We start from the raw sequence: 114169 nt of genomic DNA, 5'->3' as shown, positions 1-114169 counted from the left end.
CATAATGATTGACTAATAAAGAACCCTTTATCATTCAAAAAAATGAGAAAAAGTGTATTAAAACTTGCAAGCGGAATATCCTGTTGATTTGTACTTTAGTTTTCATTACAATCAATGGTTAGATTTAGTAAATAACTTCATGTGTGGGGAAAAACACATGGGACAAGTTGTGATAAATTTCATATTCAGTTTATAAATACAAAGAGCTGTTAGAAGCAAGTTTTACCAAGTAGAAAAACTCATGTGCGTTATTGTGTCATCATCAAACTATTACTTGAAAATGGTCTCAAAACAATATTATTATTTATTGGAATAATTAGTGGGAGAATATATCATTCAGCAAAATTTGTTCCATGACAGGCTTGGTGTAAACTCTTGTAACCAGGTTATGTAGTTGTTTTGTGTTTTATTTATTTGGCTTTTCTAGTTGGGTTGTACCCCTTAAAGGTGTAAAGTTGTAAAATTTTAATATGTTAAACCAAATTGTAAGGAAGTAACTGCGGTAACTGGTAAAAGAAAGTCATAGAATGCATTGTAATGTATTTTAGATGCAAAAATTAAAGATATGACAACAAAGTTGCATTATAGGGCAGCAAAAATGCATTCAACATCTTTGATGATCAACTGAAAATGTGATTTGAACTTTAAGATTGAGTGACAAAGTAAAATATGACACTATTTTATATCTACTGTATTGTAGATATGAAATAGCAAATTTCTGCCAAAAAGCTCAGAAATTTTGGGGAGAAAAAACATGGAAATGTCTGAATTTGAAAACATGAAAAAAAATCTGAAAATGAAGAAGAAAAACCTGTGAAATTTCTGAGATTCACAAGTCAAAGTTTCAAAAGTCTAAAAATTTAAACTTCTGAAATGTTGAAATTTCAAAGTTTTTTCTAGAAAATTTCTGAGTTTTTCTAGCAAATTTGCAATTTTTGAAACTCAGAAATTTCCTGTTTTTCTGATTTTTTTTTTAGATTCATCTAAAGATTTTTGATTTTTTTCTAGTAAATTTTTGACTTCTCTGTCAGAAATGAAATTGTTTTTTCTAGGAAATTTCTGACACCTTGGTAGAAATGTACTTCTCCTTTTCATCTATATATAATGGCCCCAATACGCTATTGTAAGTCAAATTAAATATTTTACTTGCTTTTTACAAAGCATAACTCAAGATTTAAACAAAAACAAACATTTTTGTTTCGTTAGTACAAAAAGGTTGGAACGTCCGCCTTATGCTTTTATTTTGAAAGCCTAAACAGGAAGCACATCCATTTAGCGCTTACGTTTGCGGCGTTGACGGTCTGTTGTCATCCGTAGCTTCACCACCACCGTCCTCCCACAACAACAGTCCGGTGAGCCAGAAGAAGAGCGCACAATGGGGCTGTAATGTCAGCGACGCCTCGGATCGGAGCATCGCCTCGCAACTGCCGAGACTGTGTATGGATTTAATGATGATGAAGAAGAAGAAATTCAAGTTCAGGGTGGATTTTGAGCTGGACGAGCTGTCGTCGGTCCCCATCGTAAACGGCGTCCTCTTCTGTAAAGTCAGGCTGCTGGATGGCGGCTTCTCCGAGGAATCTTCACGGTAAAAAGAAAAATACTTTAATTGGAACCAGTGTTCTGTCTCAGTTTAGCATTTAACTCCGTGGTTTTAACCCGGTCAGAAACGTTAACAGATAGCTAGCTAAATGCTACATGACTAATGTTAAAAACGAGCCAATTAGTCAAATGAAATGTTTGTTTTAGTAATAAAGCTGATGTAAAATTAACCATCTTTCAGGATATTTATGTTAAATATAACTAAATATTTAGCAAAGGAAAACGCGGGATCTGTCACTTGTTCGTCATTTAATAATAAATTTGTACTTCAACTTTTCCAAATTGTACCTCAAAAAAATAATTTAGCTTCAAGTCGTGAAGGTAAAACCTGCACAGTGTTAAAGTAATTCACAGCATCATAATTGTGTTTAATTGAATATATTATTTGCAGTTCAGTTGGAAGGGAAGTACTGTTGTAAAATAAGAGCCAATGTGTTTTATAGCTTGTAAGTACATAATACACATGAGCCCTATTGGTACTAGACATGTTAGTTACTTTATAGGATTTGTTCATTAAACCAGCCAATTTAGTCTCACAGAAATGAAAAAATCCCTAAAATTATGGATCTATTTTGTAAATAATAACGAAAATGTTCTTTAAGACGCTTCTCATACAAAAGTCTTCATCATTTGAGGCAGAACGTGTTAAAAAACAGAAGACCAGTTAGACAGCCCAGGATCTCATTTAAATACACTAATAAAATACCCTTTTTGCACTGAATTTTATGTTTCAAAAATATACTGCAGTAACAAACGATGAGTGACAATTTGAAAGAGTCCGTTTGTGTTGATTTAGACACAAATGTTCATTTTTTTAGTATCAGTTACAGCGAAATATCGCTAAACATATAGGCCTTTCACAATTTTGCTGGACTATAAATTGTCCCAGAAGTTAATGCTTTAAATGATAATATTGTTGTTTTGAAATGCAAAAACACATGACCAAAAATCAATAAACTTTAAATTATAATGAACACTTAACACTGGAACTGGAAGACATTTTAAATATCCAAAATAAACAAAAAAAAAAACAAATAAAATGAATCATAAAGTCTCTGTAAACAAACTTGTACTTCAAAAAAGGGATAGTTGAGACCAGACTGAAGACTTTTATCGTCCAGTTTTTGGTAGAAAGAGAGAAAAGAGAAAAATGATAAATCATATAAAGGATTACCCTTTTTGGAGTCCAACCAAACTCTGGACTCCAATGATGCTAGATGCTAACTGCTTAGCATCAATGCATACAAACTTGTCACAGCTGCTGTAAGATTTTAGGTATTTTGGTATGGAAGAAGATCATTTAAAAGTAATGGCCACCAGTTTGCCTGTATGAAAGAAAATTTGTGTTTGTGTGTGTAGGGAACTAAAACTGTGATTTTGGAGCGCACATCCATAACAAGCCATCCCCGATGCTTTTAGAGTAAAGTATAGAGTCTGCAGGTCAGATCTCAAGGAAAAACTGGAAATTGGTATCTTCTGAAAAAGCTTGATCGATTCATTTTATTTGTTTCATTTGATTCTTTTTTTTTTTTTGCAATTAAAAACTAAGAACTTTTAAGCTTGCATTTGTTGGATCAAAAAAAATGACATTCTTTAGATCTTTATTAGTTGATTCCAAGCAATGGAAACATATAGATGCACTGAGATGAGTGCAGTCATGTTAAAAAGAAAGTCACACTTTTGTCAGTTCTAGGGTGAGTTGGCCGATTTTGAAATCTTAACTCAAGTTCATAAAGTTAATCCCAACAAATGTGATTACTTATATAAAAAACACTGGATAAATCCAATATGGAAGGGTTTGCTTAGAGCAAACATGTCAAAAACACATTTTAAAGAAATGTTTCATAACTCTACATGTCTGCTTCGATCATCCTGTGTTTGAGGAGTCAGATGTGTTAGATAGATAGAGATGTATGTATATATATATCCATAGATATATATCACATGCTGTAGATATGTGTGTAATGTTGGTAATAAACCATGAAATAACCCTTTTTGTCTATTAAAATACTCAAATTATGAACAGATGGAAGAAAAAAGCCGTCAAAAGCAGAGGAGTTGACCCTGTTAGGGTCATGTGACTCTGTTAGCTATAAAACCATTTAAAAGCAGTGCTTGGAAATATCACCAAATTGTAAAACTGTAGAGAAAGACGACGTCCCAGCGGCTGGCCGTGACAGGAAATGACCTGCATCCTTTATTCACCGTAACCCTGAGTAACTGACTCAGGTTGATGCTGTTATTGCTGACAGGATGACACAGGAAAAGTCCAGCGGCTGACGCTGCCTGGTAAATTAGATCGGCTTTAACGCTGACCGAAAAGAGAGCCATTGTTTCAGGTTGATGCAAAATTACCTGAAACATTTGCACAAAAAGAAGGAAATGATAAAAAATTTTAAAAACTGGATAATTTGATTCGTTTGCACTACCAGATGTTTAAATGTTATGCTTATTTTTAGATGTTTGCTTTGTTCCCATTTATTTTCTTTGGTACATCTGTTGTTTTTTTTTTACATTTAATTAGACTGACTGGTCACACTTTTCCCAGCCAAAACCATGTAGTTAATTTTAAGCCAGCATTGGCCAAAATCTGAGTCGGCAGATTCGGCTTTTTAAAAGTCGGTGACCAGCCAGAAAATTGCAATCCGTGCAGCCCGACTAATTTCTGAATTTATTTGATATATTTTATGATTATAAAATTTTTCCAGCATTTGACCGAAATGCTGACTTTTTAAAAAATGCCTGATTCCAATCTCTGGCCATTTATTGTTTCATCATTCATAATCAAGGTCTGGATTGGAAAATTGCTGTTCAGACACGTCACAAAACTATGAAGGAACTATTAGGGCAATACTAAGAAAAAATAAACAGAATAAAGTCATAAAATTACGAGAACAAACTTGTAATAATGAGAAGGAAGTAATAATATTACGAGAATAGAGATGTAAAAATATGTAAAAAAAAAAGTTGTAATAATACATGAATAAAGTCGTGATATTACAAGAATTGTTGTAATTACAAAAATAAAGTCGTAAAATGATGTGAACAAAGACAATACATGACTAAAATTAGAATACATGAAAGTCATAATAATACACAAATAGTCATAATAACACTTAAATAAAGCCGTTATGTGAATAAATTTGTAATAATACAAGAACCTAGTCGCAATAATTCACAAATAAAATTGTAATAATACCGTACGATTACGACTTTATTTATTAGAATAAAGTCCATCCATCCATTTTCTAACACTTTGTCCCTAATGGGGTCGGGAGGGTTGCTGCTGCCTCTCCAGCTACGTTCCGGGCGAGAGGCGGGGTCACCCTGGACAGGTCGCCAGTCTGTCGCAGGGCAACACAGAGACATACAGGACAAAGAACCATGCACACACACACACTCAGACACACACACACACACTCACACCTAGGGAGAATTTAGAATTTAGAGAGACCAATTAACCTGACAGTCATGTTTTTGGACTGTGGGAGGAAGCTGGAGTACCCGGAGAGAACCCACACGTGCACAGGGAGAGCATGCAAACTCCATGCAGAAAGCCCCCGGGCCGGGAATTGAACCCAGGACCTTCTTGCTGCAAGGCAGCAGGGCTGCCACTGTGCAGCCTCTAGAATAAAGTTGTAAGTTGTAATAAAAAAAGAATACACGTAACAATAAAAGAACAAAGTTGTAATAATTCAAGATCAAAAACGTAACAATACAAGAAAGTTGTAATGACACGAAAATTAAGTCTCAAAATTCGAGAAGTCATAATAATGAGAAGTAATAGCACAAGAATAAAGTCTTAATGGCTATTCTCTTAATACTGACTTAATCCTGTTTTTGTTTGTATTATTTTACAATTTTATTCTCATAATATTTTGACCTTATTCCCTTAATTCTCCATTGTAACAATTTGTAGTTCAGTTGCTGCTTCTCTTTAACTGAATCTATTGTCTATAAATGGAGACCTGCTGTCGTTTAACCAGACATCTGAAAGAAAGGAGAGGTGGGATTTATTTGCCTCTTTGCTCGCGCTGTAACCCAGACCGTCTCACACCGGCTAATCGGATTTATCTGCACAAAGAAACGCTTCGAGCCGCAGAGCGTGAACCATGAAGAAGAGCCAGAACTCCCGACGCTGGGAGTTCCCTCCGAAGATTACTCACCTCGGGATGACGAAAGCATTTGTACAACATTAATCACACATCTGCTGGTTTTTATTTATAGTGAGGTGGAGCAGAACACACATTTCACCACACAGTGCTAATTTTTAACTACATTTTCTTCTGCTTTCAACAACATGTTGCGTTTCTTTAAAAATGTGCAAACACTGAAAGGCAAAAGCCTCTAGAACTGGGAGAAAGTGAGGTAATTTACAGCATGTTGGGCTGCAGAAACAGACTGGAGATGTGAGTGGGAGAGCAGAGGACGCCAGTGAAAGTGAAGCCATCTGTGGGATCGTAATTCTCCCCACGCACACACTCCTTTCTCTTTCACTTCATCCCATCCGTTCTGCTGGGAACTCACGTGCAGAACGGACTGGGAAGCCATTTTTCTGCCATCGCAACTCATGGATTCACGTTACATGAAGCAAAAACAGCGATTAATCAGCTTAATTATCAAGAAAATCAGAGGATAATTAATACCAGTTTGTGTTGACTGGAGCCAGAATATATTAATCTGGTATTAATTTGGTGTTAGTGGATTTATTTAGTACGATGCAGCATTAGGGATGTATAAGAAAAATAAAACATAAAATGATGACGAACTTAGAAAATTACAAAAATAAGCTCATATGAGAATAAAGTTGTACAAGGTCAAAATCAAAATATGAGAAAAAAGTCATAATATTATGACAAAATTACAGTATTATGAGAATAAAGTTGAACTAACATGAGAATAAAGTCGCAATAATAAGTAGTATTTTAAAAATAGTACTACAAGAATAATCATATTATTACAAAAATAAAATTGAACGAGACTAAGGTCTTATGACAATAAGGTTGAACTAATAACTAATATGGGAATAAAGTCGCAATAATAAGTCATACTTTGAAAATAGTATTACGAAAATAGTCGCAATATTCTGAAAATAAAGTCAAACAAGAATAAAATTGTACGAGAATAAAATCGCATTCAGTTATATTTCGAATATTCTGAGAATAGATATAATATTACAAGAATGAAATCATCATCATTTATTTATGAAGTGCTTTAAATACTAAAGTGCTGTACAGATGCATCAAAACTAAAAGGAACAAATTATTTAAAATAATAATAAAATAAGTTGGTGCAGCTCAACTTTCTAAAATCTATCATACATTACACCAAGAGTTATTTTAGCAACAAAAAGATCAAAAACCTTTATTTATCCATGTTTTGTGCTAAAATAATTTTCATACTTGAACAGAAACGTCTTAATAAATGTTTTTGCCACAATCATCTTCAACGTTCGGTTGAAATTTGGCCTTTACGGCCGCCGTATGCAGCCTGTGCGGCCGTGATATCTGACCTTACACGGGCTTAAAGGTCATCTAATCCTTTGTGACTTCCTGTTCCAGGGAGCCTGTGCAGGCCAACTGCGTCCGATGGAGGAAGCGCTTCTCTTTTCCGTGCAAGATGAGCGCCAGTGCAGGAACCGGTGTGCTGGACCCCTGCATGTGTCGCGTCTCGGTCAGAAAGGTTTGTCAACTGTTCAGTGTAAAATGGGAGAGATTCGGGTTCCAAACGTTCTGTTGTTGAACTGAAACCTGAAAGTTTGATGTGAAACCTGGAGTAACATTTACCAAAAGGAGAACTTTAGTTATTTATCTGTTACTTTTAATAATCATAATCTGACATGTCAGGGATTAAAAATTGACAGATTATCATCTTGCTTCTAATCTTTCTGTTATTTTCTTTTTCAGGAGCTTAAGGGTGGGAAAGCATACGCAAAGGTAATTATTATGTACTTAAAGGGTGAAATACAAATATTGGAAATGCAAATATTGACAAACAGTCAACTTAAAATGTTTAACTTCATGTAAAATCCTCACAGCGGGAGTCTTGGCTCCTGGTCCAGCTTTGTTTTTTCTTTTTGGTCTATTTTATTATCGCTTACTGTAGAAATTAGAAAGTTTTGCTGTTTTCTAGTAGCTATTATCAGGCTTGTGAAGGGCAGAGCTGAATCAATTAATCACAATCAATTAATCGTTAACTGGAGTAGGACATTTACTGAGAAAAACATATTCATCCAAAACTGTTAAAAAAATATCTACATTTTGCATTTAAGATAAAAACATGTTTGTCTGTAAACCTGTTTTAGCCAAAACTCGTCACGTTTTAACTTCACCCGGTTCAGATTTATCAGAGGAATGCTTTTTTTAATGTATGTTTTCCTACTTAAAAAAAATAATTACTTATTTTAATCATTTAATGTATTTATAATATTGTACAAAAAAAAGTTTATGTGGTTAGATGAAAATTTTTAAAATCTGATTAATTATCATCAGCATAATCAATAAATAAAATAATTGTTAGTTTCAGCCTTACTTCAATGCATCCTTGTTTTTCCCATTTTGAAGAACAGCCAGCAGATCTGCTTCCAACATATTTTTTACTCCAGATCACAGGAAGTGATCTCTATTTAAAAGTTCTTCTTTCAATCGTATCACCTTGGGGAAAAAAGTAAAGTATAAATTACAATAATTACATTTTTATGTAGATTATCCTCTTGGCTTTTGTAATTAAAAACATACATTAAAAAGTTTGACTTTTCCTCATTTGATAAATATCCTCAGGCCACAGCTCAGGTTTTTTTTAAAGGGAATATGAGTGAAGCTAACAGATGGCTTCTGCTTCCAGTCACTGAAACTGAGCAGCGTGATAATATTCTAATCACTCTTAGATAGCAACCAGCCTGTCGTGAAGGAAAACTGAGCCGTAAAAGATATTTTATTCCTTTGTTCTCATGTTCCTGCGTGTCGAGTCTTTGTATCTAAAGGTCACATTACTGATTTTCTGCAGACAGGAAGTGAAAAAAAGGTTCACCTTGTTTTGTTTTTGTCTCCTTCAGCTCGGTTTTGCAGATCTGAATTTAGCAGAGTTTGCCGGCTCAGGAAACACAACTCGGAGGTGTCTGCTGGAAGGCTATGATACCAAAAATACCAGGCAGGATAACTCCATTCTCAAGGTAACATCTGTGGGCCCACAGCAGACCCAGCTTGGTTTATTTCTGCATGAGAGGAATTATGTTTTACTTTAAATACAAGGCAATAAGCAGATTTACTGACGTAAAACCCTTTTACCGTTTTATTCTCTGTAGGTTATCATCGGTACGCAGCTCATGTCAGGGGATCCCTGTTTCAAAACGTAAGTTTGAAGAACGTGTTTCTACTTGTTGACTTTAATAAAGGTAGCAGCTATTTCTGTGTTCACACAGCAGGCAAATGCAACCAAAATCCAACTATTTAATGACCAAATTCCAAATTTCTCACCCAAAAAAGTCTGATTTGTTTTCCCTCCTGACATGCTGCTAATTCTGCACCAGAAGACGCCAGACGCTGTAAATCTGAATGTAAACAGTGACTGAAAATAATAATTATGAAGCAAGCGAATTGAATCCCTCCACTCTTGGTTCCGACTTTTCTACAGAAGTTAAAGTCAGTGCTCCACTAAAGCCATTTTCTATTAGTTGTGTTTTCTTTTTATCTTGTAATGATCCAATTTTAGCAACGTAAACTGAGACTGAAGTTGAGACTGGTTTCAACCAAACTCACGTTGTCCACAGTTCTGTTGTAATAATTCTGATTATTTGGGATAATCACATTTTTTTGCTTCATGTGACATAAGTATGACAGTCACTGAACCCAGCAGAAATGTCACATTGACTCTTTTATTTATTTTCTAAATCACTATAAGGTCACTTGATGATGACCTCTTCACATTGCAGCCTGATCTGCTTTGGACATATTTCAGAAAAATAATAATATGTATTAAATGTTAATACATTTTTAGTGATTGAGGCTTGTAATATCATAGTGACTCAAAAAATTAACAGAGACAAACAATAAATGATTAATAAAAATAATTTGTTATATTTATAACTTCTAAAGGCCAACTTTATTAAAAAAAAAAAAAAAATCAGGATGTCCGCACATCCTTAAAAAGCATTAAATTGGTGCACCGAAAATTAAGGCCTTAAAATGTCTTGAATTCATTTCAAAATGTGGACTGGTCTTAAATATGTTAATCGCAGGTCTTACATTTTGCAGTGGCTGAACTATTCAGTCTGCTATGCAGGTTTTTTTTCTTCCTTGTTGGACTTTTATGTCAGGCAAAGTTTGAGGCACAAGCAGACTTGTTCAGTGCGGTCGCTAACTACAAGCTAATACACCCTTTTGCGACTATCATGGGTAATTGCAAATGTATCACCAAAGTTTGTTTTTGCCACTGACTCACTTCAATAATCCCCTATATTTATAGTTTTTTGGTCTTAAATTTAAATCAAGTGGGCATTAAAAAGTCTTAAATTGGAATCTGTAGAAACCCTGTTTATTTAATTTAACATTTTTTAAAAACTGAAGCTGGCATTCAGAAAGAAAAGTCTCTTTACCTTTAGGTAAGAAACATTTTCCCCTAATTTATTATTTTTTTTACCCCTCCAGGGGGTCTTTTGTGGGCTCTAGTGTCCCTTATATGACAGTAGGCTGACAGGAAACGGGGAAGGAGAGGGGGGAAGACATGCGGCAAATGTCGTCGGGTCCGGGAGTCGAACCCGCGACGAGGACTCAAGGCCTCCAAATACGGGTCACACTAACCACTAAGCCACCACAGCACGCCCCATTTTCCCCTAATTTGAGTGCGACTCTTGAGTTTAATGCTCGATATTAATCCATATTCTTGAGTTTAAATTAGCAACGCCTTGTCTTTACTTTGGTTTCTTTTCTTGTAATAAAGGCCTCATTGAAATACAGAGGAGGAAATAAAGCCACATTGTGTTTCTACTGTCCAGGCCTCCATCCACAGCCACAGTGATTGGGATCCAGAGTGATGGAGAGAGCCTGCTGGAGGAAAGGAGGGGCGGAGACTCACAGAAAGGCTTTTCTGGTGAGACTAATCACGCCATCACACTCTTCACTTTCTCTCTTTTTTCTGTTTGTTGAAACGTCGGCAGGCATCTTTTAAAGTCTGCTGCAAACAACCGTAAATTTTAACTACCTGCACTGACACCTCTCTTAATAAACAGAGGCTGCCTGTGTGTAGTTTTTTAATAATAAATTAATATCTGAAAATGGAAGGTGCACAACTGAAAACCTACATCTAAAATTTAAAAACAATTAGAGGAGCAGCCTGGAGGTTTGCTAGAAACGCAATGGTTTTGTTTCTATTACAAATTTGTGCAACATTTTGTAGATATTCTGCTAATGTAAAAAAATTAAAATTGCATTTGCAGTTTGTACATAAAATAAAAAGCACAATTAAAATCACATTGCATAAGAAACATAATTAAAATTACTAAGTTTGTTTTTACAATAAGTCATTAAAAAACGTGCAGCGCCATTGTCCTCCTACCACTTCCTGTCGTCTTCTTTGTCGTTTCCGCCAGTAGTAATACCTGGTTGTTGGTCACATGACTTGTGTGACATGAAAAAAAGTGTTTCCTTTGTAGTTTTGATGCTACCGAAAAACACTTTATATTGAAAAACTTTTATTTTTTTCTAAATTGACTCATGCACAGAATGCATAAGCTTACTTTCCATTTTGTATATTTGTTAAAAACGTCTAAAGCTGCATCTTTTTTTTAGCTTTGTATTGTTCTATCCCATAAAATCCTAGTAAAAGGCTAAAGTTTGTGAGAAAATGTATCATTTGAATTATGGCTAAAACGATTAATCAGATTAATCGTGATTAATCGGTTATTAAAATAATCATAAACTAGTTTAGTAATAGATTCATTGGAGTATACAGACACAAAAAAGTCAATTTGCTGAAAGAAAGCACATATACAGATACTAATCCAGTCAAAACCATACAAAATAGATCTACTTTTGGCATTTAATGTACAAAAAAACCTGCTTGAAAATATGTTCTACCCACAACTCCTAATGTGGACGTAGGATTCGCTGAAAAATGCTATGCTGCGGCACTTAAAGCATAAAAATGTTTATTTTGTTATTTAAAAAGGAATGTATTTATTTGCAATTTTTAAATGTCTTTGTAATATTGCGTAAAAAGACTTAAGAGGTTAAATGAGAAATCTTTAGAATTTGCCAATTTTCTTTCAGATTAATCGTCACAATAATCGATTACTAAAATAATTTTTAGTTGGAACCCTGATATGAATAGTTTTAAGAGTTTTACTGCGCGACCTCATGCTAAACATACATTCGGCCTGATATGAAGGAGTCTTATTGAGTCATTCAGACTCAGGTCACTTCCTAATTCTGCACATGATCTGCTTTTCAGCGTAGCCTACAAAATTGAGGCAGTAAATAAGTAAATAACGGAGCCGTCTGATCTGATAATCCGTGGATTTCCCTGCAGTCATTAGCTGCAGCGCCGAAGCATTTTATCACAACAGCTGAGCCAAATGGCTCTGCGTTGCAAACCATCTGGTGAGTTAACTCAGCTTCATCGCGCTCTGTTCCTGTAGATTACATTTTCCTAAAGTGATGATGAATAAATCTTGTTGTTTTTGGGTAACCTAAACGTTTCAAGAGCTGTTTCATCTTCAGTTTTCTTCAGTAGATGCTTTTAAGCCAATTTAAAAGCAAGAGAAACCCAACTTTGTTCACTCATGCAGATATAATCCTCACTTTCTCCCACTATAAAATGCTAAAGCTTTATAAACATTCATAAGGCGTAAAAATTGTTTTATTTGGGTGTTTCTTCAGCTTTATTCCTTTTTACATCAGAATCTCTTCCTCTTCTGTGTGTCTTCATGGGTGAACACATTGCAGTGTTGAATAGAAAAGTGCTTTCATGTATAATTCAAACAGCCTCTTTTAGATTAACTACAATCTGTTCTGACCTGTGGGCTTTCACATGTTTAAAAATAGGACGCTGTTCATGTCTGTTCAGGGGAAACTGCGTTGTGTAAAATGTGTTGGTTTAATGTCTCAGTAAAGTGGGTTTTTTTACATCCTTTGTTTTAATATTGTTTCATTATTACAGCCATCTGACTAAAACATGGTGTTCCAGTTAAATCACAGTATCATTTAGCAAACTCTACATGTTACCATGGAAACTTGGTGACCCCAAGAAGCTACTGTAAAACTGTAAAATGTCCATTTCTGTTACAAACTATCATATTATGTTTTTTTTAATCTAGGTGGAGCCAACATCCCATTAAGGTTAATTCAGCAGCTCATTCTGATTTAATTTCAGCCTTTTTTGGTATTATTCTTAGGTCTTTCACAATAACATTTTTCTTGGACGATAAATTGTCCCATAAAATATTGTGATAAATGATATTGTCATAATAATGCAAGTGCATCCTCTCAAAGATCAATAAACTTAAATTTCCCGAAGAACATTTAACACTGCAACAGGAAGACATTTTAATTATCCAAAATAAACAATAAATAAAATGAATTATGAAGTCACAGCAAAACAAAACTGCACTTCAAAACATAAATAATAATGTTTTGCCAGCAAGTAAATCAAATTTCCCAGTTTTGCTTAACTGGCAAAACTGCCAGTTAAAACTTGTGCAACAAAAAAGTGCAAACTAACGACTTTATACTGTGTGTCCAGTGTTTCCAGCATTCTTCAAAATGAAAACTTTTCAGTAATACTAAAGGGAAGCATCACTTTATTATTATGCAAATTACACAAACATGCAAATGGAATTTATTACGCTCCATTTAATTTAATGCGATTAATTGACTCATTGCTTATTGTGACAGGCTTAATTAGACTAATTTCAATTGATTAAATCTTGTTAAATTTTATTTTTGTCTACTAAAATATTAAATTACGAAGGACTGCATTTTTCATTAATCAGTAAAAAATGAATTGCGAACAGAAAACACTTAATTTTGTGTTTCAAAGCAACTTTGGACTTTTTGCGGCTTCTGCCTCCTTTGCAATCGCTTTTATTTTCTGTCAAACATGTAGTCATTCTAGAGGAGTTATTTAGATTTTGTCTGGAAATAAAAGGTTATTCAGAAAAACTGAAATTATTTTTATTAGCCTAAAGGACAGCTTTTTATCTTCTGAAAACTTACATTGTTTTTACATTGGGATTTTATCTGGTGCTTCTGGTATTTTATTAACACAAACACTAAGATGACATTACGACAATAAAATTTATTCTCTTTGCTTACTCCTGACAAACATGCTCACTGTAGCTGCATTTCCATAAATCGCGCAAATTGTAGTTATGAATATAAAATTGCTTAATGGAAACATGGCAATTACAAAAAAGCAAAACGTTTTGCATGAGGTGGTTTTTCGGCTGCATCAAATTAATTTATTTCGTAAAACTGAAGTGGAAGTAGTTTTTTTGTGTCACACAAGTCATGTAACCGACAACCGGATGTTACTACTGCTGGAAACGACAAAGAAGACGACAGGAAGTAGTGGGAAGAAGATGGTGCGGCATGATTTTTAATGACGTCGCAAGAACAAACATTCATTTTAATTACAGTACGTTTCTTATTTAATGGAAATACCGCAACTGCAAAATTAAATTTTTTACGACATTAGTGGAATATCAACAAAGTTTTGCGGATATTTCTAATGGAAACGCTGCTAAGGATGGCAATATAAACACGGCTCCTCCTCCAGCCGAGTCGCCAGTAACTAAAAAAATGGGCCTCTGTGTCACATCATATTAATATTTCAGGGAGAAAGGAGTTTTAGGTACCTAAAAAAAATAACTTTCATAAGAATATTTATACTGGTGTAATGACAGTGTTGCAGATTTGCTGTTTCTGTCCAATATTTCTCCACCATTTTGTGGCTCAGAAGCGATTTAGTAGCTTCTAAAGTCCAGTTATTCTTCATCTTTCACACATTTGCAGTGAACACTCAGAGGGGTTGAAATGAAATTATCCACTTTGTCCCTCCTCATCCAGGTGAAAGCCGAGAAGGAAAGGGTCCCGTCATGTCAGACGATCTGGGAGGCTGCGGCCACTCCCGGACCTCCAGCTACGCCAGCCAGCAGTCCAAACTCTCAGGTAGATAATCACATACTCTACAAACTAGTAAATTGTTTGGTTTATTTTAGCTCCTCTTGTTCAGTGACTCAGGTAGAACTAAAAGTAACCTTTGGTTCGAGGAGGATAGACACGGTGAAATCAATTTCCGGGGATGAGCCACGGCTCCCGTTCGAAGCTGGCGGCTCCGGTTTCCAGCACCGGCAGATCAAATGACTCTAACAAACGATTAGAGGAAGTGGGTGAGCGCAGAGATCGACTGCAGTGCTTCGCTCATGAAGGGTGGAAACGTGTTTTCTTTTTTTCCTGCCTCATGCAACGCTTTTTAAGATTTATTCAAACCTCAGATTAGTTTGCAGGAAGTCGTCCGTCTCATGTCTGATGCCCTCAAATGTATTTTGCTTTTAAAGAGCTTCCTGCAGACATGAAGGTTTTGTTGCAAAAGTGCAAAATAATTGATCATTGATGAGAGGAAAATGGGCTACCCTTATGCCACCTCACACTTTGAGCCAAATCAGAAGTTTATAATTGGAAAACGTTTAGTAATTCCTACAGACAACTAAAAAGTGTATGTTCTGTGAAAAATACATTTTTAAATAAGACCAATAACAATAAAAATTGGCCTACTAAAAGGCATCTCAGCTTATTTATACAGCACCAATTTTCAACAAATATCTCAAGGCACTTTACAAGACAGAGTTTAGAAATAGTTAATTTTAACCATATGCGCTGGAACTCAGCAGGGGTTGCTAGGTAACCGGCTGGGCTTCGCTGGGGTTGCTAGGTAACGGGTTGTACCTGCTGATTTGTGACATTACACTCCGGAGGTTTCTGCAATCGCTCTTTTTCCAGACACCAATAAACATTCAAATTCATGATTATGATATTGATCCCAAAGGGAAATTAAATGTTGTAACTCATTAATTCAGATTCTAGATGTATTCATTTATTGCCAAAATATTTAAAAAAACATGTGTTTTTTTATTTTATTTAGCTATTTTTAGAAGCAGTAGAGACCCAAACTGAAGTATAAAAGCTTGCAAAATGTGAATTTTGCATGACAGCTTTAATAGTGGCCTCCAGTTTTTATTTTATTTTTTTTATGAATTTGCTTAGTATTTATAAACAAAGGGATGAAAGACCCCAAAGTTTTCACGGTAACCTTTCGGCTGTGCGTTCACGTGGAGCTCCGTGTCTTCCTCAGGCTACAGCACAGGTCACTCCCGCTCGTCCAGCATGTCCGAGTTCAGCCACCGGAGAAACCACTCTGTGGGCAGCGCGTCGACAGGAATCGGAAGCATCCCGGAGCCGAGCGAGGAGCGAGAGTCCAAACCCTGTCCAGCTCTGCCGGAACACCCGGTTCCCACGGCAACCACGGGAAACCCACCGGGCACACCGGTGCGCAGTTCCTCGTCCTGCGAGCGACTGAACCGGTGAGTTTATCACCAGCTCTCCGCGCGGAGCAGCAAACTGATGGGTTTTTATCACCAAGTCCATAATCTTAATAATTTAAGTCCTAATCATAATAATTTAAATCCTTGGAAATGCGAGAATTTCAGTCAGGTGTTTCCAAAGTTTGGAAAGTTCTTCATATTCAAACTGCACAGTTTTGTAATAAGGTCCAATCTAACATTCGACGAAAAGCCTAGATTTAGAAAGCATCAACAGCTGAAACCTTATATTTTCATACACATAATAAAAATATGTCTGAAGTTACAGACCAAACTTTCCTTGTTTTAGGTTAGCTAGAATTACCAAAATTATTTAGATTTGCTAAATTCCAGAAAACAGCAAGAAATTTTTTTGGTGTTTATTTTGTTCCAAGGATTTAATTTGAGCAGGAAGGTAATTTACCGTAACTTTTTTTGGATTGTTCCAATGTAACGAATATTTATTATTCCTAATGGCTTAATGACGTATTGATCTGCGTAATTTACATACAGTTTAGCTTGTATTTTATACATTAAAGTTATTGAAACTGTGTAATTGTTTTAGTTAAATTAGTGTTTTGCTTTCGGACCAGTCAGGTGTATAAGGTGTATGTAAGAGAGACATTTCAAATCATAAAATAATGTTATATTTTAAGTTACCTTGTCCCTGCAGTAGAATGCTTCCACAAAGCATTTTTACAAACAGTAATAAATTATATCATAATAGTAATTTTTTAGCTCATTTTTATTGTTTTTAACTCCAGAGTGTGATGCTGGTAAAGTTTAAAATGCTTTAAAGTGCACAAACTCTATTATTAAGACGGTTGGATGAATGGCAGGACTAGTGGAGTGACTTTGGTGCAAGTTCCCACATTTCCTGTAAATATCACACCTGATCGTCTCAAAAGCTGCTCGGCGAAGCAGCGGAAGGATATTTGTGGTTTTGTTGTCACAGGAAGCTCTCGTTGCCATGTTTGGTGGGTAAAAAAATGTCCTGCCACAAATGGGTTTAACTGCAACTATAGATTATTGTAGTAATCGATTATTCTGATGATTAATTGGTTTGTCGTATAAAAATTGTCACAGAAAAAGATTTTTCATTTAACCACTTATGTGTTTTTATACAAAATTAAAAATACATTAATATATGCAAAGTAAGAAAATAAACATTGTATTGCCTAATATGCAGTAACATTGCATTCCTTTCAGTAAATTTGAACTGGGTGAAGCTAAAACCTTGAGGCCACTTGAGAAGTTTTGGCTAAAACACATTTACAGAAAAAGGTGTTTTTATCTTAAATGCAAAATGTAAATATATTTTTGTACAGTTTTGGCATAATTACTGCTCTGTTTTTTCTTTTTTCTTAGTTAATTAATTGATTAATAAATTAGTTAATTTCAGTTGATTAATTGTTTCAGCCCTATTTCAACTACAACAGCATGATGCACTTAAACTTTAACTGCCAGACTTTTACAACAACCACTCACTTTTATTTATCTGTGTTGTTTGGTAGTTTGTCTCTGCCTTAAGACAAATGGAAACAGCATCATCGATTACACTTTTATTCCCTAAATATATGTATAGCTCATAAATATACCCACAGCTTGAATCACTGGTTGCCGTGAAACCTCGGCGACAACAACGCAACATGAAACTGTGACAGGAAGTGCTGCGTCAAACAAGTCAGTCTGGTTTCAGTCGGCTTGTAAAGCCACGTGTCACTTCAAACTTTGGTTCCAGACAAAAATCTAAGTAATTTAACCTGTTAAACAGTGATACTTGTGAAGCTACCACATCTGATCTCAATGTATTCCTATGTTTTTATACTTGAAATTAATTTTAAAAACCATCTTGCAAAAATATGACCAAAGAAGCTGGTTTCTTTGTGCATCTTCCTCAAAAGTATGTTTCAAGTCAGCCTGACTTCTGTTTATTGTAAAGTGGTTAACACCACAGCCTGCTGTCAACACTGCATGTCCCAGTTTAGTAGCTGGAAACCAGTTACCGCACATTGTAGTGTTTGTAGGACAAAGTTTCACCAGTTGACTCCAGTTTTTTTTTTCCAACACCACACGCTCAACATTCACAGCCTGTGGAGGTTAATTTTTTTTTTTACAGTGCGTTTTCAGCACATTGCAACAAGCGCTCTGCTGTTTGTGCATTCAGGCGTTTCAGAAATGCTTAAAGCCCAAAATACAGGCTGCAGACACCTGAAGCATGAAGATTCATTTCAAGTTCAAAATAAGGGCTGAAAAATATTCATATTTATAGACATATTACTCGTCCTATTCACAATAGTTTTATTATTTCTGTTTAACAAATCTGTCTGAAGAAACCAGAGTAGATACATTTTTACGTTTAATAAAATACAATATTCTATCAAAGTATAATGAAGTATTCATTCAGTAGTGTCATAAATAAATATATTTATATATCCACATTGCCTGTTGGTGTTTAAACATTCATTTACATGGATTGTTAATTGATGCTTAGCTACTTATTGTATAGCAAATTGAATTTTGAGAGAAACTATTTTTCTTACTCCTACTACTCCTTTTCATTCAAATCTTATGTCAACATGACATTCATTTTAGATTTTAAATGAATAAAATAAACAAATAAAATTATGTCTGAAATCATAGAACAGAGTTGCTCCAACCTATGTGCTAGTTTTTAAATAAAGTGTATCCAACACATGGAAAAATTTAATTTGCCCATCTGTCTGTACAATCAGATTCTTTTTCAGGTAACATTTTTAAAGCCTGAGTTCAGTTATTGATCAATTAGTTAATATAAAGTTGATTGATCTGATTGACTCATGACAGAAGAGGACATTTTCTTAAAAATATGAGGTTTCTCTTGAGTCGAGGGCTACATTTTTCATAATATGAGAAAACATTTTCACGTTATTTTGTGTCAGCTGCGTTAAATAGTGACGGAATAAAAAGAAAATTGTTCTCACATTATTAAATTTAGACATATAAGATATAACGAATCAAGAAGGTTGCTGAATAGAAAAATTAAAGATGAAACGCTTAATTCCCAACTTGCAGATATTCATACAGAAATGTGTAGCCTGTAGTTGCTCTTGGAGGAATGTTAAAACTTCGCTGCATGAAGTGAATAAACTCACATAAACTGTGGCGTCATGTTGTTTCCATCAGGTTAAATTTTTTCTGCGTCTTGCCCTCCGCTTTTCTGTCGCGTCATCTTCTGTGGCCGATCGGTAATTTCCTGAATGAGACGTTTCTCACGTCGCCATTAAGGTGAAACTTCAGGAGTTGGTTGAGTGTCTATATTTCAAAGCAGAGCCGCATAAAGTTCATTTATCATCCCACACTGGACTCTGTTTGGACCGTTTCTCTTTACCGTTCAACAACGGCTCCGCCGCCATCTTTAATTCTAAATCAACGGCTACGCTTAAGGATGACCAGCGGCGCCCTCTGCTGGAGGGCGGCTAAACTACAACACTAAAAGAAGCTCTATGGACGCTTTTAGTTAATCAATTGGAACAAATTTTAATCCAATAAACTTATTGATATTAAATAGTTAGAATGAAATAACGACCAGTTTGTGTCAAAGGAAGCGTATTTACTTCTGTCCTCTTTCTGTTTAGACATCCAATAAAACAGGACTCCATGGAGTCTCAGCTGAAGAGAATGGATGACACTCGGGTGGACGCTGATGATGTTGTGGAAAAGATTTTACAAAGTCAAGATTTTACACCCAGCTTACTGGACTCCAGTGCTGAAGGTGAGAAAACTGGCCTAATTATCAACTAAAATCTTTCAGCCACATGTTGCTATAAGAATGAATAACGATAATTACAAGAGATGCACGGCTAGTTTGCATAACAACGAATTAGCCGGTACTCTTCTGTTATGCTGTGAGTCAGTTTGTGTGAGCTTTTAGGACAGCATTGTGTTTCTTTCCAAGGTCTCATTCAGCTCAAAGCTAAGAAAAGAGAGCTGCTGTCAATACATGATTATTTTTAGATTGCCTAGCAACTGGCTGCTCCTCATGACTAGAATTATACAGGAGGCAGTGGGTGCCTCCTGCAATGACTGTTACCACAACTGTGTCTGCTTCAGAGGAAGGCTTGCGTCTGTTTGTTGGGCCGGGAGGAAGCACAGCCCTGGGAAGCCATCATCTGCCCACCAGGTGAGCTTTGGAGACTCAGATTTGCATTGTATGAATTGCCGATTATCTAAATTAGAGTTGTGTCCTTGGGGGGGTAATTATAATTTAGTACCATTCGCACAAAATATGACAATTCCGGTTTCATTCACACCGGCCCTGTTTAGTTTGCTTAAATTGAACTTTAGCTCGTTTGCTTGGAAAATCCGGTTCGTTTGGGGAATACATAAATCAACCAAGAAAAGCGAACTCTGGTCCGTCTACAAGCTTAGGTCTCGATTTGGTTGAAGAGAACTCTGGTGCGGTTCAGTCAGATGTGAGGATGTTTCCACACCTGATAGTCTGGTAGGCTCAGTTTGATTTGAGACCAAAATTGTTACATTTGTTGCATTTTCAACTCACTGAGTCAAACCAACCAAATTAATTGAAAAACATATTCCCCTTCTCACCTGTGGGGGCGCTGCACCAAGGACTACTGAAGGAAACAACATGAAAACCTTTGAAGAAGACACTGAGTGCAACTTCCTTCTAAATGAAACGTAAACAAAAATAAAGTAGTGTCAGTAGGGTTTTTTATTTGATGTTGGTAAAAGACTGCAAGCCATTTCTTGCTAGCTAGAGGCTATCATGTTCACTTTGGTTGTATTTACCCAGAAATCCCTGCTCTGTAGTCCGCTTCTTACATTTGGAGCCGTCTCTGGTCTGCTTGGTGTTCACATATGCATTCAAATCGCACGAGAGTTCACTTCAACTGAACTGAGTCCAAGCTTTTTAGACGGACCAGAGTTCGCTGTTTTGGTCCGTTTACACATTCACACCTCCCAAAAGAACCGGACTTTCTAGACAAATGAACTAGAGTTTGATTAAACTGGATTAAATAGGGCTAGTATGAATGAACACTGAATGCTAAGCAGACTGGAGACCGGTCCAAAAGGAGGAAGTAGACTATTATGCTGGGCATTATGGGTAAATAAAAAAAAAAACACTCAAGTCTATTGCTAGCGGGAGAAATGACTCATGGTGTTTTACAAACAAAAATCCTATAAATCGCTAAAATCTAACGCCGCTCCATTTTTGTTTACATTTCATGAAAATCTTAGTTGTGCTCAGAGAACCAAGTTCAGAGATTTTTGTGTTGTTTCCTTCAGTGGATCTTGGTACAGCGCCCCCACAGGACAGGAGGGGAACAGGTTCTTCAATTAGTTTGGATGGTTTGACACACCAGCTGAAAATTTAACAAATGTTGCAATTTTGATCCCAGATTGAACCAAATCTACCGGAGGTGTATAAACATTCTTAGATGTAATATTGTTAACGTTTTGATGCCTTTCAAATACATTTGATTAGTCTGTTTTCTAATATTTTTTGGTCACGCGATATATTCTAAACACAACAAGGCTACTTTTAGACATTGCTAGCAAAAAATAACTAAATTGTGGTGGTTTAATGTAATCTTTTTTCTGTCTTCAGGGTTGGCGCTGGAGCATACGAACAGGTGGTGATGAAGCATTAGCGCTGCGATGACAGGATGACCTTGATCACACTTTAAACAAATGGTTTGCGTTGGTTTCTCAATTCCCACAGCAAACACAACGCCCCTTATTATCAGCACTGTGTCAAGCCTGATCACTGATTTCCGTCATAACCATAGCGCCCCCTTGTGTTCATTTAAGCCACTGTCATACATTCAAGAGAAAGAAGTGGCAAGATATCATCTCAGATAAACACACAGAGCTGTAGATTAAAGAATTAAAATGGTTGTTTATCAAATCACTCCAAGAAACTGTTATATCATATTTCAGTTGAATGTTTTCACTCAGTTTGGGTGCTGGCAGATCTACATGTTTATGCATTTTTTTATTACGTCAATGAGAGGAGATTAATTTCTCTTTGTGCACCTTTAAAGTGAAAAGTGTTTTTGATACATTCCTTTAGTCTGCTTGTTTTGGATGTACTTAAGATAGGACTTTATCTGGAAGATTTGCCTGCAAGCAGCTGAAGAGCTGCAGTTGGCACCGATAACTGTGTTTTCAAGGTGAGAATATTTTACTACAGAAGCATAAGATGTAAGCTATTTTATGTGTGAATGCGGACAATGAGTGGGTGACAATGTGTGAGACTCCTGTGTTGAATGAGTGATGGGATTTTATGTAATTTAATGTTAAAACTGTCAAAGACAAAAGAGCAAAACTTGATTTGTTTACCAAAACTGCATTTTTTTTTTAACTAGATTTTTAGCCAGTATTTTACGCTTCTAATCCATCCAGAAATTGAACAACCAAATTTATTTTAGAATTAGCAACTTATTAATAAAAATGTTCCCACTTTGCATCATTAAATGAAACTGTAGGTAAAAATGTGAGAATTAATAGCTTGAATTAATGTGCATTTTGCTTAAAAGCTGTGCTTCACCAATCCACACCGACCTGCAGGTCAGGGAAATTACAAAGAAAAAAACAAAACAATGAAAGTTCATGTTTGACTGATTAACTGGCTCCTGTGAATCTGGTGCATATGTTGCAGTTTTGTTTGTAAACAAACTGAACAACAAAAAATCTAGTAAAGTGATCCACTGCCAAGAAGAAAACTCAACGGTCAGATGCATTTAGAGCCAACAGCAACAATTTATATTTAAGTAAACTCATTTAAGATTCACTAATATGGAAGAGGATTAAGGCCAGTGAAAAAAATTTAATAAAATTCTGACTTTGAAAGAAAAAGTCAAAATTCTGAGATTAAATTCAGAATTCTGAAGGGGGAAAAAAATCTGAATTTTGGGGGGAAAAAAGTGTAATTTTGTTTGTTTTTTCTAGTGGCCCTATTTCTCTTCCGTACATCACACACACGTTGATATTTAAATAAATCGTTCTCACAATCATTGTGAAGAAAACCAACCTGACCGTTGTCCAGCAGCCAGTAACTGAGACCCTCAGCAAGGAGGATTTAATAATTACATAAAAATGTAATTATTAAAATAACCTGGCTGTATCCAAGAATACTTGGGGAACGTATAGTGGAAGGAAAACCTTTGGTAGAAAACTGCACTATTGATTGAATCTGTGCTGAATTCCTCTTATTGTATGAAGACTGTTTATATCCTGTTAGAGTTCAAAGTTCATGATGTTTCAGAACAAAGTAGGTAAATAACTTGACGAGTATCAACAGGTCAACCGTCTAGAAAACGGGCTCTGCTGAATCTTTAAGTTTTGCTTTTCCATCAGAACTGACTGCAAATTGTAGAATAAATGTTAAACTCATTACAGCCATATCTGCACAAGCCTTTGGTGTTTTAACTAGGCCATTTTGTGACATGCATGGTTATAATCTTCTGAGCTTTACGGAAGTTTCCAGTCAAAGCCAGACGCATTTTATCCTCCTCCTCGTTCTCATTTTATTGTGCCATCCATTTTCACGTTGAAGGAATAATTGTTCACTTGTTCATCATCCAAAATGTAATTTTGTTCTCATAAAATGTCGTCTGAAGTAATTAATCATTTTTAGTTGTTTTTGATTTGAAGATTTCTGAAGAAGAAAAAAGATACTATCGTTTTTGTTTTCTAATCTTTGTTGCCGATGTGACATTTTTAATAAATGTTGTCTGAAAATAAAGTGTCTTTTTTATGAGCAATTTGGTACTAAATGTTTAAACTCTGGGTGCCATTTGTCTTTTCGTCTGAAGGTGATTTTTTTGTCTTTTTGTTTGGAATAAAGCGTTTATCTGTGTGGCGCTCATCTCGGTACCCAACATGTTCCAAACATGGTGCTTTTCTCTTCTGTGAAGCTGTTGTCTAATTAAAACTGTAAACTATTGTAAAGTGACGTTCTGACACGTTGAGTGTTCTCTGTTACGGATTTGTTTTTTTGACAAACTGCTTCCCTAATGACTGTATTGATCAGCAAAATGTCTCCCCAGCACTGCTGAATAAAACAGTTTAAACGCCTCGATGCTGTTTGAGTTTTTCTATGAGGTGGAAGAATCACGATTCATTGTTCGGGTTTATTTTCAGTTTAAGAGCCTTCAGACAAAAAAGAACTGAAAAACTTTTCCTTTTTTTTTAAACATTCTCCTTAGGGTGGATTAATTTACACTACCAGCGTTTCCTGACAACAAAACCAATTTCTCCAAGTCAAATATTTGCTTCCCAGTCTTCCTCTGGTTCAGTTTGATGGGAACACTGGACGGCTGGTGCATCTTCCTCATCCTCCTCTTCATCGCTGTCAATCTGTTCTGGCTCTGAAAAACAACAAAATCCAATCAAGAGGGTCCGAGTACATGCAGAAAAAAATTAAAATGCAAAGCATTCGCATGTTTTGGAGCAGGAACATTCAGTTCTCTAAACTTTAGGCAGTTCTGACATCTGCTGGACAAACTGTAGATTACACAAACCTTTTTATGAATTCAAAGCATCAGAAAAGTAAAATTAAAAGTCAAAAACATTCCATTCAGATAGTGAAACATGTTTTACAGGTTTAACAACTTTAACACATTCATTTTGATTAATTATTTACATATATTTTAAGGTGTAAAAAATATTTTTTAACGCAATTAATTCCTCCTGCATCACCTGGAACTAAAATATAGGACTGGAACGATTAATCGTGATTAACCGATTATTGGGATAATCGCCAGCTAATTCGGTAATCAATTAGTCATTAACTGCATTATACATTAAAAAAAAATTTTATTCGCTGACAGAATGACATATTTAAAGCAATAATTAAGCCAAAACTGTACAAAAAGATACACCCAATGTGCACTTAAAATAAAGAAAATCTAATTTGTTTGTAAATAAGTTCAGTCAGAGCTACTCAAGCTTTCGCTTCACCTGATTCAAATTCTGTTAAAAAAAAAAGCTCCAGTTAAGCATAATTTGATATCCAATTATTAATTGGTTAATGAAAAAAAATTAATCAATCTACAAACGATTAATCGTTCACAAAAGGAATACCTTGTTATTGCATTTTAGGCAATAAAATGTCTATTTTCTTACTTAAAAAGGAACTGAATTATTTGTTTGTTTGTGTCTTCAATCATTTTGAATATTGTTTAAACAAAAGCTTAAGTGGTTAAATGAGAAATCTGCAGAATCGGCCATTTTTATATATGATTAATCGACTGTCTGAATAATCAATTATCAACAATTGTTAGTTGCAGCCCTACTAAAAGGTTTTAAAAATAAACATAATAGAAACTACAAAGGGTCTTAAAAGTAAGAAGTGATTTTAAAAAACTCAGAAGGAAACATGCCAGAAATGTGGTTTTTATTAATAACAGTGTTAATTAAAGTTATGTTTAACTGAAAGTATTTGGACCAAAAATGTCTCAATACAAATGACACAGTTCACATTCTGCAGTAACGAGGCAGTACCTTGTTCTTCACATTTTACGAGTAGAGAGAATCCGTCCTGAGAGAGTTTAACTTGAGGCTGATCCATCAGGAGACGTCTCAGGTTTGAAAGACTTCCACTCAGTTCAGCGATTTTTGGACAGAAGGAGCAGAGCGCCGCCAGAGGAACGACCACAAACCTGGAACAACAACAAACACAAAAACACAATATTGGATACATGCACTCACACATCTTTATGCATCTAGTTGTTACTTGTTATTTTACATATTTGCATGTATTTATTCATACAGCTTGTTCTTGATTTTAGAGAAATCCATGCAACGTTTTGTTCCCAAAGTGAACAGAATTGTCAGAATTTAAACATTTCTTCTCTTCCAAACGGAAACAAACCTGTTTAATGTCCCGGACTCTTCTTGCTTGGTTGTCCAAAGCGACTCGGTAAGCTCCTCCCCTCCACCTGGACAATCCAACCTTTCTGTACATGCTGAATGGAAAAAAGATGTTTTATACAAATTAAAGCAGAGAAATGCAGTTTTAATTCAGCGTCTTCGTCTACCTGATCGTTTCTGTTGTTCAGTCTGACTGTGTGGTAAACCCCAATTCGTCCCTCCAGTCGTTTTCTCCATCCAGCTGTTCTTCATTTGTTCTGCCCTATACACAACCTCGCTCAGCAGGACTTCGATGAAAGTGTTGTTGTCACACAAAGTGGGGTAATTTACAGAGTACACCTAAAACAAAAAACCATGGGTTCAAATATCAAAGCCGAGAAGGACAAACATAAACTTTGTATCACCCGAGTTTTTGCCTTCTTAGGGTGATTAAGTATATTTTTGGTCTTTGAAGACTTAATTTTTGGACAATCTGGACATCCTTTTGTTTCTGTATTTTAGAGTATGGCTGAAACAATTAACTGGATTAATTGTGATTAATCAATTAATGAAGCAACTGTCAACTAATTTAATAATCAATTAATCATTAACTGAAGTTTACAGGCTCAACAAAAGACAATTTGTTGAGAAAAAAAACTACATATTTAAAGCAGTAATTAAGTCAAAACCGTAACAATATATATATATATATATATATATATATATATATATATATATATATATACATTTTATGTTTAACATAAAGAAAACCTTTGTCTATGAATATATTTTAACCAAAACTCCTCAAGTGGCAGCTTCAGTTCAGCCGGTTCAAGTAGACCAAAGGACTGCTGTATCATTGCACTTTACTCCAGTTAATGATTAATCGATTACTACATTAGTCGACGATTATTTACAGTAATTGATTGATCACGATTAATCGTTTCAGCCCTAAGTGATGTATGTGAGAACCAGCTGTTTATAGAGGAATAAACTCACCAAAGTGTAGAAAAACACTTCCTCCTCAAATCTGTTGGGTAAAACGTTCATACGTCGAAACACACCAATCTGGGAGCAGAAACCGACACTTTCCTGCAGCTCCTGAGGCGCTTCTCCAACTCCGGTGAATTCAGCCTCGTAGCCATAATCCAAACACACTTTAAGAGCCCTGCAGGATGCAAAACGGACATTAAAAGGGAAAATCCAACAGGCACAATTGTTGTTTAAAAGCCTGAAATGAGTCTATGTACTCAACTTTTTCACCAGAACATTGTTGTCTCATTTTGTCATTTTAAAATGCACGACATAGTAAATTATTTTAATTCATATTCACAAAACAAACCATTTTTTTTACTTATATTTACAAAAGTTGCTCCTTTTTTGTTAAATTACTTTCTTTTAAAAATATCTGGCTTTATAGGAGACCCATTATGTTTCTTGATTAATTTGTTTTTCTAACGATTAATCAGATAAAGAAAAATCGTTCTACAAATTTTTCATTTGACCACTTGAGCCGTTTTATACAATATTTGAAATATATTAATACAAACAAATAATTCAGTTCCCCTTATAAATAAAAAAATAAACATTTTATTGCCTAAAATACAAAAATATAGCATTCCTCTAGTGAATTTGAACCAAGTGAAGCTAAAACATATTCACAGACATTCACAGGTGTTTTTATACTACATGCAAAATGTATATATTTCTTGTTAATTTTGGCCTAACTACTGCTCTAAATATGCTGTTTTTTTCAACAAATGACCTTTTTTTGAGTGCATACTCCAGTTAATGATTAATTGATTACTAAATAAAACGATTAATCACGATTAATCGTTTCAGATCTACTTGAGATATCACTCCATGGGTGATGAAATAATGAGTTGGACTTTTTAAAATTAACTTTGCATGATGTTTGACTGCATTGTTGTTTATTTGTGAATAATTGCATCTCTGTACTGCACCAGGATCTGAACTCTGATCTGTTCCACTCAAACTTGTGATCGCTGTGTCTGAAACCAGTCAGTCCAGGAAACAGTTTGTTGAATTCAGAGTTCGGGGTGCTGATGATGACGTTCGCTGGTCTCATGTATCCAAAAACCACAGAAGAAAAGAGCTCCAAATCAGGAAGAATGAGGTGTTCTATACTGCAAAAAACACAGACATAACAAAATAACATGTTTGAAAGCAGAAATTATTATTTAACAAATAACTTTGTAGCTATAACAGAAACTTACAGTTCTATGCTGGTCACCAAGTCGAACCCTGTGAGCCGAGCGTCCCTTTGTGTGACTGAGCCTTGGTACAGATCTATGTGCAGCTGGTCGAAGGTAGGCTGCAGGTAGTCTGTTGACAGAGGAGCCAGTCTGAGCCTGAAGGGACAAACAAGCAACAAATTCAGAAATTGAATTGCATAAAGCAAAAGAAAAATGTACTGTTCACTTTCAAAGTAATGGTTTACATAAATAACTTCCATCGGTTTATTTAAAAAAAATGAAAAATCACATCATAGCGCAGAAACTGAAGTAGCTGAAGATGGAAATGACGTAATTTCAGAGCTAATTCACTAAACTCTGTGCTACATCTTAATACAGACCCTGGAAAAGGTTACAGAAAACAAATGAGCAGCTTAAACTAATTTAAGTAGCACATTTTCAGCAACAAGGCAATTCAAAGTGCTTCAAGTCCAACTTAGTCAGTCAATCCCATTATGCGAGAGGCAGCAGTCAGTTATTGTGTCCCACACGGTTCTGTTCTAGGATCAGTTCCTTTTTTTTGTTTGTTTTGAAAATTATAATTACTTATCCAAACACCTGCCACTACATGAACGTTCAGGAGAAATGACTGTGGCAAATCATTGACTGCATGCAAATAGCCAAGTTTTCTTAGATAAGTTAATTTGTAAAATATACCGATCAATTGAAATGGAGGCATCCGCCTGTATTTATTCATTTTATTTAATCTTTACTTAACCAGGTAAGTTGAATGAAAAATTCTCATTTTCAACGGATTGAATTAACTTTTATTGTTAAGTGCCTTGAGACAAAATCTCGAGAAACTTTCGCAGGATCTTGCAAAATTAAGTCAGGATCCTTGTTTAGTTTTTTTTTTGTTTGTTTGTTTTTTGTTGTTTTTTTTAGGTTAACTGGAGTTTCTAAATAGCTCTTAACCGTGACTGTTCATGCATTGTTGTTAATAATTAGTAGACAAAAATAAATATGTATTTTTTCATTTCTCCTGTGGAAAATTTGTACGCTAGCGATAAATTTTTTTTATAAATGTGTCCTTCCCTTTTCGTCACTCACATATTTTTCTTGATTTTGGCACCATTGATGTCCACGCCGACCAGCAGCTCAATGCTCCGCTGAAACTTGAGCTGTTTCAGGAGCCTACACTCGCCGCAGCCCAGGTCAGCGACCTGGTGGGAGAAGAAAAACAAGCAACTGGACAATAAGTTGACAGAAACGCCCCATCAACAGGTAGCACTGGGTAAACTAGATATTGGCGTTCAGCGGCTTCGCTACAAGCAAACGTTAGCTTCCAAGCTAAGACGGAGAAATAGCTGAATTCCTGCTTAGTTCGTGTTTGAATTTTAGTAACTACCTTCCTAGGTTTGTTTTTTCTGACAAAATCGACGACAAACTGATGTCGTTGGCTGTGAAGTGACGGAGTGAAAATGGGATTCATTTTCCTTCCACTAGTTTACTGTGACCGTCTATTAGCCGCCTCGGCAGTAGGGGGCGCCGTTTAAATGTCTGTTTGCCAGAGGCCAGCGAAGGAACTGCACTTAGCAGAGTAATGATACATTTGAATATTAGTCAAAAATGTACTTCATTAACAAAATTCACTCAGTGAAACACATTATATAAATGTAATAGTAATTAGGAAATATCTTTTTTTTACAATTTCCATTCCATTTTTAGTATTTATAATGTTCGGTGTATTTTAATGAGGTCTGTTGTGATTTACTGTTTTTAGTGTTAAATTGTAGGCCCATGAATTCTGTACAGATTTGATTTGCATATAATATTGCTTAAAGGGGCGGATATTATGTAAAAGTTACCTTTTTGAGCTTTACACCATGTTATAATCCCTAATCCATAACATACCTGTAGTGTTGCCTTGATTCTTTCATGCATGTTTGAATAAATCTCCAATGGCAGACATTCATAGTCACTTGATTGTGCTATAAAATGGGACTATGTTTCTAAAAATACCCATATTATCGCTTTAATACAAATAAAATTTAAAATAAAAATATTATAGATAGTGTGTTGTGTGTTCCAGCTTTAGAAAACTGCAACTTCATTATTGAGCCAAATATATTTGGTTATATTTAAATACAATACTGTGTAAATGTTTAGTAAAGTAATAAAAAATGCTGTAGGTTGTGTTCTTTGTGTAAAAAATATTTATTATCAAATGGTAAAGGGGATGTATTATGTAAAATTCACTTTTTGTACTTCCATTTGGGTTTCGAAGAAGCCCGAGCCGTTACCTAGCAACCCAAGCCGAGCCCCGCCCAGCCCGTCGCCTAGCAACCCAAGCTAAGCTCCAGCACTGGTTGGTCAGCTGGTTTTACTGCTGTTTGCGCTGTAAAATCGCTGCCGGAAAAAAAAGCGTCTTATTGTCAACTTACTGTCCAAAGTCCACTTGCTGCGTTCTTGTTGGTTCTTCTGGACGCTCTAATTTTGCTTTTTCAAAATGTATAATTGGTATAATTTTTTTATTATTATTATTATTGCAAACAAAGAGCATATGTGAACAACATAGAACAGTAATAATTACAAACAGATACAACATAAATGGGTTTTACAGAACATAGACCTGTTTGCGGCCGTTTTCGCCGAGTGTAACCGTTGAGATGGTGGGCGTGGCCAGTGGCAGCTTATTTGGATTTAAAGTGACAGAACCTCCGTCACTGTCAGCTCATTCTGAAAGGAACTCAATCTCGTTGTATAGGAATAATTTTATGAAGAAAATGTAATTAATTTGGTTTGTATAGCCCATCTGCCAGGGTCATTTGCAGCGATTGTAGGCGGCTTCTTTGTGTTTTTCTGTCTTCATATAATCCCACGTCGACTCTGTTTAGTTGAACTCGGGTCTGTTTGGACCAAATCGTTGCTTTTATTATTTTGTATTCTTTGTGTCAGCTTTGAAAAGGTTTTTCTTGGAACGCCGCAGACATTTCACCAACAAAATAATTTCACAAATTTGCTTTAATATGTCATAGATTTCTTTTTATTTCATCATCTGAGCAGGTAAGTCACCAAGAAAATATACATTTAAAGGATATTTCTTGATAAATTATCAGGTTTACTGAGTTTTTAAGAGTTAACAATCATCCAAAAAAAAAAGTATTAACCTATCTTAAAAATAAACAATTCTTTTGATAAATATGGCTTCAGCAACACATTTAGACAGCTATGAATGGCTACATGTTTAGATTATTAAAGCAATCAGTTATCTTCCTAAAGTTCTTTGAGCACAAACCAGAAAAGAAAATCTGTGATGGATGCTACGTAGTGGAAAAACCATTTTTACCCCAGATAAAACTCTTTCATCCAGTCTCTACAGTAATTGGTTTCTTTACGAAGCGCCGGTTTTCCTGCAGGTCGGCCAGGAGAAGTTGCTCCGGTTGAGGCCGTCCTTTGCTGCCACTCTGACGCAGTAGCTGGTCACGGGTTTGAGGCCAGTCTCTGTGTAAAAATCCCCGCCTACGTTCCTCACTCTCGGCAGCGGAGTCGTCTGCGCCGCGTTTTGCTCCTCTTCAATGACAAGCTCGTATTCGGTCGCTCCGTCCACCATCTTCCACTTCACATACAAGGACCCGCCGCTCGCTGTCACGGCCAAAACCTCTGGGGTCTCCAGACCTGAAAGAGCGTAAAGAAGCTTCAAAATAACATCCACAACATCAAAACTAGTAACTACAGTCCACTTATAGAGATTAATCATCGATTAATGGTGTATTGACAGAGTTGGGTAGTAACTAGTAACTGTACTTTTTACTTTTACTTGAGTAATTTTATCATGAAGTATTTCTACTCTTGAGTAAAATGTAAGTTTTTTCTACCCACTGAATGAAAAACAAACATGTCTGAACCAAAAATGTACCAGAAACACACTGCAGCTTTTGTTAGTTTAATAAGTTTTTTATTGATAGAAACTGATTTGGACACATTTTCTTTTGCCCGACGTTATTTTTTGTTACTTATTTGAATTATTGTCATTTTGGTCCTTAAAATGTCAAAATTTCTACTTTATAATTTGGTTATGTTTTTAAATACTAAATGATTGATTATTTGATCAGTTATTCAGTTTTTACTTTTATTGAGTCATTTCTTGGATGGGTACTTTTTACTTTTACTTGAGTAAAAATATATTACTCTTTTACATGACTACAGTTTTTTGGAATCTCTGTTATTAAATTAAAATGAGTTCCAATCGATTAACTAATAATGTCACCTTAAACTAGGGATATTCAAAGTGCGGCCCGTGGGCCATTTCTGCCCCTTGGATTGATTTTGTAAGAAAATGGCTGCTTACTGTAATCATGAGATGATGGATAAAATCAATCAACTTTAGATTAAGTAAATAATCGATATGTCACTAACTTTCTTCTTCATCGCTGTCGAGTTGATCGGGTTGCAGATCTCGTCTCCTGCGTGCTCTGACTGGACCTGGTGAACAGAAATGAATTATTTATTTCTTAGCTTTCATTTTATATTTTTGCACAGCAAGAGGAAATGATGACAGTACGACGCCGTATTATTACAACGCTGCAGACAGAAAATATAAAAAGAGGAAAACATTTCTGCCAAAAAACTCAAATTTGAGAATAATCTCAGAAGATTTCTAGAAAAAAGCTTGGAAATTTCAGGTTTACAGGTAAAAAAAAAATTCTTGAGAAAAACCCTGAAATTTTGAGGTTAATCTCAGAAGATTTCTAAAATGGAAAAAAACATGGAAATTTCTTTTTAAAGTCAAAAGTTTTACACTTTTGAAACTATATTTTTTTATTAATATCACAACATTTTAAGAAGAAACATGAACATTTCTGAGATTTTTTGTTCTAGAAAATGTTTAACTTTCAAACTTAAATGTTTTTTCAAAAAATTTCTTAGTTTTTTGGCGGAAATGTACTTTATTTTAAAATTTCAATGGTCCTTGAACATCGTCTTTATACAAGGCATAAATGTTGCCTGGGACTTTAGTTCTTTTCAAACAGAGGAAACCAACTTGGAGATGTTGAGAATCTTGCATCTCCAAGTAAGATTCTGCTACCGTTTCTGTCGGACCTGTTATGTTTTGGCTCGGGTTGCTTTCCCCGACAGCGTTGCTGGCTGTTACTGTGGTGGCAGCAGGGTTGAAGTTGGTCAGCTGGCAGGAGAGTCCCGTGGTGTTGCACAGCTTCACCCAGCTTCCCCCCGACACGTTGTAGACCGTGTACATGGTGGCCAACACCGACGCGTCCCAGGACAAGATGGCCGACGTCGAGTTCCCACTGTATTTAACCCTTTGCGGCGCACAAGGCTCTGCGAGACAAACAGACAGCGATGGTAATTGAAACTAACTGCTCTGAACTTTCCTTTAATAAAATAATAAACAAAGTTACACACTAAGAAAATAAAGTATATTTACACGTTCAAAGAAGTGGATATAAGTATAAACTTATTTTTACATCAGCAGCATCATCCAATAAATTACTAGTCATGATATCTTGGTTATAACATTATTTATTAGTATTTTCTTTATACATATCTGTCATTCATTCATATTTGCATCAATAATTGTTAACATGATATAATTTCTATAGTACATTTCTAAATCAATAAAGCAATAATAATTGACAACTTCAATAAATGGTAACAATAAAAAGCTAACTTCTATTCTCGGAGGGAAAACAGAAATTTGAGAATAAATGGAGATTTTACTGAAGAGTAAATACTTTTATTTATGATGGGGCCATTCTTAATCTCAGAAACTTTCTAAAAAATAAACTGAGCTGCAAAAGTTGAATATATGCAAGAAAAACATTTTAAAGTTTGAGATTAATCTCAGAAATGTTATAGAAAGAACAAGGACATTTCTGAGCTCCAAAAGTCCAAACAATGCAAGAAAAAACTCACATTTTTGAAAATTTGTATTTCCAATTTAGAGATTAATTTAAAAATTTTGCTTGTATTCTAAGCAAATGTGTGACTTTTCCAACAAAGAAATTTTCTAGAAAATTCTGGAGATTAATTTTAAAAAATTCAGACTTTTCTCTTGCAGATTTTTGACTTTTCAAGTTATTCTCAAAATTTGAGATTTTGACTCTTCAAGTTCAGAAATTAAATTTTTTCCCTAGCAAATTTCTCAGATTAATCTAAACATCTGAGATTTTTCTAGCTAATTTCAGAGTTTTCAAACTCATACGTGTACTTTTTATAGAAAATTCCTTGAATTAATCTCAAAATTTCTTAGTTTTGTGACAGAAATTTACTCCTTTTTTAAATTTTTGTCTACAATTGCCCTAATACGCCGTCGTATTTCTTGTTTTCACTGATTGTAGTGAATGTTCAGTATTTTCTGCCTGTCTTTGCCAGTAACGTTGTAAATTTTGACCTACCTGTGGTTCCTGTGTAGATTCTGGACGGCTTGCTGACGCCTCCAGAGTTTCTGGAGAACCCGGTCACGTTGAAAGCCGAGCTGCAAGGCATCGGCAGCTCGAAGTACGGCCTGGGCTGCCAGTAGGAGGAGACTTTCATCAGGGTCAGCGGGTCGTTTCTGATCCAGCCTCTCACTTCAACCAAATACTCGACGCCTGAACAGTTGACTTTGTCCCAGGATATCATGGCCCAGAACGTTAGTTTGATCCTCTGCATCCGGACATTCAGGCGAGACGGTGGGCATGGAGCTGATTCAAAAGAGAGAGAGAGTTACACCAATAAAAATAGAAATGCTATTTTAATTTTAAATTAACTCTGTTACCTGCTCCTTCCTGCAGAGGTTTGCTTTCCGAGCTGTTGCAGGCCCCGTCGAAGGCTGTAACGGTGAAGTTGTAGTTGCCGCCACACTGCAGGTTTTTCAGTGTGCAGGAAGTGTTGCTGCTGTCGCAGTAAAAGGCTTCGCCAGCCGCAGACGACACGCGGCTGAAATACTTCACAGCGCCGTCGGTGTGAGCCCAAGACAGCCGGGCGTAGTTGGTCTGACAGTCGATATCCACGGCGAGATTAGACGGAGCGCAAGGCACTAAAGAAATAAAAAATAAAGGAAGTCAGAGAGTGAATCTGGTGACGTTTTCCTGCCATGATTATACACTCCAGTTAACAATTAATTAATTTCTAAATTATTTGATGATTATGTCAATAAACAATTAATCGTTTCTGCCCCAGTTGTACCTGTTCTGAAGGTATCGTTGCTGGGGTAACTGGTGCTGTTTTCTCCCACGGCGGTGATGCTCACGCCGTACGCCTGGCCGCAGTGCAGGGCAGACAGGGAGCAGTTGTTGGCCGTGTTGTTGCAGGCCACAACGTGGCCATCTTGTCCTCTGGCCGTCAGCCGGTACGATGTGGCCACCAACGATTTCTCCCAGGAAACCACGGCCCCTCTGTCCTGGCACTGCGACACCACTGTCACATTGCTCGGCACGCAGGGAGCTAAAGGAGAAAAAGATTAAATATCCCAAAAGACGTGGATAGGCATAAGATCACCCACCATCTCCCTGCTACAGGGGAAAAAGCTGGTGGCTAACGATGACTACCATCAATATAACGTGCTAAATCTTAAATTTACGCCTAATATATAAAATAAAAAGGGATGCAGTGCTTTGCTACACTACGACAACTTGAAAACAAGGTCAGGAAAAAGTTTTAATTAGGAAAAAAATAGGGAGGGAGAGTTCAGTTATGCTAGCTTGACTATGACAACCTTAACATGTAGATGTGGTGTGGAATTTAGTGTGTTTTGGTTCAGTTAAAAAATAATAATAATAAAAAAAGACGACCCACACCAACTCTGACAGATCACCAGGAGAGTAGGTGTTTAAATTAGCTAATCAACCACCGCAGTGTTAGCTTTGCTAATAGCAGCGTTAGCTAATCAACCACCGCAGTGTTAGCTTTGCTAATAGCAGCATTAGCTAATCTACCACAGCCATCACTTATTAATAATCATAATAATCACAAAATAAAACATTAAACTGTAATGTTCTGTTCTTTGTGTCGGAAATATTTGACTGTTTTTTAAAATTTTGAATCCTGAAACATAATGTGTCGTTGTCAGTTGCTATGGCAACTTAGGTGACAAGAGAGCAAGAAAAAAAGAAGTGGTTTTGAGATGTACAACAGTTTTCTGTGTTTATTTTCCCTTAGCTGTGGCACAAAGCACTGAGTTAATAATACCTACATCTCCAGATTTCATTTTGTTAACGGAGTCGTTCTACCGCGGCAGCGCGGTTATGAATGGCAAGTAAAAATCGGTTTTTTGCCCTCCAGCGTTGTGTGCATGCGGAAAGTTTCCAGATGTAAACAACAACATGCAAGGGGCTCGTAAAGGGGGAACTGATTCTGTTTTAAATACCTGTCTTGATCTTCGTCGGGGGACTTCTTAGGCTGCTGCACTTGTCTGAGGAAGCCGACACGATGACGCTGTAGTGTTGGCCGCACCGGGCATCCTGGAGGACACACTGGTTTGACGAGCTGTTACAGGAAATGACGGATTTATCTTCGGCTTCAGCTGTGACCAGGTAGAGCGGCGAGTCCAGCGTTTGCTTCCATTCAACCAGGATGGTGTCGTTATTGAATGCAGGTGTTGCAGTGACTCTCTCTAGAGCGCAAGGACCTAAAGGAATGGAAATAAACAGAAATATACCAAATGTTGGCGTCGACTCAATCATTTCTGTCTGGATAGCTGTGAAACAAAATCTTCTTACTCATGTCTAGAGCTAGTAGCAGCATTTCCATTGATTATATAATTGTGCAAATTGTAATTACAAAAATAAAATTGCTTAATGGAAACGTGACAGTTTTTAAAAAAAAAATGAAGTTTTTTGTTTCCTTCGCATCACAATGTGATCAACAGCCGGATGTTACTACTGACAGAAACGGCAAAGATGAGAACAGGAAGTGGTAGGAGGATGATGGCGCTGCATGATTTTTCATGACTTATCACATGAATAAACTTATTCACGCGTGATTTTAATTGTGTTTCTTATTTTATGGAAACACTGCAATTACAATTTTTCATGGAAACACTGCAATTGCAGAATTGTTTTTTGTTTTTTACCATTAGTGAAATATTGACTAAATTTTGTGCATTTTAGTAATGGAAAAGCAACTAGTGGCTACATTTCTATTGACTGTACAATTGTGTCTGTTGGAATTATAAAACTGTGATTAATGGATAATTTTGAGAAAAAAGGAAAAAATTCTTCTTTTCAATAAAAGTTTTAGTGATACGATGAAGTGGTTTTTAGGCAGTATCGAAATTTGTGTATTTTCTAAACTCTGATGGAAACACTTATTGTTGCATCACAAGCGTCACATGATCAACAACCGGATGTTACTGCTGGCGGAAATGACAAAGAAGACAACAGGAAGTGGTTAGTGGACGATGTTTTTATAATCCCTTTTTGTGTGAACAAACTTATTCACGTGATTTTAATTGCATATTTTCGATTTCACAGAATAGTGACAACGTTTTGTGTAAATTTGAAAAGGAAAGGTGTGGAAGGTCCGAAGAAGCCTCAGGTTGCCGAAAACCAAAAATCAGCTAAAAAAAAAGGCCTGGGTGAAGCTGCATACCTGTCTCAATCTCAAAGGTGCTGCTGTGATTACTGCTGCACTGCTTGTTGACTGCCGTGACATGGAAGGTGTAGAGAGTCCCACATTTCAGATCTGCGACTTCGCACAGGGAGGACGAGGAGGTGCAGCTGGAGTTACGGCCGCTGGCCGCCGTGGCCAGAACGTAGTAGCTGCTGGCGCCCTGCGATTCGGTCCAGGACACCCAGGCTGAGTTTGACACGCAGTCCAGGTGGCCATTAGGCTTCGTGGGAACACATGGAGCTGTCGCACATCAAACAGGACAGGAATGTTACTTTTCATTCACTTTTTATGCAGCAGAAACTTCTTTATAATATATGAACACAGGGGTTGCATTAGCCGAATATTTTCCTTATTTTGATGGAAAAATGTGATGTCCATTACACCTGACCAGTTGGTAAAGGTAAAGGTAATTTTAGTTATATAGCACATTTTCAGCAACAAGGCAATACAAAGTGTTACAGATGCAAAGTTTCAACTCTAATTAAACAGAAAGAAAATGAAACAATCGAATGTCATTATTAGGACTGAGACGATTAATCATGATTAATTGATTGTTGAAATAATCAGCGATTAATTGTTAGCTGGAGTAAATACAAATTTTTCTCTTTCAAATAATGAAAAAATTGAATATTATTACAATGACTGAAACTATTGTTGAAATAATCTTCAGCTAATTTAGTAATCCATTAGTCATTAACTGGAGAAGAGACACATTTTTGTTTAAAAAAAAACAAAACAATTGAATGTCTTTAGGACTGAAACGATTAATTGGATTAATCATAATTAATCGATTGTTGAAATAATCTTCAACCAATTTATAAATTAATAAAATCGATAACTGGAGTTTAGGGACTCAAAAAATGCAATTTGATTAAAAAACATATTCAGAGCAGCAATTAAGCCAAAGAAATACGATACTATGTACAGTATATATATATTCACACACACATTTTACATTTAAAATAAAAACACTTTTTTCTGTAAATATGTTTTACAAAAATGTTCTCAAGTGGCAACGCTTCAGCTTCACTTGGTTGAAATTTACTAAAGGAATGATATGTTATTGCATTTTAGGCTAAAAATATATATTTCTTCCTTATTTTAAAAAGTATTTGCATCTCTTAATGTATTTATAGGATTGTATGAAAAATGTAGCTTAGTGAAAAATCTGTAGAATCTGGCAATTTATCCGATTTACTGTCAGAATAATCGATAGGATAATTGATTATGAAATTAATCATTTTTTGCAACCCTAGTCATTGTTATCATTTTGAAAAAGTAGATTATAGCAGGATTTTTTTTACTCTGCTAGATGAGCTGACGTTTACCTGAACAGGTCGGCACCACGGCGCTCGGTTTGCTCTCACAGGCGTCTCTAACGGAGATCACTGTGACGTTGTAGCGCTGCCCACAGGGCAGGTCGCCGATGGTGCAGGAGTTGGTGCTGGAGTTACAGTACAGCCTGGCGCCGGTGCTGCTCACTACGGCTACATGGAAGTACTGGGCGTCCGGGTTGGGGGCCCAGGAGACGACCATCGCCTTTTCAGCACATTTAGCCTCGACTGTCACGTTCTGAGGCAGACATGGAGCTGAGACACAGGCAAAGTGATTTATAGTCACCAGTTATGAAACAAGCAATTAATATCACATCTGGTCAAATATCAACCAAATATATTGATCAATGTTCAAGTTACTCTGAATCAAAGGGAACTCTAACAGCAGGTCTTTAATGTATTTTGGTGCTAAGGCGTTCAGGGATTTATAAACTAGACAGTATTTTAAAGTCTATTCTCTGAGCTACAGGGAGCCAGTGGTAGGGCTGTTACAAAAAGCAATAAATTAATCACACGATAAATTAAAACAAGCTCAATAACATCCATATTTTCTCTTTTCTCTCTTTCTACCAAAAACTGGCTGATAAAAGTCTTCAGTCTGGAGTTTTGGTCTCGACTTGCCCTTTTTATGAAGGACGACTTTGTTTACAGAGACGTCATTATTTATTTTATTTGTTGTTTCTGTTTATTTTAGGTATTTAAAAAGTCTTTCAGTTCCAGTGTTAAATGTTCATTGGAATTTAAAGTTTATTGGTCTTTGAGAATATGTTCTTGCATTATTATGCCATTATGTTATTTTATTATATTGTTATTATATTACCTGGATGATCTTACTGGTACATGGAAATGTTCTTCACCTGATAGGAGGCCGACTTTGTTACTGTCTTTATGCGGCTCTGAAGGTTCAGGTCAGAGGTCAGCCTGATCTCTAGTTTCCAGGTGTAATAACTGAAGCTGTGCGTTGACTCTAGATCTATAACTCTAGATCATTTCTGTTCATCCACACATTTAGCCGTTATAAGCATCATGATGACATCATCGTGTAGAGCTGTGTATCACCTGCATATCGTTGGTACCAAACCTTATTTCCAGTTATAAGTTATTTTAATGGGAGCAGGTCGATGTAGACTTGATTAGCTAACAACACAGATTTATTCATAAAGTTTAGCTTCTTAGCTAGCGACCTTCAGTGCCTACCTGTCCGTACGAGAGTCTGGTTGCTCTCCACGCCGGAGCAGGACTCGTCCAGGCCGAACACGCTGACGCTGTAGGTCTGTCCACACTGCAGGTCGCTCAGGTCACAGTAGGTCATCGTGTTGTTGCACCTGGCTCTGTGTTTCCCGTCTGTAGTAACGCCGACCGCAACGTAAGAGAGCGCGCCGCTGGCCCACTCCCAGGTCACCGCGGCCGAGTTCGAGAGGCAGCGGAGGGACGCGCCGACATTCGTGGGCTTGCAAGGAACTGGCAGAGAGAAGAAACACAAAAAACTAAAAAAGTTGAAAATCTGCTAGAAGAAAAAAAAAAAACAACTCCCAAATTATGAGATTATTTAAAATATATTCTAGAAAAACCATTTCCTGATCTCATTACGCCAAAAGTTTCAAATTTTTGACTTTTTGAGCTCTGGACTTTCCAATGTTTTCTATAAAATTACTGAAATGATTCTAAAAGTTTTTGAGATTTTTTTCCTCACAAATTTTCAATTTTCAAACCCAGAAATTTACTTGTTGCTTTTTCCCCCACAAAAGTTCTGAAATGATTAAAAAAAATTTAGATTTTTTCTCACAGACTTTACACTTTTTCTTTCCTTTTCTTTTTCTTTACACTATTTCTGAAATTAATCCCCAATTTTTTTTTTTCTCACGACTTTTTGACTTTTCACACTCAGAAATTCCCTTACTTTTTTCTGCCAAATGTCTTAAATTAATCTCAAATTTTGTGATTTTTTTTCTCACAAATTTTCAAATTTGGGAGTTCAGAAATGTTCAAGTTTTTTTCTAAAATATTTCTGAGATTAATCTCAAACTTACTGATTTGTTTCTCACAAATTAAACTTTTGAACTGAGAAATTTACATATTTTTTTCTAAAAAATTTCCAAGATTAATTTAAAATGTTTGAGTTTTCGAGAAAAATTGTTGGCTTTTCAAACTAAAATTTTCTTGTTTTTTCCAGATTTTTATTTTATTTTATTTTTTTCAGAAAAGGCCCAAGTACACCATCGGAGTCAACTCCTATATCTAATTCCTCCCCGTCACCATGACAACCAATAATTTAAAGCTAAAGAGGATATGTAAAAGTATTCCTACCAGACTTTAGGTCGAGGTAGGCGTTGCTGTTGTCGCAGCGTCCATCTTGAGCCGTCACTGTCAGGTTGTAGGTCTGGCCACAATGCATGCTGGGAAGCTGACAGCTGTTTTTGACGCTGTCACAGAATATTTTGTGACCGTCGGGCCCCAAAGCTTGAACGTGGTACGAATGGACGCCTTTGTCTTCTGCCCATGACACCACGCCGGTGTTGTTGCCGCACAACATCTGCGCCGTCACTTTCTGCGGCACACACGGCGCTACAACCCGACACAAAGGGACAAAAGGGTCAACACAACATGAAGTCTTAATATTAAAGCTGTGTTTCTCAAACTGTGGTCTGCAGGTGCCCTCTAGTGGTCTGTAAGATACTGCACGTGAACGACCGTTTATTAAGTCAACTGAAAGTGGGATGCTACAGCTAGCTTAGCAAAGGACTGGATTAAAACTAATGATGGAGAAGAGGCTTAAAACTGGGTCACTCAAAAGAAAGACTGAAGATACCGGTGGAAATAAAACAACACCAGAAATACTTAAGTGATCAGAGAAAGTCAAACCTGCAGAGTGTTGATGTTCACAAATGATGTGATTCTTTTGAACGGCTCTATGCTGTGAACAAGACTCAGTTGGTGAGAACTGTTCCTTGTTTTTTAAGACTTTGCTTGCTTATAACGCTTTGCTCACACGTCAACAGCTATTGTTATTTTTAATTAATTAAAAATGATTTAATCGGCAAATAAATACAATAAAGACAACTGATGATGGACAACGGAAACAGTAATTAGGGATTTAAGAGACTAATATTTTAATTTCAGGTTGTACTTATTAAGATGTTGTGTTATTTCAGGTTAGTTGGTGTTCGGTAAATCGGTGAATTGTTCCTCAGCCTGAATAAGTTTGAGAAACGCTGTGTTAAAGGCTAAATTAAACCCGAATCGTGACTGAACCTGTGTCGATCTCCACGGCTGAGCTCTTGGCGCTGCTGCACATGTCGTCCGATGCGATGACGGTGATGGAGTAGTTCTGGCCACACAGGACGTCGTCCAGCAGACACGTGGTTGAGGAGCTGTTGCATGTTGAGACCAAGCCGCCGCCGCCGCGCGCCACCGTGGCGTACGACGAGGCGCCTGTGCTCTGCTCCCAGGAGACCATGATGCCGCCGGACTCGCACACGACTCGGGCCTCCACCAGCGCAGGCACACAGGGAACTACACAACACGTCAGCAAACAATTAACCGGCTAACAAAAATCTATGTATGTCTCACAATTGGCATTAAATCAATGATTTTAATGATAAATTAAAACAATCTCAATAATTTTTGTTTGTATTATTTATCATTTCTCTCTTTCTTCCAAAATTTGGATGACAGTTGACATTTTTCAACTAATCCTTTTTTTAGGCACAGTTTTGAGTTCATAATTAATTTGATCAGTTTCTTCTTTTGTTTCCGTTTATTTTGCATGTTTAAAATGTCTTCTAGTTCCAGTGTTAAATGTTAGCATTTGAGAATGCATTCTTGCCTGATTTTTGCCATTATATTACCTGAAAATGGTCTCAAAACAACAATATTATCTATTATTGCAATAATTACTGGGATGATTTATCGTCCAGCAAATTTATTGCTGTGGCAGGTCAAGGCGCTGCTGGTCATTCTGAAGCAGGAACAGTTGATACAGAAACAAAGATGGCGGCGCGATACCAGAACAGGAAAGAGAGAAAAAAACATTCTCATACTTGTTCATTCATTTCCTGTTTCTTTTTCTATTTTACAAAAACTTTAGTTTGAAATCCTTTCCTATAGATACTGTGTCTGTGAAAATGATCTGAAAACAATAATATTATTATCACAATAACGTCTGGGATAATTTATCGTCCAGCATAATTTGCTACTGTGACAGGCCTATTGATAACTCGCATTCCTACTTACAGCAACATTTTTGTCCCAATTTTTTATTTCAAATTTTAAACCAAAAGCATTTTCTTACTTGCTTTGAGCTGCTGCACTTCGCTCTGCGACACGTTGCACGCGCCGTTAACGGCGAGGACGCTGACGTTGTAGGTGAAGCCGCACATGAGGTTGGACAGGATGCAGGACTGGGAGTCTGTGGAGCAGTTGGTCTCGTGTTCCTGCACGCCGAAAGCTTGGACGATGTAGGAGTCTGCGCCGCTGCTGGCCTGCCACTCCACCCGAGCTACGTTGCTGTCGCAGTCCAGACTGGCCACAATGTGTTCAGGAGGACAGGGCACTGGGAGAAAAGGATAAAATTAAGGATTGTTGCTGAAGAGGAGCTTAATTTCTTCCTACTCTTAAACTTGTGATTTATGAGGGACAGCAGGGAAATAAAAATGGAGGCTAGGCAGATTTAATGTGGATGAAAATAGACATGAGATCCATTTGTAGGAATTTCAGTCATTTATTTTAAGTTATTGTTCATCACTTATGATAAATTTGTAATCATAATTTTGAATTAGTGTCACAATAAATTCCAGTTAATTATGTTTTGTCAGGATTGTTAGTATTACTATTTTCTCCAGTTTGTTCATTGAATAAATATCAATAAATTTGAAAAGGATAATTAAATGTCGATAGAGGTGGGCAGTTTTTAATCTCGATATTTTGTGGTAATTTATGACAGAAACTACAATAAAAAAAAAACACTTACTGCTTTCATTATTTTTAGCAACACAAATCCGAATCTCAAAAAACATTCCCATTTGAAACAGAGTTTTTTGAGACGCCCTTTACTTAAATAATTGCGATTTATATCACTAATTTGAACACAGTAACCACATTTAATCATACTTTTGAATTTACTGATATTACTAAACAAACTGGAGAAAATAATAAAAATAAAGTTTCTAAGAATTTTTTCTTTATCATAAATTAAAATGTACTGAGACAACAGTAGATCAAAATTCATGGCAAATGATAAATGATGCAATAAATGCAAACCCATAGTGCAGCTTTGTGATACAAATTGCACTTCTTTGTGTAACTGGTGTCATTTATCATTAATCATAAGTTTATTAACAAGATAAGTCATTAAAAACACGCCGCGTCATCTTCCTCACACTACTTCCTGTCGTCGTCTTCTTTGTCATTTCTGCCAGTAGTAACATCCAGTTGATGGTCATGTGACTCTGGTCACTGCAGTTTTACAAACTAAATTAATTTTGATAGCTGAAAAAAACCTACTCATCCCAGCACAAAGATTTTTATTGAGAAACGTAATTTTTTTAAATGCTGTGTTTTTATTCAGTAAATTTATTTTCAGAATTCTGATTTGTGCACAGCTGTAGTCTTAAATGTTCAACTTTACTCTAGTAAAGTCAGGCTTTTTATATGGAAAATATGGAGGAACAAATCCCTTAAACTGTTTTTGGCAGCTTCTGAGTTTAAGCAATTCAACAAAATTAAAATCTATTTGAGCAAATCAAGCTATAAAGCAACAGTTTTACTCTGAATTTAAGGTTTTTATCTTCTTTTTGAGCGGTTACCTGACTCCAGTTGCAGCGTGGCGCTGGGTGGGCTGCTGCACTGATCGTTTGACGCCACAGTTGCCACCGCATAGGTCTGGCCGCACTGCAGGTTCTCCAGCTCACAGTTGGTGAGGCTGGTGGTGCAGCTGGAAACATGGCCGCCAGAGGACCGGGCAGTGGACGTGTAGTTCAAGGCGCCCTCAGAATACATCCACTCCAGGAGCGCAGAGTTGGTGTAGCAGTCCAAAATCACAAAGCCAATGCTGGGCGTGCAGGGAACTGAGAGACGTAATTAAACATAAATACATTTCAGGCGTTATTTAGCCACAATGGGCCGCCATTCGTAAAGTCACACAGTCCAAAATTAGCAGTGATAATTTAGGTAAGCTAGCATTTGGTTTACATTTACATTTGGTTCTGAGGTTGCCAGATAAATGCTGTAAATGGTACATAGCTTAAAATTTGGTTTGGAATTAAAAGTTTAGTTTGTAAATTAATTATTTAGCTTGCTAGCTAATTATTTAGCTTGCTAGCTAAATATTTAGCTCCAAATAAAATTTATCTCCAAACTAAATATGTAGTTTGGAGCTATGCATTTCACTTGCTAACTAAACAGCTGGAGCTAAGTATTTAGTTGGGAGCAGAAGTTTATATAGAGATTCGCAAAACCCAACTTTTATTTTGATAGCCCACATTCACTTATAGGTAGGTGAATTTGCACATTAGCTAAATATTCTGCAATAAGCCAGCTACATTTTTAATTGGTAAATTAAATTTAATATTTGTTTAGAGATTTATTTTGTAAATTAAATATTTATCTTGCTGTTGGTGAGATTGGATCTCTGTTTACCAAGTTAACTACATACTTAGTTTGGAGCCAGCTAACTAAATTGTTTGGAGCTAAATACTTAGTTTATAAACTACATGCTTAGTTAGCTCATAGCTTAATATTGGAGCTAAATATTTAATTTGTAAATGAAATATTTATATTGCTAAGTAAATATTCAGCTCCAAACTAGCTATTTAGCATATTAGCTAGGTATTTTGTTTAGAGCTACATATTTAGCTTGATAACTACCGTAAATATTCTGGAGCTACATATTTAGCTGGTAAGCCAAATATTTAGCTAGAAAATTAAATATTATGATTGAAACTTATATTTACAAACAAATGAGTGAATGAGTAAAAATATCACTTTAAAAAATGAACTCCCATGTTTTTCTTTTATGACAAACTAAATTACAAAAATTATTGTCATTTAAGTTTTGACTGTGCAACTTCACAGACTTCATTCACAGCTTTGTTTTTTGAAAAGGCGATTCATATAAATCCTGAATGTTAACCTGATTCAAACGCGACAGCTGGGCTTGGTAAGCTTGAGCAGATGTTGTCCTGCGCCACCACCTGGACGTGGTACCGCTGTCCGCAGGTCAGGTTGGTCAGCGCACACTTTGTTTCTTCTGTGGCGCAGTTGGACTCGGCTCCCTGTGTGCTTACTGCGACCACTTTGTAAAACAGAGCGCCATCACTGGCACTCCAGGACACGACCGCCTCGTTTGTGGAGCAGTTCATCGTCACTCGCACGTCAGTGGGAACGCAAGGGACTGGGGGGAAAACACAGCAGACGGAGATTACCTGGTCAGCAGGAGAAACAGAAAGCATTTAGCAGAAAACATCTTGTTGCACAGATTATTTATGTATTTAATTCATATTTTCTCCCTTACCAGTACTTTCTCACTGAAATAAAGGTGATTTGCTTTAAAGGGGACCTATTCTGCAAAATTCACATTTTGCCTGATTTTGTACTTCCATATCTTTAAATGTTCGGTTGGTGAATTGAACAGAGCAGCTTTTTCATTACATTTGCTTAAAGATTATCGGAGGATAAGAGTGTGGGGACATATGAGGCAAAATTCACATTTCACCTTATTTTGTACTTTCAAAACTTTTAGATTTTGAAAGTACAAAATATAGATACATTTTAGGTTGGTGAATTAAACAGGGTTAATTTTTCATTGAATTTACTTACAGATTATCAGAGGATAATAGTGTGGGGACGTATGAAGCAAAAGTTGGTGAATTTACGTTTTGCCTGTTTCTGTACTTCGATTTTGGTCTCCACTGCTTCTAAAAACAGCCAAACTTGTTAGTTGGTAATAAGTTCATGTTTTCTGGTGTCTGAAAAATTTGCTGTTTCAAAAACTTTCCAAATGCAACATTACAAGTTAGCAAGCCCAGCACCTCTCCTAGCAACCCCAGACCGTTACCTAGCAACCCCAGCCCATCACCTAGCAACCCCAGAAGTGACCAGACTCCACTCTCATTAAATAGAAATTAATTTGTGGGAAAAATGTATTGAACATGTTTTGGATAGATCATAGACATTCCTAACCTGTTTAAGGAAGCATAATATATTATGTCGCCTTTAATATTGTGTGCAAGTGAAAAAACAGGAGAGAAATAAGATTCTTTTTAGCAATTTTTGGAATAAGAAAAGAATCAAAGAGGCATTTAAATGTCTACCAACTCACCCGACTGCAGTATGTCAGACATGCTGTGGTCAGAATCACAGATGCCGTTGGAACCGACAACCGTCACTAGGTTGCGCTTCCCACACGGGATGTTGGGAATGGCGCACTGCGCGTTTTCAGACGCGCAGCTCATCGGCTGGCCGTCTTCTGGCATCACCGTGGCGGTGTAGAACTCCGCCCCCGCCGAGCCGGTCCACGACAGCAGAGCGATGTTCGACAGGCAGTTCAAGACGCTGTGCACTTCGGTGGGCGGGCAGGGCTCTGCGGCCGGGCACATAATATAAAGAGCAGAGGTTTAAGATTTGTTATCAGATGAAGCAAATAAGAAGAAAAGGTCAATACAGCACATCATCACATTTGACAAAGATAAATAAAAAGCCTTAAGACTCAACTACTTTAGCATATTCTCTCACTAAAACCAAATAAAAAACAGAAAGTCATTTTTTTATTTTCTAAATCATTAAATGATAACTTTCTGGCACCCATTTTGATCCCTACAGAAACAAACCAACTTTTAGTATTTTATCATTTATGGTAATACTGTTTTTTTTTTTAAAATAAGCTAAGCATCAGAAGCTTAAACAATTAATCGTAATTAATCAATTATTGAAATAATCATTGTCTAATTTAGTAATCGATTTATCATTCACTGGAGTATACTGACTCTAAAAAATGTAATTTTGATGAGAAATTGATCTATTCAGAGCAGTAATTTAAGTCAAAACTGTATGATATGTATAATAAATGCAATATGTATTTTGAATATAAGATTAAAAACACCTTTACCTGTAAATATTTTCTACCCAGTTTCAGCTTCACCCGGTTCAAATCTACTAAAGAAATGCCATGTTGATCCATTTTGGGCAATGAAATCTATTCTTTAAGTCTATTCCTGACTTAACAAAGGAGTTCAATTATTTATTTGAATATTTTAATGTGTTTCTGATATTGTATAAAATAAAACTTAACTAGTTAAAAGAATAATTTGTGTCATCAGGATAATTGATAGATTAATCTATTATTAAAATAATTGTTTGTTTTATACCTATAAGCAACTTTCAAATACTAACCCAAAGCTTCTTGTCCTCCAGGGATAGAGACAAAGTCCTGGTGGAATCGGTGAATTAACACTTTGAAATCATTTTGAAGTCTAATGGTCTGGACATAAATCCGATTATGTTCTTTTGTTTTATCTTTGGTGGATTTTGGAATTCAGTTTCTACAAAAATAAAAGTTTTTCATAGAAATCTACCTGAAAACAGTTTTGAAGGCTGGCTGGGGCGACTGGTGCAGACCGAGTCTGCCGCCTGAACAGACAGGAAGTACTGCTGACCGCACAGGAACTCGGAAATGAACGCCCAGGTGTCGTTGGTGCTCAGCTGCACTTTGTGGCCGCTGTTGGTCTCTGCCGTCACAATGTAAAACTCAGCGGTTTTACTCGCATTCCAGGTCAGCGATCCAACCTGGGAGAAGATGAAAGTACGTTTTAGTCAGCCTGAGACTGTCAGTTTCACCTGATGAGACGGAATATTAGGGCCATACTAAGAAAACATGTAAACATCATGAAAATTAAGTCATCAAATTACAAGATTAAAGTCATGTTAGGTCAGTGGTTCCCATTCGTGGTGGGCGCCCCCTAGAGGGGGCACAGTGCCTTTGCAGGGGGGGCGTGGGAGGAGGTATGGATGAATGAAAAAAACACACCAATAAAAACAGTTACACAAAAGTGTTTCCCTGTAAAGATGGTTTGTAGTTTGTTTTCTTGCAACTTGAAGTGTGAAATAAACTTCAGTGGAGTTTGAAAACAAAATATGTGTTTAGGTTTATGTCTGGTTGAACGATGTGTGCCCAGTTGATTTTTTTTATTTTCTTTTTGGGGGGATTTTATTATAATCCATAGAAGGCCCCAGAAGAAAATATATGGGAACCACTGTGTTAGGTGAATAAAGTTGTAATTTTACAACTTTATTCTCCAAATACTTTGACTTTATTCTGGTAAATTTGACTTTATTCTCATACTTTTTTATTTTCTCAGGTGGCCCTAATGCCCCATTGTCTGGTTTACAGCCAATTAAACCATCAGTCACCTTTGTAGTGCAGTTAAAGGATGATTTCAAATCTCGAGGTATGCAAGGTGCTGAAAGAAGAAGGAGAAAGTTTGACATTTATAAGTGAATTGTCACAAAAAAAACAATAAATTTGACTCTATAAAAGTCCCACATTTTTAAGTAGCACAGTTTAAAATTATATTTACCCATCCGAATAGTCGTGCTGTTGCTGTGCAGGCTGGTGCAATGGTAGTCGAGCGCGACGACGTTGATGGTGTAAATTTCGCCGCAGTGCAGGTCGTCCCATGTGCAGCTGGTGGTGTTTGAGGCGCACTGGTGGGTGTGGCCGTCCTTCCCCACCGCCACAGCCAGGTACGACTCTGCATCTGCGAACATGCTCCAGCTGACGGAGCCGAGGCTGTCCTCGCAGCCCCTGTAGCTCTGCAGGGCCTCAGGGGTGCAGGGACCTGACGGAGTGATGCAAACGTTCACATCACTGCTCTATAATGAATATAGGTCATTAGGGCAAAAGCGATTAATCAAATTAAATGTGATTAATCGATTACTGAAGTAATTTTCAACTAATTTAATAATCAATTAATCGAATGAATCATGATTAATGAATTACTGAAACAATTGTCAACTAATTTAGTATTCGTTAAATGGAGTATACAGACTGAGAAAAGGGATTTTGCTGAAAGAACTTCGTATTCAAAGCGGTAATTATGCCAAAACTGTACAGAAACTATACAAACAAAAACATCTGTCTGTAAAACTGTTTTACCCAAAAGGAGAAATATGAGACTATGAGAGGTAATTTCTTTGTTTTTTGATGGCCATCGACGAGAATATATTCTTATTCATTCTTGTAGACTCAAACGATTAATTGGATTAATCATGATTAATTGATTACTGAAAAAAAGTCTACTAATGTGGTAACTGATTAATCGCTAAATGGAATATGCTCAGAAAACTCAGAAAACATTCAGGGAAGTAAATAAACCAAAACTACAAAAATGTCAACATTTTACATTTAAGACAAAACAAACTTTATTTTGTATGGAGGCTTGTTTTAAGTCAATAATTCATTAATATTGATGAAAAAGTAGGAGTTTCACTGGCTGATTATTTTACATACGACATAAGAAAAATGTTTTAACAGAAATAATCTGCCAGTGGAACTAATATTTTTTGATGAATATTAAGAAATTATTGACTTAAAACAAGCGCCTATTTCTTGTAATTTAGTTTTGTCTTACTTCATGTGTACTAAGATATTTGAACTAGAAACTAGACCAAAAATATAATCTTTTGTGTTTTTGCAGTGTATTTTCAGCTCCATATGTTATGAACCTGCTATGTTACCTGTTTTGTATTTTTCAGGCTGGCTCACGGCGCTCTGACAGCGATCATCTTGTGCCGTTACGGTGAAAGTGAACAGCTGTCCGCAGGGCAGATTGGTTTCTATCCACGTTTCATTGGCTTGGAAAGTGGAAACGTAGCCCAGATGTCCGGCGGCTGTGACTACGTACACCGCTGCCCCGGGAGCCTCGTCCCAGCTCACCGTAACCGTCTCATCATGGCACGATCCGATGACCGACAGGCCAGCTGGCTGGCAAGGTTCTGGGAAAAGATTAGAAAAAGATAATTAGCTCACAGCAATCTAAAAAATATAGTTTAACTTCTTTTTATGTCAAAGCGTGACCAAGATTCTGGTTTAACCTTTAGAAGAACGTCTTGCTGACTTTAACAGTTATGAATAAAAACAACATTTTTAAAGTTTTTTTTCTGTTTTATTGTATGACGGCATATTAGAGTTATTGTGGATAGGAAAAGAAAGTTAAAAAGTAAAAAGAAAAGAATCTCAGAAATTCTGAGATTAATCTCCAGAATTTTCTAGAAAAAAGCAAAAACTGTATAAGTTTCAAAAGAAAAACAAATTTCCGTGCATTGTTTTTTTATTTTTTAAAAAGTGAGAAAATAAATAAATCCAATACTAATACCGAATTGGTTATCAATAATATTGATATTTTGGATGAATCCGCTCACCTCTACTGTGAAACTCAACATTGTGTTTTGCAGCAGGAGTGGATGCCATCACAAGGTAAGAATAGAGCTGGGCAATAAATCAATAACAGTGAATAATACATCTCCATTCACCGAACTCTGATCCAGAACCGCACAGCATTCTGGGAGATGTAGGCAAAGGAAACGCTTCAGCTGTTCAACCTCTTACAGCTAGCCAAGCAAAGTTTGGCTAGCTGGTGAAATCAACTCATTCACTCGCTCTTTGGTTACCTAGCAACAACGTGTTGAGTAACTTGCACAGGAACACTTTAAGGTTTCGCCACTGCTTCTCATAACTGCTTAAAACAACAACAGCATGGAGTGAAAAATGTGGATAATCTACATCCACATTTTTATTCCCGCCACCAGTTTGGGAATATTTCAGATATTTAAAACTGAATACTAATCAATAATTAGCAATAAAGACCGATATGAAACACTTATAATAAATATTTTCAGCTATATCATCCAGCCTTAAGTAAGAACATAACAATATGTAGAAATATTAAAGCGGAAATAATTTAACAACATTTAGATGAGTGGAGCCCAAAGTGGGTCCTGGAGGGCCGGCATCCTGTTTTAGTTCTCTCCCTGGTTTAACGCACCTGGACCAAATGATGGCTCGTTAGAAGCCTAAGAAGAACATTGACATGCTGAAAAGGTTGTTGGTACCACCAGGGAGAGAACTAAAACGTGGCCCTCGAGGGCCGACTTTGGGGACTCCTGTTTTAGATGATTGATTAACATTAAAACAAAAACTCTCAGTCGGTTAATTCTCCTACCTGTCTGGATCTCCACAGAGTTGCCCTCTACGCTGTAGCACATGCTGCTGTACGCAGTGACAGAAAACACATATTTCTCTCCACAGTCCAGGTCCGGAAACCGGCAGGTGGAGTTGGTGGAGTTGCACTGCAGGATCATTCCCTCGCTGCTGGTGGCAGTGGCCATGAAGAGCTCCACATAGTCGTCTTCGTCCCAGAACATGTCGGCTGTACTCGTCCCACACCGGAGGTCCACTCCGACACGCAGCGGCTTACAGGGGCCTGGACGCCAAAATCAGTCGAAATGTTGACAATTTAAACAGTTTAATGACAAAATGTCAGAGCTAAAATATATTAAATGTGGAGTTCCACATGGCTCACTGTTAAGACCTATACTTTTAACTTATAACGGGATCGGATTTTGCTTGACTTACTTGTGCTGAAGGAAACGTTGGTGTGCGTCTCAATCTGGCATTGGTCGCTGATGGTTGTGAAGGTGACGCTGTACGTCTGACTGCACTCCAGCTCCAACAGTTCACACTGGAGCTCACCCGTCTCACAGGAGGTCCGGTACCCGTCTGGCGACACAGCAGTGACCCGGTAGGAGCTGGCGCCCGCGCTGTAGCTCCAGGAGACTTCTGCTGTGTTGTTGTGGCAGTCGTAGCTAGCCGCCACATCGCCGGCTGTACAGGGAGCTGCAGACAGGAGGAGACAGGGATGCAAAAGTTCATGGGAACCAAGCAGGATTTGTGTCATTTGGTTTTGTTTAACTCTTTAATTTAAAAATGCAAATGATTTTGAATAAAAAATAATATTTTAGAAAGGTGGTGCTTTTTTGAAAACACTAAACTTTTCATATGGACTCTTTAAATTTTAAACAGTCTTTAAAGTTTGATGATGTCAAGAATTCTTCTTCAGACCAACTAATTTGACTTTTAATCTGTTAAGACTAATTTGATTATTAGTTGGTTTATCAATATTAAAAAGGACCTATTATGCAAAATCCACTTTTTGCACATTTTATGCTCTCATTTTGGTCTCAAAAATGTAAATAAACACTTTTAAAAATAGTCCAAGTGCTTATTCCTGCTTTTTAAAAATGTTTTTTGGTGTTTGGATTAATCGTAAGAATAATCGATAGATTACTCGATTGCTAAAATATTCCTAAAAAAAATGGAAGTTGTTGATCACTCATACATCGTGCCACACTAATAAAAGCAGGATTGTACTGGCTCCTGTTACACCATGCATTGTGACAGCCCCATTCGTACTTTATTACAGTACTGCCACAATGTAATACCTGCAGTCAGGAGCACAGTGGTGGACTTGCTGCTGTTGAGGTTCTCCCCAATGGCAATGACGTTGGTGTAGTAGATGACCCCGCAGTGCAGGTCTTTGACGTCGCAGAACGTGGTGTTTGTGTGGCGGGTCAGCGAATGGCCGTCACGCCCTGCGAGCTGAACCTCGTAGCCCACGGAGCCCCAGCTGGCCTCCCATGACACAGTCCCCAGCTCCTCCTGGCAGTTCACGTTGGTCTCCACGTTTTTAGGCGGACACGGCTCTGGAAGAGGACAGAAACGACTGAATGAAGCAGATCATGTTTATCTATCTGCACTGCAAAAAGAAAAACTTGCCAAGTATTTTTGGTCCAGTTTCTAGTGAAAGTATCTTATTACACCTCAAATAAGACAAAACTGAAGTACAAGTAACTTTTAGGCAAGATAAAAGAGTTTGTTTTACGTTAATAATTACTTAGTGATGAAAACGTTCCAGTTCCACTAGAAGATTATTTCACTTATAACAGGGAGGAAACGTCTTATTGTAAGTGAAATAATCAGCCGACTAGGACTTTTATCAGTATTAAAGAATTATTTTATTAAAACAAGCTCCTATATTTTCCTGAAAATTTACTTTAGTCTTATTTCAAGTGCAATAGGATTTTTTCACTAAAAACTAGACCAAAATTACTGTGGTTTTGCAGTGTAAGCATTCCAGTTGTACTCCAGAGTTGGAATATTTGGGTTTCCATTTAGGACAAAAAAACAAACAAGAAAAAACAAGTTTTCTCTCTAAAATTTAAATTCTAAAATGGAACTCAGTTGATGCTCACCTCCAAATCCAATATGGCTGCCACATGTATGAACTACATATAATACAGGTTGATCACTTTTGATTGTAGTAGTTATATTTTTGCTCATCAACCTCAACAGTTTGAAAAATTCACAGATTAAAAAGATTTAAAAAGTAGAAAGTCCACTGGCAGATTATTTCTCTTATAATATTGAAAATATTTGTTATAAGTGAATAAATCAGCCACTGGAACTTGTACCTTTTCATGAATTTTAGGGAATTATTAACTGAAAACTAGGTCCTATATATTCCTGAAAAGTTACTTGTAAATTAGTTTTGCCTCATTTTAGGTGAACTAACTAGAAACCAGATCTGGTAATTTCTTCTTTTTTTTCTTGCACTGTGTGAACTAGCACCATAGTTAAAGGAACCTAAAGTGGCTCAGCTAAACTTTACATTCCTAATCACAATCACAGAAGCTCAAAAGTGCATCTTTTAAGGTGATAACAGCAAATCCTCACCTGTTACAATAGTGACGTGTTCTGTAGAGACAGACACGTCTTTGCACACGTCACTGTGCGACGTGACGGTGATGTTGTACACCTGGCCACAGTCCATGTTGTACAATGTGCAGAAGTTGTCTCTGGTGGTGCAGGTGGCTGTGAGGCCTTGCTCCGTTTCCGCGGTCACAGTGTAGTTATTGGCACCGACCGCCTTGTCCCACTCAACCTGACCGATAGCCAGGCTGTACAGACCGGTGATATGCTCAGGAATGCATGGTTCTGACAGAAAATGAAAATACCAAGTAAAAATTTACTTACAATTAAAACTTTTCTTTTATGGTGAAAAAACAAAACAAACTTTAGCCTTCTTACAAAAATGTGTTTTTTGTAAGATACGCCCTAAAAGAAATCGGCAGTATTTCAACATTTGTTACTTAATTTCTAAATATATGGGTTGTTTTATTAGGATTAAAGTAGAAACTAGACTGCAGAGTAAAGGAGAATGAAATACAGTTTTCTCTATGTATTATTTTAAAGTTAAGAATAAAAGCATTACATTTGTTGCTGTGGTATAATCTCACACTAAATAATTTAGAAAAATCTATATTTTAATTTCAGAGCACTTATTCAGGTGGGTAAAATAGTTATTCTGCACAATAAAATGTAAAACAACTGAGAGTGTGAGAAGGGAGAGCTGAATATAAATATAACAGAGTATTATTACAGGCTTTTATTTTAAACATGCGCCTGTGTTTTAGTTTCTCACCCGTCAGCAGCTCTCCGGTCATGTTGGCGCTGCTGCTGCAGGTTTCTCCCACTGATTTCATCCACACAGAGTAGCTCTGACCACAGCGCAGCCCCTCCAGCTCACAGGAGGTGTTGGTGGTCTCGCAGGTGACATTGTGGCCCGATGCAGTGGAGGCGACGACCAGGTAGGACAGAGCGCCGTCGCTCGGGTACCAGGACACCTGGGCTGTTTTCGTGTAGCAGTCCATCGCCGCCTTGATGTTTCTGGGTTTACACGGCACTGAGAGGAACACAGGTGATAACATTTCAATCTGTGTTTTAGATTTTATTTTTACACGAGTCTTAAAAGTGAATATCGAAAAGTTTTATTGGGAACCTATTATGTAAAATTCAGTTTTCATGTTTTTGTACTTGCATTTGGGACTCTAAATGCTTCTAAAAACCCACCCAGCCATTTTTTGGCGATGAATTGATGTGTTTTGGTGTCTAGAAGATGAACAGTTTCAAAAACCTCTGGAACGAAACAGCACAAATCATCAGGCGCTGCCCCATTACCTAGCAACCCCAGCCTGTTACCTAGCAACCCAAACTGAGCTCCAGCACATTCCAGTTCTGTACAATGGCTGCTGGAAACACTACCATCCAGAAACCACTTGCTGCAGTCTTGGTGGTTGTGCGGGAGGATCTACTTTTGTTTTCCAAAGATGTACGGTTGTATAATTGCAGTTCTGTCGGCAGCCATTTTTACGTCTGAGTGCAACATTGAGTTGGTGGGCGTGGCCTTATTTGGATTTAGGGTTTTTTCACAACTGTTAGTCCAGTAGACCAGGTTTATTGGGGACCAGAATTGAAACATTTGTTACATTTTCAGCTGCTGTGGCTCTCTTTCACACAGCATTGTGTCAAATGAACCAAACACAATGGAAAACCCTGTTTTCCTCCTCGCCTGTGGGGGCGCTGCACCAAGAACCACTGAAGGAAACGACACAGAAACATCAGAAGAAGACACTGAATGCAATTTCCTTCTTCACAAAATGTAAATGAAATGGAGTAGCATCAGATTTTAGATGTTGTAGGATTTCTGTTTCGTCTTTGGTAAAAAACCACAAGCCACTTCTGTTATCGCTGGACTCAAGCATTTGCTTTGGTTGTATTTACCCAGAATGCCCTGCACCAAATCAGAGTTTGGTTTCGCATTCACACCTCACCAAACAAACGGGACGTTACAGGCAAATGGACTAGAGTTCAGTTAAAGCGGACTAAGCGGGGCTGGTGGGAAAGCAGCAGAGCCCTATATCAGCTCATTCTGGAAGGAGCTCTCATTATCTAAAAATGATTTTAAAAAATAATGAACATGCTTTTGTTTTGCCTATAAACCTATCCTAACCCGTTAAAGGAAGCATAATGGGTCGCCTTTAAAACACTGTAGGGGATCAGCTCTAGTACTTTGTGCTTTATGTGTAACTCCTCTCCTACCTGAGGGAGTGTCCAGCACGTCTGTGGGCGGGCTGTTGCAGTATCCGTCAGAGGAGACCACAGACACGTGGTAGATCTGGCCGCAGCCGAGTCCGCTCACGCTGCACGATCCTTTGGTTGTTCCCTGGCAGGTTGTGCTCTGGCCGTTGCTGTCCTCCAGCGTGGCGGTGTAGGAGTCGGCGCCTGCGCTCTCAGACCAGGAGACGATGAGAGAGTTGGCCTTACAGTCCATCACAGAGGACGTGTTCTCAGGAGTGCATGGTACTGTTGGAGAAACATGACATTTTAGAGGTTAGGAAGGCTGATGACACTGAAAAAACATAAAACATTGAACTCTTATACCATAGAACCACAGTTCTACCCCAGTCCTTCTCACACTGTTGGTCCGTGGGCGCCCCCAGTGGTCCACAAGGTACTGCATGTAAAGGACCGTTTATTTGCCATGACGTCAGATCTACGTTAGCTTACCAAAGGATTGTGTTTAGAAATAATAATGGATAAGTGGCTTAAAACCAGGTCACTCAAAAGGAAAAAAACAACGTCATTATTGTGTTGTATTATTGTAAATGCCAGCTAAATATTTATTTATAAAGGTTACTACAAAGCCAAAGTAATTCAGTACCTCATGTTGACATCCATATTTGAATGGACTCAGAAAGCAATCATTGAGCTCATCCTGTCGCTGATTCAATCAGTTTTAATCCCTGATAGTTTGTGTTGAATATGAATAAAATAAACAGAAAAGTGTCATACCCGGTCATGACAGAGCAGAATACTGTGAATTCCACACCATTGATCCCATTAGACGTGCACTATTCGGGATGGCGGTGCATCATAAGCGACGCACAAACTTCAAACACATCAGAAAACTTTATATCTTTCCAAACCTCCTTCATTACTTGATGTTTTAACCCACATTTGAGTGAATTCAGATTCTCTGAGGTCATACCAGTCTTGATCGTCACGCTGTCGCTGGGTTTGCTCTCGCAGTGTACGTCCTCGGCGGTCACTGTGGCGTTGTAAAGCTCTCCACACCGCAGGTCCGTCAGATCGCAATGGTTATCAGGCGACCGGCACACGGACACGTGTCCGCCGGCGCCCACCGCCGTCACGGTGTAGAGCTGCCCGCCGGGGCTGTAGTCCCACGACATGAACGCCACATTGCTGCTGCAGATCAGATCGGCTTGGAGATTCTCTGGAACGCACGCCACTGAGAACAGGAAAATCAGAAATGAAGCTTTCCTTGCAGAACATAAAATGCTTCTGGTACATTTCAGGACGGATACCTGTCCTTGTGATGATCCCGTCACTCTCGGAGCTGTTGCAGGTCCGACCCTCGGCTGTCACATGCAGGATGTACATCTCTCCACACGGCAGTTCTTCGATGTCGCACCCGGTAGCAGACGATGTGCAGCAGCGTGGCATGCCGCCATTCAGCTCTTCAAGCGTGGCCGTGTACGTTATCGCCCCGGGAACAGCTGACCAGCTGATTGACAGGGTTCCGTCGTCACAGTTTATGGTTTCCCTTATGCCCTGAGGAGGACACGGCGCTGCAAAAGGAGAAGAAATTTCACATTTATTGTCACGTAATTAACCAAAAGTATTCACAGGGCAAATAATACAGCCACTGCATCTCTATATACTGAACGTTTTGTCAATGTACAGCATGTAGTCAAAACCTGGTCAAGGTTTCTCACTTTTTCCTTCCCCTAAATTTTCCATTTGTATGCATTCATACAGGATTTGCTGTGCAGACAGATTCTTCGGTGTCGGTGAATATCAGCACTGTTCATCAAGATGCTATAGGCCATAACGTGGCAAATAACATTCTTAATTAAAAAAATTATTTTTTAAGAAAAAACAAGCTCTTTAGTTTTGTCTTTTTTCAAGTCGACTAACATATTTGCACTAGAAACTAGAAAAACATACTTTTATGTTTTTGCAGCGTCATTGATTAATTGCTTATTGCAACAGGTTTAGTCATCATAGTATCTACATATCGTAACTATTCAAAGTTACTTCCTGTCTGTTTCGGTTTTAATCCTGTAACATTAAGTTTCTTTGTTTTTTTCCTGTTAACCTGTTTCTGTGGTGACGTTGTTGCTGGCGGCGCTGATGCACGCTTCGTTCCGGGCCTTCATGGTAAAGGTGAGGTTCTGGCTGCAGGCTAACGTCGGCAGAGCGCACATCCCATCCGACGTGTCGTTGCACTCGAACGTCTGGATGGCGCCCTGGCTGTCTGTTGTGACGATGACGTATCCTTCAGCGCCGTCAGACTCATCGAACATCACCCAGGCTGAGTTTGTCAGGCAGTCGATCTCCACGCCCGACAACTGAGGCACACAGGGAACTGAAAGAAACGAGAAGCAGGATCAGAAAATTAGTCAAACTTATTCAACTAAGAGTAGCACTACTTCAACATATTTTTACTCAATTAAGAGTAAAAAAACTCAAGTGCTGTACTGAGTAATTAATTATCAATCATTTAATATTTAAAAACTACCCCATCAGCCGGACCAAAATAAAAAGGTAAGTGTAAATTTTGGTATTTTAAAGACCAATATATATATATATATATATATATATATATATATATATATATATATATATATATATATATATATATATATATATATATATATATATATATATATATATATATATATATATATAATAACAAAGAAACATTTTTCCTAATCAATTTCTTTCAATATAAAACTTCTGAAACTTGATCAACAGGTGCTATACAAACATGAAAATAAAAAAAGGGAAAACATAGGAGTTACTCCTGGGCTTCCACAAGGTTCAGTGCTTGAACCAGCATCTTTTCACTCTGTATTTATTTAATTTACCATAAGAAATGTAAATGCCTTTATCTTAAAATAAAAGAGAATAAATGAAAAATGAAGGAATTCATTTAAGTTAATCATAGCATTCCCCAAGGTTCAATACTTGGACTGGTTATTTTTCACAATTTCATCTTTTACTAGATAATATTTTATTCCTTTGAAATGCGGATTAAACTTAAAAGGTTTGTTTTAATAATTAAGATGATTTTAGCAACTTAAAACAGGCTTTTCCTCTGCACCTGTTGATATCAGCGCTGTGGCGCTGGCCCGGCCCACACATGCATCCCAGGACGGCGTGATGGAGACGTTGTATTCTGTCCCACACTGCAGGGTGTCAATGTTACAGCCACTGTTTGTGCCACTGCAGTTATGAGCGCGACCTTCCTCATCAACCGCAGAGACGGTGTACACAACCCCTGAGACGCTGTTGTTCCAGGTGACGGAGACAACGCCGCTGCTGCAGTCCACACGAGGATGGAAGGACGACAGTGGGCAGGGAGCTGGGTGAAGAAAGTAAAGAAAAACATGATTAACTGAAAAAATATTAAGGTGTATCAGTTATTGCAAGAAAACCTTAGGGAAAAAGTCATAAAATCCACTGAAAAAGCATAAACAGGAGGGTTGTTTTAGTTAGAGCAGCAAAATTCTCATAAAAGTCCTGAACATGGGTGTTGCTAAATGGGGGGTAAACAGGGGCCAGTGCCCCTTACCTTCACACTTTTACTTCAACAATAAATCAAAAATTAACAACAGAAATATCCTTTATTGTCCCATAATGGGGAAATTTCTGTGCAAGAGCAATGGAGTGACAGGAAATAGACTCACAAACATATAAAATATAAACAGAATAAAGAATAAAAATACTGTGCAGTAAGGGCAAAATGTCAACATAGCACAATTTGGTTTACTTTTTAAAATGTAAAATATTCCTTATATTTCTTTTCTATCTATTGCTATGCAAACTATTATTATACCATGATGCTAAAATAAATCATTGCTGTTGACTATGTGACGACCCTGTCAGATGAGCCATTGAGTGCAGCAGTTACACTGATTAGTTAAACATTTTGTGATTAAACTGTTGGTTATACATTTTTTAAATTAAACATTTATAAACCATCTCCTTATGTCATTTTCCACTGAGAAGTGGCTCCTATAATGACCTCAGCTCCACCAAATGTTTACTAATTGCTGCTGGCTAGTCTGAAGGAGCTGAGTGGAGGTGTTGTGAAGCTTGGAAACTGCAGCTCAGAGGCGGAGCTGTGTCTCGAAGGCGGGGCTAGGAATTTTTAAAAAAGTATTTTTTTTGGCTAAAAAAGTAAATTTGGCATAACAATGCCCCTTTAATTTGGTTTGCATTACATTTTTTTGCTGCATTGTTTGGTTTTGATTGCTATAATTAGAACTGTAGCCATTTACTAGGTGTTTTAGTTGAATCTGCCGACTTGTGTTGTGTTATATTTTGATCTGATTCTGTTCCTTTATTTAGCTGGCCCACCTGTTTTAACTTGCTTCACAGGGCTGTGGGAGCTGTTGCAGGCCTTATCCTGGGCCGTCACTGTCGCATCGTACGTCGTCCCACACTCCATATTTTGCACCACGCAGTAATTCTTTTCCGTGGTGCAGATGTTGACATGGCCCTTGCTGCTAACTACGGAAGCCTGGAAGCGTGTGAAGTAGCCTGTGGATTCCCAGGTCACGTTGAGGACTCCAGATGGACAGTCGAGATGTGTCTCAATGTTCTCTGGAACGCATGGAGCTACAGAGGAAGCACAAAGAGTTATCTGAAGGCCTAATCACCCAGCAGGTTTAGCAGTTTTTTGCAGAAAACAGGGTAATTATACATATTCACCAGTGTGAATCGTTTTTATTTCACTCTTGGCTCCAAAGCAGGTTGAATCGATGCCGACGACATAAACGTCATACTTCTGTCCACACAGCAGTTTAAGTATCTGGCAGGTGGTGCTGCTTGTGTTGCACGACCACTTGCGACCATTTCTATTTTCAGCCACGGCCATGTAGGACATGGAACCCTGCGAGTCTTGCCACGACACCGAGATGTTGTTGGATGTACAGGAAGAGCTGACCGTGAGGTTGGTGGGAGGACACGGAGCTGGTGGAGGGAAAGGGATCATTTTTATACGCCGTAGCAGCAGGTACCACAGGGAAAGCATAGTTTCGTAAAATAAATTATGCTCTAAAGGAGAACATCTGTACAAAATTCCCTTTTTGCACATTTTTGTACTTCCATTTGGGTTTCTACTGCTTCTAAAAACAGCATAAAGAAAACCACCCAACTGTTTTTTGGCAATAAGTTCATGTTTATTGATTTCTGGAAAATTTAAAAACCTCTGAAATCAGCAAATCAGCAGGTCACCTAGCAACCCCGGCCGAGTTACACCTGTTACCTAGCAACCCAGTTAGAGCTGCGTCAAGATTGGTCACCTGGTTCTACTGCTGTATGCGCTGTACAATGGCTGCTGGAAAAGACAGGCGTTTTGTGTTGACTTAACATTCAGAAACCACTTGCTGCATTCTTGTTGGTTGTGCAGGAGGCTCTACTTCTGTTTTTCAAAGATTTACAGTTGTATAATTGTGCACCTGCTGGCAGCCATTTTCATGTGTGAGAGTAAACACTGAGTTGGGGGTGTGGCCAGCAGCAGCTTATTTGGATTTAAAGTAACAAGAGACTTTTTTCCAACACAGGGGTTGGAAAAACCCCACCTGTATTTAGGGTTGAAAGGATTAATCAGATTAATTGCAATTATTGAAATAATCATCAGCTAAGTTAGTGATCGATTAATCGGTAACTGGAGTATACAGACTCAAAACGCCATTTTCTGGAAAAACAACATATTCAGAGCAGAAATTAAGTCAAAGCTGAAAAAATAATTGCAGACATTTGCATTTAAGATAAATAACCTTTGTTTGTAAATATGTTTTATCCAAAACTTGTGGTATAGTGTTAGCTTCACCTGGTTCAAATTCTTAGGCAATAAAATGTTTATTTCCTTATTTATTTGCTTGTATTGTATAAAAAAGGCTTAAGTGGTTAGAGGAAAAATCCGTAGAGTGTGGCGGCTTTTTATTCGATTAATCGTCATAATAATCGATTGCTGAAGTTCTAGGCCTACCTGTGTCTATTCTGTTCCAGTTCTGGTTCGGACTGGGGCAGTTCTGTCCCTGCCCACTGACGCTGACTCTGTAGCTGTCGGCGCAGCTCAGAGACGTGATGTTGCAGGACGAGCCGTTGGTCGAGCAGCTTTTCTCTTCCGCCGTGTTAAAAGAATCGGCCAAGACGTTGTAGTAGAGGATGCCGCTGCCAGGAGTCCAAGACACAGAGACTGCGTTGGTGTTACAGTCCAGCGACGTCCGCAAGCCGCTGTAGGGACACGGATCTAGACAAAGGAGGATGCAAAAAAAAAAAACGTTTTATGTTGGTTTTACCAAATGATAAATCAAAGAACATTAGTTGGTTTATATAGAGAAGGAAAACATTGTTTTGCCAAAGATGAATGCATCTGTATGGTCTGCATTATAAATTAACTAAAATTTTTTTTAATTTTGAAATTGTGACATGAAGCATAAAATAAATGTGTAAATATTCATAACAGCTGATCCAGAACGCTGCTGCTGGTGTTCTGACTAAAACCAGGAAGATAGAGCACATCACCTCAGTTCTACAGTCCTTCCACTGAGAGAATAGACTTTAAAATACTTCTGTTAGTTTACAAATCACTGATCGGCTTAGCACCATAGCAGCATTCAGCTTCTAAGCACCACAAATCTGGAACAAACCTCTGGAAAACAGCTGAAACACTCAGTTCCTTTAAATTGGGGCTAAAAACCAGCCTTGATTGCCAATGATTCTATTTGCAAATAATTTCTATTTGGATGATTTCTTTCATTTTGGGAGATCAGTGATAAGGCGATTTACATGTGAAGCCAATCTTATTTACCTTATCTAGAAAGGTCCTCTGCTGTTAGAGAGGTTTGACTGACCGACTGGCCCACCAGGTCATGTCTGCATGTCTGTAGTTAACAAATATTGCCAACTCAGCCACTTTCTTACTACATTTATTTATAAGAAAAAAGGTATCGGCCAAAATCGGAATCGGCAGGTCTGGCTTTTTTAAAGATTGGTGAGAAAACTGCGATCAGTGCATCCATTCTACAAACCCAGCTTAGAGTCACTTTCCAATCATAATAAAGGAAACAATGGCCAACATATTTGGTGTGTAACAGTGGCAATGTTTACTGGTCTTCTCAATGGTTCACTGTGTGTATTTTTATGATATAAAGCACTCTGAACTGCCTTGTTGCTGAAATGCGCTATACAAATTAACTTGATTGATTGATTGATGTATTAGGGATGTATTAGGACTCTACATTCTAGACTAAAGCCCAGCTTGTATTTATAATTGTAGGCAGGATTTCATAACCATTGGATTCTTCCTACTCCTGTTTGAACTGAATATGAAATTTTTGTTTTTTTTATGTTTGAGGTTGATTTTGTACCTTTTTTATGAACTCTTGTCCATCTGAGTCGTCTTACCTGAGCTGACGGTGATGGCTTCACTCTGCGCACTGACGCAGGTGTCATGCTGAGCCATCACTGTCATGTTGTAGTCCTGCCCGCACTCCAGGTTGACGAAGTCGCAGTCGATGCTCGCGCTGTCGCACTGGGCTTTGTAGCCGCGGCTTCCCCGGGCGTAGACAGTGTACGAAGTGGCGCCGAGCGCGTCGTCCCACGTCACAGCCGTGATGCCGCTCTCACAGTCCACGCTCACTTTGACGTGGGTGGGGATGCAGGGAGCTTTTAAGAGAACACAGAGATTCATTTGAAATTGTTCAAGGACAATTGTAATCTCTACGTGTAATATATTGGTTTGAAATTAAGTCAATGCATAGGCATCCTTAAAAAGTCTTGAAGTCTAAAATAAAGTCCTTGAAATGACTTCAATTTATAAAAAGAATTGTACATTTTGTCGCAATAACAAATAAATCAATTGCATGATCATTTTAAAAGAGCTCAATAATTTCTATGTGCATGATGTACACTGCTCAAAAAAATAAAGGGAACACTTAAACAGGTGTTTAACACTTAAAGTGTTCCCTTTATTTTTTTGAGCAGTATATTTCTCTTTTTTTGTTTCTTTTTTCCTCTTTTCTCTCTTTCTACCAAAAACTGGATGACAAACGTCTTCATCTTTGGTCTCAGCCAGACTTTTTTTGTTTTGTTTACAGAGAATTCATAATTCATTTTATTTGTTGTTTCTGTTGTTTTGTTTATTTGTCTTGAATATTTAAAATGTCTTCCAGTTCGAGTGTGAAATGTTAATAATAATTTAAAGTTTACTGATCTTTGAGAATGTGTTCTTGCATTATTACGTCCTTATCGTTGTATGACTTGAAAATGGTCTCAAAACAACAAAATTATCGATTATCTCAATAACTTCTGGGACAATTTATCGTTCAGCAAAATTTGTTACCGTGGTAATCTCGTTTGAGTCTAGTTAGCATTAGCAGCTAGTTAGCATTAGCTGCTGGAATAATGTGAAATGTACTGAAGTAGTTAGAAACAAATGAAGATATTTAAGAAATACATCATTGGAACTAGCCAATCAGTGTTTGCTCTTTAGAAATATCTGTTTTACAAAACTCTTCTCAATATATAATTATTTTTCTATGTTTTGTTGTGATATAGGTCTTACATTTTAATCATAATGATCTTAAAAGTCTTAAATTTGAGTTAGTGAAACCAGTAGAAACTCTGTTATTGCACATTTGTCGTAGCTAACATCAATTTTGACCAACTGTTTCTCAGTTTGTCGAGCTGCTTCTCTCTTACCGGTGCTGAGCTCCTTAGCAGCAGCGGGTTCGCTGCTGCAGGAGTTGGTGTAGCCGACGACGTTGATGGCGTATTTTTTCCCACACTGCAGCTGGTGGAAGGTGCAGTTGGAGCTGCTGGAGTTGCAGACGCTGGTCTGTCCTCTGCTGTCCACGGCGGTCACCACCTGACGCTGATCCGGACCCGAGTTCTCCCAGGTGACCATCGCCACGTCGGTGCTGCACTCCAGATTCACTGAGACGTTGGCTGGTTTGCAGGGAGCTGGAGCCAAAAGAGGAAGAAAACGTTAATAAAATGGACAAGAGTTGTTAGACAGATATCTGCCAGGTTCCACAGGAAAATTATTTCACTTATAAAGGCCCCAACAAACTCAGCTGCTCTTCAGTCCGCGGAGGTCCAACAGAACTCAAAGCTGATGTCCACAAAGATAATTTTTTATGACCGTGTACGCGTACTCTGTGTCACGCATTAAACTACCCAGTGGAAACAGTGTTCACATCGAACTGGTTTTCATGTGACGCCAGGCTGATAGGGTTGAGAATAAGGGTTATACGAGTTCATGCTGTTTCAAAGTTGACATCAACATGATAACAGTCAACATAAAGTTGTCACAGGGACGTGACAGACATGTAACAGCAACAGGCTTTATATATTCACGCAAATATTGACATGGTGAATTATGCAAAAAACAAGACATCATCCCAGACTTCTTTATCAGCAGCGGAGCAGAGAGGTGGTCCGATAAGTTGAGTCTGACTTTTTTTTTTTTCCTCAAACAGCAAGAAAAGGATGATCGGGTATGTGCTCATTTTCAATTGCTGCACAAATTATTACACCGATCACAATTGTGCTTTCGGGACATAATTAACAAAGCTTATTGAATGGATCCTGATTACAGCTAAAGCCAGCGCAGCCTCCTGCTGCTCCTCTGCCCGCAGTAGGAGGCTGCGCTGGCTCCGGGCAGCGGCTCACTGTCTTTGTCGGATGAACCGACATGTGACTGCCATTCTCTGTCCCGCACTGAGAGGTGAGTTAAGGTGGAGGAGAAACAGAGCTAGGTGCCCAGATAGTTCATCTAACTTGCTGGTTCTCATTAGGATTGTATGAAATAAAGGAATTTGTCACGAGAAAATTTTAGGTAATCAGTACGCCCGAGTATGTTGGGGCCTTAACACAGGAAAAACGCCAGAAGTGAAATAATCTGCTGAGGAACTAGTGCTATTTTTAAAATCCAAATTAAGAAATTATTGACTTAAAATAAGCTCCTGTGGCTTTCTGAAAAGTTACTTGTAAGTTAGTTTTGTCTTATTTCATTTGTACTAAAATATTTGCTCTAGAAATTAGACCAAAAACACTTGGTAATATTTTGTGTTTTGCAGTGTAATTGATTGTATAAATGTATTACTTCAATCCAGGACCACTCACATCTGCAAATATATTTAAAAATCCCTAAACTTCAGCCATGGCCAATAGCTCTGGTGTAGATTAGTAATCCATTAATCATTAATTGGAATATATGGACCCAAAACAAAGCTATTTTCTGAAAAAAACAGCATATTCAGAGCAGTGATTAACCCAAACTTAATAACATTTTGCAATTAAGATAATAATACAAAACCCATGTCTGTAAATATTTTCTACTAAAGACACCTCAAGTGGCAAAGTTTTAGCTTCATCTGGTTCCAATTCTGTGAAAACAACAAAATCTTCTTCTATGCACTTTTTGATATCCAATTACAAATTAATCTACAAATGATCAAGCTTATACTTCAGGATTGCTATTATTGCATTTTTGGAAATAAAATGTTTACATGTTTATTTTAAAAAGGATTAACAAATTAAATGAAAATTTGCAGAATATGCCTTTTGTCTACCCAATTAATCAATTAATCATCTAAATAATCAATTACTAAAATAATCAGTAATTGCAGCCCAGCTCTAATTTACCCATCTGATTGGATAAATCCCTTATGTTTTAGCAAAAGGTTGAGCTGAATCTGTTTGGTTTTCTTTACCTGAGTAAATCTGGTAGTCTGAGCCATATATGGTCCCGCAGTCGATGGAGGCCGTGGTGACGACGATGCTGTACAGGACGCCGCATTTCAACCTCTGGATGGTGCACTGAGTGCCGGCCGAGTCGCAACTCGCACGCGTGTTGTCGCTGCCGATGGCGATGGCCGTGTACGTGCCAATGTCACCGATTGTTCCTCTCCACTGCACCAAGAAGGAGTTGGCCGTGCAGTTGAGCTCTGCTTCCACCTGGTCAGGCAGACATGGAGCTGATGGAGGAAGAGGTTGATTATCAGTCAATCAATCAATCAATCAATGAGCAGAGGAGGGCAGAGTTCCCAAAAACTATAGTCAACTTGTTAAGACAGAACTTTTGTTCTGTCTTAATTTTTTATAATAAGCTGAATTTAAAACACAGCACATTATATTTTAACACTTTTTGCATCAGCTGTGTACAACAATAATTATATAAACATAATTGTTTCTCACAATATTACACTTACATATTTATAAAATATAACAAAACAGGAACATATTAGGTTGTTGAATACAAAATTAAAACATGAAAAGATTAATTTATGTGAATCCCTCTTGAACAGAAATGCTAATAAAAATTACTGTCAGGTCGGAGGAGTGCAGACTTTATCACCTTCACAGCACATCAGCCATTTTTAGAGAAGTTAACGCTGCTAGACTGAATTAAGGTAAAACTTCAGCAGTTTCACAAGCGTTTATATTTTAAGGCCGAACCGAATAAAGTTTCTCCTTAAGTCCTTATATCTCGCCGCCATCTTTAATTCCTGTATCAACGGATCCGCTTAAGGGTGAGCAATGGCGCCCTCTGCTGGACGACCGCCAAACTACCACACTGAGTGGGCTCAATAAATTCGCATTATTAAACTTAGACATATTTGTAAAATACAACAAAACAGGAATATATTAGGCTGCTGAATCAAGACATAAAAGATGAAATAATTAAAATATGTGAAACAATAAATCCCCAATGAACAGAGATGTTCATTCAAATTACTGTCAGACTTTATCGCCTTCGAACATTAGTTATTTTTGGTTGAGAAATGAGAACTATTAAGAAATGAGAACTATTAAGAAATGAGAACTATTAAAATCAGAGTCGCCTAATTTTGTTCAACAGTTTGTCGATTGTTTATATTTTGTTAAGGAAATATGATTATTTTTAATGCTTAATACAGTTAATCTTAAAAGGTATATGGAACACTCTTATTTTGAACAGGGTTGTGTTAAGCATTTAAAATTAAACCAGATGGGTAAGCATTCAGAGACACAGGAACCAAATGCTGATTAAGGGAGATCTCTCAATGGGACCCCACTGTGAGGCCAATGCCACAGGCGAAGCCATAAAATTTGCATTTTCCTTGGGAGACAGAGATTTTAGATTTCTCAGGTATCTGTGAGGTCTTATCTCAGGATCGTTCTGTACTCAGAATGACCGTGGGAGCCACGGGGGGTCAGAGCCAGCTATCCGCTCTTTTGTTTCGGTAGAAGGCAGATGGCCCTTTTGATCTTTGCGTAGATTGAGGGGAGTTCCAAGTTTCTCTGGGAGCTTCCAGTTGGTCAACAAGGGGAACGCCTAGAATGCATAAATTAAATAGAGAAACACCTCTTTACTATATGATTTCGTGTTAGGAGAGAAAATCCAGAGAGTTGCCACTTTTTTGCTTTTTGCATTGGCTCTCTCTCCAAAGACGTCTTTGCTTTTTGTTTGTCTTTGTTTTGTGTCTGTCTGTCTTCCCCTTGTGTGTCTTTATTTTGATGAGAAAAATGCATATCTCTGTTCCTCTGCAGCTTTGTTGTTGATTGCTTTGTATGAGATTAAACTCTGTGATCTGTGACGTCAACACGCTTTGTTGTTGTTTCGTTTTAGCAGCGCGCCGCCACTCTCCAAGGACTCGGGAGAGAAAAGAGGAAAGAGCCAAAACTTTTTGTCCAAAACTAGCGTTAAATTACCTCTTTTTTTACAATTTCCAAACAGAACCGGATAAAGTGCATTTTCATGCTAAACCGGGTTCTCTTTCGTGCCGTTCCTACATAGCGCCGCCATCTTGTATGTCTGTATAAACGGACCAGCGGGGCGGACCAGCGGCGGCCTCTACTGGACGGAGGCCAAACTACAACACTAAAAGACTAATCGGATGTTGTTAGATAATCGATAATAACTAATCTTAATCTAATAAACCATTAATCTACAATTAATCGTAAATCTGTCAGAGTAGATTAAAAAACACAAACAAACACAGGTTTTCATTTACCTGAGACAAAGGTCAAAGCAGTTGATCGGCTGCTGTTGCAGGTTACAGTGGAGGCGACCACGACGGCGGAGTACTGGCGTCCACAGTCCACCTTTACGGAGCAGCTGGTTGTGTTGGTAGAGCAGGAAACCACGTGACCGTGCGTACCGGTGAAGGTGGCGGTGTAGGAAACGGCGTATCTGCTGGGAGCCCAGCTCAAAGTCGCCAGATTGGTGCCGCATTCAGTTTTTACAGTCAGGTTGCTGGGAGGGCAAGGAGCTGAAAACAAGAAGAATAAAAAAAACTGCACTGAAAAGGGGATAAAACTTTTATTTGACAACTATAGATCATGAAATTTGATTGGAAATCCAGCACAAGAAAAATATATACTCAGAAAAGAATAAAAAATTCCAGTTATTTTTAAATATTATTTCCAATTACATTGCAAAGAAAATACAAGTATTTTCAATACCAAGTATTTCTGGTCTAGTTTCTATTCCAAACATCTTAGTGCACTTGAAATAAGACTAAACTAACTTATAAGTAACTTTTTAGCAAGATATACAAGCTTGTTTTAAGTCAACAAGTGCTTAATATTGATGGAAACGTTCTGGTTACAGTGGCAGATTATTTCACTTACAATATGAGAAAAATGTCTTGTTATAAGTGAGATAATCTGCCAGTGAAACTACAATTTTTTAATCAATATTAAAGTATTATTTACTTAAAATAAGCTCCTATATCTTGAAGAAAAGTTCCTTTTACGTCTTATTTCAAGTGTACTTAAGACATTCCAACTAGAAACTAGATTAAAAATACTTGGAAAAATTTTCTAATTTTGCAGTGTATATTTAAACAGTGTATTTTCCCTTACCCTGTCAATCACATGGAGTGTGATTGACAGCGCTAAGACCCGCCTCCTGGCTCTGACTGGTTGAGAAAAGAGATCAATTTTTTAAGAAATATTTTTTCATAAAAGTTACACACTGCAGCTTTAAGAAAGTTTTCAGTGTGTGGAGTGTCTATTCCATCATAAAAATATTTTATTTAATCAAAAAGTATTTGACTAAGCGTCCAGATATGTACCTGTTTCAGCTTCGATTTGCTTGCTGAAGACACTGCTGCACTCAGAGTTCACCGCGGCGACCTTGAACATGTACATCTCGCCGCAGCGCAGCCCGCTGATCACGCGGAACGGCTGAGACGATGAGTAGTTGGCGACCGACCCGCCGTCCTTCTGGGAGAGAATGAAGTACTGAGCTCCGGTTTCCGGACTCAGGTCCCAGCTAACGGTGATGTTGTTGTTGCTGCAAGTTGTCACAGCAGCCACAGCGGTGGGCGGGCAGATCACTGTAAACAAGACGAAAAATATATATTTTATTCTATTTGTTTGTGTAGTAAAAACTCACATAAAGTAATAGTTAATTTTGAACCACATAATTCATAAAAAAAAATGCAGAACATAATCTAATTTCTATTTAGAAAGAAAATAATCAATTATTTCTATTGCTATTTACAAATACATAACTAATTTGCACTTATAAACATGTAATTTAAAGCATTTATTTATTGTTATGGGCAAAAAGTATATGGAGGGCAGAGTATGCCAAAATTGGCATTAATATTATAATAAATATTTCATAAAGTAATTAATGTGTCAAATATTGCATCCAAAAAATGAAAAATAAAAACAATTAGAACTTTCCCAACTTAAGTGATAATGCAGTGTAATATAAATTAATATTATAATTTTCTACAGTATAAGTTTAATATTATCACTATTACTTAATTTTCCAATTTATTTACAATCTTACCATTTCAGTAGTTTCCTTTTCTTCTTTCATTACTTAAATTTTGCACTTATTTGATACAATTTTATTCACAATTATTTTTTTCAAATTTTTTGCACATTTTGTATTCATTTGATTTTTTAGCATAATATTTTTTTGTTAATTATATTCTCCTGCTGCAACATTGTGTTTCTCTATGACTATTTTCAAATGTCCTTTATGTTTATAAATAAACATATTTTCCTCACCCTTTTCCTTGTTTAACTAGTCACTATAATTCTGCACTATTTTTATTTTTTGCATTTTTCCTTCTAACAGGTTTGAGTATTTTTCGAGATAAATATTTTTTCTGAAATCATTTATTAAAAACCCCCCAAAAAAACTATGTAGTGCTGTTTAATTCGGTGAACAGAGATTGTCCAATGTGAAAAGTTTTTTTTATTTTATGTGAAAGGAACCAAAAAGGTTGACTTATTGCTAAACAATGACCACAGTTTGTGTGTCTGACCTGTTTTGAACATGAGCGGATCACTGGGTTCGCTCCGGCAGCCTCTCTCTATGGTTGCCACGGTGATGGCGACCGTCTCACCGCATTTCAGATCCGTGAGCGAACAGTTGGTTCCGTCGGTGGAGCAGCTGTGGACGTGTTTGTCCAGGACGGAGGGCACGGTCGTAACGTCATACGTCTCGGCTCGCAGCGCAGCATCCCAGGTCACACGACCCACGTTACCAGCGCACTGCAAAGATGCTTGGATGTTTGTAGGAGGACAGGAGCCTGAGGGAGAGTTTTTATGAAATATTACTTCACTACGCCGCAAAAACACAAAATTTGACGACGTAGTTTGTCTATTTTCTACTGCAAATATCTTATTACCCTTCAAATAAGACTAAACTAACTTACAAGTAACTTTTCAGAGAGTTGCAGGAGCTCGTTTAGAGAACAAATCTGGAACAAACTTCCAGAAAACTGCAAAACAGCTGAAACACCGAGTTCCTTTAAATCAAGGCTAAAAACCCACCTGTTCAGGGTTGCTGTTGAGCCATAAAAAATTAAACATTTATCAACATATTTCATGTGTGTTGATTTTGATGATGGAACTCGACAAAATGTGATGTTTGTTCCTGGTTTCTAAATTTCTGTTTTTATGACATGAAGCACTTTGAACTGCCTTGTTAAACAAATAAAATTTATTCATTCATTAATAGAAAAACTACTAGTTCCACTGGCAGATTATTTCACTTACAACTAGTAATTTTTCATCAATATTAATAAAATATTTACTTAAAACATGCTTCCATTTCTTCCTGAAAAGGTACTTGTAAGTTAGTTTTGGCTTACTTTGAGTGTAATAAGATATTTACACTAGAACTGAAACAAAATTACTTTGTAAGATTTGGTGTTTTTGTAGTGTATTTTTATTTTAAAGAATGTGTTTCACATGTTACTACACTGCAAAAACACAAACTCTCACCAAGTATTTTGATCTATTCTCTAGTGCAAATATCTTAGTACACTTGAAATAAGACAAAACTAAGTTAGGAGTAACTTTTTTAGCAAGATACAGAAACCGGTTTCAGATCAATAATTCCTTAATATTGATAAAATACTAGTTCCACTAGCAGATTATTTTACTTATAACAAGACATTTTTCCAGTGCTATAAGTGATAAATATTCACTTATAACAAAACTGAAAGTGGAGCTATTAGTTTTTATAATCAATATTCAATAATTATTTACTTTAAAATTGTTTTTATTTCTTGCTGAAAGTTACTTGCAAGTTAGTCTTGTCCCGTTGCAAAGTGCAAAAAATATTTGCACTAGAATGTTGTCAAAAATACAAAATACTTGGTAAGATTTTGTGTTTTTCCAGAAGAAAACAAAATTCCCCCACCTCCTCTAGAGGGCGCTGTGAAGTTACATTTTGACATTTATCATTTATGTCTCACCTGCTTGATAGGTGTATGGCTGCGTGTCTTGGCCTTTGCACTGGTTTGAGGAGGGGCTGACGATGATCATGTAGGTTTGAGAGCAATGCATGTTGGGTAATAAGCAAGTGGAGGTGTTTGTGGTGCAGAGCTTCAGGTCGCCGTCTCGTCCAGTCGCCGTCACGCTGTACAGTACCGCTCCGTCGCTAGGCTGCCATCTCACCTCCGCCGTGTTGTTCTTACACAACAGGGACGCGTTGAGGTTGGTGGGAGCGCAAGGAGCTGACAGGAAGCGGCACAAAACGGGGTTTTATTTTAAAAAATATTGATTTTGAAAAACCTTAATTACTAAGTTACAGCACTACAGTAATCGCTAGCTACAGTCCTACGTGTCTTACCGGTCTGTATGTGAGTGACTCCAGGAATGCTGCTGTTGCAGTTGCTAGCCATTGCGATGACGTCTACTTGGTAGTTGCGGCTGCATCGCAGCGGCGGCAGAGAGCAGTCGGTGTTCTGGCTGGCGCTGCAGGAGACGGAATGGCCGCCTGTGTGGGCGCGAACATAGTAGCTGTCCTGGCCCAGGACCTCGTCCCAGCTCACCAGAGCAATCCCAGATCCGCAGTAGTACTGGTACTCCACGTTGGCCGGGGTGCAAGGCGCTGATGGAGAGAAAACAGCTCCAACTTAATGGAAACTATGGCGACAACTTAGTCTCAAAAAGATTCAAAAAGCAGACAACAAGATTTGTAAGAAATGTGAATGTGTACCTCGACATTGACATAAGAGTAAAGTTTCTCATATTAACACATTTCAAACTGTTTGTGTAGTAGTACTCTACAAATACACATCTGCAAAAGCACGTTTATGAATCACCAGCTGCAGACGGACCGGTTAACACGGTCAGCTGGCCTGTGCTTCCAGCTTTTGAGACTTTCTTAGATGATGCAGAAGAAAAGCTTGAGTTTCTGAGCCTTAACCTACGGAGGACGATTAGGAAAAAGTGAAGAATTCTGACTTTTATCAGAATTTACACCTTTTTTCTCTCAATTCTTACTTCTGATCTCAAATATTAAAGTCAGAATTTTATGAAAAATGTCAAAATTTTGAGATAAAAATTTAAAATTCTGAGAATATTCAAAATGCTGATAAAAAGTCAAAATTCTGGGGAAAAAAATTTAAATTCTTAGAAAAAAGTCAAAAATCTGTGAAAATTATTAGAATTCTGGTAGAAAAAGTCAAAATTCTGCCAGTTTAATTTCTCAGAGGCCTGTCATAATTATGTGACGTAAAAGTCAATTTTGAGAAAAAAATGACATAAATCCCATTTTATCTGCCTTTTTGCAGAAGTGTGCTACACAAATAAACTGGATTGATAGATACAAATCTTGTGCACATTGTGACTCATTTGACCTTAATTCAGCTCCGTATAAGTTAATGTATTATTTATGTTGCTCAAACCTGTGAAAATCTGGAAAGCAGAGCTGGGTTTGCTGGTGCACTGGACTCCGGTAGCGACAGCCTGGACCGTGTAGGTGTGTCCACACAGCAGGTTACCCAGAATGCAGCTGGTGTTGGTGGAAGAGCTGCAGGACAGCGAGTGACCCCGGTCGGACGTAGCATTGACCGCTACGCTGACGGCGTCCTTATCCTCAACCCAGGAAACCAAAGTGTTGTTAGTGACGCAGTAAGAAGAGTAATTCTTGATCACTGGAGTGCAGGGAGCTACATGGAAAAAGGAAAAAAAACACAGAATATGAGTCGTGTTATTTAGAGCGACGTCTTAACGACGTAAATGTTTAAATTAAATGCTAGAAAGTTTATAAATGTGTGTTTTAGTTGGTTAGTCTGAGTCGGAGACACTTTCTCTCCCTTTGACATTCAATTTTACCCTTTTTCTTTAACTTTCTTAAATTTACAAAAAAAAAGACAATTTATGTATAACTTGATGTATATGAAATTTCATGTTTGAAATCTAAGCTAGGTGCTAAAACTGATCGAGTCGAAGTGATTCAATCAAATGTTTGGGTGAATCTGATGAGTTTCTGTCTCATTTTTAATTATTTTTAATGCACTGGAGCACAGCCACTGCGAATTAGGTAGTTAAATAAATTTATAAATAAATATTGAAATTTTAATCAATTATTTCTACATTTCATCATTTTTTTCTGTCCCTTATTTAGATTCCAGTAATATTGATGGTTTTATTTATTTGGTAAATAAACAATATATATATTTTAATAAACAAATTTATTGTAACAACAACATATAGTATATAACCATGCACATTATGTACATTTTTGGAAGAGTGAGTCATTTAATTTACATTACAATACAATAAACATTAGATATATTTCACATTAATTAATTTAAAGTTTGGTTAAAATTGTTTGGGAAAATTCCAAGAACTTAAATTTACAATATTCAGTGAAAAAAGAAAACTTTAAATATTATTAAATAATTTTGGTCTAGTTTCTAGTGTAAATATCTTAGTAGACTTGAAATAAGACAAAACTGATTTATAAGTAACTTTTCAGTAAGATTAAGAGCTTATTTTAAACAAATAATTCTTTAACATTGTTGAAAAAGTTCTAGTTTCACTGGCAGATTATTTCACTTATAACACGGCAAAAATTTATTTTTATAATGGAGCAAGAACTTTTTCATGAACATTAAGGATATATATTTGAAACAAGCTAATGTAGCTTGCTGAAAAGCTACTTGTAAGTTAGTTTTGTCTTATTTTAGGTGTGCTAAGATATTTATACTAGAAACTGGACAAAATGACTTGGTAAGACTTTGTGTTTTTACAGTGTTCTCACCCGTTACTATGTTGGTTTTGGCCAGAATGGAGCTGTTGCACTTGGCGTCCCCGGCCAGCACGGTGATGGTGTAATTCTCTCCACACTGCAGCTTGCTCAGCTCACACGATGTTCCGGTCGAGTTGCAGGAGTCCACAAGTCCGCCGGCCTGAGCGACGGCCGTGTAAAAGTTCGCTCCGGCGCTGGCGCTCCACGTCACCGTCGCCACTTCAGAGAGGCAGTTCAGAGACGCGGTGACGTTTGCAGGGTCACATGGAGCTGGAGATGCATGCAAGTTCACAAAGATATGGTGAATAAAATTAAAACCATGTTTCCACCTGAATAATCATCTTTTTTTCAATTCAAGTGGCATGAATTGTTCTCCAACTCAACTGCATTGCATTAAAACCATTAAAAAAAGGAAAAGAGGTTAACAAAGTAACTATGTTGTCTTTAAAAAAAAAAAACATTTTAAAGCCTGACACTAAAATAAATCAGCGTAATCACCATTTAGTAAAGTTTATAAATTCATAAGTTATTTATGTTATATATGGGTTTGTCAGTTAAAATTAAATATACTTCATTTGTATGGATGGAAGCCCACGTCTGCCACTATGATGATGGAAAAAATAAAATAAACATGGAAATAAGTCTCTTATAATTATGACTAAGCTATAGGATAAGTATGAAATAATAATCTCATTATGAGAGAAGTCTATTTTTCGTCATCAGAATGGCAGAAATGGTCTTCCATACATAATACAATGGTAATACTGCGGATTTAAAAACATTTGGGAAGAAAATAAAACTGTATGCAATTGAGCTACAGTTCTTGTAGTTGGTGTGGAAGAAAATAAATGATGACTGATGGAGCAGGGAGAAATTATCATAAATAATCATGGAAAATATTATAAAGTACAGTAAAATGTTACATATAATAGTAACTGCCCGGTACTAAATGTAATCTTTTACCAGTTTTTGCGGAGACAGTGCTGCTCTTTGTGCTGTTGCACCTGTCGTTGATGGCCACCACGCTGAAATTATAAGTCTGAGCGCATCGCAGACTGGGGAAAGAGCAGATCTGGTTGGTGGTCAGACAGGAAGTGGAGACGCCTCCCGGTCCGGTCAGGGTGGAGACGTAGTTTGTAGCTCCAGCAGCTGCAGCCCAGGACGCCTGCAGGGTGTTGGTGGAGCACTCCACGTTGCCTTGGACGTTCACTGGGACACACGGGACTAAAAAGAAGAAGACATCAACCAGAAACGTGAGTGAGATTATACATGTTCCAGAACAAGAACCAACCGTCTCAGAGACAGTTTCTACCCGATAGCAATAACAAAACTAAATGCAACCAAAAACAACCATTAATCATAATGAATGATGTATGTGAGAATGTGGCTGTTCTTATTTATTAGTTTTTTTGTTTTTTTTTACCAGTTATTTGTTAATTCTTACAGTTGTGTGTGAATTGTGAGACAGTTATTTTTTGTTTTTAAGCATATGCACTGACTGATGGCACCTTTTAAATTTTGCTGTTCTTGTGACAATGACAATAAAGATTTATCTATCTATCTATCTATCTACAAGTCTGAACCAGAAGAGATCCGCGCCATCTTGATAGGCAAGCAGAGCACAACGCATTGCAGATCCATGGCTTCGAGACCAACATGTGAACTATGGGAGACTAGGTATACATAGTTCTTGTGATGTCACACTTCTGCGAACTTTGTAACTGACAGCCATCTTGGGAGCCAGTTGCTATGGAGTTGCTATGACAACAATAGACAATCCACAAGTTCAGATGTGGCTCTTGCCTCATTCCTATCTAACTTCCTATAAACAAAATAAGTACATTACAACTACTAGAGTACTCTACCCACCTCTGTGTAATACTAAGAAAAACATCAGTGATATTTACTGTAGTACTTACTGCTGAGCTAGCAAAGTTAGCTTAACTAATGTAGCTTTTATCTGCTGGCTAAGGTGGACATGTAGCCTACATGTTTGTTACTAGATGTATTTACTTTGCCAGTCACCAGAACCTTGTTTTTCACACAAAGAGTTTGCTTACACATTGATTTTATGAGTCCATGGACTTCAGGCTGTGAAGCTCCTCCATGTTGTCCTCACTCTTCCTCTTCACTAGCTAGTTAACTGTTTCGTAGTATGAGATCGGAGGCGGTTTGTCCACATCGTCTGACATATTTTCCTTCTCCGTCTCATATGGGTCGATCCTGACAGCAGCCATTTTGTTCATGTATCTTTTTTTAACATTTTGCCAAGAGTGTCCACATATTTTCTTTTTGTTGGTCTCGTTAGCCTAGGGTCCGCTATGCTTTGCCCTTGCCTACCAAGATGGCGCGGATCACTTCGAGTTCAGAGTTGAAGTAACTTTGTATTATGTGAGAATAGTTCTGATTGGTGAACGTACCTGCATTCACAATCTGCTGGACGCTGCTCAGGCCTTCACATGTGCTGCTGATGGGCTTCACACTCACGGTGTAGCGGTGACCGCACTGCAAGCCGGCTAAAGTGCATCTGTAGTCGGCAGTGAAGCAGCGGAGCACGGAGCCGCTAGCAGACACGGCGCTGGTGCTGTAGTTGACCGGGAGGGATCCAGGCGTCCAGCTGATGCTCAGATCGTTGGTGCTGCAGTTCAGCTGGGTGATTACGCCCTGAACAGCACATGGGGCTGAAGAACAAAGGAATAATAGTTTTTCTTTGTGTAGTTAGTGGTAACCTCTACTCGTCAATCAGTATACTGTTCAATATTATGAATTGGCCTGTCACAATAACAAATGTTGGTGGACGATAAATTGTGCCAGAAGTTATTATGATAAATGATAATATTGTTTTTCTGAGACAATTTTAAAGTAAATTAGTCGTAATAATGCAAGAACACATGACCAAAGATTAATAAACTTTAAATTCTAATGAACATTTAACACTGGAACTGGAAGAGATATTAAATATCCAAAAATAAATAAGCAAAACAACAAAAAAATTAATTATTACGTTTCTGTAAACATAATTGCCCTTCAAAAAAAATTTATCGGAATAGAAACTATCCTGCTAATTTTAATTGCTTTTTTCAACAGGTTAACTTCTAGGTAAAGTAAATAGGAGACACCAAGAAAAATTTATTAGGAAATTAAAAAGTTAAAACTAATAAGTGGAAATGAAAAAATTGTGTTTCTCACCAGTTGTGAGATTGACTGGTTGGCTGTCTACGGTTCGACAGTCACCGTCTGACGCCGACACGGTGAAGCTGTACTGTTTGCCACATTGCAGGCCCTTCAGCTGGCATCCTAGTGTCAGGCCAGGGTCACAGGTCACCGTGTGTCCGTCCGAGCTGCTCGCCTTTCCAGTGTAGGACGCAGCGTTGGGGCTGCTGCCCCAGCTTAACTTGGCAGAGTTATCAGAGCAGTTAATGGAGGCAGTGAGCTGAGAAGGAGGGCAAGGCTCTGCAGGGGAAAAAGTTACAGCAATTAATGTTAATTAGTTTGCAGCAAATATAAATCTGAAAAGTGTGGTGTGCATTTTATTCAGTCATTAAGTCGATGCTTGTAGAAGCTTTGCCACAGTTGCAGCTATACACTGAAATCTTTGCACAATCTTCACTGAATTATTATTCTAATTGTTTGGGATATTCTAAGGATATTTAAAATCACCAGTTATTATGCTGGTTTTAGGAACCAATGGAGCTGCTGTACTCTGTGTCCGCTGCCAGACTTTTAACAGATAAAAAATGTAGCCACATTTTTCTCAATCTTCACCAACTTGTACAGAAAGCACCAGTGAATGGAGTTTTTCAAGTCTTACCACATTCTGATATGGCTGAAAAACTTTATTACTGTTTCATATCAGTTGATATTGAGAATTATTGATTTGTTTTTTGTTTGTTTTAAATATCTGAAATACAGCCAAACTGGTAGCATGACCTTTCCTATTTTATCCACAGTTTTCTCTCCATGCCGCTGTTTATTTTTAAGCAGTTATGAGGCACACTGGCAAAACTTGAATCTGCTGCTGCACAAGTTACTCAGGAGGTTGTTGCTAGGCAACCAAAGAATTTGTGTGTTAGTCTATGCCACCAACTTTCTTAATCTCACAGTGAGAGATTGTGTCCAAACTTTTTGTCAGGTGGGCCAAAACTGTCAGTTCAAAATTACTCACAGGACAATAAAATGATAAAAAGTCATCCAAAAAATAAAGTAGTCTAATTTTTTTTTTCCTTTTTTTGAAGTTAATGGATGTTACTAATTTTAGATCTAAAATGTTAAAATGATTTTGAATGTTTGCTGTGTTAAGAAAGGCATCTAGTTTTCACATTCTCTTGGGCTCGAATGAGCAAATTTACTCTCAGTTGCAAAAAGAGGATTTGGGTCACTTTGTCTCAAAACACTCCCTATATTTAGCCGAATTAAATAAACTAAGTAAAAGCTAATTCTTGTCCAGCAAAGCTGACTTTTTAGTAAAAGTTTCTGGATAAACGTTGTTTGTCTTATAAAAACTTTGTTATAAAAAAATTAGAGTTCTACTTTACATTTTCCATTGTAAGAATATCATGCCAGTCATAGTTTTACCCTGATTAAAAATAATCATTCTTGAAAGAAATAATCAATCATTCTTGAATTTCAGTTGGGGGCCGCACAAAACAAGTCTAAGGCCCACAAATAGCCCACGGGCCGCACCGTGGACACTTAGAAAAAGGTAAATCTATATAATCTGATCTCTACAAATACACACCTATGGTTAGTTTCACTGGTGTGCTCCTCATGCTGCTGCACAAGTCGTCCATGGCGACCACGCTGACATTGTAAATATTGCTGCACTTTACACCGTCCAGCCGGCACGACGTTTCCGTGGAGACACATGTCAAACGGCTGCCTTGCCCGTCCACCGCCGTCACGGTGTAGTTCTGGGCTCCGCGGCTCGACTGCCACGCCACATCCACAAACTTCTGCCCACAGCTTCTGTTTGCCAACACGTTAGTGGGCACGCACGGCGCTGTGGGAATAAAACCTCGATTTAACCCCAATCTGGCCCACCATGAGGAATATTGAGGCATTCATTTACACATATGGCACCAAATTAATGTTTCACTCACCTTCTTTGAAGTATGTTTGTGAAGAAAAGCTGACACAGCTCTGGTTGAAGGACATCACCTTCACTGTGTACTGCTGCCCACAGTCCTGTGAGCCAATCAGCAGCCCGGGTTGTGTGGTGTTGTACTGGGTCGTCGTCTTGTTTGCGCCTGAGATTACGGCGATGTAGCCCTGTGCTTTTCTCTGCGCGTCCCAGCTGATGTTCATGGCACCGGAGGTACAGTTCAAGTTTACCTGGACGTTAGACGGACCGCAAGGAACTGCACAGAAATGAGAAGAGCAACGTGAAATGAGTTTAAGTGTGGATCCTGAGTGATTAAAATAACACTGCATTGAAAAAACTCAAAATGTTATCAAGTATTTTTGGTCTAGTTTCTATTGCAAATATCTTAGTTCACTTGAAATAAGACAAAGGTAACTAGCAAGTAACTATTCACCAACATATAGGAGCTTGTTTGAGTCAATAACTCCTTAAGGACTCCTTCCATTTGCAAATAATTTCCCTTATAATAAGACATTAATCCCATTTTATAAGAGAAATAATCTGTCAGTGGAACCAGGACTTTAATCTTTATAGATTAAAGTCAGAATTCTGAGATTTAAGCTAAAATTCAAAGAAAACTAGAGAATTCTGAGATTAAAGTCAGAATTCTGAGAAGAACTTCAGAATTTTGAAATTTTGAAATTAAAGTCAGAATTCTGAGATCAGTCAGAATACTGAGAAATAAAACCAGATTTTTTAGATCAAAGTCAGAATTCAGAAATTAAACTTAAAATTTTGAGAAAAACATCAGAATTTTGAAAATAAAGTCAGAATTCTGAGATTAAAGTCAGAATCTTCTTCCATACAAAAGAGATCATGATGTATTTGTTCTGTAACATAAGTCTCCACTTTTCAAATGTTGTTCGTTTTACATTGTCACAGCCTCATGTTTGTAGCTGATGTTGTTCCGTAGCTGATGTTGCTCCTACCAGACTCCATGTAGATGGGCTGAGACGGGATGCTGGAGCAGCTGGTAGCGTCGTTGTGAAACACAGAGACTTTGTAGAGGCGGCCGCATCTCAGGTTGGGAACTTTACAGCTGGTTGTGTTGGAGCTGCAGCTGAGCAATTCATAAACCTCATCAGTGACGGTGGCAGTGAAGGAGTTTATGGGCGAGCTCCACCGCCAGGAAATCAGAGCTGCGCTGGAGGCGCAGTCCAGGGCGGTGGCGACGTTGTCTGGAGCGCAGGCGGCTGGAACAGACATCAGATTCAAAACCTTACTTTTCAAACATTCAAGCAGAAAGCCTTTTCAGGCCACAGCAAATGGGAAAACAGCACAGAATAAATAAATAATAAAGGGAGAAGAACAACTCAAAACCACTCCTGATTCCCCTTTTTCCCCTCTCTCTGTGCCGGCTTTAGGCGACACACAGGCCTGTTGCCGTAGCAACCGACTGACACACAACTCCACTAACTGACAGAGCAAAAACTGTGCACAGGTGTATCAAGACTCAACACTAATAAACATTTGCCTCACAAAAAATACAAAAGAGGTTTAGGGCCACTGGAAAAAGAACAACTTAGATATTTTTCCTCAGAATTCTGTCTTGAAACTCAAAATTCAGACTTTTCTCAAAATTCTAATTTTTTTCTCAAAATTCAGACTTTAAACTCAAAATTTGGACTTTAAGGAATTCTGAATTCTTAGCTTCCAATCAGAATCCTGAGATTGGAGTCAGAATTCAGAGAAAAAACGGTAGATTATTTTTTTCCAGTAGACTTAATCCTCTTCTGTAGAAGTGTGACACCCTTGGACCTTGTTTTCTGGTTGTCAAAGTGTTGACGATTAATACCAAAGCACTCTTTTATTTTTAGAAACTGTGCACCGGCGTACTGTTGCTCAGCTCCTCTGTTACAGTACCTGTCTGTAAGGTGACCATCTCGCTCTCTGAGCTGTTGCAGATAAAGTTTGAGGCAATGACGTAGACAGTGTAGTTGCTGCTGCACTTCAAGCCGGTGATGGTGCAGGATGGAGAAATGGAGTTGCAGCTGCCAATCACATTGTCACTGGACTTTGCAATAGCAGTGTAGAAAGCCGTTCCACTGTTCATCTTCCACGACACCCTGATGGAGTTGGACCCGCATTCCTTGGTAGCCAACACATTCTGGGGGATGCATGGGACTGAACGAGAGGCAACAAATTACATCCAGTCTCTGTTATTTTTACACTTATCCCATAAAAATTGGTGTGTAAAACAAGTTTCCCCCTCACCTGTCTCAGCAGGAGAACCCAAACTTGTAGCACTGGCGCATTCGTTGTCGTACGCCGTGATGGTCATGGTCAGCTGATCTCCACAGAGGACGCCCTCCATGGCGCAGCTGTTGGACTGTGAGCTGCAGTTGTAGCTGCTGTTTCGGATGTTTCCCTGAGCCTCAACGTTGTACCGCAAGGCGCCCTCAGCGTGGTCCCACTTGCTGACCAGAACACTACTATTACTGCTGCAGCTGGGGTAAGTCTGCAAATTCTCGGGAATGCATGGCGCTGGAGAAAAAACAATACATTATAGGTTATTTCTTCAAATTTAAAATGGGATCGGATTAATCGTGATTAATTGATTGTTGACATAATAGTCCACCAATTTAGTAACTGGTCAATCGTTAACTGGAGTGTAGATGCGTTGCAGTGTGATGTCACACATGCAAAATCCCACCCATGAAAGCGTTCAGAACGGAAGATAAAAACACACAACTGTGTGTTTCTGTTCACATTTTTGTAAATGTCAGTGTTTTTTACCTGTTTGAACGTCAACAGTCGAGCTAACGCCACTCCTGCAGCCCTTTGTGATGGAGAGTACGGTGAACTGATACCGTCGACCACATGTCGTCTGTGTGAAGTAGCATGAGTTGTCTTCGGTCAGGCAGTTCAAGACCTCTCCCTGGACACAGAAGAAATGGGAACAAGGTGTATTCATGCTCCACTAAAGAAAAAAAATTATTTTTACATGGAAAACTTTTTATTGGTATATTAATAAGTAAACATCTTTGTGTTTGAGCAACTCTAGACTACAACCAGAGACTCCCTCTGCTGTTACTGTCAATTAACTACAACAAAAGAGTTTTTATATTTTCTAAAGAAGCATTTTAAATGTTTCTTAAATGACTCCCACTATGCACATGAATACAGTCATGATTTAGTGCAACTAAACCCAATTTGTAGCATTTATGAATTTCAATTACAAGAAAAATTGCTATTTATTTATGTAAGGCATTTAAAGCTAAACCTTCTTTAGCTCATTCATAAAATATGCAAGTAAATTAGATATATGCAGTTGGAAACAGCCAGGTTTCTGTATTTTGATTGAAATTCATTGTACTCAACTTCATACAGAAGACTAGTGCCACGAAAAAAAAGTATTTCTTTTTCTAAAATTCTGACTTTAATCTCAGAACTGACTTTTTTTTCCTAAAAAAATTTACTTTTTTCAGAATTCTGAGAAAAAATGACTCAATTCTTTATTTTTTTTTTCAGTGGCCCACAAAAAAAATTATAATATTGACTCAATTAGTTAAATGTACAGGAAAATCTTCAAAAATGTAGCTTTGACTTGTTTGATGAGGTGTGACACCATGAGATTCCAATATTTCACTTTTTCACAAAATTCAGATTTTTTTGAGACACTGAATTTTTGGTTATTATGTCAGCTATTAGATTATTAGATATAAGATTGAAAATACTTCACTTTCTGAAATCGATGGCAAAAAATATTCACAATATTTAAGTGATTTGTACCTGTTTAATTTGTAATAAGTAAATCTGATGCCTTTTTCTCCAGTAGCTGTCACTGAGCGAGCACACTTAGCTATTTAAAAAGACTGATTAATTTAAAAGTACGGAAGAGGATTAGAGCCACCGAAAAGGAAAAAAAAAGAATTCCGACTTTCTGACTCTAATCTCAGAATTCTGAATTTAATCTCAGAATTCTGACTTTAATCTCAGAATTCCGGCTTTAATCTCAGAATTTTGACTTTAATCTCAGAATTCTGACTTTAATCTCAGAATTTTGACTTTAATCTCAGAATTCTGACTTTAATCTCAGAATTTTGACTCTAATCTCAGAATTCTGACTTTCTTCTTTTTTCGGTGGCCCTAATCCTCTTCCGTATAAAAGTCATAAATATTCGACTGCAAGCGGAAGTTACACTGGCGCACACTTAACGACTCTTGCTAACCGCCAACAAAAATCAAGAAGAAGAAGGAAGACGGAAGAAGAAGAAGAAGAAGAAGAAGTTCCACCGGCCGTTAGCTTCTGGCTAACAAAGTTAGCTAGCAAAATTTGCCACCAAGTTCGCCACCACACTGCGGTTCCCACAGGACCAAACTTTTTTTTTTTTTTTTTTTTTAAGAATAAACCCCAAATCAGACACCAAATAAAATAAAATCTATTTTATTTTACCTTTGAGTCTTCTGCCCGGGCCATGTAGAAATCTATGCCGCTTGTGTGATTCCATGAGAAGATAATGACGTTGCTGCTACATTCTCGCAACAACATCGGGTTGCCAGGAGGGCAGGATACTAGACAGAAAGAGATATCAAATTTGTAATTTAAACCTCATAACCACATCATGTTATATACTTTAATATATATATACTCACATAAAGTTACCAAAAGAAGAATAGGTGGTTAATGTATAACAGAAGAAGTAAAAAAAATACCGGTAATTATGATTAAATGTCACAATCAAAGGGAAATGTCTCATCTCTTTTTAGGTTAAAACGCCCTGATACAGATAGCTGCGTTCCCCTGCATTCAGGTTTTATAAAAGCACAAGCCTATTATGAAGAGAAAGAACACAAAACAATGTGATATTGAGTGAAGCTGAATGGAAGACCCATTTTTTAAGAAGATAATTCAAACATGGACATGAACCTGGACGGATTTGAAAGATGAAACCTGTAAACAAGTATTCCCTAAAGTAATGAGACTCATTTTAAAGGATTTAACTTTTCAAATTTTGCATCTTATATTTGGGAGAAAAATATTTTAATAATTTTTTTATTAAAGTTTATGATTACTACAGGGTGTTACAATCACCAGATTTAGTGATGCAGTACTGTAAAACATTTGAAAGACATTTAACTTAAAAATTAAAGTCACATTACATTGAAAAACATGAAAAAAAACTTCATTTCTTTTGGTTATTTAATTAAACTTCACTGCAAAAACACAAAATCTTACCAAGTATTTTTGTGTAGTTTCCAGTGCAAATATCTTAGGACACTTGAAATAAAACAAAACTAACTTACAAGCATCTTTTACGCAACATAGAGGAGCTTGTTTTAAATAAATAATTCCTTAATATTGATGAAAAAGTACTAACTACATTGGCATATTATTTCACTTACAACATGAAAAAAATATCTGGTTATGAGTCAAATTATCTTGCTGCAAAGTTGCTTGTCTTAATTCAAGTGTACTAAGATATTAGAAACTAGACCAAAACTACTTGGTAAGATTTTGTATTTTTCCTAATAATACTTTCTACTAAGCAACACAATAAATTCTGCTAAAAAATAGTTTAAACGTGATGAATGTCGTCGTCTAAAAGTGCAAACTAACCATTGCGTTAGATCAATATTTACCTTACTAATACACTCACTCACGTTGCAACACAGGATACAAAAACATGCCACTAAGCCTTCTGGGAAATAGTAAGCACTAACTTAAAAACCCTCGTGTAAATTAATAAAAGGTTAACACAGCTACCTCTCACAAACTCACACATTCAAGAAGAATAGAAGTTAGCAGACACAACTAAATGTTTTACAGTGAAGTCTTAATTTTTTCTATTGTTTATCAAGCCGACTGAAGAGATAATGGGCGTCATGCGTGACCTGCGTGGGTGAGGCAGGACAGCCAGTCTGAGTCAGAATGTTCAAAAGAATGGAGCGACATATGAGATGAAAGCATTTAACAAAAAGAGACACCTGGGTGGAGCAGTAAAAATATCACCATCGAAGAATTTGATAGAACATCCCCATTCATTTCACCGGCACTTAGCGGTTAGGTTACATCTTTTTATTGCTACATTATTACCCAATTAATTCTTATGGATGAGGTTACAGTTCTCTGCTGCCTTGTCAGTTCAGAACCACATATTTAACAAGAAATGGAGTAGATGGGGGTCAGATGTCAGATGGCATTACACTTTGCTGTACACAAGCAGGCAGGTTACCAGACATTTAAATCACAATGATTATTGGATATCTTATTCAGTTTCTTTATGTGTATACCGGAGTTATTTTTTTTTCTGGCACTCAGGATTTCTGTAGGAAAACGTAAAAATTCAGAGATTTCATCTGTTTTTAGGTTAGAAAATCTAGAGAAAAAAATCAGCCTGAGCAATGATGTTGTGATTTATTGCCATTTTTTCTTTTTTATCTATCAATTAGTCAACATTTTACTTGTTTATTTTGGTCACTTTAATCTTTCCATGTACAAGTCAATGGTAAAAAAAAAACAAAATAACAAAACAAAAAGAGAGAGAAAATGAAAGAAAACTAATTCAGAAATATATAAATAATATTTCACTTCCTGTCAATGGCAAGAACACAAAGTGCAGAGCAAAAAATTTCTATTTTATGGTAACTACAATTTTTGTAATTTTTTATTTTTGGGCCTAATGTAACAGTTTCTTCTTATAGCACAGTGTTTTTCAAAGTAAGGGCCACTAGAGGGCGTTAAGGGGGCCTCAGAAAGTTGGAGGGGAAAAAATTATGCAATATATTTTTAAATTATGTATATATTTAAATCATACAATCTGATCTATTTTTCCAATCATTATTCTAAAATATAGATTAAAATAAATGTTATTTGCCATGTTCATATTGGCTATGCTAGCTCGAGGCGCTTGCTATGCTAGCTTGGTCCTCAAGACAGAAGACGGAGCCATTACTGGCTAAAATCAGTCCATATGAGGCTGCATTGATGCCAAACAGATGTAACAATTAATGAATAATGAAATCAAAATAGGAAAAAACTGTAAAAAAAAAGCCAATGTTTCTTCACAAATTTTCTAACATTGTCTGATGAACTGCAAACGAGGTTCCTGGCTAATGCTAATGCTGTTGGTTTCCAGATCAGCTGCCCATTATTTTTCTGAGTTACCTTTTCCCTCATAAGTCAGAACATGAACCACAGAATAATTTTACATTTTGTTCCAAGTTTGTGAAATTTGTGGTTGGTGAACAAAAAAAATACTACTATAAGTAAAATAATCAATCAAGAATGATCCGTTTGTACTACCTCTAATTCACATGGCAGCCATATTGGATTTTGAGGTAAACACCAACAGACTTTCCATGTTAGAATTCAAACTTTAGGGGAGAAAATGTGATTTTCTTCCAACTTTGGAGTACAGTTGGACTGCTTACACTGCAAAAACACAAAATCTTAAGCATTTTAGTCTAGCTTTTAGAGAAAATATGTTAGTACACTTGAAATAAGACAAAACTAACTTTACACGCAACTTTTGAGTAAGATGTAGGAGCTTGTTTTAAGTAAATGAGTCAATAATTCTAAAACTGGCAGATTATTTCATTTAAGACATTCCTTACATATTGTAAGTAAAATAATCTCCCAGTAGAAGTGGTACTTTTTCATCAATATTAATGAAATGTTGATTTAAAACAAGCTTTTATATCTTGCTGAAATGTTCATGTTAATTTAAGTGTACCGATATATTTGTACTAGAAACTAGACCAAAAATATTTGAGGTTATTCATTTGGTGTTTTTGCAGTGTAGTGTGTTGGGGGCATGTTATGCTAGACGAACACCAGTAGAATAAGGTGTTTATATAAAACAAATGCATGTTTGTGGGTCTCAGTATGAGACTGAGATATACTTTATGTGTTTTTCTTTGCTGTTTTGTGGCTCACCGGTCTGAAACGAAGCTGAAGTGGCGTTGACCCAGTTCTTGCAGTTGTTTGACACGGGTATGACTTGCATCTTGTACTGTTGGCCACATGTCAGTCCGCCGATGGTGCAGCTGGTGCTCTGGCTCGTGCACTGAATCTCTGATCCGTTTCCGTCCACTGCCGTGGCGATGTAGGAGTTGGCTCCAAAGACAGACGACCAAGAAGCTACGGCGGAGTTTGTGGTGCAGGAGTAATCCACCGATACAGATGACACTGGTGCCAACTCTGTGAAAGGTTGCATATAAGAAATTTGATTTATTTTGGGTATTTCTCACATGAGAAAACCTCCTATACTACGAAAGTGTAAAATTTGACCAAATATTATTGGTCTAGTTTCTACTGCAAATATCTCAGTACCCTTGAAATAAGATTAAAAAAAACTACAAGTAACTTTTCAGCTAGAAGTAGGAGCTTCTTTCCGATAAATAATTCCTTAACATTAATTTTATAAAAGGACTAGTTCCACTGGCAGATTATTTCACTTATAACAAGTAAAATAGTCTGTCGATGGAACCAGAACTTTTTTATCAATATTAAGGAATTACTGACCTAAAACAAGCTCCTTGTTTTAGAAAAACTACCTGTAAGTTAAATTTGTCTTATTTCAATTGTATTAAGATATTTGCAATAGAAACTACACTAAAAATACTTTTACAATCTTAAAGCTTCCCACCATTACACCTGACAACAAATTATTACTATGGTATGTATGAGATGATTACATGTTTTTCTTCCTTGTAACTGTAAATTAATCGCTATTTTCTGTACATTTGAGAGGCTTTTGGTCATCAGGCTGCTGGAAAAAAGGCATTTTTGAGCTGCAAAAACAAAAAACCTTACTATGAATTTCTGTTTAGTTTCTAGTGCATATAAATATCTTAGTACACTAGAAATAAGGTCCAATTTCCAAGCACGGCTTCAGTAAGATATTGGAGCTTTTATAAGTAAATAATTCCTTGGTTAATATTGATGAAAAAGTCCTAGTTCCACTTTATGACAAGACATTTTTTAGAGTTTCATTAGTGAAATATTCTGCCAGCTGAACATTTTCATCAGTATTAGGGAATTATTGACTTAAAATGGCTCTTATATTGTGTTTAAATGTTCCTTGTAAGATAGTTTTGTCTTATTTTCAGTGAACTAAGATATTTGCAATAGAAACTAGACAAAAATACTTGGCAATATCTTGTATTTTTGCAGTCTGAAAAGTTCAGAAACAAGCCAGAATTACTGATTAGATAATCATTGGCTCAAATTTGACCCTCTTTTATAAGATTAAAAAAAAAATTCGTCTTTGGATTAATTTCTTTCAGGGAATTTTTTATATGACACTCTCAATAACAAGATAAGATGCTGGAGAACCTGAATCCTTTTTACCCTGAGGATCATCTTCTGCATGTCTGAAAGGCTGGCCTGAGAGAGAATAGCTGACCTAGATCTTTATCCAGAAGTTACTGATACAGCTTTGGCCCTGGAAACTCACTGTTGGTGCTGTAGTTGTGGTTTGTGGGCTCACTCAGCACCAGGAACTTGCTGAACGAGGACACGGATATCAGATAGTTGGAGCATGGGCGGATGCCGTTGATGTCCAGGTTGGTGTTTGTGACATTGTACACAGAAGGCTTCATGTTGGGTTCATCAAGGTTCCGAATGGTGACCTGGTACATCAGGACGTTTACCACCGGTGTCCACGTAACTCTCACTGTTTCAACATTGGTTTGTGTTGTTTCAACTCCAACAGGAGGCTGCACCACTAAAAGACATAACAGATCGCATAAATTCTCATTTATTATTAGATTATGATACATTATTCACTTATTTAAAACTATTGATATTTGAAGCATATCCAAATACGGTACAGATTTAAGGAATTAGATGTTGTACGTAGGACTTGGTATCACAAAATGCCTAATCACAAATAACTATGATCAGAATTAAAGACAAGAAATTTTACTCTGGGCATCCTTACTTATGATTATTCAGTTTAAGATTATTTTAATCCTGTTCTACTTTTGATAACACCATCTAAATGTTAGGTAGGAGGGGTTTTTCCAACCAAAACATTAAAAGTACTCAAAGCAGAAAACTCTTTAAGCACCACACCAGCGTTGAATCCAAACTAAATTTAAAAAGAAACCAAATATAAATGGATATAAACGGACATAAGCTCCATGATGATCAGGGTTTTGTTGCCTCTTATCTTCCTGTTTCTAATTTGGATGCAAATAAAGATCTCATAATTCAATAGCTAACAACTTGTCTTCAGTAAAACAGATTAAGTTTCTCGTCAGATCTTTTCAAACTCACACGTTGTGATGGTCCTGACGTTGCTTCTGTTTCCCAAGCCTGCCTGGTTTCCCGTATAAACGTAGCAGTCGTAGTTGGTGGTGGGCCGCAGGTTTGTCACCGTGGCTGTGGTGTTGGTGTAGGTGAAGTTTAGCATATTCCCTGTAACCTGGGAGGACACCTGCAGGATGTAGTACTGCGCAGATGGTACTGCTGTCCATTTTACAGTAATGGAGGTACTTGACTGTGGCCAGCCTTCTAAAATGTGTGATGCATCAGGTACTGCGAGTAAAAAATAGCGAAAAGAATAGCTTTATATGCACCGAATTGTTTAATTTAAAAGAGAATATTAAAACTTTCTCATCTAAAAGCCTAGTATTTCATGTATCTGTTTAATATGTGAGATATCAAGAAAAAATGAAAATATTCCCTGTTGGATTTACCTGAGAGTACCAACGCTGACGTCACACAGCTCACACTTAAAAAATTAATCACTTTAAGAGTCACATTGTACTCAGTTCCAGGACTGAGACCCAGGATGTTCCTCTCAGTCACCTGCGCCCCTGATACAAGGACAATCGGCGCCGTATCCGTCGAGTTTTTCTTTCTGGTGTCCAACATATAGCTTGTTGCTCCTGGATAACTCTCCCATTTTACGGAAATGGAAGAGGCAGTTGTTGACTTTACTGATAAAATTTTACACGCTGAAAATTAAGAAGTATGAAGCAGTAAAGTTAATAAACCACAACATATATAATGAAAAACAACAGTTTTACCTGTACATATTTATCTTTCTAAATTCCATTTTTGGGCTTGAAATTTTGAGTCTAAATTTTTTAATTTTCTTACCTCCTGCACTACAATGATGTATCTGTAAACAGCAAAATAATTATGTGATATGATTTAAATTTCAGCAATAAATTACAATACATTCAGATTAAATATAGATTTACCTGTGTGAGAGAAACCAAAGCTAAAGAAAATCCTATTGCTCCCAGCAATCCCATCTTTCACACTGAGACTGGGATTAAAATCTCTTTAATGTATAAGGGAGCTAAACACAAAAGATGTGCAGGATTCTTTTGAGCTTTGATTTAAGACGGGTGAGAACCAATCATGTTTACCTGATGAGGAGAGGCGGTCCAACCTGCAGACTGAGGCAGTCACAGCTGCAGTGGGAGGGATGGATGCTAGTTGGATAAGTTTAGCTAACACTTATGTACCAGCTTGCACAACCTGTGATAGGGGATGTTTATAATGGATCCCAATCTTTTCTAAATGTTCCATCCATTTATTGTTTTACAACTTTTTTTTCTCTATTTGTTTTTTGATAGTGTTACATTTTAATTTGTTCATAAATACCCTGTCACTATTTTAATCTAGAAAACACTTGAAAAATCAAAAAGTTGCTAGAAAAAAATGAGACACTTTCATTTCTTATTTTTCTTGTTTTTCTAGAAAAAAAAGAATTTTCTATTTTTTTTTTAGAAAATAAGAAAAGCAAATCTTTTGTTCACCTTGCACTCCAAAAGTTGAAAAAAAATTGCTTGAAAAAATATGGAAATTTTTAGAATAATCTCAGTAATTTTCTAGAAAAACTTTTTCAAAGTTGAAATTTTTCTACAACTGGGGGCAGAAAGCCCCCAGTTTCTAAATGTGAAAAGTCAAATGTTTCTGGAAAAACTCAAAAATGTTAAGATTAATCTCAGAAAGTTTCTAGAAAAAACTTCTACATTTCTGAGTTTCAGAAGTTGAAAATGTGCTAGAATAAAATATTAGAAATGTTAAGATTAATCGCAGAAATCCAAAATAAAAAATTTTCAACTTTTGAAAAGTCCAAGTTTTCGTTAGAAAATTTCTGATTTATCTAAAAATTTGGTTTTTTTGGCGGAAATGTACTCCTCTTGAAACTATCGGTGTTTTCGGATTATCCGCATTTTTGAAAGCACCAAAACACCTTGAGTCAACTGTAGTTGTCATGACAACCACTAGATGGCGCTTTTCTTTCAGAACGTCATCGAAGACGCATGCGCATTTGATCAAATGTTATAGTTTAACCGAAGAAAATGGCTTTGAATGGGCAAAAATTTTACCCCATCGCTAACGTTTTGGCTATCCGTCATTTCGATGGTGTGAAGCTTACCGGAAGTTGCCTGCGTTGTAAACAGCAACTCCACTGTGAAGAGAGAAGGGCCCAGCCGAACAAAATGGCGGATATTTGGAAGCGCTGGCCAACACGGACTTGAACGGCTTCGTCCACTTCCTCCGCTGCTGTTGCTAAAACTACGGGCTCGCTACAGTTCTAACGGGACAAAGCATGGACGACAACGTCCACAACTTCTCCTCCTTTGCTGATTGGCCCGGTAGAAATTCTACCAAGTAAGTGTAAGAAAATCCTTATTATTTATTTATTTTCTCCTTTTCTTTTTAGCTTGTTGTCCATTCTAAATCTTCAGAGCCAATTTACAATTTACTAGAAAATTGATTTACTTTTTCTCAATTAACCTTAAAATTTGAATTTCATCAAGTTGATTAGCAGCAGTACACAAGTTGTCTAAGCATTGTTTAAGTTCTGATAGCTCACTAATGTTGATCTGTCAGCTTATTACTGTAATTTAAATCAAATAATTATTTCACAGTATGCAAAAATACTCTCCTCATCTTTTATTGTCAAATTAAAATAACTACTTATTCTAAGTTATAAGAAATATAACATTTTTATATTTTATAAAACATAAGTTATATTTTGACTTAAAGAGTAACTAAATGCAGCTCAATTGCATTGATTTGGTCACAGAAAGTCCTCATTCATACATGAAGCCCCTTTTATTTTTAAGTTTCCATTTTCCTTCCACTACCAGTTTACAGTAAGTAATGGACTCCAAAGGCATGTTTATGGGTTTAAACATCTTTTTTTGTCATTTTTCTAACAATGCACAAGAACATAGTGAATGACCTGATCCCTGGAGATAATGACTAAGGAGGGGCAGCTTAAGAAAAGGAGACAAGTTCTACTGAAACTGAAGAAAAGGAACGTAATCTTAGGAATTTGGATGTCATCTAAATATATACATTCTTAGAAAAAACCCAAGCTGGGGCTCTTAATTGTATTTATTTACTTTTGAAAGATTTTAAACACAACTATGAAACAACAATAAATCTTTTATGATAAAATAATAAAAGGACTATCGCCACTTTCTTCCTTATGAAGCACTAGAGATAAAAAAAAGGAAGTCAACATGAAACCCTGGAGGAAACTTAAGCTGCCCTGTAAACGCACAATTCTAAGCTCATTGAATGAGGACAAGCGATGTGAACACCCTGATATTTCCTTGCATTGTCCTGAGAGGACATTGTTACAGGTCACACGTATTGAGCATCTCTTGATGCAACTTCCAGTAGACTTCTCAGCTAATCTTCATCTTTTATGTTGGCAGTTTGTTGCTCGTAACCAGCAACAACAACCCATAAAAAACTGCCAGGATTGGTGATTTGTTTTTGGTGCAAACTCAACAAAATAATAAGAAATGTTTCACATGGGAGGAAGCTTAAAGGTAAACACTAAAGCTTGATGTACAAATTTACTTAATTACATTTACTTGAGTAATTCCCTGGAAAACATTTACTTTTAGGAGTATTTTTACTACACTGTAGTTTTTACTTTTATTTGAATAATTTTATTATGAAGTATCATTTCTCTTACTTGAGTAAATTTCTGGATTTTCTACCCATTGAAAGAAAAACAACCATGTTTTAAGCAAATAAATCCACCAGACACAGACACACACCTGCAGTTTTGGTTAAAGTTTCATAAGTTTTTTTATTGAAAGAAACTGATTTGGAAAAAGTGATTTTGTTATTTTTTGCAACTTATATGAACTATTGTCATTTTGGTCCTTAAAATGCCAAAATTTTCACTTAACTGTATACTTTGGTCTGTCTGATTATGTCATTTATATATTAATAATATTAATTATTAATATTAATAATTTGATCAGTTACTCAGTACTTGAGTAGGCTTTTTAAAAAATATTTTTTTACTCTTACTTGAATAATTTCTTGGACGGACACTTTTACTTTTACTTGAGTACAAATATGTTGAAGTAGTGCCGCTCTTACTTTGGGTTCTTTAGGGGCAAAGAACCCAACGTTTTGGGGTTCTTTGCCCTCCTCTGACAACAAGCATACACTTAAAGGCATAACATTACAGTGTTTATTTTTCTTCTGGGCACCTATTTATTAGTGGTTTATATAAGGCAGCAAGTGAACATCTTTTTCTTACTGTTTGGTCTGTTAAAAGCAGGAAAAATGAGAAAACTTAAAGTGGACCTGTTGTTCAAAATTCACATTTTGCCTATTTTTGTTCTACTACTTGGGTCTTAACTGCTTCTAAAACAGACCAAGCACTTAAACACAGTCATTTTTTTGACAAAATTTTATTTTTATTTTTTGGTGTCTGGAAAATCAGCTGTTTCAAAAACCTCCAGATTAAGTCATTCTACAGGCCCTCCGCCGTTACCTAGCAACCCCGGCGGAAATCCGCCCATTACTTGGCAACCTTAGCCGAGCTCCAGCTCGTTTGGTCAGCTGTTTTTACCGCTGATTTTGTGCAAAAAATCTAATGAAGATATTTTGTATATCAATCAATAAAGTTTATCTGCATAGTACGTTTCAGCAACAAGGCAGCTCTAAGTGCTTGACATCATAAATTCACAAAGTCATCAACAACTGAAACATTACATTTTGCCAAATGCTGTCATTACACATCAAAATGTTGGTTAGCGTTTAATTTATTGTGGTACAAAAGCAACTGTAAGCAGGTCTAGATTTAAAGGAAGTCATTGTTTCGGGCAGTTTGCAGTTTTCCGGAAGTTCCGGATTTGTGGTGAATAGAAGCTGAAAGCTGCTTCTCCATATGGTTCTGGTTCTGGGGACGCAAAGCAGGCCATTCATTAAAAAAGAAGCTCAATCAAATCCAAGAATCCCTGAATTTGTCTGTTTGTGTTTGATGGTATTTTTTTTAAATATTCTGTTGCTTTTCTTTTCCTAACAGCAGATTTCTCATAAACTGTTTGGGAACCTGTGATGATGTTGCCTCTGAGAGACGACTGTCGATTGAAATCACCAATATTATGTTACATATTGTATTAACGCCATTCTTTCTCTCTTCATATGATTCACAAAGTAGATAGCGCTGATAACACGGCAAATATCAGACATTTATACTTGTTTTTTCATCAGATTGTTCACAATCTAAGTATACTTTATTTTTAAACAATTTTAGATGAAATAAACTATAATTTATGCTTTCTTGACTATTTGTACATCATTTACATATTATGTATTCTTTTACTTAATGCATAATACATTAGGTTTTGAGTAGCATTTTTATCAAATAAACATTTACTCTTTCCTGAGTAATTTCGTGGACGGCTACCTTTTACTTTTTTTGAGTAAAAGTATGTTGACGTAATGCTACTCTTACTTGAGTAAAAATTTTTGGGTACTCTTCCCACCTCTGGTTGTTGGTTTGATTCCTTCACTTTGAAAAATAAACACAGGCTCAACGGCATTTTAAAGCGTCTCCCAACTCTACAAAACAAGCTAAAACTTGAGAAAACTTAAACCAAATGACAGATTCCTGACACCATTTTACAGATAAATGGCAATAAAAGTGTATATTTATTCTGGTTATTATCAGTCTCATTAATAATTTAACTTGATAGACCTGAATTAAGACTATGGTTGTAACCTAAGTCTTTTTTTTTTACTTCTCTTTGCAGGCAAACCAAATTGCCCCTTGGGGACGATAAATTTGATCTTAATCTGGGCGTGGATTTATTATGAAAAATGGACTGTTGTGATATGTGACGTCCATAAATCCTCCTGGCTTCCCTACATAAAACGCTCGACACCTCAAAGGTCTGTCGGTGTCCAAGAGTTATAATTTCTTCGGTTGAGTTATTTTTCATGTGCTTTTATTATCTGTTTTCTACAGAGTCTCTGTATCTTTTATTAAACCAACCATTGTGGATGATATGAGGGCATTCTTTTCAGGCTTTCGGGACGTTAGCCAACTGAAACTTGGGCTGTGAATGAAAGGTCATGGCAGCTCAAAGTGATCCTGCTATCTGGGTGTGTGTTAAAAAAACTCTCAACTTTTACAAAACATTGTAAAAAGAGTTTTAGGATGATTATGTAACTTTTTCCCCCCAAAAGCGTTGTGTTAATCTGGTTATAGATGCCTTTTTGCTTTATTATACTGCAAAAACAGAAAATATTACCAAGTATTTTGGTTTAGCTTTTAGTGTAAATATCTTATGTCACCTAGAATGAGACAAAACTCACTAATAAGTAACTTTTCAGCAGCATATAGGAGCTTGTTTAAGTCAATAATTCCTTAACATTGATTTTAAAACAAGTACTAATAATAATATTGGGAGATTATTTTGCTTTAACATGAAAAAATGTCTTTTTATAAAAAAAATAATCTGCCAGTGAAATTAGTAATTTTTCTTCAATATTAAGAAATAATTGACTTAAAACAACCTCCTATATGTCTTACTTATAAGTGAGTTTTGTCTTATTTCAAGTGAACTAAGATATTTACTCTAAAAACTAAACAGAAATTACTTAAGATTCTGTGTGTTTGCAGTGTATGTATGTTTTATTTTTGTTTAATTCTATAATTTTAATAGAAAGTGTATATTTAAATTACAAAACAGACAACAGGAGACATAATCGATGCTGATGATATGTTTAATTACTGAAACATGTTTCAGTTTTTCACATTTAAAACACATGAATTCATCCCAACAGTATGAAACAGCATACAGTTATAAATGATGTTTATAACTGGATGTTTTCATTTAAAGATGCAAAAATCTGTATCTGCTGCTTCAATGCAAGGAGGCTTTCTGCTTGGGCTGAGGCAACTAAAAAATGACACATTAAAAAAAAAAATCAAAACATTTATTATTGAAAATATTTGATTTATTTTGGTTTGATTTTTGCTAGTTTTACTTGGCCATTATGTTTCTATGTTATATTGTAAACAACTCAAACATGAGTAATTATTTGCTGCTGAATCATGATAAAAACATCATGTCTGGTCAAAGAGAAGAAGAAGAGATTATCCAGGAGAAAGGTGTGTTGAACTCCACCAGTGACTCGAGTCTGCTGAGAAATAAACAAAAGTTGCTCAAAAGTGAAGAAAATGTTAAAATTGTAGGTAATATTTTGCAGAGAAAATAATACATATTTTCTTTATTTCTAGCCAAAAAGTAGTCCATGTCATTTAAAAGTATGAAATAAACTAAATCTTCAGAATTAAGGAGGCTCAAATGTGCCATCAGGATCCAAAATAAAACACATGATATATGTATATTTTTCAAATTTACTTAACTATATTTTACTTTAAATCTTACACCACTAATTTACCAGTTTACTAGCAAAATAGCATTTGAATTTTTGTCAGGAAACAAATTTTGCTTAATCTTCAACATATTTATTGATTTATTAAGAAATAACTACATATTTAAAAAAAACACTTTCTTTTAATTTTGACAATTATAGTATATACAGTTAGTGAGAATCCAACATCCAGTTTCTCAGAAAAGTAGATTATTACATAAGACAAAAAGAGGAAAAGGATATAAAATCTTTTTATTTTTATTTTATGTCACTAGGATATGAAATTCCCAAAGTGGAGACCCACAGAATCCAAGTCTGAAGATTTTTTTAAAAAATGTTTTATGTAATATTCACATTTTCTACAAATTGTATTTTCATAAGTAATAATTTTAGTCAGAAAACTGACTATTAAATCTGAATCTGGCACCAGTAGTCATCCTTTAAATCCTAAATAAATACATTTTTATAAAATTTCTAAATCACTCAAATCTGATAATTACATCCTTTGAATTAAACTTAATGTCTATTTCTCGCTAAAGTTTGAAGTCTTCATGAAATCTGCAAATAGAAGTCAAGCGCGTTTGGCGCCACCTGCTGGCGAGAAGACACGAAGCAGCAGCTTAGCTCGAGTTTATTTCCGGGTTGTCCAAACTTTCAAGTTAAAATGACAAAAAAAATAATAAAAAATATGGGAAAAGAAACAAAATACAGATTTTTTTTCTAATTTAATTACTGACTTTACTTAAATGAGAAATTGTATTTTTTGTCTTTAGAAATAGATGTAAATTATTGTAGATTCAAAATGTTAAAAAGGTTTTGAAAGTTTTCCCTATTAAAATTGATATGTATAAAAATAAGTTTATACTTGTACATCCTCTTTTGAATGTGTAAATATACTTTGTTACTGTTCTTCTTTAGCTTGCTTTAGTTTTACATTTATTTTCTTTGTATATAACTTTTATTATGCTATGTTCAATAAAGTAGGTGTTTTAAAGGTCTCAACTAGAAAGTAAAACATTTTTGGTCAGTTCTGAGGGATAAAAAACAAGAATTAGGTTGGTTTTATTTTAAAAATAAATAGCCAAGTTTAATAAATTTATGAAAAGCACATCTGGGTGCATCAAACCCTGCTGGATACATTTTTCCTCACAAAAAAATATAAAATAAGTACTGAATATTTTGTGCTGTAGCCAACATTTTTTATATTTTAATTAGCCTTGTAATATTTTTTTTCTGGTTAAAATAAAAATAAATAGTCAAAATACAAATATGAAGGGGGTAAATTTCACTAACTTGAATTGAAGTCGTGGCCCGCACAAAATCAGTATGTGGGCCACAAATGGCCCCCAAACCACACTTTGGACACCCTGCTCTACTTTATACTCCTGATTGACCAGAACTTTAGATGATTATTTTTGTCATCATTTGTATGGATGGAAAATATTTAAATTATTTATGACTTGATCATTTATTGGATTTTAATTGAATTCAGTTTTAAGATAGCGTGAAGTTATGCTAACTGTTCTGAAACAGAAACTGAAGCTTACCATAGAGTTAATCAGTCGACGCTTCTTTTTCCTCTGTAAATCACTGGAGGTAAAGAAATGGAAGTGATTATAGACATAATACAGTTATTTCTTATATTTTTCAGAAAGTGATTTAAATGTTTTAACGGGAAACACGCTCACCTGTGCCGATGTTGCTTCCCAAACAAGTGACTACAAAGACAGAAACAGAAATATTCACCCTTTTGTGCCTCATTCAAACTAAATACTTAACTACATAAATAACAGTAGTGAAGTTTTATGCGGTCGGTTGTACCTGAGTAGAGTCTGTAGGGGCAGAACGGGATTTTGCTGCCCTCTGCTGTGAGCGGCGCTACGACTAGCCAATAAACGTCTCCACACTGGATGTTTTCCACGTTGCAGCTGTTCTCCCCAGGTGAGGCGGTGCAGGTGTAGTTGCTGCTGGTGCCCAGCATCTCCACCGTGGTCCTGCGGCTGCTAGCTGTGCTGCGCCAGTAAACCCGCAGAGAGTTACTGGCCAACATGTAGAGCTTGATGCCTGATGGGCAGCAGGGGCCTGAAAGAGACAAATATGATTTATTTTGTTAAATATTCAGCTTCCTCGAACAGGACAGGTTCATGTTCCGTACAAAACATGTTCATTACATTTTTACACAAAATCATTCTGTTTAGTTCTGCCTATTTTGAGCTCCTTCCCGAATAAGCTCGGCCTGGTTGCTAGGTAACAGGGCTGGGGTTGCTAGGTAACGGTGCAGTGCCCGCAGAGTAGTAGCTACATTTGACTACTAATGTAGTCAATGTTTTACTACACTACTTTTTACTAATTTTATTATCAAGTATTTCTACTCTTGAGTAAAATTTCTGGATTTTCTACCCACTGAATGAAAAACAAATATGTCTGTTATTTTTTGTTACTTATATGAATTATTGTCACTTTCGTCCTTAAAATACCAAAATTTCCACATAACTTTATATTTTTTTCCGTCTGATGAGGAAACTTTTAAATATTAAATGATTGATAATTTGATCAGTTACTCAGTACTTGTGTAGACATTTTACTAAATACTTTTTTACTCTTACTTGAATGATTTCTTAAATGGCTACTTTTTACTTTTACTTAAGTAAAAATATGTCAAAGTTGTTCTACTCTTCTTTGAGTACAATTTTTGGGTACTTTACCAACTCAAATCAGTGTACAATAATTCAGAACAGCTTTGATCGGTCTATAAATTGTGGTGGTCATTACTGAGTTAATCGAGTCTAAATCAGAAATACTTTTAAGTTTTCCAAATGAAGTGAAGATATCAAGAATGTCAAACTGGTTTAAATATTCTCTACTTTCAGTGTAGAATAAAGTATTTTAGATTCTGATCCGAGTCTAAAAGTAAAACTTCGGAGAAACAATCTTTCCAGCTGCACAGCATCCAAAACCAGAGGAAATATCTGTTCAAAAACCAAACAAAAGAAATTACGGTAACCAAATAATTATGAGCAAAATTCAAATCAGAATCTTATGTCAGGTTTCATGCCTGTTTTTACATTTACACAGATTTTTCAAAATAATGAATAATGTTTCCTACATTTAGTTTGATTAAAACCAAGAGTCTGACATCAATTAATCCAAAAATAGTTCAATATATTATAAAATAACACCTTAAGCTGCACATTCTCAATTTTTAAAACTAAAATTACGAGTTTTTTGTGTGTAAATAACGTAGCAAAGTTACAATTATAAAAATTTTTGTGGTGAATAATAAATTCCTGTTTGGATCTGAAGACTTTCTGTGTTGCCAGTCAATCTGTCGTCATGGAAACGGCGACCTACTGGAGGAGAAGCCCTGATAGGTGCAGTTGGTCGCCCGTCCTGTGATGCTGAACGTCTCCACGGTAACGGTGTAGTTCGTTCCGCAGGTGATGCATCCCATGAGGCAATGGGAGTCCTGGGTGTGGCAGCGGGCGTGGCCGTGCAGCGACGTCAAGGACGTGATGAAGGACTGCGCCGCCTTGGCGTGAGACCACGACACGTTGGACATGGCCTGAGTCACCTGATCCACGGTCAGGTTCACCGGGCAGCAGGGGTCTGCAGGAGAAGCAACAAATATATTCAATTATTTAGAAAAAAAAAACATGTTTTTACAATTTTTCAAATTTTTTATGGAGCTAATCGCATAAAATGACCAAAAAGTACAAGTAACATATTTTTCTTATTAGTTTGGGAAATATGTGAGATTATTTCAAATGTTTCATTCTCTTTCTTTATTTCAAAATTTAAAATTATTGATGATGCTACTTGACAAAATGTAATGTTTGTTACAGGTTTCTCAATTGATGACAGTATGATGTTTTTATTTATTTCTATTTTTGTGATTTTACGATGTAAATATTTTGCTAAACACTGCAAAATAATACCAAGTATTTTTGTCTAGTTTATTGTACAAATATCTTAATAAACTTGAAATAAGACAAAATGATCTTACAAGTAACTTTTCAGCAAAATACAGAAGTTTATTTTAAGTAAATAATTCCTAAATATTGTTATAATCACCAGATTTACTAAAACATTTGAAAGTGGTTTAACTTGAAAATAAAAGTTGCATTTCATTGCAAAAACATGTAAAAAAAAACGTAATTTCTTTTGGTTCTTTAATCAAACGTCAGGTGTTTACACTGCAAAAACACAAAATCTTACCAAGTATTTCTGGTCTAGTTTTTAGTGCAAATAACTTAGTTCACTTTAAATAAGACAAAACTAACTTACAAGTAACTTAAGCAACACACAGGAGCTTATTTTAAGTAAATAAGTCCTTAATATTGACGAAAACTTAATAGTTCCACTGGCAGATTATTTCACTAATATTATGGAAAAAATGTTTTGTTACAAGTGAAGTTATCTGCCAGTGAAAATATAACTTTTTCATAAATAACAAGAAATTATTTATCTAACCTAAAAAAAGCTCCTATTTTTTGCTTCAAAAATATTTGTAATTTAGTTTTGTCTTAGTTTACTATAACTAATAAAAAACAAACTAAATCTAAACAATATTTAACTAAAACTACCAAACACTCTATAAACTAAATAAAACTAACTGAATTAGACAAACAGAAAGTCACAATGAAATAAAACAAAAATATAATGAAAAACCCAAAACTATTAATGCCTTGCTGGTTAGATGCTTCAAATATTCAGAAATTATGGACATTTTTTAATTTTCTTTCTAGTGACAATGAAGGACCCTTTGTTGGTAATATTATGTATAAAGATATTTAGTATTAAATTTTATAAAAATACAACAACAAAACCAGATGGTGGTTTTCAAAACTTTCAAAACAGAACCTGGTGAGCATCTTTTGAAACGCTGGATTCACACGAAATGGTTAAATCACCAACAAAAGCGGCTTTTCCAGGCCTTTTTCTCATCTTCTCACCTGTTTCCAGGAAGGTGGAGAAGCTGGGTAAGCTGCGCCCGGCGCCGCCGGTTGCCATGACGCTAAACTCAAAGCTCGAGCCGCAGGGAAGGTCGGTGATGTCGCAGCTATTTCCGCTGGTGGTGCAGGTTCGTCCACCATTTTTCCCGTATTCACTGTGACTCTCTGCGCTCACGGTGTAATTCGCAGCCCTGTTGTTTGGTTTCCAGCTGACACTGACAACGGAAGAGTTCTTTGGATCCAGAACCAGGTCTGTAGGCATGCAGGGAGCTGGAGGGGAAGAAAGAAAACAGAAAAACACACAGAAAAAGAAACAAAAACTCTTATTTTTGATTTCTATATTGCTGTTGTGCCAGATTATAATGATAAAAAACTAACTTTTAAAATATTAATCAGTAGCTGTGTCTGCATTCTGTAAGTTCTTAAAATTAAATAATACTGAACATTTTTCATATTGATCATTACAGTCAGGATTTCAAAACGGTTTTTGTGATTATTTGCAATCAAAATAACAGATTTGCTGGTGCTAATTTAGAAAGATTTTCAAGAAATTTTCCAACATTTGCTCTTATGTATTGAAGGTAAATGTGACTTTTTGCTACTCACCACATATCAAGTAAGACTGAGGCACAAAAATTAAGAAACACTGCCATCTGCAGGTTGGAGTTAGCATGATTAACCCAATGTTTTTGACCACACTAGAGGAAAATTTGCAATGAACTCAGATACATTAGCACAAAAAATGCAGAGATTTGTTAACTTTGTGTGAATTTTCACGATCGTACCAAATATTAAGATAGCGTAAATATTTAAGTTAGCTTGCTAAATATTTAGCCATAAGTTAGCAGGCTATATGTTTAGCTATAAGCTAAACACAAAACTTCAAACTAAACATTTATTTAGCAAGCCAAATATTTAGCTCAATACTAAATATTTAGTTAGCATAAGTATTTAATTTAATTTATTTATATTTACCAGCTAAATATGAATACATAAATATTTGGCTTGGTAAATATTTAGCATAGAGCTAAGTATTTAGCTTCAAACTAAATATTTAGTTAGCAAGTCAAATATTTAGCTCAAAACTAAATATGTTGTTAAATATTTAATTTAAGTAGGCTAATATAAATATCCATTGCCAAGTTTAATATTTAGTTAGCAAAACATTTATCTTAATCAGGCTCATGTAAATACTTAACCCAATAAACATTTAAGTTAAGAGGCTAAATATTTAGCATCAAACTAAATATTCAGCTAGCTAACTAACTGTGAAAACTGGAGGGACTGATTGATGTAATTTGGCAGTGATAAAAACTGCTTTGCTGTGACTGATTAAATAATATCTAAGCACACAACTGTAATATTGATGGCTACATGAGAACATATGGTGAGCCGTTTTGGCCCCCGCGCCATGGGTTTGACACATTTTCTAGAGTCTGAAAAAGAATTTCTACAGGTCTCAAAATAGCATAAATACAATAAGGATTTTTCAGGAAATAAAATAAATAGTCAGATAAGCATTTGGCTGTAAACGAGCAAAACTTTATCATGAAAAGCAACAAGTAAGACCTTACCTGTGTCTTTGGTGTGGGATTTGCAGGCATGGTTGCACCCACTGATTTCATTGCAAGGCGTTATCGATACGGTGTAGGAGCTGTCGCAGCTGAGGTCGGAGAGGGCGCACACCGGAGCCGTGTCGTTACAGAGGACGACCTCCGAGTTGTCGGCCGCCCGGGTCTGGTACAGCTCTGCTCCTCGTGACGCGGTCCAGGTGATCTCCAGCGTGTCGGCGCTAACCGCAGAGACAGAGACACTTTCTGGACAGCAGGGGACTGAAACACAAAAATTAACGATTCTAAACATGAATTTATGATCTCATTTAGACGCATGATGTCAAAAACTAACAGCAATATTAGCCGATCATAACAGAAAAAATGTGGGTTCATCTATCAAAGTTATATTTTTACCATTTTATTAATTAATTTGAAAGTTAACTATTTCAAATTAAATATTTTATTAGCAAGCTAAATTTTTAGTTTAGAAACCAAATATTAAGTTGGCTAACTAAATGTAATTAGAAACCAAAATATTAGCTCCAAACTAAATATTTAGATAACAAGCCGAATATTTAGCTCCAGATGAAATATTTAGTTTGTAAACTAAATAGCTAACTAAATTTAATTAGCAAGCCTAATATTTAGTATAGAACTAAATATGTAAGCTATCTCTAAGCTAAATATTTAACTTTAAACTAAATATTTTGCTTGCTTATTAAATATTTAGCTCCAAACAAAATAGTTAGCTTCATACTACTTTTGCTACAAACTAAATATTTAACTAGTTAACAAAATTTTGTTTGCTATTTAAATATTTTGAATATTTAGTTTGAAACGGTGACATTTAAAAATGAATGAATAACATCTTGAAAACATTACCTTTAAATATGAACTTGCATTTATGACAGCCTAAACAAGCTAAATGCTAATTGCTAACCTAATTTCTGTTATTGTTTGATTGTGTAACTTCTGGCGTTGCTACTCACCTGTAGTGTAGTTGAGAATCGTCCCCTCGGGACTGCTGCCAGCCAGGTTGTACGCCAACACAGACATCAGGTAGGTATAGCCACACTGGCACTGATATGTGCAGTTGTTGCTGGTGGAGTTGCAGGTTGCCTCACTGCCATCACCTTTTTTGACAAAGGCCTCATAGCCGTCTGCGTAAGGTACCGTGTTCCACGTCAGCGTGCAGTTTCCTTCTGACGACTCCACAAGAGTCAGAGACTCTGGAGGACACGGGACTGTTTGCAAAAAATATGAGTTTCTTTTTCAGTTTGCTTCTCAAAATAAAAATAAAAACTGATGGTTTTGTTTAAAACAGACACACAAAAATTGAGCACCTATTCCTTACAATCAGAGTTAAATTCAAATTTGGACGTAAAATTCCAAGCTGCACACAATTAGGAATGACAAATAAAACTGAAATTATTATAAAATTAATTACATTTTTGTATTAAATATGATTGTAATTTTGAAATTTTGTTCTTTTTTTTTAATTATGGGCTTTTACGGAAAAATGTAAGTAGGAAGTGTAAAATGTGACATTTTTTGTAACTCTTCACATGGATCACAGATTATAACTTGAGAAGTAAAAAATGCTGCCGGGGTGCTGTGGTGGCGCAGGGGCAAAGCATGACCCACGTTGAGGCCTTAGTCCTTGTAGCGGTGGTCGTAGGTTCGATTCCCGGCCTGGCGACGTTTGCCGCATGTCTTCCCCCTCTCTGATTACCCTGTTTCCTGTCAAACTACTTTCAAATAAAGGCCACTAGAGCCAACAAAACCTTTAAAAAAAAAAAAAAAAAAAAAAAAAAAAATGCTGCCACCTGCTGGTGGGAGTTAGCATCACTTAAATACAATTTTACCATTTTTGGAGAAAATTTGTAATAAACACAATTATGCATTAGGATGAAAAAATGCGGGGATTTCCATGAATTTCTGCGATTGCGGTATCAGACAAAGTGAAGGAACTAATTGAAGTAATTTACACAGATGATAACTGCTTTGATTTGATGTATAAAATAGTATTTCAGCACCGACTCCGCAGTCTAGAGGGCCACAAAGAAAAGCTATGGCGAACCGGATTTTGCCCCCGGGCCTTGAGTTTGACACAAGTACTATAGGGCATTAAATCTATAAAAGCCATTATTTAAACTACTGAAACGCCCAACTTTAGTTCATATTTAGTACAATTTCTACCGGTGTGTGTAGAAATTAAATGCCTATACTTACAGTATATACATCAGAGTTGGGTTGTGACAAGTTACCTTTACTTCAGTTTACTTTGGTACCTTTATTGAAAACAATTACTTTTGGGAGTATTTTTACTACCCTGTACTTTTTACTTTTACTTAATTTTAGTATGAAGTATTTCTACTCTTTCTTGAATAAAATTTCTGCATTTTCTACCCACTGAATGAAAAACAAACATGTTTTAACCAAACTTCACCAGACACAGACACACACCTGCAGTTTTTGTTAACGTTTCATAAGTTTTTTTATTTAAAGAAACTGATTTGGACATTTTTTCTTTTGCCTTATTTATTATTTTTGTTACTTATATAGATTATCATTTTGGTCCTTAAAATACCAAACTTCTCACTTAACTTTATATTTAAACTTGTCTGATTATGTATTTTTGAAATATTAAAGACTTACTAAATACTTTGTTACTCTTACTTGAGTAATTTCTTAGATGGCTACTTTTTATTTTTACTTCAGTAAAAATAAGTTGAAGTAGTCTTACTCTTACTTGAGTATGATTTTGGCTACTCTGTCTCTACCACCTCTGGCTAGCATAAGGAAATGCTAGCAGCTAGCTAACTACTTCTGCAGCTAGTATTAGTAATCATTTATTACTAACTCAGTGAAAAATGTCATGTTTGTTTTTTATTTATGTTTTTGTATGTATCTGTTTTATCTATTTATTATGGCCCTTCTATGTGTCTGGAGTAACAATAATGATGATAAATGCTAGTTTTTAGCTAGGATTTACTTTTGCTAGCTGCACATTTCCCTTTATTGAAACTGTCTGTAACCATCTTCAGTTTTCGTGTTTCTACTCACAGGTGATGAAAACCACTGGGCTGGATGGATGGCTGGGTCCGGCTTCATTTGAGGCCGTGACGTAGACGGTGTGAACCTCTCCACAGCCCACCGGCGGCAGGGTGCAGGAACTGGAGGTGCTGTTACATTTCAGGTTCTTGTTCTGGTCACTTGTCACATGATAGTCAACGGTACCATAAACGTCTTGGCTGAGTTCCCAGGACACGGCGAGTCCGGCCAGGCTGTTACTCCTCACCACCGACACACTGACAGAGGATGGGGTCGGAGGTCCTGGTAAAAAGACAATGCAAATTGTAAAAATAAAAACAAAAACCAACTATAACTTTGGGATCCACTTGTTGGAGGATACTGATTCTTTGGATGTGCTTTTAAACATTGTAAGCAGTTTAAAGCTATTTTCAATTATTTTTTACCTCCTGTTTTTTTCTACTTATAAACAAAATGTACAGTAGAAAACAAATATTTAAAATTTACTTTTATTTTTCGCCATTAGAATTTATTTAATTTCAAATATGTATCCGGAAGGAAAAAGAAGAAATGCTCTTAACATTTCATAATCTAATATTACTGTGACAAGTATGTTGTTTGAAGTAAATAGGACATTTTTACATCCTAACAGACATAAATATGTGATTTAAATTATAAATTAAAGCGCCCAATGCTATTTAAAACGGATTTAATGTAATAGGCGACATAAAGAATAAAAATAGGGTGTAGAATCTGTTTCCTTACGTGTGGTTTGGTTGACGTACAAACTTTCTTCTCCCTCTCGGCCTTCCGGATCCCAAGCTAAACTCTTGATGACATACAGGGATCCGGCATCCAGGCCAGTAACGGTCAGCGTGGTGTTGGTCGTGTTGTACTTCTCCTGAGTGTCTGAGCCGAACTTGTACATAAACACGGTGTAACGGACCGCGTCAGAAACAGGAGGCCAAGTCACAATAATGCTGTCGTTACTGGGAGAGGAGGTGGAGAGCTGAGGAGGTGGCAACACTGAGGAGAAGAAGAAAAACATCTGGTGAAATTAATGCCTTTAAAAAGACAACATTAGCTGCGTTTCCATTACAAGTGTTAGCAAAAGTTTGTTAATATTCCGCTAATGTAAAAAAGAAAAAAAGAAGCAATTTTGCAATTGCGGTGTTCCCGTTAAATAAGAAACGCAATTAAAATCACACATAAATAAGTTTGTTCACCCAATAAGTTGTTAAAAAAATACATGCTGCGCCATAATCCTCCTCTACCATCTACTTCCTGTCGTCGTCTTCTTCGTGGGTTGTGGCCGTGGCAACATCCAGTTCTTGATCACGTGATACGTGTGCCGCGAGCGCCAAAATGTTTTAGCAGAAAACATGAGTTGTTTCTAAATTGCTATGTTTCCATGAAGCAAATATATTTTCGAAATGCGCAATTATATTTTTAAATGAAAACGCAGCTAGTGTAATATCTGTGTTGGCACAGAGTTGGCAGCACTTTATTTAGCTGTCACTAGCAGCTTTTCCATTAACCACATAATTGCGCGATTACGAAAATTAATTTGCTTTATGGAAATAAAATTTTTCGCTAAGATCTTTGTACTAGGATGAGATTATTTTTTGGCTACTTCAAAATATGTGTGTTTTGCAAAACGGCAAGTCACGTGATGAACAACCGGATTTTACTACTGGCAGAAAAGACAAAAAAGACGACAGGAAGTGGTAGGAGGATGATGGCGCTCCATGGTTTTTAATGACAATAGCATGAACAAAATTATTGATATGTGATTGTTTGTTATTTAATGGAAACACCACAACTATGAAATTGGGGGGCGGGGGGGTTTTGGCACTAGCCGAATATCAACATTTGTAACGGAAAAGCAACTACTGATATGGCTTTTCCACCTCGCAATTCTTCAAATCATCTCAATTAAGTAGAAAGAAGGTTGAAATTTGGACATTTTGAGAATCTCCTGACATAAATAAAAAATAAACTGTGAAACGTATTGTTATTGAAGTCGTTTTGCTTTTGTTGTGAGTATCAGATGTTTTCCTTTGGGGTAGAAACACAAATAAGTTGCTAAAGCTGTGCAATGGGAAGCAAAAATTGGATCATCTCTTTGTGTTTTCATAAATGAGGTCAGATATAGAGTTGCCGATGATATCTGAGAAGTGCCTGAGGGATGCTGACACATTTCCTGGGTAAAACAGAACATGACTAATGCACAAAATGGCAGCTCAAGTGACGTCTGCAGGGCAAATTGGACTGATTGGAAACAGCTCCGGATTTTCCTGATACATCTGAAACTCTTCAACTAACCTTAGGCTAAAATTGTTCTATTTCATTTGTATTTTGTTTCTAATAATAACCATAACAATACTATAGTAAAGAAAGTCCTACGTGTTTTCTCCGCTACATGAGATGATGGCTGGCTCCGGCCAGCATCGTTCACAGCCATGATGCTGAGCTGGTACTCGGTGTACGGGTTGAGATACTTGATCTCAGCCGGGGAGGAGGACACCGAATCCTCTCTGAAGAAGCCATTGGTGTTCTCAACTCGTATGACGTAAGAGGTCGCCCCTGTCTTTGGGTTAAAGTCCGCCATCAAGGTTCTGCTGTCCTTTGGTTTCACAGTCCTGATAGGATCCATCATATCAGGGGCTGAAACAGAGACGCAGAGTGTGAGCTGACAGTGTTGTTTTTTTATTACTAAATTAACGTAAGACTACAAAAAAGCATGACATTTGTAGACTATTAACTGGGGTAGAATATGTAATGATTCCTCCATCAAATGTGCAAAAGGTGACCTATTAAGCTTCCTTGAATAGGTTTAGGATAGGTTTACAAGCTATACAAAACATGTTCATTAAATTTTTTTTTTTTTTTACAAAAATCATTCTTCTATGAGATTTGCCCATGTTGAGCACTTTCCAAAATGAGCTCTCCCTGGGTAACGGGGCTGCGTCCAGCGGGGGTTGCTAGGTAACGGCAAAAAGCCAGTGGAACGTGAACTTAACTGATTTTTTAAACGACTCATTTTCCAGACACTAGAAAACATTAACTTGTCATCAAAAATCAAGTTTCTCCTTCTTCTTGTTTTTAGAAGAAGTAGAAACCCAAATGGAAGTTAAAAAAATTTGCAAATGTGAATTTGCAATAACAGATAATAGCTCATTGATGATAAGTCAGTTGAAATATTTTTTTTACAAGCAGAAATGCCCCAAAACAATCTTTTTTATGTAAAACATTGGCTATTATAACTAAGAATATTTAGGACCTGCTATGAAATCAGCTCTTTGTAGATAATGAGAAATTAGTCTGGTCACTTCCTTAGACTTTTTACCAAATACTTTTTTCCCTGAGTCACATTCACACTTTTTAAACAATTATTTTTGTACACTTTGCTGAAAATTGACTAAATTTTGCTCACCTGTTGATGTTTTGGTTGACCCAGAGCCCAGTACAGTCTGGTTTGCACTCAATGCTTCTACAGTAAAGGTGTAGGCTACATCTTGGGACAGGGAACTGATGGAGCCCATCACCGTATTTGGACCAAACATGACGAAAGCGATGGCATCGTTTGGTGAGCTCGACAGGGCAGCAGATACTTTGTATGAAGCGGCTCCGGAATAAGCGCTCCATCTGAGAATCACGGTCTTGGATGTGGTGGAGAACACAGACACCTGGATGCCTGATGAGAAAAATAATACACATTATTTTGCGTTTGAATGGTCTGATAAAAAAATCCATTATTATCCTGATAGGACAACAAACAGTACCTGATTGTGCTGCTGCCTGCAAATTTATAGGAGGAAAAAAAATATGTCATTAATAGTTTATGCCTGAGTTAAAAAGAAGGGTACCACTTAATAATAAGGCTCTCCTTATAGATGGATAATAATTAGTTTATAGATATGTTATTAATTCATCTATAAACACCAGCAGTGGGTAGAGTACCCAAAAGTTCAAGTAAGAAAAAACTCAAGGAAGTAGCTTTACTTCAAATATTTTTTGTAATTTTGGTATTTTATGGACAAAAATGATGATAATTCATATAAGTAACAAAAAAAATAACAAAATCAGGCAAAATGAATTTTTTCCAAATCAGTATTAAACTTGTGAAACTTTAACAGAATCTGCAGGTGTGTGTGTCTGTGTCTGGTAAATCTTTGGTTAAAACATTTGTTTTTCATGTAGTTGGTAGAGAATACAGACATTTTACACAAGTAAAAGTAGACATACTTCATAATAAAATTATTCAAGCAAAAATAAAAAGTACAGCGTAGTAAAAATACTCATTAAAGTAATTTTTTTCAAAAACGTTACTCTAGTAAATGTAATTGAGTAAATCTAACTAGCTCATACACAATTCTGCTAAACAGTTAATAAATGTTTATTATGCATTAATTAAAGGTGAGAAAGCTACAAAATTAAGTTCACAAATGCTTGTGGTGTTTTTAAGGTCTAGTGTAACAACTCTGGATAGAATAAATAGATGAACAGACTTGGTTCACTATTTGACAAGAAACCGTTAGATTTTGTCTCCTTCTCACCCTTAATTAATGTGTAATTAACAGTTATTAATGATTTAGAAAGAGTTTGGAGATCAATAAATAACATATTTATTAGCCATCCATAAGTAAAGCCATATTGTAAAGTGGTAACAAGAAAAGTTTGTAGCTAATTAGTAAAATTGCTTCATATTACCGGTGAATATATGTTCAGAAAGACCAAAAACACCAGCCACTTCATAGCGCCCATTCTTGATTTGAGTCTTGAAGCTCTTCCTTTTCACCTTATGCCTCCTTTTGATTCATCCACACTCCTCTCTGATATCTTCAACTGTTCCTTAAAATATAAAGTGTTTGTTCTTATTAAGACATCTGGATTCAGCTCCTCCCTCTTTGAGGAAAAAGTCCAATCATAACAAAGTGCAGGGTCCCATCTAGCAACCCCAGCTCTGCTGATTTCATTGTAGCTTAAAGGTCTAATCCATTGTATTCGCACAAGAAAATGGATTCAGTTATTTTTTATGTTTTGTTTACAAAAGTCAGAATTTTCTTTAAAAGTAACCTCAATAAGTAAATAAATAAAATAAGAGTGAATAATTAGAACAATCAATATATAACACATATTGTGTATTGTTGCTAATTGTTATAATATTCTATAATATAATAATATTTAATATTAAGTCAAATCATCGATAATTGT

The 114169-nt window shown here is 36.7% G+C and overlaps 4 protein-coding genes across 6 annotated transcripts; 1 reads left to right on the top strand and 3 right to left on the bottom strand.

Moving 5' to 3' along the window:
- The first annotated feature begins 1304 nt into the window (after positions 1-1304).
- Positions 1305-24252, top strand: fam102b (family with sequence similarity 102 member B). Its single transcript, XM_014471088.2, has 11 exons — positions 1305-1585; positions 7161-7281; positions 7506-7535; positions 8654-8770; positions 8903-8949; positions 10592-10686; positions 14661-14762; positions 15946-16174; positions 19789-19925; positions 20264-20333; positions 21780-24252. The coding sequence occupies exons 1-11, from the start codon at positions 1440-1442 to the stop codon at positions 21820-21822; spliced, it is 1137 nt and encodes a 378-aa protein (XP_014326574.1). The 5' UTR covers positions 1305-1439; the 3' UTR covers positions 21823-24252.
- A 42-nt stretch (positions 24253-24294) lies between these two features.
- henmt1 (HEN methyltransferase 1) lies at positions 24295-29736 on the bottom strand. Of its 2 annotated transcripts, none has more exons than XM_023340192.1 (9): positions 29630-29736; positions 29332-29444; positions 28264-28398; positions 27991-28173; positions 27026-27194; positions 26215-26386; positions 26049-26142; positions 25679-25836; positions 24295-24543 (listed from the first exon to the last, which is right to left on the bottom strand). In XM_023340192.1, exons 1-9 carry the CDS (start codon positions 29711-29713, stop codon positions 24437-24439), a joined length of 1215 nt encoding a protein of 404 aa, XP_023195960.1. In that variant the 5' UTR covers positions 29714-29736; the 3' UTR covers positions 24295-24436. The 2 variants fall into 2 exon arrangements, with proteins under 2 accessions (XP_023195960.1, XP_014326560.1); XM_014471074.2 differs by having other exon boundaries at positions 24306-24543; positions 25647-25836.
- Positions 29737-31258: 1522 nt separating this feature from the next.
- LOC102229421 lies at positions 31259-93047 on the bottom strand. The gene is made up of 59 exons (XM_023339874.1): positions 92955-93047; positions 92851-92872; positions 92445-92705; positions 92023-92283; positions 91199-91468; positions 89677-89940; positions 86194-86312; positions 84534-84675; positions 84012-84281; positions 83661-83921; positions 82727-82990; positions 81757-82014; positions 81396-81656; positions 79847-80110; positions 79078-79338; positions 77621-77881; positions 76670-76927; positions 75309-75572; positions 74249-74509; positions 73872-74132; positions 72432-72698; positions 71220-71483; positions 70155-70412; positions 67872-68135; positions 65857-66117; positions 64561-64821; positions 63140-63403; positions 61858-62118; positions 61504-61764; positions 60245-60505; positions 59237-59506; positions 58443-58706; positions 58106-58366; positions 57157-57420; positions 55700-55960; positions 54952-55212; positions 53661-53921; positions 52795-53055; positions 52382-52642; positions 50898-51155; positions 49739-49999; positions 49572-49621; positions 48737-48947; positions 47485-47745; positions 46297-46557; positions 44972-45232; positions 43459-43719; positions 42420-42680; positions 41475-41732; positions 40365-40628; positions 39162-39422; positions 37813-38073; positions 36590-36850; positions 35410-35667; positions 35000-35260; positions 34638-34925; positions 33325-33561; positions 32641-32706; positions 31259-31899 (listed from the first exon to the last, which is right to left on the bottom strand). Exons 1-59 carry the CDS (start codon positions 93006-93008, stop codon positions 31616-31618), a joined length of 14307 nt encoding a protein of 4768 aa, XP_023195642.1. The 5' UTR covers positions 93009-93047; the 3' UTR covers positions 31259-31615.
- A 5703-nt stretch (positions 93048-98750) lies between these two features.
- fndc7 (fibronectin type III domain containing 7) lies at positions 98751-113839 on the bottom strand. 2 transcript variants are annotated; one of them, XM_023339190.1, is made up of 14 exons: positions 113666-113839; positions 112738-112753; positions 112389-112649; positions 111359-111619; positions 109718-109978; positions 108986-109255; positions 106909-107163; positions 105941-106198; positions 104367-104636; positions 102766-103020; positions 101236-101496; positions 101103-101132; positions 100962-101004; positions 98751-99180 (listed from the first exon to the last, which is right to left on the bottom strand). In XM_023339190.1, the coding sequence occupies exons 1-13, from the start codon at positions 113717-113719 to the stop codon at positions 100973-100975; spliced, it is 2484 nt and encodes an 827-aa protein (XP_023194958.1). In that variant the 5' UTR covers positions 113720-113839; the 3' UTR covers positions 98751-99180; positions 100962-100972. The 2 variants fall into 2 exon arrangements, with proteins under 2 accessions (XP_023194958.1, XP_014326571.1); XM_014471085.2 differs by having other exon boundaries at positions 98751-99177.
- Positions 113840-114169: the final 330 nt, after the last annotated feature.

The sequence above is a fragment of the Xiphophorus maculatus genome, chromosome 9 (genome assembly GCF_002775205.1).
Source record: "Xiphophorus maculatus strain JP 163 A chromosome 9, X_maculatus-5.0-male, whole genome shotgun sequence".
Taxonomy (NCBI): domain Eukaryota; kingdom Metazoa; phylum Chordata; class Actinopteri; order Cyprinodontiformes; family Poeciliidae; genus Xiphophorus; species Xiphophorus maculatus.
This window is presented reverse-complemented; position numbering and strand designations above follow the sequence as displayed.

Bases quoted from the DNA above. Each gene is read 5' to 3' on its own strand.
- fam102b (XM_014471088.2), top strand. From the start codon at position 1,440: ATGGATTTAATGATGATGAAGAAGAAGAAATTCAAGTTCAGGGTGGAT. The intron at 7,536-8,653 runs GTAATTATTATG...TGTCTCCTTCAG, and splicing joins GTGGGAAAGCATACGCAAAG to CTCGGTTTTGCAGATCTGAA. The intron at 20,334-21,779 runs GTGAGCTTTGGA...TTCTGTCTTCAG, and splicing joins AGCCATCATCTGCCCACCAG to GGTTGGCGCTGGAGCATACG.
- henmt1 (XM_014471074.2), bottom strand. From the start codon at position 29,713: ATGAATCCCATTTTCACTCCGTCACTTCACAGCCAACGACATCAGTTT. The intron at 28,399-29,331 runs GTGAGTGACGAA...TTGTCCCTTCAG, and splicing joins GCCAAAATCAAGAAAAATAT to GCTCAGACTGGCTCCTCTGT. The intron at 28,174-28,263 runs GTAAGTTTCTGT...TGTTTTTTGCAG, and splicing joins TTGGTGACCAGCATAGAACT to TATAGAACACCTCATTCTTC.
- fndc7 (XM_023339190.1), bottom strand. From the start codon at position 113,719: ATGGGCGCTATGAAGTGGCTGGTGTTTTTGGTCTTTCTGAACATATAT. The intron at 109,256-109,717 runs GTAAGGAAACAG...TCTTTTTACCAG, and splicing joins GTACGTCAACCAAACCACAC to GACCTCCGACCCCATCCTCT. The intron at 101,133-101,235 runs GTACAACCGACC...CTGTCTTTGTAG, and splicing joins CCCCTACAGACTCTACTCAG to TCACTTGTTTGGGAAGCAAC.
- LOC102229421 (XM_023339874.1), bottom strand. From the start codon at position 93,008: ATGGGATTGCTGGGAGCAATAGGATTTTCTTTAGCTTTGGTTTCTCTC. The intron at 55,961-57,156 runs GTAGGAGAGGAG...TGTTCCTCTCAG, and splicing joins CGTGCTGGACACTCCCTCAG to TGCCGTGTAAACCCAGAAAC. The intron at 51,156-52,381 runs GTAGGAGAATTA...ATCTTTTCCCAG, and splicing joins CTCTGTGGAGATCCAGACAG to AACCTTGCCAGCCAGCTGGC.